Source organism: Pelobates fuscus, chromosome 12 (genome assembly GCF_036172605.1).
Source record: "Pelobates fuscus isolate aPelFus1 chromosome 12, aPelFus1.pri, whole genome shotgun sequence".
NCBI classification, from domain to species: Eukaryota; Metazoa; Chordata; class Amphibia; order Anura; family Pelobatidae; genus Pelobates; species Pelobates fuscus.
The window spans coordinates 103,958,828-104,103,006 of record NC_086328.1 but is presented as its reverse complement, the minus strand read 5'-3'; positions in this window follow the sequence as shown (position 1 = coordinate 104,103,006).

The window sequence follows — 144,179 nt, the reverse complement described above, 5'->3', positions numbered from 1 at the left end:
GTTCAGAGGATGAGGGTAACATCTTTAAAGGGATAAAATGGGACATTTTAGTGAAGCAGTCCACTACCACTAGAATGGTGGTATGCTGTTGAGAAGGGGGAAGATCCACCAAGAAGTGCATAGAAATGGATTGCCAAGGTTTTCCGAGGATCGGTAGGTTCAATAATTGACTACTTAGGTACTGAGGTCCTTGTTTGGATCCTTGGCAGATTGAACAGGTTTTAACATGTGATTTAACGGTTTTATCTTGATGAGGCCACCAATAATATCTCTTGGACAATTCAAGGGTCTTTTTTATACCTGGATGATCTGCTAGATTAGAATCATGAATAAATTTGAGCACTTGATTTCTGAAAGCAGGAGGTACATAAATTCGGTCCTTGAAATAGTAGAGACCGTCTTTCTTCGATAGTTTAACTGATGTAGGAAGATTAAGAGTATCTTTACTGAGTCCTTTTATGTCGTCGAGAAGGGAAGATAAAGTCCCAACGACTGTATGAGGAGGAGGTTCCAGTTCGGTGTCCGAACAACAAGAGGTTATAGCTGGTTCTTTAGTAGGCTGAAGGATTGGAATATGTTGCAAGCATGTTTCTTTTCAATAATCGGAGTTAAAGGTAAGAGAAAAGGGGGACCAAGAGATTTGAGGGTTGTGGTTCCTTAACCAGTTGATCCCTAATATAATAGGAAAAAACGGTGATGGGATAACATCAAATATAAGATTTTCAGTATGAGTATGATTGGTGGTTACTTTTAGAGGGATGGTTTCATGAAGTATTGGTCCCGATGAAATGAGGGACCCGTCAATCACTATAACAGGAACAGAAGTTCTTTTACGAATACAAGGAATTGTATTCTTTGTTACAAAGGCTGAGTCGATGAACACTCCATTTGCACCGGAATCGATGACAGCCTTAGTCATAATTCTTTTATTGTCCCACTGTAATATGAGAATGATAGGGGACATTTGAGTATTTGCTGTAGAGGGGAGTGCACTTAGGATGGAAGAGGCATGAGTCTGCCTACTGCCCTTTATCCGTTTCAATAAAGGGCAATCAGAGACCAAATGAACTTGAGAGGCACAATACATGCAGAGGTTTAATATACGTCTTCGATTTTTCTCTTCAGGAGTGAGGGGACTTCTTATTACCCCTATTTCCATAGGTTCGGTTGGCAAGGATGAGTTGTCAGAAGGCTTTGGAGGATGAAATGATTTTTTCCCAGTTGAAGTTGAGAGAGCCTTTTCGGCCTTTCTTTCTCTAAGCCTTCTGTCAATACTGATCGATAGATGAATCAGAGCATTCAAAGTAGTAGGGAGTTCTGTTCTAGATAGTTCATCCTTTACAGCTTCAGATAAGCCGATTCGAAATTGGTTGCGCAATGCGATGTCATTCCATTGCGTTTCTACTGCCCATCTTTTAAACTCAGCGATATAATCTTCAACGGGTCTATGTTTTTGCAGCAAGGTTCTAATTGTTAATTCAGCAGTATTTTGTTTGTATGGATCTTCATAGAGAAGAGACATGGCTTTAAAGAATTCCTCCAGTGAATCTAAGATGGGGTCATCATTGTCCAAAAAGGAATGGGCCCAGGACATAGGTTCACCTCTCAGGAATGAGATAACTGAAAAAACCTTAGATCTTTCTGTGGGATAAGATCCAGGTTTTAAAGCAATCAATAATTTGCAGGAATTAAAAAACTCCCTATATTTGGAACGATCACCATAAAATTTTTCAGGGTTACATACAGCAGGATCACTAGTTGAGTGCAGAACAGTATGAGGAGAATGCGTTTGTAAGTCTCTGACATAAGTGAGAATTCTTTCATTTGTAACCTGCAGGTCTTGCACACATTGGTTAAGTGAATCGACTCGTTGATTCAGCAACAATACTTTAGAATCGAAATCTGCTGGTTCCATTACAAAGGCTGGATTATTCTGTCACGTTCACAGTAAATGATGTGGAACACAACTGCAGATTTCTTAGGACTTTGATCTTTTATTAAAGCACTTAGATGGAACTGAGACTTCAGTTCCAGAATTACAGTTACTGTTTCTTTAAATAATAAACGGTTTGTTTCATTTAGCATTGACAAGGTTCAGAATTCATTAGAGTCCGTTATTCTTGTAAACAGTTCAAATTATAAGAGATTAAATACATTGGAATTATCAGTAGCAAGAATGGTGCAGCAAAACTTAAATAGTACTTGTTTTGAGGGATGCTGTAGCAGGCTTGCTGAACAACTTAACAGCAGACTTTAGTATGAAGAAATAAGATTATCTGTAGCAAGACAGGTACAGCTGAACTTGAATAATACTTGATTTGAGGAAAGCTGTAGCAGGATTGCTGGACAACTTGATAGCAGACTTTAGTATGAAGAAATAAGATAATCTGTAGCAAGACAGGTACAGCTGAACTTGAATCATACTTGATTTGAGGAAAGCTGTAGCAGGATTGCTGGACAACTTGATAGCAGACTTTAGTATGAAGAAAGAAGATTATCTGTAGCAAGACAGGTACAGCTGAACTTGAATAATACTTGATTTGAGGAAAGCTGTAACAGGATTGCTGGACAACTTGATAGCAGACTTTAGTATGAAGAAATAAGATTATCTGTAGCAAGACAGGTACAGCTGAACTTGAATAATACTTGATTTGAGGAAAGCTGTAACAGGATTGCTGGACAACTTGATAGCAGACTTTAGTATGAAGAAATAAGATTATCTGTAGCAAGACAGGTACAGCTGAACTTGAATAATACTTGATTTGAGGAAAGCTGTAGCAGGATTGCTGGACAACTTGATAGCAGACTTTAGTGTGAAGAAATAAGATTATCTGTAGCAAGACAGGTACAGCTGAACTTGAATAATACTTGAATTGAGGAAAGCTGTAACAGGATTGCTGGACAACTTGATAGCAGACTTTAGTATGAAGAAATAAGATTATCTGTAGCAAGACAGTTACAGCTGAACTTGAATAATACTTGATTTGAGGAAAGCTGTAGCAGGCTTGCTTAAGAACTTGATAGCAGACTTTAGTAAGTTGAAATAAATCTTTAGCATTGTTAGCTCTTAACTCAGAGACTGTAAGTTACTTAACTTATAGAAGTAGAGGGATTGTGTCCCCAGCTCTCCTCAGAGGCGGTTGCTTCAGTGAATGGTTGCCGAGAGTGCTGGTAGTTGTCTGCGATGAGGAGAGATGATGGGGACTTGAATATTCCTTCAGTCCGGTCTAGTAGCGAGTGGTCGTCTCAGCGAGGTATGTGAGCCGGTGAGTTTGGCGCGGTACGCGTTTCAATAATCCAGCGTCTATCAGCTGGTGCGGTCGCATTAAATAGCAGACCGCGGCAATGGGGGTGTGGCTAAGCTCCGTCAAACCCGGAAGTATGAGGAGACATCGGGAGGCTTAAGGCCTGACAGGCATTCAGATCAGGGCTATTTAAGGATGTAATTTTTGTGAGGTTATTATATATATTTATGATGTTTTTGGGCAATTTTATGTTTTATGCTTAGTCATTCTGACTCTTGGGCGTGAAATTCTTGGGCGTGTTGTGGGAGTGTTATGGGCGTGTTTGACTGTAACCCTGATGTGTATAAAAGCAGGCCATCTGGCCAGAATAAATGATTCCTGTTGTACCCTTCATCAAGTCTATGATGTTTGGGTAGCTAAGAGCTTTAATCCCTGCTTTACTTGGGATTTGAGAGAACTACAGCGGATATACTCAGTCTGAGTGTAGGGGATTCGTTACAATTACTACAATCCCAACTGGGGGCACTAATAATTTCCAAATCATATTAGTAGTGGGTACAAGGGATGGTTAAAGGCTTTAATAATAACAAAGTATTACTCTGGTTTCCAAGTACATACTGGGGATGTTACCTTACCTCTAATTTAATGGTACTCATTTTATCTACCTCGGAAGGGCTGAGTCAACCCTACCAGGATTTGAACCTGCGACCCAAGGGTTAGAACAGATTCTGCTGATGAATTAGCCCACTGAGCTATTTCACCGGCCTTTAGTAGGTGCAAGGGTAAGAGAGGCTGTAGTGGGTGCAGGGGGGTAATAGCCCATGGATCAATCCCTGAAGTCCATGATCTATGGGCTTTAGGGGTTGGTTAGAGACTGTAATACGTGCATGGGGCAATAGGGATTGTAGTGGGTAGAGGGGGCATTAGAATTTTTGTGAGTGCAGGGGAGGGTAGGGGCTGTAAAGTGTGCAAGGATAATAGGGTGCTATAGTTAAAGTGGGGTTAACAGGGGCTGTAGTCAGGGACTTTTTAGCAGCAAGGCTAAAAAAGGCATTTGCCTTGTGCGGCATTTTCCAGGGGGCGGCAAAAAACGCCGCCCCCAAATGCCCAGGGCAAATGCCTTGTTAGCCTTGCAGTTAACTGACATACGGGCGGCTGACGGGGGAGCACTTTCCCCTGAGCACTATGCTCAGCTCCGTCGTGCGCCGCAGAGAGAGGCTGGGTGCCAGCCTCACTCTGCAGCGCGCGAGGGAGCTGAGCAGAGTGCTCAGGGGAAAGTGCTCCCTCGTCAGCCGCCTGCTCGCCAGTGCCACCCACCCAGCAGCCACTGGACCACCAGGGAGAAAGAGAACCCCCCCAGCATTCCCAAAGGTAAAGAGGCTGGGGGGAGGTTACAAAAAAAAAAATGTGTGTATGTGTGTCTGTTAGTGTGTGTGTGTGTCTGTTAATGTGTGTGTATGTGTCTTTTATTGTGTGTGTGTGTGTGTGTCAGTGTGTGTCTGTTAATGTGTGTGTCTGTTAGTGTGTGTGTGTGTGTGTCTGTTAGTGTGTGTGTGTTAATGTGTGTGTGGGTCTCTCTGTGTGTGTTTGCCTGTTAGTGTGAGTGTGTGTGTGTCTGCTAGTGAGTGAGTGTGTGTCTGTTAGTGTGTGTGTTTCTGTTAGTGTGTGTGTCTGTTAGTGTGTGTGTGTGTCTCTGACTGTGTGTGTGTTTGCCTGTTAGTGTGAGTGTGTGTGTCTGTTAGTGAGTGTGTGTGTGTGTGTGTCTGCTAGTGAGTTTGTGTCTGTTAGTGTGTGTCTGACTGTGTGTGTGTCTGTTAGTGTGAGTGTGTTTGTCTGTGAGTGTGTGTGTCTGTTAGTGAGTGTGTGTTTCTGTTAGGTAGTGTATGCGTATCTGTCAGTGTGTTGTGTGTGTGTGTATTTAGAAGGCGGGGCGGGGGAAGGGTTGGGAGGGGATGGCGCAGGGGGGAGGGGGGATGGCGCGGGGGGGTGCCTGAGTTTTGTCCTGCCTAGGGCAGCACAAAACTAGGATACACCACTGGCTGTAGTAGGTGCAGGGGTTTAGGGGCAGTAGTTGGTGCAAGGGGCAAGGGTTGTAGTGGGTCACCATGGAAACGAATGGACTACTCCTTGTGACTGCTCTCTTTTAAATACCATCCCATAGCTTCATAAAGCACTCATATGGATGTATTTAAAACAATTTAGATATTTCTATTCAGGTAAAAAAAAAAAAATCATATTAACTCCTCCAGTTCCAGAAAGATGACGGATTCATGAGAGAAGTTCCTTTAATCTGCATTTGATCTTCAAACAATATGTTATAACTGAGGCATATAAACCAACAGACAAATGGAAAATGGTATTCATTAATGTAGACTGATTATATTCTTACCATGTTCCGGATAATCTTGATATGTTTATATGTAATATTTTTGTAAAAAATTTTTTTGATAATCACACTTTTTCTTCTGTGTAATCCTGCGGAGTCATTTCAAGTAAATTAGGCCGTTGCTCTGAAACAAGCAAAAAAAAAAATGTTTAGTCTAAAGAAATCAAATAACCTTATAATAATATGGAGCCAAATGATTTCTCCAACATAAAGCTTCAAAATGGGGTCATCAAGCCCTCTAACAGATCGCTTCCATTAACGGAATCCGCATGCTTCGATGTGCTTTGTAAAACGAACACATAAATATTTGGATGTTAACGCACATGTTCACCACTTCAAACTAATACAAGCATTACTCCCAATTTGTCTTGGAAATGCAACATTATTTTAGCATAAAATGGCGAGGCGCCACAATGCGGACGTTTTACGACCCCCTAGGTATTTAGCTGACCTCTGGAAGTCCCTAATTCATGTCAGATCCCCCCTAATGATACTCACTCAGATGCTTAATGATAATGAACTGATAGATGGGAGGCAGGTGAATTGATTAACCATTTGAGCACACACAACCCTGGCACTCTGAGGGTTAATTTATTGATATGTCTGAGCCAAGGACCACTCTGTGTGTTTACCATCGTTGAATGAGATCATGCGTTGGAATTAGGAGGAATATCAGTGAGCCAGTCTGTGCAAGTGTACGCACTAATAATTTATAGATGCTAAATAATAGAGTATTGCAGTATTGCATAATCCCTTTTCTATTTGGAAATACCCAAATCTTTCATTCAAAAACTTTTTTAGTTCAATGAACAAGGTCAGGCAAGATAAGTAAGACTCCATTACTTTGTATCTTCCTCAATAGGCTAAACGTCAGGAGAAAAGTCACAACTGGGAAACATTGGAAAGATGATTATAGGGGCCAACCTAAATCATTTAACAACTTTTATACACCATTATCCTGGATACATTGAAGACTCATCACTTGTTTTTTCAGTCCTTGGCCTGCAGTTAGATGGGGACATGGGAGGCGCATAGTTCTCCTTTTTTTTTTCTACCCATTGATCCATTCATCAAAACACAACTATAATTATTGGACACATTCCTAAAGGGACACTATAAGCACCCAAACCAAGTCATCTTATTGAAGTGGTCTGTGTGCAGTGCCCCTGTCCCATTAGTCCTGCAATCTAAAACATTGCAATTTTAGAGAAACCAGGCAGCCACTAGAGGTGCTGCCTGCATGAGTCCATGAAATGACGCTGAATGTCCACACACTTTGCATTACGATATCCATCACCTTCAAATCCCCCATAGGAAAGCATTGCGTCAATGCTTTCCTATGGGGAAGGCCTAATGAACACACTGTGCTGGCTGTGCATGTGTATTAGGTTCCCCATCGACTGACGTCGGTGAAGGAGGAACCCGTCCTAGCAGTGAGAGTCCTCAGCGCTGTAATCAGGTAAGTGTTTAAAGGGTTATTAACCTTTTCAAGGCTGGGGGTGGGACAAGGGGGCTATGAAGGTAGAGGGACACTTTAGTGTTAGGAATACAGTTTTGTATCTTTTGCATCCTTGCCTCATTCCATTATTTATAATGAAATAATTCCAGAGACAACTCAATTAGCCCCATGTTAGAGACATAAAAACATTATTTATTCCTTTATTGTATCTGTAATCCCACAGATGTCTCTTAATTAACACCCTGCGGATTCTGTTGCCTTCTCGGAGTCTAAACTCTTAATTCACCATTCATCTGTCAGTACTGCTCCCAAGCTTGCCTTCTGTAAATCCAATACATTGATTACATGTTATCGTGGCAAGATTTTAGAATATCATTTTGCATCAGTATGAAATGAGCTAACTGGTACGTACCGAATCAATTAGACTTGTTGTCGGTGAAAATGTTTGGTTCTTCTGAATTTATACGATTTAGATTTCCCCAATTTCTCAGTTCAGTTCATATTATGGGTTGGTTTTAAAATTGCCAGGGACCCTAACATAAAAAGAAAAGAAGGTGCCTGTAGTTTACATTTAGGGAAAAAAACCTCTCAGAATTTAAATTACTTATTTAAAGTTGGTGTTAAGTAGCAGAGGCTACTGGACTTGTAAACTACAAAATAGTTAAGTTCTTCTGAATTGATACGGTTTAGATTTTAAAAAATGTCTTGGTTCTGAAGAATTTCAGTTGAAGTTTGATTCAAAATTCTGCAATTCAATCTCCAAGTCTAGTGCCAATAACTTTGTTTCATGATGAAAATAATGTGAATTGATGTATTTCACAATTTTGTCTGTTTCTTAATTTCTTAAAGAACGCTGTCAAAGCAAGGTAATGTTTTCTGTTAGATTTACTTTCTCTTGTAGACCTTTATTATGGTAATTATTATGATTAAAAAGTATATGAATGTATAGATGCTTTCCATTTTTAATTTAGATATTCCGGATTTATGTACGTGGTGTTCATTTATTGCTTAAATCTTTGTTTTCCTGGTTTTCCAATGTAATAACTTAGTTTAACCCCATAAGGACCAAACTTCTAGAATAAAAGGGAATCATGACATGTCACACATGTCATGTGTCCTTAAGGGGTTAAGCTTTACGAGGACTGCATTTTCTCTGTCTCTCAACAATTCACTGATTATAGTCTCAAGTTCTAATACTTTGTGAAGATTGTATTTTCAGTTTACCTAATAATATTCTCTATAGTGTAAGGTAGAACGTAATGTTCTGACCATTATTTTATCTCCTTTTCGATTTCTCTATCCCACCCTCTGAAGGCACTCTAAAAACTCAATATAACATAAAGGTAGAAAGTGAAGGGTCATCATTTTTAGGAATCTGTTCTTTTGTCTGGATTATACCTGAATTAACAATAAAGGGTTATAGAGTGACCCCTTTTTTAAATCACCAAAGCATTTCTCTAACTTCAACTTAACAGGAGCCTGGTCTTCGGATATACTTATTGCCATAGCTGTACACACTGGTGTACCTACCTCGGCCACAGGTGTCGCAGCTGCAAATGGGCCCCTCACTCCAGGGGGAAGAGAGAGGGAACAATGGGACACAGGGAGGGGAGGGGGGAGAGAGAGGGTATGGGATACAGGGAGGGGAGGGGGGGGAGAAATGGAGGGTATAGGACACAGGAAGGGTAGGGGGAGAAATGGAGGGTATGGGACACCTGCAGGGGAGGGGAAAGAGAGGGAGAAATGGTACACAGGGAGGGGTGGGGGAAGAGAGAGAACAATGGGATACATGGAGGGAAGAGGGGAGAGAAAGAACAATGGGACACAGGGAGGGGAGGGGGAGAGAGAGGGTATGGGATACAGGGAGGGGAGGGGGAGAAATGGAGGGTATGGGACACCTGGAGGGGAGGGGAAAGAGAGGGAGAAATGGTACACAGGGAGGGGTGGGGGGAGAGAGAGAACAATGGGATACATGGAGGGGAGAGGGGAGAGAAATAACAATGGGACACAGGGAGGGGAGGGGGAGAGAGAGGGTATAGGACACAGGAAGGGTAGGGGGAGAAATGGAGGGTATGGGACACCTGGAGGGGAGGGGAAAGAGAGGGAGAAATGGTACACAGGGAGGGGTGGGGGGAGAGAGAGAACAATGGGGTACATGGAGGGGAGGGGGGAGAGAAAGAACAATGGGACACAGGGAGGGGAGAGAGGGAACAACGGGACACATGGAGGGAGAGAGGGAGGGTATGGGACACAGGAAGAGGAGAGAGATGGAGGGTATGGGACACAGGGAGGTGATGGTGAGAAATGGAGGGTATGAGACACCTGGAGGGGAGAGAGTGAGAAATAGGACACCTGGAGGGGAGGGGGGAGAGAGGGAGCAATGGGATACATGGAGAGGAGAGGGGAGGGAGAGAGGGTATATGGGATACATGGATGGGAGGGGGAGAAATGGGACACATGGAGGGGCTGGGAGGGAGCAGAGTATGAGAAAAATGGAGGGGCTAATGGGAGAGGGAATGGGACACATGAAGGTGCTGGAGGAGGAGGAGGAGAAGCGTATGGAACACATGGAGTGGCTGAGGGGGGAGAGGGAATGGGACGCATGGAGGGGCTGTAGGGCAGAGGGAAAGAGGCACATGGGGGGCCTGGGCACGGGATTGAGACACCGGGTTGGGGGAAGGAGGGGAAGAGACACATTGGAGGGGGACCCCAGGGCAATTTTTGCACCGAGGCCCAGTGGATTCTAGTTACGCCTCTGGCTGTACATTTATAGGCTTGATTGTTTGCTAGCATTAAATCTATTTTTGAGTTAATAATATAGTTTAAAACAGATAACACATTTGTTTTCTCATTAAATCATTTTCCCCAAATATGATTCACTTTGCTGGGAATTCCACAATTTCGGATAAGATAATCTGGCCTAAAAAAATATGGATTTAGTGAATAATCCTGATAAAATATTGAATTTAATTGAATAAAAAATAAAACAAAAAAAACCCCAAAACATTTAGGTAAAATTAAGGGAAAGAAACAATATTATACTAACAGAGACAATAATCATCTTGCTTTAAAATCATTCCTGGAATTCCCACCATGTAAACCAGCAGAGATCGATAAATGCCTACAGCACTCTATGGTAATTGAGGATAATTGAATATATAAAAGACAATGCAAGAGGCTCAGTCCAATCCAAATAAAGTGAAATAACACAATATAAATAGATAAACAAAATAAAAGGATGTTTTATGCTCTTTAGATAGAGAGAACAAGAGTAATGTGGGGAAAAAATATAAATAAATATATATATATATATATATATATATACCTGTATATGTAAAAAAATAAATAAACAAACATAATGTAACTATGTATACACTGATCAGCCACAACATTAAAACCACGTGTCTAAAATCATGTAGCTTCCCCTCGTGCTGCAAAAACAGCTCTGATCCATTGAGGCATGGACTCCACAAGTTCTCTGAATGTGTCCTGTGATATCTGGTTCTACGACATTAGCAGGCGATCCTTTAAGTCCTGCAAGGTGCGTGGTGGGGCCTCCATGAATTGGATTTTTTTTACAGCACATCCCACAGATGCTCACTCGAATTGAAATCAGACGAATTAGAAGGCAAAGGCAAGTACGTTGAACTCTTTGTCATGTTCCTCAAACAATTCCTGAACATTTTTTTCAGTGTAACAGGGTGCATTAACCTGCTGGAAGTGGTCACTGCCATCATGGAACAAGATTGCCATGAAGTGGTGTACATTGTCTGCAACAATCTCTAGGTAGGTGGTATGTGTCACAGTAACACCCAGCAGAACATTGCCCAGAGCATAGCATGACCTCCACCAACCTGCCTTCATCCCATAGTGTATCCTGCTGCCATCTCTTCCCCAGGTAAACAATGCACCCGGCCATCCACCTGATCTAAAAGAAAACATGATTCACCAGACCAGGCAACCTTCTTCCAATGCTCAGTGGTCAAGTTCTAAAGTACACATTGAAGGCACTTTAAGTGGTGGACAGGGGTCACCATGAGCACTCTGGCCTGCCTTCAGCTAAGCAGCCCCATACGCAGCAAACTGCAATGCACTGTGTTCTGACATCTTTCTATCATGGCCAGCATTACGTTGTTTTAGCAATTTAAGCTACAATAGGTAGCTAGTAGCTCTTCTATGTGATCGGACCAGATGGGTTAGCCTTAGCTCCCTATGTGCATCAGTGAGCCTTAGAAACCTATGACCCTAAAGCCATTTCACCAGTTGTCCTTCCTTGCACCACTTTTGATTGGTACTAACCACTGCATACCAGAAACACCACACAAGACCTGCCATTTTGTAGATGGTCTGACCCTGTCATCTAGCCATTCCTATTTGGCCCTTGTCAAAGTCATTCAGATCTTTCCGCTTGCCCATTTTTCCTGCTTCCAACAAATTAAATTCAAGACCTGACTGTTTACTTGCTGTCTAATATATCCCACCCCTTGACAGGTGCCATTGTAACGATGTAATCAATGTTATTCACTTCACCCGTCAGTGGTTTTAATGTTGTGACTGATCAGTGAAGAACCATAACGGATTAATATATTGCAACTATACACAGGTAATACAATTTAAAGGGATCCTATAGTGCTAAAAAAACAAACACGTTTTTCTGGCACTATAGGCTCCTGCAGTGCCCCCCTCCCTTGCACCTCCCCCCCTCCACTTACCTGAATGAGGGGAAGACCTAATGCGCATGGCCATGGCCGCGAGCGCATTAGACCTCCCCATAGGAAAGCATCCTATGGGGAAAGTCTGGCGCTGGAGGTCCGTGAAGACGTCCAGCGCGAGATAACGGACCAAAAGTCAGTTTGGATTCCAGAAGTGCCCCTAGTGACTGTCTGATTTTGCACTAAGTGCAAAAGGGACACAGCACCCAGACTACTTCAATTAACTGAAGCGGTCTGGGTGCCTACAGTGTCCCATTAATATATGTGCTAAACATTAAAAAAGTGAGGTAAAGTTGCAGTCATCAGAAACACCAATAGTGATTTCTTCACTTTTGAAACGTTTGCCCTATTATTCTACAACCAAAACCTTTATTAATCTCTCTTTTTATGTTACGGAACTTTGGAGGACAGCGATGTGTCACAAAAGGTTAAATTAGTCTGCATATTTTATGGCACTTTGTGATAGGAAAATGGTCTTGTTGGAAATTCGATTTCATATGATACATTTTCATAATTATTTAAGAAAGAAGAGCTAGACTTAATTAAACAGAAAAAGGTATCTGAAATTAATATTCTGTGCGGCTGTTGATTAAAATGAGAAACATAATGTTAAAAAAAATACTGTTAGAAATTGAAAGTAATTTCATTGGAGAGGGTAAACATTCCAGATTTTCACTGGTTGTTTCTGAAAAAAATGTTTTCATAAATTGCATAATTAAACAAAATTCATCAGATCAGCAAACAAAATGAAAGGGCAGAAGCCTCAGTCACTCATGGAGAAAGGAATGATAATTTTAGGAGAAGAACGTTGAGAAGCGGGGAGATAAACATCCATTAGCGTTTCTAATTGTTTCCTTTGAGGATTTATTGAATGAGGATTCTAGTTCTGCTGTATTGCTAAAAAAAAAATCCCCCAAATTGTAAAACATAATGCAGAACAACATTCAAAATAAAATTAGGATAAATCTGATCTGTTGTATAATTGATTGTGCAGATAAGCATGTAACATTCTGAGTTTGTTTATTTTAAAGTAGAGCATATTCTTCTTGTATCACATAATGTGTATATGACATCGTTCAGTAAAGGTAAGTTATTAAAACTGAAAAGATATTTCCAAGAGTGAATTTGTTCCAAAAACATTACTCGAAAACCCCACAAATGTGACAGGCGCTCAGAACCAAATCTAAAGACAATATTCAATATATACAAACATTGTGCATTTTGCATACTGTCTCTTTAAACAGTGCAACAACAACAAAAAAAAATAAAGAAATAAAAAAAAACAGCAACTTCTACATTTTGCAAACAAAAATGATATCTAATACCAAAAAAATAGTGTTGCGCTATATATCAAAATGCTTACCATGTATTCTTCATTACCAATATTCATTAATAATACAAAACTAGATAGTGCAGACAATTTCTATACCATAAATATGAACACCCATTAACTTAAAGGGACACTATAGTCACCAGAACAACTACAGCTTATTGAATTTGTTCTGGTGAGTAGAATCATTACCTTCAGGCTTTTTGCTGTAAACACTGTATTTTCAGAGAAAATGCAGTGTTTACATTACAGCCTAGTGATAACTTCACTGGCCACTCCTCAGATGGCTGTTAGAGATCCTTCCTGGGTCATGGCTGCCTAAAATGCATCCAAACATTCAGTATCTCCTCCCTCTGCATGCAGATACTGAACTTTCCTCATTGAGATTCATTGACTCAATTAATCTCTATGAGGAGATGCTGATTGGCCAGGGCTGTGTTTGAATCATGCTGGCTCTGCCCCTGATCTGCGTCTTTGTTAGTCTCAGCCAATCCTACGGGGAAGCACTGTGATTGGATCAGGCTACCACTTCTGATGCACTTTTAAAAAAGCCACGGCGAAACGCGTTAAGTGAGGAAGAACCACGGACTCTTATATTTTTTTATTCTGACTGGTATTTTATATATCTGTTATGCACTTTTAAATATTTGTTAAAATAAAGTATATACATTTTTATACTACCCAGTCTATCTCTAGTCCTACTTCCTACCTCATCTTGCTGCATGCAAATTTTGGGTCCAGTACATCCTTAGGTGGGGATTGTTCCACCTGAAGCCGTTTAAACTAGAGCAGGTCCATTGCTCTAGTCTATGTAAGTAGGTTCTCTTTTATTTTCGTTGTACATATACCTACTATTTATACCATTGTTTTTTTTTGTATTTTTTCATTCTATATACCACGAAAATTCACACCTATAAGTTCACCTAGAAGACTGCACACCAAGAAATCCACAGACGGGGATTATTCAGTCCAGGCCCTTGATATTGAGCTTATAAAGAATTATATATTCCTCTATCATCCACTATACCAACAAAATATATTGCACTATTATTGTATTCTGTTTTTTTTTTCTTTTAAGCTATACCATCGAGAAGTATCTCCAATTACGTATGTAATATATATATATCAGTGTATACCGCTAGCGCTGTTCACCTTTTTCTATATATTTGTCTTGTTTTGCACAAGGTTGAGGCAACACCTTGTTGGTGAACTGCAGCTTTATTTACAGATAGAGAGCACTTATTTTTGTAATTTTTATCTACCACTTCTGATGATGTCAGCAGACTGCTTGTTTTTTTTGAGGCAAACAGCATGCAGATCTACAGCTTCGGGCTTGAATACAGTAACATTTTGCTATATTTATGGAGGCATGACGGGCCCAGGGGGGCTAAATGGTGGTTTTAACACTATAGGGTCAGGAATACATGTTTGTGTTCTTGACCCTATAGTGATCCTTTAAGAATCGCAATGACATATACCAGAGCTCATTCTTCCTGGCTCCAAATTGAGAGGGGATGTATCCCACACACCATGGGGTATTTTACACTATATAAGAGTTGTTATGGTATGACCCGGTGTAGTAAGGGTTAATACCGTTCGGGAGATTCACCTTTCAAAGGGAGCAGCAACTCACGAACACTCGAACCCACCGAACTGGAAACATACAAAATCCTTTTCTCCTGGAACAGGCAAACGAATAATCCACAGTATGAGACAAGGCTCTGTATTGAGGGTAAAACAGGAATCTGGTTTATTATGGGCTACCTGCTCGGTATTTATGCAGGTTTTCCACCAGGTGGACACTCCCCTAGGGGACCTAGTGGAAAACTGGGACACATATTGTACCTTAGCCAATCACAGGGTAGAAGACATAGCCACTCCTCTTTACAGTATAGGACCCTCCTCTCTGTCCTGGAGATAATTGGGAAGTAACTCAATTATCTCCTAGGACAGAGGCCAAACTCCATTTTATACAGAATAAGGAAAACACATAAAAATACATAATACAAGAACTACCGAACACAAGAGATACATTCAACACATCCCCAGATCTGAGCGCACATTATTACCGAATGGTGCTCAGATCCTATACACACAGTTCAATCGCCATGGAGCCAAAGTCTTTCACATAGTCTTTCGTAATACGAATGGGCTCCATGGCACAGCTATCTGGGATAAGTCTATTCGTGAAAATAAACTACCGAAGGGAGGTCGGCGACTTTCAGCGGTGTTCGCGAGAAACAGTGTCTGTTTTTAGTTCCATGAAATCAACGACGAACACCGCTGAGCATTCGTATGTCCAATATGGCCACCGCCTCGTGGTCGGCATACGAACGACGACCACCCAGTCGGCATTCGACAATTAGGAAGTGTCTGTGGTTAACCACAACATTCTAATGAGGCCAAGAAGTTAACCAGCAGCACACTGGGTGACCGGACGTTTGGTGAATTGTTCGGTAAAACAGAAACAAGCGTGGGGACCGTACGGACAAGGGAATAGCCGAACAAACAGACGAATGAGGGAGCAATAAAAGTATTTCACAGGCAGTTGGTTCTGTCACAAGAGTGAACACCAATAGGGCAATATCACAATATGTTATTCATAAAGAATAATAAAAAATGCTTACTATATAAGTGGTGAGTTCTCCACTAAAGAAAACTCGCAAAAAAAGCTTAACAAGGCACACTGGCCTGAGTATGAACAGTCTATTGTGGGTTCCAAAGCCCCCTATCACATAGGAAGCCCTGGTCTGCCTCTCCGTGAGGTGTAGTGTGACGCATTTCACTTGCTTCCCTCGGTTTCATCTGACAACGCCTAGTCTCAAGGAAGGAAGCATCAAGTGGCAAATACATGGTGTGTGGGATACATTCCCTCTCAATTTGGAGCCAGGGAGAAGGGGCGCTGGTACATGTCAGTATGATTCGTAAAGGGGTCACTATATGCATCAAAACAACTTTAGCTTAATTAAGCAGTTTTGGTGTATAGATCATGCCTCTGAAGTCTCACTGCTCAATTAACTGCCATTGAGGAATTAAATCACTTTTGTTTCTGTTTATGCAGCCCTAGCCACACCTTGCCTGGCTGTGACTCAAACAGCCTGCATGAAAAATAAAATGGTTTAATTTTCAGATGAAACTTACTTTACAAGTTTTTTTTTTATCTCCTGCTCTGTAAATTAAAAATGTAATTACACAAAGGAGGCTCCTCTATGGTCTAGAAGGCTTTTAACAATGTAGAAGATAAGGGAGGTCGGCGACTTTCAGCGGTGTTCGCGAGAAACAGTGTCTGTTTTTAGTTCCATGAAATCAACGACGAACACTGCTGAGCATTTGTATGTCCAATATGGCCACCGCCTCGTGGTCGGCATACGAACGACGACCACCCAGTCGGCATTCGACAATTAGGAAGTGTCTGTGGTTAACCACAACGTTCTAATGAGGCCAAGAAGTTAACCAGCAGCACACTTCCATGCTGGGTGGCCGGACGTTTGGTGAATTGTTCGGTAAAACAGAAACAAGCGTGGGGACCGTACGGACAAGGGAATAGCCGAACAAACAGACGAATGATGGAGCAATAAAAGTATTTCACAGGCAGTTGGTTCTGTCACAAGAGTGAACACCAATAGGGCAATATCACAATATGTTATTCATAAAGAATAATAAAAAATGCTTACTATACAAGTGGTGAGTTCTCCACTAAAGAAAACTCGCAAAAAAAGCTTAACAAGGCACACTGGCCTGAGTATGAACAGTCTATTGTGGGTTCCAAAGCCCCCTATCACATAGGAAGCCCTGGTCTGCCTCTCCGTGAGGTGTAGTGTGACGCATTTCACTTGCTTCCCTCGGTTTCATCTGACAACGCCTAGTCTCAAGGAAGGAAGCATCAAGTGGCAAATACATGGTGTGTGGGATACATTCCCTCTCAATTTGGAGCCAGGGAGAAGGGGCGCTGGTACATGTCAGTATGATTCGTAAAGGGGTCACTATATGCATCAAAACAACTTTAGCTTAATTAAGCAGTTTTGGCGTATAGATCATGCCTCTGAAGTCTCACTGCTCAATTAACTGCCATTGAGGAATTCAATCACTTTTGTTTCTGTTTATGCAGCCCTAGCCACACCTTGCCTGGCTGTGACTCAAACAGCCTGCATGAAAAATAAAATGGTTTAGTTTTCAGATGAAACTTACTTTACAAGTTTTTTTTTTTTATCTCCTGCTCTGTAAATTAAAAATGTAATTACACAAAGGAGGCTCCTCTATGGTCTAGAATGCTTTTAACAATGTAGAAGATAAGGAATTCCAAATTAAACAGAATTTGCAATAAATGACATATAAACTTTACAGTAGATGACTCTTTACAGGAAGTGTTTAGGAAGGCTCTGTAAGTAATGGACAGGGAGGTGTGTCTAGATCTGCATAAACAAAGTGATTTAACTCCTAACTGGCAGATAATTGAGCAGTGAGATTGCAGGGGCATGATATATGCACCAAAACTACTTCATTAGGCTAAAGTTTTTTTGGTGACTATAGTGTCCCTTTAAGTTTAATTGGTATTCATATTTATGGTATACAGATTGTCCGTATTACCTAGTTTTGAATTATTATTTATAGATGGAAAAGATGTAAATTAAGAATACATGCTAAGTATTTTAAAAAGCTCAACACTATTTTTTTGAAACTAGTATAAACATTAGCGTTTATTCACTAAAGAGTAAATTGTGGTGAATTGAAAGCTGTGGCTGCAGGGGAGCGAGAACATTTTACCAAATCACCAACTTTGGTGTAGGTTTTGCAATTTGGTTTTCAGTTCATTACATGGATAGTTTAGTGAATTAAACCCTGTGATTTTCAGGGATAATTTCATCTTTTTGGTGTGGAATGCTCTCTTGCCTGCAATCTAACAGGGAGAAAAAAAGTAATCAATTTGATAGGACATTTGGGGTCAGAGATTCCATAAGGTTTGACCCAGTCAAGTCAAGCCCTTTTATTTGGTTGATATAGTTCTAGATATTTATTATTCTGTATATCATTCAGAGATCCCTTTGTTTGATGAATTGTATGTCTTGTTTAGTTGACATTTATTCCTTTCACCTATTCTATGGAAACTCGCAATATGTCGCATCATGAAATTTATCAGATAAAATGTGACTTCTCTTTAAGGTTAGCATGTGTTACCACTGTTGGTTGATCTGGTCTAGTAGATTAATGCAATAAATCAAAAGAAACAGCATGAACAACGTCCTTGTGAGAGAATATTCTATGAAAGGTATTTGGAATTCCTGCAGGCTGCCTTTACCACCGCATAGGGAACGGACAAGCCACAGTGTTAGATTATAGCAAACTGCATTTGTGGATTTGTGGATTTGCTGAGTAGACTTCAACTTATTAACAGCTTTATCATGTGTGTATTTTATCTCCAGCGTAGTATATACAGAGAGTTCTAAATGTTGATATAATTTTATAGTGAAACGGTAGTCATTGGATACATAAACATTTGGCGGTATTACAACTTTATTAACAATGACTCCACAAATAGAGAAAATTAGTAAAATATTAGGGGTGTGGAGGTTAGGATTAGGTTAGGTTGGGTAGTAGATAAAGCCTAGTTAGATGTAACCTTTTAGTTTTTGGCACTGGAGATATTTAGAGTTAGGGTTAGTGAGTGTTGAGGATTATAAAGGAATTATAAAGGAATTTGGCTATAACAAGTAGAAGGCAGGTACTACTCCAACCCTATTGCCCTCTAACCTTACAGGGGCACCATTGTGTCAGGAACACAATGTGTATTCTTGACACTATATCTCTAAAACTACCATTTAGGTGGTTGGCTTCCTGAACCTTGGGTTAGAAAAGTTATGTACTCACTTTTGTTCCAGCTCTGTGCAGGGCTCCTCATGTCTGGTCCATCCCAATCTGCCTCCTTGGCTGACATCAACTGAATTGATGATCTCAACCAAGGAGGTGGGACAGAGGTGGAGCCAAGCACCACTCTAGCCAACCATCATCTCCTTGAATAAATGCATCTCTATAGGGAAAGTTCATGGTCTCGATTCAGAGCTTGAAGACACTGAACATCAGTGCTGCACACTGTGCACTATAGTGGCCGTCTGAGGAGTGTCACTAGAACAACTACTCAACTACTGAGCATTGAGACCATCACTAGTATCGTTAGAGGTTAGTTCAGATTTGTCAAAATATCTCTTTCTTCCAGCACAGATAATTTGTCCTTAATTACGGTTTTATCCTACCCCAGGTCGGTTTTTAGTTAAAAAAAATGGGTAAATTATTGTGGATATAGGCACAGTTTACTGACTCTAAATACCTCTACTCAGTTCCTGTATTTCTGTGGGTTTATTTTCTATTCCTTTTTGACCTGCTACTTCTAGTTCATATAACTATATCAGTGTTTAATTTTCAGAAGAAATGTCTTGAAACGCTTCAATAATTATTATTATTTTATTATTTATATAGCGCCAACAAATTCCGTAGCGCTGTACAATGGGTGGACTAACAGACACATAATTGAGATCAGACCACTGGACGTACAGGAACAGAGGGGGTTGAGGGCCCTGCTCAATGAGCTTACATGCTATAGCATTATCCATCTTCTTTCACTTTAACTAATGAAATTGTAGACGTACTGAATAAGAGACATGATGAAAATGATCATTAATAAAGGCTGAACACTTGGCCAATCTGCGATTCAAAACTTCTAAAAATAGGTTACATCGCAGCTGGGGAGAGGTTTACTGTGGCCTGTAAAGTCCCAGGTGTTATCTAGTTGGGTTTCTGACTGCCTGTCAGTGTCTCTTTTTGTCTGTCTGTATGTTTGTCTGTCCATTTATATCAAGTTTGTCAAGCAGCTGAGTCCATGGGTTTTCTTGTACCCTCAGGTTGCAAGACTCCTTGTAATTGTCAAATGTCCTTGTCTTTATATTTATACCCATGTTTCTTCCTCTGGAAGTCCTACTTTGTAGTCGTTCCCTTAACTGTTGTCTCTTCTGAAACAGATAAGTTGAAAAGTTGTGTCTACTGGCTTCAGCTCGAAACCGATTCATATTGGATAAGTTGGCATTGATACCCTGGGTTATGGCGAGGTGGTAAAAATGAGCCATGTAGATACAATTCAAATACATTCTCATTTCCACAGCATTCACAATTTGTTATAATTCCTCTTCTACCTGCCTCAGCATTACACAAAAAAAATGTAATATCCACAAATAGGATGACTGACAAAGAACAAACCTTCAAAATCAGTTTTATAGACATGTGTAAGACGTTTAGGGAGGAAATATATTTTTATTCTTTTGTCAGTGAGGGCAGTTAGAATGTGTAGTTCACTGTCAAATTAAACTGCAATTAAATTATATACAGGTAGAATATTTATCCACAGAAAATGAGATTACCTCTGAAGTTATGAATATTTTTTCTTCAATTTCAAGCTAATTTGGAAATTAGGTCAATATTAAATTTTTACTCTTTTCAGCTTGACAAATTCGGCTACAGGGAGAGAATGAACTTGTGAACTCATTATGTCATTTTTTTTGTTTGCCAAGAAAGGGGATAAAACATCAGGGATAACTAAAACCACTAAATGTACACTCCAGCTTGAAGTTGTCTGCAAGGTTTTGATGAACAAATAAATAAATACATAAAACGTATTGAAAAAGGTTTTAAAAAAATAGCAAAATGTGCCTCTGAAGTTCCAACATCAGGAATGCTGGGAAATACAACATCATGCACTGCATTAGCACTTGAGCTGTAGATGGTACTGTGCAGTTTAGAGTACTGTTTATATATGGATATGAACTTGATGGTACATTCACAGAAAGGAAGTTCTTTGTTTTTTCACTTGCTCTTTGTGGTGTGCAACGCCACACTGACGTCGACATGCTCTGCCTTTCTTCAGTGATTCCTGGCAGCAGAAGAATCCGCTCTGACACTGGGTGCGGGCAGTGCCGCGGGGGTAGGACATTGAGGCCGGAGTTGGACACTGTCACAGCAGGGAGTAGCAAGCAGACTTTCATCAATTGTGCATGGAGTGTCTGTCTGCTTGCTAATATAGTTTTATTTTTTAATGGATACTACTGTAAGGGGCAGGGCAGGGGTTTTATAGGGGGGTGACAGAAGTTTTGTAGAGGCGGTGACAGGGTTTTTGTAGAGGGGTGATAGGGGTTTTGCAGGAGGAGACAGGGCTTTTGTAGAAGAGGGTGACAGGAGTGACAAGGGTTTTATAGAGGGTGACATGGATTTTTAGAATAGGTGACAGAGGCACCCAGTCCCATTTTTACAACGGAGTGGGGCACTTCATTGAGATACATCATTGAGATGAGGTGGTCTGCGTGCCTATACAGTCCTTTTAATTTATCACCTATACATTTCACGTTTTAAATAAACACTATGCTATTTTATTATAAAACTCAGCAGTGAAGGAGTTAGTCTGTATCCAAAAACACTGGATGACTTTTACTGACAAAAATCATGGACGATGTCAGTTAAATTGTAAAATAATGTCTGCAGTTTGTAACAAGCAAACAACAAACAGATAAAGTGAGCATGTCGTTTGCATAATAAATTCCTTAAATTATTAACCAAAAAGGTGAATGGCATTTATCATAATATAAATTAATTCTCTGTCTGGATTATCTATAATTAGAGACTTCTGCAGAATTCCAGATGACTGGTGGGACTCGGTGGAGAGGATTTATGGCAAACGAGCCAAACTCTTAAACTGCCTATTATCTACAGAGCAATTTGACAGTTCTAGTTTTAAAACATTCATGCAAAATAATGGGATGGAGAATATTCTGGGTTCTGAACGAGTGAGAATTTCATCGACGTGTAGGAAAGGACAGCAGGTGACGTGTCCTGAACTTACAAGAACTAAATTAGACTAAATAAGCCAACTATTTCCAACAATGTATAAATCTCTATCTAAATAATCTTTGTATTAACCAAAATAAACAACCATGGTCACATTCCTGGTCCCTTAGCACAGAGACGTCTGGATAAGAGAATTGCCCCGCCAGGTTTCAAAATGCATTTAAAATAATATTTAGAAAGGTGGCAAAGCTGCTTGTTAAACATTAAAAATTTAACTATTACTGGATTCCATCTTCCTGGACTTCTTCTCGCTGTCCATGAGAGGTCCAGGTCTTGGCATCACTGTTGGTGGCCCTCTAAGTCTGGTCTTCGGCCCACTGCTCTAGCACTGAATGCCATTTTTTGGCCTGTAAGTCCACCAGCTATGGTGTGGGAGATGATCATCTTCCAGTCCTACCGGGAAGAAGATTGGATGATTACATGTCGATAAAGTTAGTGCCATCTTAACAGCATTATAGGCCCCTGGGCAAAGCAGTGCACAAGGGCCCTGCCTACACAACAACTAACAGGAATAAAAATTTAAATTATAGATAAAACTAAGCTTATATTTATTGGTACCTCCAACAAATGCAATACAAACACACAGACTGCTGAACACATTCACACACAGACTACTGAATACGCACAGACTGACTGCTGAATACATGCACACAGACTGCTGAGTACACACAGTCACCCTGCTAAATACAAACACAGTCCTCTGAAAACACACACAAACATGCACAGAGACTGCTGAATACACATACACATGCTGATGAACACACACACACACAGACTGCTGAATATACATAGACTGCTGAATACACGCACAGAGGCTGCTAAATACACATAGACTTCTGAATACACACAGGCTGCTGAATACACATACACAGACTGCTGAATACACACACACAGACTGCTGAATATACACAGACTGCTGAATACACGCACAGAGGCTGCTAAATACACATAGACTGCTGAATACACACAGGCTGCTGAATACACATACACAGACTGCTGAATACACACATACACAGACTGCTGAATACACACATACACAGACTGCTGAATATACACAGACTGCTGAATACACGCAAAGAGGCTGCTAAATACACACAGACTGCTGAATACATACAGACTGCAGTGAGGGGTGCAGAGGTGTATGTGTTTGTGTGTAGGGGTGCAGTGTGTGTGAGGGGTGCTGTGTGTGTTAGAGGTGCTGTGTGTGTTAGAGGTGCTGTGTGTGTGTGAGTGGTGCTGTGTGTATGTGAGAGGTGCTGTGTGTGAGGGGTGCTGTGTATGTGTGAGGATTGCAGCGTGTGAGAGGTGCTGTGTGTGAGGGGTGCTGTGTGTGTGTGAGGTGCTGTGTGTGAGTGGTGCTGCGCGTAAGTGGTGCTGTGTGTGTGTGAGCGGTGCTGTGTGTGTGAGAGGTGCTGTGTGGTGTGTTTGTGGTGCTGTATGTGAGGGGTGGGTTGTGTGTGTGTGTGTTGCAGAGTGTGAGGGGTGCATGGAGCGGGAGGCCGAGACTTGCTGGGTCTCGGCCTCCCGCCTATAACTCGCTAAGGTGGGATCTTCCCTCTGGTTTTTCCCAAAGTTCTGTGGGGTGCCCCAGTAGGAATCAGGATCAGTATTAGTGCCTACCTGGGAGTCCGGAAAGTGTGAGGAGTCTATTGCTTGCGTCTGCTGCCGGGTAGTCACGGGTAGCACCCCATCCAGTACAGTGTTAACAAATTGGGACATCAAGCACCCTAAATCATCCCCCAGAAGCACTTCCGCTGGTAAGTTGGGCATGATTTCAACTTCTAGGGACTTAGCTCCGGTGCCCCAATCAATGTGTACCCTGGCAGTGGGTAATTTGTGGATGGCCCCTCTGGCCACCCTGACGGACACAGTACTCCCAGTATGTTGGGCCGGTTTGATACTGTGTGACTGAACCAGGGTCAGTGTAGCCCCCTGGCCTCTTGCCCATTCCACCGTACCAATTGTCTGTGGTGAGCCCTGTTGTTTCCTGCCGCTTGTACTGGGTTAACTTCGTGGAGAATAGGCCAGTGTTCGGTTGGGTTGGGGTTAGGAGTATAACTGCTTATACCTGCTGTTCTCTTGTATAGTCCTCCTGGACGCAATGTGCCGCTGCTTTTGTCAGTGGTGCTGGTTGTTGCACCCATTTGTCCTGGATGCATTGTGGGCAATTAGTTTTGATGTGCCCTACTTGATTGCACCCGTTGTACATCGGTGCTGGTTTCCAATCTATGTATGTTGCGGTTAGGGGGTTAGTTGGTGGAGCTCGATGCGGTAGCGTGCGGGATTGGGTGTAGGTAGAAGGACGATGCCCTGGTGGTGCTCTGCTGCTGTCTGCCTGTCTGCCCTTGTGAAATTCATCGGCCAATCGGGCGGCGTCCTCCATGGCCCGGGGCTTGCGGTCTCAGGCCCAATCCCTGACTTCTGGTGGGGTATAATCAAAGAACTGCTCCAACAGTAGTAATTGCAGGGCATCCGCTAAAGTTTTTGCCTGGCATCCCTGCATCCAGTTTCGTGCAGCACGGTGCATGAGGAATGCCCATTCGGCATAGGAGTCTCTTCCTCCTTTTCTGAGGCACCAAATTTTTTTCCGGTACGCCTCTGGAGTGACCAATTATCTGGCCAACAATATCTCTTTTACCTTCTCATAATCCTGTATCTCCTCATCAGGCACCGCTCTGTAAGCCTCGGCTGCTCGGCCGGAGAGTTTGCTGCTGAGGACCACAGCCCACTTAATCTTTTCAAGCCCCTCCAAAGCACACTGATGCTCAAAGTCTTGCAAGTAACTGTCAATATCCATCTCCCCGTCAGTGAATGCTTTAACCCCTTAAGGACACATGACGTGTGTGACACGTCATGATTCCCTTTTATTCCAGAAGTTTGGTCCTTAAGGGGTTAAAGGCAGCATAGTTCATCTATCGTGGCTGCCCATTTGTAAATCCTGGGGAAGCTAGAGAATCCCCTTGCAGCGATCCTGCTCTTGAATCCCGAGCTCTCTGCGCCTCCGCTGACCTGGTGATGTCCTGCGATGGATTAGGCCCTAAAATACTGAGCCTCCATCTCACATCCTTTTGAAATTCTGTTTCCTCCAGGTGCTCCATTTTCATGTTACTGGCTCTGTCGCTCTGTATCAATTTGGCGGTTAATGTGGCTTTTGTTTTGTTACATGCCACTCTGCCTCGAGCTTCCAGTAAATCCTTTATTGTTGTTCGCTAAAGTTGTTCATATTGCTGAGCCATTCACCTTCCTTTTGGTTCGGGAAATCCATTCTGGAGACGAATCCCGCGGCTTGTCACCAGTGTAACAGATTCCAGTACTTCAGCTGAGTATATCCGTGAAGAATCTCCCATGTCCCAAGCGCCGTAGTGATTATAAGTGTGAATATAGCTCCCAATTTACCAAACATTAGCCTAGACTTCATGAAGGGGCAAGATGATCTTTTTAATCCAGGCTCAATGGCCTGCTTTTATGCAGTACAAGAACACAGAAAACACGAGCATGACACTCCCACACTGTAACGGATCACCTGGCACCCCGACTGGGTACCTCCGTTAATGGATGCTCCTAGTGCTTCCTGAGGACTCCAAGCACTCTGGCAGACACCACAATCACCGAATCCGAGAAACCTTTTAAATTCTCCCAAGCATATGAATGCTGTAGACCATTGAATAGGAACCATACGAATAGGCTTGTACTCCTAGCAGTCAACTGGAACAGCATGCAATAAATCCTTCCCCCCAATAATGAGACGACACATCACTTTGAGGGTAAAACAGGAACTCTGGACTGGCTCATCCAGCCTGGCTTTTATTACACTTGTACACTTACAGGCCACACCCAGGGGGAGGCATAAAATAACCAGTCACATACATGGTTCCACCCACACATCCCCTCCCCTCAGATAACAGTAAACCCAATTATACGGCACACATTTTTAGCCAGGTTCTGGATGTACCCCAAAAACAGGGGGTACACCTTTAAATCCAGCATCGCTGGATAGCCCTTATTCAGGGGGACAACATATCCAAAAATCAGTTCATTCGGATAAACGGTTCGGGAGATATGGGGTTCCAAAGATTTGACCGACCGCATGGGTAAAGTATCCGAAAACAGTTCCATGCATTTTGGCCCTGCGGTCGGTCACAAACAAGGGAATGAAAACAGACGAATTGCCTGTGTTATAGAGCCTGGAGAGGGTTTGAATGAATTCCCTTGTTTGTGGGGTTCTTTCTACCGAACGGCGGGTCATTCGGTAGTTTCTATACGAATTTCTGGAAGTATGGAGGTCTCAGCGGTGTTTGCCTAGTCAAGTGTCCGATTTTAGTTCCAGACACTCGACGGCAATACACCGCTGTTCGGTAGTTTAAGATGGCCGCCGCCACGTGTTTGTTTCCCGAATGGCGGCCACCCAGAGGACAAAGAATACATTACACTGATTGCCAATTACCCGTTTGCAACATTGTTGCAAACGGTAATTGGAGGCACACTTAGTCCTGGGTGGTCTGGTTGTTCGGTAGTTTCCCTCAATATAATGAATGGAGGGATTCTACCGAACAATCAGATGAATGCTGCATACATATCCCAGGTAAAACTGAACACAGTATAACATATATAATATGAAAGGCAATATACTGAAATATGCTCCACAGTCTTAAAGGGACAGTAGTCCCAAAAGTCCCAATCTGTCCAAAGATGATTTTAAAGGGCCAGTAGCCGCCATATAAAGTACAATATGCCCCAAATACCCCAGGGGCCATAGTCAGCAGGTAGGAGGCTAGCAAACAGGCTTCTCCAGGGCCCAGTGGCGAGGTTGGTTTCGCCACACACACAAAACAGGGTAATCCCTCCCCTGTGCCTGGTTCGAGATTTCCAAGTAAATTATTTGACCAACCGCGTACATGGTCCTATGCCCAAAACAGTTCCATGAAATCTGGGCTAGCGGTCGGTTAACTTTGGTAACAAAAAAACGAAGTGTAAACAGATTCCCGAACTGAGTAAGAGATTGGTTCCTGGGAAGGCAAAAAAGGGATTTTGTCACAAGGATGAACAAATTAATAATAAAAATACATTTTAACACAAAATTAATTTATAGGTTTTTAATGTGTTTATACCATCTTTCAAATAAAGTATACTTTTAATTTTTTAACAAATAGAACTTAATGGTGAAGAAGTTAATCATTGTAAAAGGACAACTGTCACTTCAAAACTATTTTTAATATAATATTCCTTTCATCAAGTTTTAAAAAAGAATATATATATTTATATATTTAAATATTACTTTTTCTACGTAAACAAAAAATGAGAAAACCTCATTTATTATTTATTTATTATATAACAGGATTTTTCAGCCATATTCATGTACCTTGGGTCAGACAGTGTATGAATGTGACAGCTATTGGGTCAGACAGTGTTTGAATGTGACAGCTATTGGGTCAGACAGTGTTTGAATGTGACAGCTATTGGGTCAGACAGTGTATGAATGTGACAGTTATTGGGTGAGTTAGGGTTTGAATGTGACATTTATTGGATCAGTTAGGGTTTGAATGTGACATTTATTGGTTCAGACAGTATTTGAATGGGACAGCTATTGGGTCAGTTGGGGTTTGAATGTGACATTTATTGGGTCAGACAGTGTTTGAATGTGACACTTATTGGGTCAGTTGGGGTTTGAATGTGACATTTATTGGGTCAGACAGTATTTGAATGGGGCAGCTATTGGGTCAGTTGAGGTTTGAATTTGACATTTATTGGGTCAGACAGTGTTTGAATGTGACAGTTCTTGGGTCAGTTAGGGTTTGAATGTGACATTTATTGGGTCAGACAGTATTTGAATGGGACAGCTATTGGGTCAGTTGAGGTTTGAATTTGACATTTATTGGGTCAGACAGTGTTTGAATGTGACAGTTCTTGGGTCAGTTAGGGTTTGAATGTGACATTTATTGGGTCAGACAGTATTTGAATGGGACAGCTATTGGGTCAGTTGGGGTTTGAATGTGACAGCTATTGGGTCGACAGTGTATGAATGTGACAGTTCTTGGGTCAGTTAGGGTTTGATTGTGACATTTATTGGGTCAGATAGTATTTGAATGGGACAGCTATTGAGTCAGTTGGGGTTTGAATGTGAAATGTATTGGGTCAGACAGTGTTTGAATGTGACAGTTCTTGGGTCAGTTAGGTTTTGAATGTGACAGTTATTGGGTCAGATGGCATTTGAATTTGATAGTTCTTGGGTCAGACAGTGTTTGATGACAGGTAGTTAGTTTCTACAGTCTTCCCTGCTTCACTTCCTGAAATTTCCTTTGAAAACTTGATAAAATGATTATTATATAAAAAAAAACAAAAATAGTTTTAAAGGTGACAGTTGTCCTTTAAGGCAATTAACTCTTCATACGCAAGAGGTTTAGAGCAATGCATGCCAGCGACACTGTCATTAGGGAGCGATTAGGGTTTTTGGGATGTGTCACTGGGACTGTACACAGAATATGCCGAGTTGTAGATGAGCAGATCAGTACAAGTCATGCTGGGAATGTAATTTAGAAGATAATTAGTTGACTTTCTATTTCCTATATGTGGTTAATTTGCCGTCTGTTTTATATCTTGGGAAACCGTGCAATTTTCACCTGTTACTATGACCAAACTTATTTATTTTTTGGCAGGAAATATTAAAACTCATTATAACTTGATGATTTTTTAGAATATAATAAATTAGCAATAGCATAAATATTTATATGAAAACTTTACAGAGTGCACTTGGCATGTGGTATCTCGTGACTACGGACAAGGTGTATCTCTTGAGTTTCAGAGAATTTTTAGACCTTGCCTGTAGTATTAGATGTGCATGCTGGGTTTGTTAGTGGGAGCAGAGTTCCATTACTAGAAAAAACAAGTAGATTCTTCTGTAAAAACATTTAAAGGAATTAAAAGAAACATAGTGTGTAGCGCTCCATGACCCTGCGGGACGGTGGCGTTTCTACTACATAAAGCAAAATACACAGAAGGGGTATTAGTGTCTCTCTGCACTGGATTTGGTTGGAGAGACTTAGCAGAGGAACTTAGAAATCAAAGTGAAGAAATTTTTATTGGTGTACACAAAATCAGTCAGCACAAATCAAAATTAAAAGAGACGGAATCAGGGTAAGGCTAGCAGAAGATTTTCACTAGCCCTTAATCATAGGCTATGATGAGCAAGGGAAGGCGAGGGAATATAAACACAATAAAACAGAAGGAAGGCATTCTCCAGAGGTAAAACGATGTAAACCAAGAATATAGTGAAGATGTAAGTATGTGTACAGACAATGATCATAGCGAGAAAGAGCTGCCAAAGTAAATTATGACAATAATTGGTATATGTACACCCAGTAAATCAGGGAGAGTAGTATGTCTGCCAAGACACTGACGGAATATTACAGATCTAGTTATGAATCTGCTCCAAGGAATTGTTTAAAATGAAAACTACTCTCAGGATATAAAAAAATACTTTCATCTCAAGAATTAATAGTGTTATATTCAACAGTGTGTAGAAAAGTAAAAAATACAATACATTTAATTTACCATTTATGGATTTAGTGGCTGAGGACTGCATTCACTGGTAGCCTTTCACAATGCCCTGGCATGGCTGTATGGTATGGACTCACACTCTATCTGGGTCTTAGCATGTTCACTGCACTCATGTGGACTCACGCTTAAAGGACCACTATAGGCACCCAGACCACTTCAGCTCAATGAAGTGGTCTGGGTGCCAGGTCCCTCTAGTGCTAACCCTGCTATGTTTACACTAGGGTTAATCCAGCCTCTAGTGGCTGTCTCACTGACAGCTGCTAGAGACGCTTCCGCTCGTCTCACTATGAAACTCACAGTGAGAAGACGCTGACGTCCATAGGAAAGCATTGAGAAATACTTACCTATGGACTGTTTGAATGCGCACGGCTCTTGCCGCTCATGTGCATTGGGCGCTGACGTTGTCAGAGGGAGGAGAGTTCCCCAGCACCGAGGGAGCCCGGCGCTGGAGAAAGGTCAGCCCACTTCAGCCCAGCGGGAGTGAGACCCTGAGGGTGGGGGGGGACCTAAAGACCCTATAGTGCCAGGAAAATGAGTTTGTTTTCCTGGCACTATAGTGGTCCTTTAACTGAGCTATGGCATGCTCATTGCACTCATGTGGACTCACGCTTAACTTGAGTCTTGGCATTCTCACTGCACTCATGTGTACTCACATTCTATCTGAGCCTTAACATGATTAATGGACTCATGTGGACTCACACTAGAATTCTCACTGCACTCATGTAGACCCACCCACTATCTGGTACCACTGCACTAATGTGAACTAACACTCTATTTGGTGTTTAGCATGCTCACTGCACTCATGTTACATAGTTACATAGTTAGATAGCTGAAAAGAGACTTGCGTCCATCAAGTTCAGCCTTCCTCACACCTGTTTTTTGCTGTTGATCCAAAAGAGAAAAAAAAAAAAAAAAAACCAGTTTGAAGCACAATTTTGCAACAAGCTAGGACAAAAAAATCCTTATTGACCCCAGAATGGCAGTCAGATTTATCCTTGAATCAAGCAGTTATTACCCTACATTGAAAGATTATATCCTTGAATATTCTGTCTTTGCAAGTATGCATCTAGTAGCTGTTTGAACATCTGTATGGACTCTGATAAAACCACTTCTTCAGGCAGAGAATTCCACATCCTGATTGTTCTTACAGTAAAAAAACCTTTCCTTTGCCTTAGACGAAATCTTCTTTCTTCCAGTCTAAACGCATGGCCTCGTGTCCTATGTAAAGTCCGGTTTGTGAATAGATTTCCACACAATGGTTTGTATTGGCCCCGAATATATTTGTATAATGTTATCATATCCCCTCTCAGGCGACGTTTTTCTAAACTAAATAGGTTTAAATTTGTTAACCTTTCTTCATAGCTGATATGTTCCATTCCTTTTATTAATTTTGTAGCCCGCCTCTGCACTTTTTCTAGTGCCATGATATCCTTCTTCAGAACAGGTGCCCAAAATTGCACAGCATATTCAATATGTGGTCTTACCAGTGATTTATAAAGAGGCAAAATGATATTCTCGTCCCGAGAATGAATGCCCTTTTTCATGCATGACAATACCTTACTGGCCTTGGCCACTGCTGATTGACATTGCACATTGTTGCATAGTTTGTTGTCTATAACAATTCCCAAGTCCTTTTCGTGTGTTGTTATCCCTAATTCACTTCCATTAAGGGTATACGTTGCTTGTGTATTCTTTACGCCGAAGTGCATAACTTTGCATTTTTCAACATTAAATGTCATCTGCCATTTGAGTGCCCAGTCCTCCAGTCTATCTAAATCCTTCTGCAGCAAAGTAATATCTTGCTCACATTGTATTATTTTACAAAGTTTTGTGTCATCTGCAAACACTGAAACATGACTTTCAATGCTGTCTTCAAGATCATTTATAAAAATGTTAAATAGAAGGGGTCCCAGAACAGACCCCTGAGGGACACCACTTGCCACCTCTGTCCAGCTTGAAAATTTACCATTAACGACAACTCTTTGTATTCTGTTTTTAAGCCAATGTTCTACCCAAGAACAAGCATTTTCATCGAGACCGATTTCCTTGAGTTTGAACACTAATCTTTTGTGTGGAACTGTATCAAATGCCTTGGCAAAATCCAAATAGATCACATCCACTGCAACACCCTGATCTATACTTCTACTTACTTCTTCGTAGAACGCAATCAAGTTAGTTTGACATGACCTGTGCTTCATAAAACCGTGCTGATTTTTGCTGATAACCATATTCTTCTCAAGGAATTCTTGAATATTATCCCTTAATAACCTTTCAAATATTTTACCAGCCACAGAAGTTAAGCTCACAGGTCTATAATTTCCAGGCAAGGATTTTGAACCCTTTTTGAATATAGGAACCACATCTGCCTTCCTCCAATCCTCCGGAACACTTCCTGAAAGAAAAGAATCTTGAAAGATTAAAAACAGAGGTTCACTTATTTCTACACTTAGTTCCTTAAGTACACGTGGATGGATACCGTCAGGCCCTGGAGCTTTGTTTATATTAACTTTCTTTAGTTGCTGCAGCACATTGTCTTGAGTTAACCAATTACAATTATTCTGCAAGTTTTTAGTAGCAATCATTTGCACATCTATTGCCATGGGTTCTTCTTTAATATATACGGAGGAGAAATAGTTATTTAGAATTCCTGCCTTTTCTTGGTCTTCATTAACTAACACCCCCGTTTCAGTTTTAAGTGTACCTATACTTTCATTTTTGGGTTTTTTGGAATTTATGTACTTAAAAAATGCTTTGGGGTTGGTTTTGCTCTCTTTAGCTATCATTTTTTCATTTTGAAGTTTAGCAAGTTTAATTGCCTTTTTGCACGCATTATTTGCTTTCTTATATCTTTTATAAGATGCATCTGATTTGTCTGATTTAAATGCTTTAAATGCCCTTTTCTTATTTTAATCTCTTGTTTTACTTCTCTACTAAGCCACATTGGTTTTAATTTGTTTCTTTTATACTTATTTCCCAATGGTACATACTGAGAAATGTACCTTTCTAATATTTGTTGGAAGATGATCCATTTATCCTCAGTGTTCTTTTCACTAAAGAGTTTATGCCAGTCAATATATTGTAAAGCTTCCCTTATCTTATTGAAATTGGCCTTTTTAAAATTATATGTTTTAGTATACCCCATGTGCTTTTGTTTTTTTGAGTTTATTTCAAAGGACACTATATTGTGATCACTATTTCCCAAGTGCTCACCTACTTGAATGTTGGTCAAAAGATCAACGTTGTTTGTTAAAACCAGGCCCAGACAAGCGTCCATTCTAGTTGGTGCTTGTACAAATTGTGACATGAAGTTGTCATTTAACAAGTTTAAAAACCTAATTCCCTTTGCTGAGCTACTAGTCCCTATGTCCCAATTTATGTCTGGGTAATTAAAATCTCCAATAATTAAAGTGTTACCAAGATTTGCAGCTTTCTCAATTTGCTCAAACAGCTGTTGTTCCTCGTCAATATTAACATTAGGTGGTTTATAACATATCCCAACCAATAGTTGGTTTCCCTTCTTTTCCCCCAAGCAGATATTTACCCATAAAGCTTCCACATTTTCCTCATCGCATTCAATTTGCTTAAGATTTGGCTTTAAATCATGGTTGACATACAAACATACCCCACCACCCTTCTTGTTTTTCCTATCCTTCCTAAATAATGTGTACCCATTTAAGTTAACTGCCCAGTCATGTGTCTCATCCCACCATGTTTCAGTTATGCCTATTATATCATATTGTTTAGTGTATGCTAATGCCTCTAGTTCACCCATTTTGTTATTTAGGCTCCTTGCATTAGTAAGCATACATTTAATATCATGCGTCTCTTGTTTATTTTGTGAATTACCAACATTACATAGCTTCTCTGTTCTGAGCTTGCCCCTCCCCCCGTCTCCACCCTCCTTATACTGTTCTAAAGCCCATCTCCTTTCTGTCCTATCTCCATTTTGTAGATTGCTATGACCCTCCCCCCCTACTACTAGTTTAAAATCTCCTCCAACCTTCTAGCCATCCTATCCCCCAGCACTGCAGACCCCCTTCCGTTTAGGTGCAATCCATCACTACTATATAGGTTGTACCCAATCGCAAAGTCGGCCCAGTGCTCTAAAAACCCAAAACCCTCCTTCCTGCACCAAGACTTCAGCCACGCATTAACCTCTCTAATCTCCCGCTGCCTTTCCACTGTAGCACGTGGCACAGGTAATATCTCAGAGAATACCACCTTGGAGGTCCTTTTCTTGAGTTTGCTACCTAATTCCCTGAAATCATTCTTTAGGACCTTCCATCTTCCTCTTACTTTGTCATTGGTACCAACATGGACCATGACCGCTGGGTCATCCCCAGCCCCTCCCAATAATCCATCCACTCTGTCAGCAACATGCCGGACCCGAGCACCCGGGAGACAGCAAACTGTCCGGTTGAGCCGATCAGAGTGGCAGATTGCCCTATCTGCTCTCCTAATGATAGAGTCCCCTACCACCACAACCTGTCTTGCCTTCCTTACATTTTGATCCCCACCCGTACTAGAGGGGCTGTCACCTCGGCTGTTAGAAGTCACAGCTTCCTCTAATACAGCTACTCCTGAGCTGATGCTCCCAACATCTTCCCTCAAACGGGCAAATCTGCTAGGTTGCACCAAATCAGGACTAGCTAGCCCTTTCCTCTTCCCTCCCCCCCTTCCATGTGGTCTCACACTAGCATGTTTACTGGACTTACACTCTATCTGAGCCTTAGTATGCTCACTGCACTTATGGGAATTCACACGCTATCTGAGCCTTAGCATGCTTAATGCACTCATGTGGACCATGGCATGTTCACTGCACTCATGTGTACTCACATTCTATCTGAGCCTTAGCATGCTCACTGCACTCATGTATACTCACATTCTATCTGAGCCTTAGCATGCTCACTGCACTCATGTGTACTCACATTCTATCTGAGCCTTAATACGATTACTGGACTCATGTGGACTCACACTAGAATTCTCACTGCACTCATGTGGACTCACACTCTATCTGAGCCTTAGCATGCTCACGGCACTCATGTGGACTCACATTCTAGCTGGTGTTTAGCATACTCACTGCACTCATGTGAACTCACACTCTACCTGAGCCTTGGCATGCTCACTGACAGGTATTCAGGGTCAGAGGTCTGAAGTCATGTATTCTTATCAGGGCTGTTTGGTATACGCTCATGAGGATTCACACATGAGAACATAAAGGGATACATTGCTTCATTCATTTTCATTTTTGTATTTTTTATTTATGATTTTTTGATGTGGAGCCTGCTGAGGGAGCCAGCTTTTCATATCCCACTTCACTGGCCTTGAATTCCCTATGGATTGGGAATGGACATTTGTTTCTGTTAATTAGCATTATCAATTAATGCTCTCCTCTCCATGTCTCTGTCCCTAAATACTGTGCTCAAATGTCCTGACACCTCACTCTCTGTATCTTCTCTGTCTCTGCAACCTGTCTCTCTGTCCTTAGTTTTATATATTTGTGTCATGCTTTCATCAGATCTGTTCATCAGATCTGTTGATATCTATCAATCTTTATTTTATAATTTACGTCGTAAGTCAGGCTTTCCTGACCCTGCCGTGTCCGTATTTAACCCCAGCATTGCTACACACACACATGCACATGTGCACACACTGCACTATAAAGGGAATGCCCGAACAAACATGCATCCATACAACATTTCTCTGCGGATGTAGAGATATCTCCCTCATTTTCCAGAAGTTCTGATCTCTATAATCACAATCTACAAGATAAAACTTACTGTTAAGACATCCTTAGCAAAACTGCCTCTTTTCTATTGCAGTATTACATGCTATCACTTCCTGACATGGAACAGAAGCCCCCCTCACAAAGTTACCTGCGCACTATCCCAAATCCATATACGCATTTATTAACCCTTAATTGGGAACACATGGGGTGTTCTGCACTGTAACATGGCTGTGTGATACAAAAGCAAATACAAACATAAAGAAAAAAAAATTAAGCCTTGCACTTAAACTCTCACTACTCCTGGACAGCAGCAATGACTATAGTATTCATCAGCTCCAATAGATAAAACAAAAACCAAGATGAGCTACTGTTTACACTAGTCAGTGAACCATAATCTTAGTTTTAAGGATTTCCTAATTAATCTCAATATGATCTTAACGAGGTCTTAACTCCCACCATCAAGTAAAATATTACACTGGTCAATTCAAAGAATTTAAAAGTATTATAATCTAATTTCAGCCTTGACTACAAATAACTAGTTTAGGTTTGTTTTTTTATTTGCCAACAGCAATCATTAAAAAAAAACAAAAAAAACGTGATTCTTTTTAAGCAAACTAGACAAGAGGGGTATATCATTGTTATCTGTCAGCGGTATGTCAGCGTGTGTGATGATTTATTGCCGTGTAACGTACAGAGCAATTATTTAGCCCGAACCTAGATATGAAAAGTAAGACTAGACTAAGACGTAGATCGGAGAAACGAAACACTGTGAAAATGTTCCTTCTCAATAGATAATGACTAGAGAAGGGAACAGCTTGGCAACTAAACTTTATCTTCATTGCTCTCGCAACCTTATTGTTTCGATTTATCATAATGAAACGGATTGGCACCAAAATTGTGCTTTTTTTTATCAATCTCAGTTACTAAAAGTGACTTGCAATTTGTAAAGTTAATAATCAAACAAAGGTTATTCTGCGGGTTTATTGTGCTAGGCAAAGTGTAGTGTGGAAGGCTTCCCGATAAGGTATAATTGGCTGATTTTAATTGGTGATGCAGGCTATTTATTATGCGTAAAGTCCGCATGGTTTTAGAAAAGAACCTACGTGGAGATCAAACTTTTGTATTCAGCACCAATTAATAGTCCAGTGCACCCGCTCCCTGTTTATATAGACGCCGGCCTGGAGTCGGGAAAAGAACTCATTATGAAAAGTTTTTGTTTCAGACAAGTCACAGTGGACTTCATTTAAAACAAAGAAGAAAAAAAAGAAACATCTGTTTGAACGCATAAGACAAAGAAAAGCTTTAAACTGCGAGCCGCCTTATTTTACGCAGGATAATTCCAAAAACCCCTGTGTAATTTCTCGAACCCCCTTCTTCTGCATGATGTATTGTCTATACACGGCCCAGCCTTAAAGATCACCCTATTAACATGATGCCAGACTCACTAGTATTTCTTATTCTGCCTAAAAGCACACTTTTTCTTCTCTCCCATTTTAAATATTGTCCCTGTTAGTCTCTGCAATTACTTCAAAATAAATTTTTCCGAAGATACAATTGCGCCTCTTGGGTCATCGAACATCTTGCCTGTTTTTCATGAGAAGACAAGGTGTTTTTTTAAGGACCTCCTTAGTTTACTGTGTAGTGTTTCCAGCTTGAATAATTGTCCAATTAAATATAATTTGGAAATCCCTGCTAACCCCAGACTTGTGCTGTATGAGCGGAGGTATCCGGAGAATGTGTATTAATAAATCCCAATGTGCCTCTTGCCTTCAATAATTTTTGTTTAAATTAAACAAAGGAAGTGATTTGTAAGAGATCTGCAAAATTGAATTAGGAAAAGCTATTTTAGTGGAAGTATTATACGTGCTCAACTCTATTAGATTTTGCAGAAATAATCATAATCATAAAATGCAAAAAAAACTACAAGTTTTATGAGCCCAAACTCTAGTGTATTATGGTAAATCTACGCAGTAGATTGTTGCTGTGAAACATAAGCAATTCCTTTTTTTCTACTGTGTCCTGGGATTTCTGTAATATACAATCCATGTAGCAATGTATGTAAAAAAACGCCCGAAAATTCATAGAGTCACGAAGATGAATGACCAAATATTTCAGAATGCATTTTTATTTCTTTTTAATAAAAACTATTACCGCGTCATGGCTTTGCAACTTAAGCTTTACGCTTGATAATAATAAAAATAATAATAATGAAATATCTTTAAGTTCATTTGTGAAATGATTGCGGCTAATTCCTATTTTACGAAGCATTGTTTATTTTATATCTAACGCTAGCATAATCCCAAATTAATGAGGACTTATTAAAATCACAACAGCATGAAGGATGCAAACAGACTCAGAAATGGGAGCGTTCTTTATTAAGATACATTTTGGTATTCAGTATAAATTGGGGGAGCTAAATATATTCTCAGAGGAACAAGAAAGGTTTGGATAAATGGTTTATAGATTGTGATTCACACACACTGTTTGCCAATCAGCGGAACTGATATTCTCCGGAACATTTAATAGATACAGTGGTGAGACTGTAGCGGTCAGTCGAAACAGTTTTGTTGTAACATTGTCATTAAAGATGATCAGCGATATAGAGAAAAATCACTTTCCTGTAGCTTTACTTTCTAAATTTAAAGTGATTCACATACCGGACTACAAGTAAATGATTTTCCAGTGCCTCTGACAATTTCATTAGAATACCAGGTGGTACTGTGTATTAGAATACTAGGTGGTACTGTGCATTAGAATATCAGGTGGTACTGTGTATTAGAATACTAGGCGGTGCATTAGAATATCAGGTGGTACTGTGTATTAGAATACTAGGTGGTACTGTGCATTAGAACACCCGGTGGTACTGCGTGTCACGGCAAGGGTGTATAATTTATTGTTGCACCCTTGAATATTATCCTTTAACCCCTTAAGGACCGGACTTTTTTTGCGATGTTGTACATTTGCGACCAGGCATCTTTTTGACACTTTTGTGGTGTTTGTGTTTAGCTGTAATTTTCCGCTCTCTCATTTACTGTTCCCATACAAATTATATATTGTTTTTTTCAGGACAAAAGGGGCTTTCTTTACATGCCATTATTTATATAATCTCATGTAATTTAATTTTTTAAAAATGAAAAAATATGATGAAAAATTGAAAAAAATACATGTTTTTTGACTTTTATGTGAAAAATCTTTTACTCATCTACAAAAGCGAATGAAAAAAACTGCTAAATAGATTAAAAATGTTGTCCTGAGTTTAAAAATACCCAGTGTTTACATGCTTTTCGCTATTTTTTTTGCATGTTATAGGGCTATAAGTACAAGTAGGATATTGCGGTTTCAAAACATACATTTTTAAAATGTATCAATAGTGACATTGTAACACTATTATCTGTCATAAATCGCTGAATAACACCCCACATGTACATATTTTTTTTAAAGTAGACAACCCAGGGTATTCAATATGGGGTAAGTCCAGACTTTTTTAATAGCCAGTTAGTCGCAAACACTGGCCAAAGTTAGCGTTCATATTTGTTTGTGTGTGAAAAAAGTAAAAAACTAAATTGAACGCTAATTTTGGCCAGTGTTTGTGACTAAGTGGTTACTAAAAGACTGGACATACCCCATTTGCAATACCTTGGGTTGTCTTCTTTTGCAAATGGTATGCCATCATGGGGGTAATTATCATTCCTGGGCTACCATACGCTCTCAAAGGCAACGTAACCAACCTGGCCATTTTCAATGTAAAAATATTTGACCCATATATTTGACCCTGTAACTTTCAAAAACGCTATAAAACCTGTACATGGGGGGTACTGTTATACTCAGGAGACTTCGCTGAACACAAATATTAGTGTTTCAAAACTGGAAAATGTATCACAACAATTATATCATCAGTAAAAGTGCTGTTTGTGTGAAAAATGCAAAAAAAAGTCACTTTCACTGACAATATCATCGCTGTGATATGTTTTACTGTTTTGAATCACTAACATTTGTGTTCAGCAAAGTCTCCCGAGTAAAACAGTACCCCCCATGTACAGGTTTTAGGGTGTCGTAGAACGTTACAGGGTAAAATACAGTGATAGCAAATTAAATTCTCTGGACTTTCGGCCTGGGTTGGCAGGCAGGTCCCTTAAATTGCAATCAATAAAATAACTTAATTATGTAAAAATATTACATATATACGCACGTAGAATTTAAATATATATGCATATTTATATATTTGAAGTCTACGTGTATATTTATATAATTATTTATGTAATTTTGTATATGGACATATGAATAGTTCGCATTGTTTTTATTTATTTATATATACATAGATATATATGCAATTTCATTCTAAGTGTATTTTGATATAAATATATATATATATTAATATCAAAATACAGTTAGAATAAAATTTCGTATAGATATATAATTTTTTTTAATTTTCATTATTTTTAATTTTTTAAATTTAATTTAGATTATTTATTATTCGTATTTTATAATAATATATATATACAATATATATAGTTATTATATATATTATATATATATACATGTGTGTAAATTAATTATAAGTGTATTTTTATATTAATATATGTACATATTAATATAAAAATACACTTAGCATGACATTATATATATGATATATAGACATATATTATATAGGTATAATATATGTCTATATATCATATATATATACACACACATATAATAATATTATTTTTTTATTACCTTTCACTTTAAATTTTTTTATGATTTTACAGTTGCAGGGAGACTGCCTGTCAGCACAGACAGTCCCCCTGCAGGCAGAGACTAGGACACCTATTGTGACCATGTGGTCGCCCTGTTGGGCGATCACATGGCCCCAGGGGTCCTAAACCGCCATGGGGAGACTGTCTGGGCTGCAGGCAGTCTCCCCACACCGGGAGCACCGCCGATCGCCGCCGGGGGAACGACGGCGATCGGGTAAGTACATTTTAAATTTAGGACGGTTCAGGACCGTCGTCGGTCGGCAAGGGAAAAATGCCGATGACGGTCCTGAACCGTCTAGCGTCCTCAAGGGGTTAATGTAATTTGTGTAGTAAATGGCACAGGTTGCAGAGATGTTGTTGCTGAGGTCAACAGGGGTTACATCTTTTGAAGCTGGGACCCCCACAGAGGTCAGTTGACAGTTGACAGTTGGCTCCCAGACTTGGTGTCGTCTAGTCCTTGGGGAAGAGGGATTATTATTACGCTGCCTGTGTTTTACCTGTTTTTTTCCTGACTACCAGCGGAGATACCGTGATTATACTGCTACTCCGCTACAGTGAGTAATTAGGACTTTTTATCTGTTGTTGGTGTAAATAACTTGTTTATCATATTTTGTTATATGCACTGTGACTATTCTTTGTTCATAATAAACATTAATTTATTGAGTTCTGCCTTTGTCTGGTTAAGAATCACGTTACCTGAAGAGACTAGTTAGTACTTTTGTAATTCCTTAAATATTGTACTAAGTAATATTTGGTGGGATAGTAATAGTTATATTATTATGTTTAAGTGTGGGTGGTGAAATAGGGGGATTTTGTCATTATTTCTGGTCTAGTGAAGACAAATAGTGTACTTTAACCCTCTCACCACCACAACTACGTCATGCACACTCTTGGAGTAGGGTACGTTCGTGACACTGTGTATTAGAATACTAGGTGGTACTGTGTATTGGAATACCAGGGTGGTACTGTGCATTAGAACACCAGGTGTGTAGCAGAAGCCCTTTTGGCTGTCCCATCTATTTCTTTTATTGTTGGCACTTCAGAGGTTTTCCTGTGCCTGGAGTATACAGAATTACATACAACTATATGTGGCCATACTTTGTTCGGTATAAGGATATACCAGCTTGCATGTGAACGATTAAATTCACCATACGAACAAAGTACCGAACAACCGGACCACCCTGATGTGAAGAATGGATATAATTTACCTCCCTGATTGCTTTTCATATTCCCTTGCACGTACGAACACGCTGCTACATTCCCTGGGTGGCCGCCATTTTGGCAGCCGAACACGTGGCGGCGGCCATCTTAAACCCGCGAACAGCAGTGTTTGGTCGTTGAGTGTCTGGAACTCAAAACGGACACTCGACTAACCGAACACCGCTAAGACCTCCAGGGCTTCAGAAAACACAGATGGAAACGCACCGTCGTTCGGTAGGATGAATCCCACAAACTAGGGGATTCATCTGGTTACCGACTTCACTATGGATAGTATAGCCTTTCGGGACTTTTGAGGCATGAACTGAGACCGACCGCAGGGCCAGATCTCATGGAACTATTTTTGTCTACCTTACCCATGCGGTCGGTCAAAACTTTACCTTCCCATAACCCCCGTACCCCTGGTCTGATCTGGGTGATTTTTGGATATCTTCATCACCCAGATCAGGGCTACCAGGGTGTACACTATTTAAAGGTATAGCTCACATATTTGGGGTACATCTAAGAAGTGGGGAAAAGTATGCATTGTATAATTGTGTTAACTATTAATCTAAGGGGAGGAGATGTGTGGGAGGTAACATCTATGGGATTGGTTACTGTACTAATTGTGGTGAATCCCTCCCTTGCATGGGAGAATCTTATAAAAGCAGGAATGTTGCCATTAAACTTCAGTTCTACTCCTGATACTGTGTGTCGTCCAGTGATTGGGAAAGGTGATGGGATAATATTGGATTTTATTGCTGATTGTGCTGGATATTCTCTTGGATTTATTACTTGTTCCTGCATCCTCTTAATATATTGGTGGAGTTCAGCTGTGGGAAATCATCTCTCGGTCTCAAGGTGGTACTGTGTGTTAGAATACCAGGTGGTACTGTGCATTAGAACTCTAGGTGGTACTGTGCATTAGAATACCAGGTGGTGCTGTGCATTAGAATATCAGGTGGTACTGTGCATTAGAACAACAGGTGGTACTGTGCATTAGAATATCAGGTGGTACTGTGCATTAGAAAATCAGGTGGTACTGTGTATTCTAATGCCAGGTGGTACTGTGCATTAGAATACCAGGTGGTACTGTGTATTAGAATACCAGGTGGTACTGTGTATTAGAACACCAGGTGGTACTGTGCATTAGAACACCAGGTGGTACTGTGTATTAGAACACCAGGTGGTACTGTGCATTAGAACACCAGGTGTTGCTGTGTATTAGAACACCAGGTGGTACTGTGCATTAGAACACTAGGTGATACTGTGCATTAGAATACCAGGTGGTACTGTGTATTAGAACACCAGGTGGTACTGTGTATTAGAACACCAGGTAGTACTGTGCATTAGAACACCAGGTGGTACTGTGCATTAGAACACTAGGTGGTACTGTGCATTAGAACACCAGGTGGTACTGTGCATTAGAACACCAGGTAGTACTGTGCATTAGAACACCAGGTGTTGCTGTGCATTAGAACACCAGGTGGTACTGTGTATTAGAATACCAGGTGGTACTGTGCATTAGAATACGAGGTGCTACTGTGCATTAGAACACTAGGTGTTACTGTGCATTAGAACACCAGGTGGTACTGTGTATTAGAATACCAGGTGGTACTGTGCATTAGAATACGAGGTGCTACTGTGCATTAGAACACTAGGTGGTACTGTGCATTAGAACACCAGGTGTTACTGTGCATTAGAACACCAGGTGGTACTGTGTATTAGAATACCAGGTGGTACTGTGCATTAGAATACGAGGTGCTACTGTGCATTAGAACACTAGGTGGTACTGTGTATTAGAACACCAGGTGGTACTGTGTATTAGAACACCAGGTCGTACTGTGCATTAGAACACTAGGTGCTACTGTGTATTAGAATACCAGGTGGTACTGTGTATTAGAACACCAAGTGGTACTGTGCATTACAATACCAGGTGGTACTGTGCATTAGAATACTAGGTGGTACTGTGCATTAGAACACCAGGTGGTACTTGTATTAGAATACTAGGTGGTACTGTGCATTAGAATACCAGGTGGTACTGTGTATTAGGACACCAGGTGGTACTGTGCATTAGAACACCAGGTGGTACTTGTATTAGAATACTAGGTGGTACTGTGCATTAGAACACCAGGTGGTACTGTGTATTAAAAAAAACCTAGTGGGGATACTGTGTATTAGAACACCAGACGGTACTTGTATTAGAATACTAGGCGGTACTGTGTATAAGAACAACCAATACCGTTATTTCATTACAAATACAATGTGCAATAAACGACTGAACCTGAAAAATATCTATGTCTGTCTGTCTGTCTATCGATATATCTGTCTGTCTCTCCGTCCATCTGTCTGTCTGGATGCCCATCTATTTAAATTATACACACTAATATAGTGATATTAATACACTTCTTGAGTGTTCTGCAGACGTTGGCGGGTTCTCTGATTACGCCAGCAATGCTGAGAAGAATGTGAATTAGAATTGTTAAGTTGGTTGTTAAGTTGGTTACAATGACTCCAGGTTCCCTCACTGAGCAAAAACTTTCCCCTGCTTCTTGTCTGCAATCTTTCTCCATTCCCAGTAGACACATGAGTTGGGCTTGTCTGCTACATCAACGGCAATGGAGGCGATTGAGAATGAAAGAAAATCAATAAGACGTGTCCATTTGGTGCTCTCAGAAGCAGTTTGAGGAAGAGACGGACTGAGATTCACGCACAAGAGGTTCAATAAGATTTCAGTCTGCTTTTGAATGGACTGTTTATTAATTTTCTGTTTTACTTTGAACATTATTTAAAGATTCATAGCCGCTGGGATTCTTTGTAGGCACTGAAACAGGATCTGATTTTGTTGTATAGAGAGGAACTTGTTTAGGATAAGAAAATGAATGGAAATGAAGAAAAATAAAAAGCCATTTATGGATTAAAGAAAATGAAAGCTTTGGTCACCAATTCAGTTTTCTGAATTGGAGAGGAGATATTCAGTGACACTCTGCAAATCTGCTGGAGCAACGTTTTGGGGGGATGAAATGCGTATCTGTAAATACATTTTAGGTTTTATTCTCTAAACAATAAATTGCAGTGAATTGAAAAGTGAATTTAAAAATTTGTGACAATATATCATTTTTAAAAACCTGTCAAGGAATGGGGGCCTGGGGTAAAGAGAGTGGGATGAATTGTACCTTGAGTCATTAGAACTTGGGTCTGCAGCCTCAAGCACCAATCCACTGGAGCTGTCTGGTGGCAGGAGGACTGCAGGACTGAGTGAGCAGGCAAGAATTGTGCATTTTCAAGCCCAGCATTCTGCTTGTTTGAGCTTGGCCATTCGAACCTTGAATTTAATTCTCTCCCGGCCTACAGCAGCCCATTGGAATCATTCCTGAAATTTACAATCTCTTACTTTACGAGCAAACAGGGCTATTCATTTGCACTAGTCCAAGGGGCTAAATGTTGCCAGTCCTCTACTGAATTTTGGAGAGAGCAGATCAAACTCTTTCAGCCAATCTTGGCTATGCTGTTCTTCCAAATGGTAGAAGAGAAAATTTCCCACAAGCCCCCGATCAGCAAGGATTTACAAATTGTAGCGGAGTGTCAGCAACAGTTTAATTCATGCCAACACATGAACACACAAAACCTGCAGCTGTAAATCTATAAACTCTATGAAAGATGAGAGGAATTGTACTTTGCTCACTATGCACATATGCCATACAAGTAATTTTATCACATGACAGGAGGCTTCCTATTTTGCATTACTCTCTTTACTAAACTCCACAGCAGTAAAGAAAGTGAAAACATTTAAACCAATCAAAATGCAATAGGGAGTATATTATCCCAGTAAATAGGCTCCTCCTCCTCTTTCTTTACTGCTCCATCGCAGACAGGTCAGATTTTTTGGATCTTCCCTTGATTATACCTTATATGAACGTTTATTTTATTATCTTAACTGATATATATATATATATATATATATGATTCTGATTATTCTGTGTATTGTTCTCAAATAGTGTTGTCGCGAACCCAAAATTTTCGGTTCGCGAACGGCGAACGCGAACTTCCGCAAATGTTCGCGAACCGGCGAACCGCCATTGACTTCAATGGGCAGGCGAATTTTAAAACCAACAGGGACTCTTTCTGGCCACAAAAGTGATGGAAAAGTTGTTTCAAGGGGACTAACACCTGGACTGTGGCATGCCGGAGGGGGATCCATGGCAAAACTTCCATGGAAAATTACACAGTTGATGCAGAGTCTGCTTTTAATCCATAAAGGGCAGAAATCACCTAACATTGACACCTGTCCTCAAAGCCCCTGATACACACTGACACAGAGCAGAATAGAGACTGTTCCCCGTCCTCAGAGTCCATGATACACACTGACACAGAGCAGAATAGAGACTGTTACCCCTACATAGGGTCACTTGGCAGATATGGCGGGGTCGTGGGAGGGGGAGGATGATTTTCACCTCTTCCCCTGTTAGATTCCCGTTGTGCTGTGACATCACCCTTATACGCTGTGTAAAGCATACTAATTAATTTGATCAGCATGGCCACTTGAGTTTTTATAGTTTTCACGCTGCTTGTAGTTCATATATGGTTCACAAAAATCAAACAAACGATAAAGTAAACATGTAAGGATTCAGAATATTCTTTCAAACCCTTACACATTGTGTGTACGTATTTTTTGTCTTAAGTTTGTGGCTTTAACCCCTTAAGGACCAAACTTCTGGAATAAAAGGGAATCATGACATGTCACACATGTCATGTGTCCTTAAGGGGTTAAAGAGGTTCACGTTGTTTCTATGATGTGCATAACATGTTCTTGTAAATGTTTGTTAAATTTTTCCTGGAATTGTAATTTTTCAATCTGAATAAAGATAGTCAAATCCCTGATACACACTGACACAGAGCAGAATAGGGACTGTTCCCCCTACATAGGGTCACTAGGCAGATATGGATTGACACCTATCCTAATGATCCCTGATACACACTGACACAGAGCAGAATAGAGACTGCTCCCCCTACATAGGGTCACTTGGCAGATATGGATTGACACCTGTCCTCAAAACCCCTGATACACACTGACACAGAGCAGAATAGAGACTGTTCCCTGTCCACAGAGACCATGATACACACTGACACAGAGCAGAATAGAGACTGTTCCCCCTACATAGGGTCACTTGGCAGATATGGATTGACACCTGTCCTCAAAACCCCTGATACACACTGACACAGAGCAGAATAGGGACTGTTCCCCCTACATAGGGTCACTTGGCAGATATGGATTGACACCTGTCCTCAAAACCCCTGATACACGCTGACACAGAGCAGAATAGGGACTGTTCCTCCTTCATAGGGTCACTTGGCAGATATGGATTGACACCTGTCCTCAAAACCCCTGATACACACTGACACAGAGCAGAATAGAGACTGTTCCCTGTCCACAGAGACCATGATACACACTGACACAGAGCAGAATAGAGACTGTTCCCCCTACATAGGGTCACTTGGCAGGTATGGATTGACACCTGTCCTCAAAGCCCCTGATACACACTGACACAGAGCAGAATAGAGACTGTTCCCTGTCCACAGAGACAATGATACACACTGACACAGAGCAGAATAGAGACTGTTCCCCGTCCACAGAGACCATGATACACACTGACACAGAGCAGAATAGAGACTGTCCCCCCTACATAGGGTCACTTGGCAGGTATGGATTGACACCTGTCCTCAAAGCCCCTGATACACACTGACACAGAGCAGAATAGAGACTGTTCCCTGTCCACAGAGACCATGATACACACTGACACAGAGCAGAATAGAGACTGTTCACCGTCCACAGAGACCATGATACACACTGACACAGAGCAGAATAGAGACTGTTCCCCGTCCACAGAGACCATGATACACACTGACACAGAGCAGAATAGGGACTGTTCCCCCTACATAGGGTCACTTGGCAGGTATGGATTGACACCTGTCCTCAAAGCACATGATACACACTGGGGGGAGCTACTGTCCTCCTTAACCCCTGCGCGGTGGGTGGGGGCCATAAATCACAATGGGGGGACCTACTGTCCTCCCCCCTCGGCCCCCACCCCTGCGCGGTGGGTGGGGGCCATAAATCACAATGGGGGGCCTACTTTCCTCCCCCCCGGCCCCCATCCCTGCGCGGTGGGTGGGGGGCATAAATCACCTGGGACCCGAGCAAGGTCATCTCTTTCAACAGGCGACATGATTTGGCCCTGTAAAACTATCCTGGATATTCTAAACAATTTCTATGGATATGGCATTGATTTATGTAACAGGGAGATGGAAGAAGATGCTTGGTCGGTCCTCTTACTTGAAATTTGGGGCACCGTGCGGGCAAGCTAATGTGCCACCAGATAGGAGTGGTGAGTTTAGTATTGTTCATATCAGTTTAATACCTTCCGCGTCTCCTATCAGAGGACATGTATATGGCAGCCATTTTAGGAACCGCACACCTGGGACCCGAGCAAGGTCACCTCTTTCAACAGGCGGCATGATTTGGCCCTGTAAAACTATCCTGGATATTCTCTACAATTTCTATGGATATGGCATTGATTTATGTAACAGGGAGATGGAAGAAGATGCTTGGTCGGTCCTCTTACTTGAAATTTGGGGCACTGCGCGGGCAAGCTAATGTGCCACCAGATAGGAGTGGTGAGTTTAGTATTGTTCATATCAGTTTAATACCTTCGGCGTCTCCTATCAGTGGACGTGTAAATGGCAGAGATTTTTAATTGTTGAATCACCTCCCCTTTTTAGGCCAAGGTGGGAAGATGCTTAGACCACTGGTATATTGGTGCCATCTTGGAGGATTTTTTTTTGGTTTGGTTTTTGAAGCCACAGTGCTGCACCAGTGGGCCTAAAAATTAGGCATGTACACATGCCTGAAAAATTTGGTATTGTTGCAGCCGCTGCTGTAGCAGCGGCCAGAAAAATTGATGTTTGTTTCACAGGCAGAAAGTGCCCTAAAACATGGCGGCTTGAACCCTAGTTGGTGGCGGATAAGTCACGCAAGTCAAACGTCATTCAGAGCTAAAATACAGCAGCGTGTGGACCATTTTTAGCCCAAGGCAGCTCATCTCATCAGGCCTTTTTTAATCGAATGTATCGCCCAGTGTCAGTCCCTTCGGGATCCATTCCTCATTCATCTTAATAAAGGTGAGGTAATCTAGACTTTTTTGACCTAGGCGACTTCTTTTCTCAGTGACAATACCTCCTGCTGCACTGAAGGTCCTTTCTGACAGGACACTTGAAGCGGGGCAGGCCAGAAGTTCTATCGCAAATTGGGATAGCTCAGGCCACAGGTCAAGCCTGCACACCCAGTAGTCAAGGGGTTCATCGCTCCTCAGAGTGTCGATATCTGCAGTTAAGGCGAGGTAGTCTGCTACCTGTCGGTCGAGTCACTCTCTGAGGGTGGATCCCGAAGGGCTGTGGCGATGCATAGGACTTAAAAAGGTCCGCATGTCCTCCATCAACAACACGTCTTTAAAGCGTCCTGTCCTTGCCGGCGTGGTCGTGGGAGGAGGAGGAGGATGACTTCCACCTCTCCCCCTGTTAGATTCCCGTTGTGCTGTGACATCACCCTTATACGCTGAGTAAAGCATACTTTTTAATTTATTTTGCAAATGCTGCATCGTTTCCGACTTGTTGTAATTCGGTAACATTTCCGCCACTTTCTGCTTATACCGGGGGTCTAGTAGCGTGGACACCCAGTACAGGTCGTTCTCCTTCAGCCTTTTTATACGAGGGTCCCTCAACAGGCAGGACAGCATGAAAGACCCCATTTGCACAAGGTTGGATGCCGAGCTACTCATTTCCCGTTCCTCCTCCTCACTGATGTCATTGAAGGTATGTTCTTCCCCCCAGCCACGTACAACACCACGGGTACCAGATAGGTGACAACGAGCACCCTGGGATGCCTGTTGTGTTTGTTCTTGCTCCTCCTCCTCAAAGCTACAATCCTTCCTCACAATCCTCTTCCAGCGTTGCCGCAGGTCCAGCAAGCGATGCTGATAAGGCTGTTTCTGGTGGTGATGGTGACCACAACTCTTCCTCTTCCTCTTCACGCTCATCTACAGCCTGATCCAGCACTCTTCGCAGGGCACGCTCCAGGAAGAAAACAAATGGTATGATGTCGCTGATGGTGCCTTCGTTGCGACTGACTAGGTTTGTCACCTCCTCAAAAGGACGCATGAGCCTACAGGCATTGCGCATGAGCGTCCAGTAACGTGGCAAAAAAATTCCCAGCTCCCCAGAGGCTGTCCTAGCACCCCGGTCATCCAAATATTCATTAACAGCTTTTTCTTGTTGGAGCAGGCGGTCGAACATTAGGAGTGTTGAATTCCAACGTGTAGGGCTGTCGCAAATCAAGCGCCTCACTGGCATGTTGTTTCGCCGCTGGATATCGGCAAAGTGAGCCATGGCCGTGTTGGAACGCCTGAAATGGCCACACACCTTCCTGGCCTGCTTCAGGACGTCCTGTAAGCCTGTGTACTTATGCACAAAGCGTTGTATGATCAGATTACACACATGTGCCATGCACGGCACATGTGTCAACTTGCCCAACTTCAATGCCGCTATCAAATTTTTTCCGTTGTCACACACCACTTTGCCGATATCCAGTTGCTGCGGAGTCAGCCACTTTTACACCTGTGCGTTCAGGGCGGACAGGAGTGCTTGTCCGGTGTGACTCTCTGCTTTCAAGCAAGTCAAACCCAAGACGGCGGGGCACTGCCGTATCCGGGATGTGGAATAGTACCTGGGGAGCTGGGGGGGGTGCCGTTGATGTGGAGCAAGACGCAGCAGCACAAGAGGACTCAGCCGAGGAGGTTATGGAAGAGGATGGAGTAGGAGGAGTAGAGGAGGTGGCAGCCGTCAGCAGGTTTACCCAATGCACAGTGTAGGTGATATACCTGCCCTGACCATGCTTTGCAGACCAGGTATCAGTGGTCAGATGGACCCTTGCCCCAACACTGTGTGCCAGACATGCCATGACTTCCTTTTGCACAATCGAGTACAAGTTGGGGATTGCCTTTTGTGAAAAGAAATTCCGGCCGGGTACCTTCCACTGCGGTGTCCCAATAGCTACAAATTTTTTGAACGCCTCAGACTCAACCAGATTGTATGGTAAAAGCTGGCGGGCTAATAGTTCGGACAAGCCAGCTGTCAGACGCTGGGCAAGGGGGTGACTTGGTGACATTGGCTTCTTACGCTCAAACATGTCCTTGACAGACACATGACTGTGGGCAGATGAGCGGGAACTGCTCAAGGCGGGAGACGGAGTGGCGGATGGTTGAGAGGGGGCAAGAAGGACAGCAGGGGTTGACGTGGCTGAAGATGCTAGACCAGGAGGAGGATGGCGGCTTAGAGTAGGCGTGCTGCTTGTACTCATGTGTTGATCCCATAGGCGTTTGTGATGTGAGATCATGTGCCTACGCAAAGCAGTTGTACCTAGGTGGGTGTTGGACCTCCCACGACTCAGTTTCCTTTGGCACAGGTTGCAAATGGCATCGCTGTTGTCAGAGGCAGACACACAAAAAAAATGCCACACTGCTGAGCTCTGCAATGACGGCATTCTGGTGGTGGACCCCGGGTGCCAATGCATGCTGTCTGACTGTGCCACCAGCTCCTTGCGACGACCCCCCCCCCTGCTTCCAACTCGTCTCCTCCTCCTCTCTGTCTCCCCATCTGAACTTTCGCCCTGTTCTTCTTCTTGCCGAGCGGGCACCCACGTGACATCCATGGACGCATCGTCATCATCAACCGCTTCGCTTGTATCTGACAACTCAGAAAAGGAAGCAGCAGCGGGTACAACATCATCATCATCACACCGTACCTCCATGTGTTTAATGCTGCCTGCCTGAGACATATCCCTGTTATCTACATCCTCTAGCAATAATGGTTGCGCATCACTCATTTCTTCAAACGGGTGTGTGAATAACTCCTCTGACATACCAAGTAAAGCGGCTGTGGTGCTAGTTTTGGTGGTGGCGGCAGGCGGGTGAGTGGTATCTTGAGAGGTGCCTGAAGCTAAGCTGGAGGAGGATGGTGCGTCAAGGTTCCGAGCGGAGGCTGTACAAGATTGGGTGTCCTGTGTTAGCCAGTCAACTATGTCCTCAGAACTTTTCAAGTTCAGGGTACGTGGCTTCTGAAAACTGGGCATTATTCTAGGGCAAAAGGGAATCACAGCACCACGACCACGACGGCCCCTGCGGGGTGGCCTGCCTCTGCCTGTCATTTTTTTGGGGATTAGTGGTACTATGCGTGCAAGCTACTGTGAGACCAGATATGATTGGCAATGTGAACTGTAACAGTTCTGCAGAGCACACACTGTAGGCCTGACACACCCGCTTGAAGACAAGTAACTGCTATTCAATCTATAACAGTGAAAAACAAATTTTGGTTTTAAAAACACGCTATAGAGACACCAGATATGATTGGCAATGTGCACTGGAACAGTTCTGGAGAGCACACGCTCAAGGAAGGACTGACAGAGCCGCTTGAAGGACACTGACTGGCTGCTATTAGCTTACACTAGAAACCTTTTTTCTTTGTAAAAGCACGCTATAGAGACACCAGATATGATTGGCAATGTGCACTGGAACAGTTCTGCAGAGCACACACTGTAGGCCTGACACACCCGCTTGAAAACAAGTAACTGCTATTCAATCTATAACAGTGAAAAACTAATTTTGGTTTTAAAAGCACGCTATAGAGACACCAGATATGATTGGCAATGTGCACTGGAACAGTTCTGGAGAGCACACGCTGAAGGAAGGCCTGACAGAGCCGCTTGAAGGACACTGACTGGCTGCTATTAGCTTACACTGGAAACCTTTTTTCTTTGTAAAAGCACGCTAAAGAGACACTAGATATGATTGGCAACTGTCAAAGCACGCTGGCATTGTTGTGCAGGGCACACGCTGAAGGAAGGCCTGACAGAGCCGCTTGAAGGACACTGACTGGCTGCTATTAGCTTACACTGGAAACCTTTTTTCTTTGTAAAAGCACGCTAAAGAGACACCAGATATGATTGGCAACTGTCAAAGCACGCTGGCAGTGTTGTGCAGGGCACACGCTGAAGGAAGGCCTGACAGAGCCGCTTGAAGGACACTGACTGGCTGCTATTAGCTTACACTGGAAACCTTTTTTCTTTGTAAAAGCATGCTAAAGAGACACCAGATATGATTGCCAACTGTCAAAGCACCCTGGCACAGGTCTGCAGAGCACACGCTGAAGTAGGCCTGACACCCAGATGCTTGCAGACAACTAACTGCTCTTCTATTACAGTGAAAAAAAAATATTTATTTTAAATCTAAAGCTTAACCTATTGTAAAAACAGATATGAGTGGTGGCACTGGGCAAGTGGGCACAGTATTCAATGTGAACCTCACACAGAAGCTGGCAGGCAGGCAACTGCTCTTCTATTACAGTGAAAAAAATATTATTTCTTTTAAATCTAAAGCTTAACCTATTGTAAAAACAGATATGAGTGGTGGCACTGACTGTGCAAATGGGCAAGGCATCCAACCTGACACAGAAGCTGGCAGGCAGGCAACTGCTCTTCTATTACAGTGAAAAAAAAATATTTCTTTTAAATCTAAAGCTTAACCTATTGTGACCCCAGATATGAGTGGTGGCACTGACTGTGCAAATGGGCAAGGCATCCAACCTGACACAGAAGCTGGCAGGCAGGCAACTGCTCTTCTATTGCAGTGAAAAAAAATGTATTTCTTTTAAATCTATAGCTTAACCTATTGTAAAAACAGATATGAGTGGTGGCACTGACTGTGCAAATGGGCAAGGCATCCAACCTGACACAGAAGCTGGCAGGCAGGCAACTGCTCTTCTATTACAGTGAAAAAAAATTATTTCTTTTAAATCTAAAGCTTAACCTATTGTGACCCCAGATATGAGTGGTGGCACTGACTGTGCAAAGGGGCAAGGCATCCAACCTGACACAGAAGCTGGCAGGCAGGCAACTGCTCTTCTATTACAGTGAAAAAAAAATATTTATTTTAAATCTAAAGCTTAACCTATTGTAAAAACAGATATGAGTGGTGGCACTGACTGTGCAAATGGGCAAGGCATCCAACCTGACACAGAAGCTGGCAGGCAGGCAACTGCTCTTCTATTACAGTGAAAAAAAATATTTCTTTTAAATCTAAAGCTTAACCTATTGTAAAAACAGATATGAGTGGTGGCACTGACTGTGCAAATGGGCAAGGCATCCAACCTGACACAGAAGCTGGCAGGCAGGCAACTGCTCTTCTATTACAGTGAAAAAAAAATATTTCTTTTAAATCTAAAGCTTAACCTATTGTGACCCCAGATATGAGTGGTGGCACTGACTGTGCAAATGGGCAAGGCATCCAACCTGACACAGAAGCTGGCAGGCAGGCAACTGCTATTCTATTACAGTGAAAAAAAATTATTTCTTTTAAATCTAAAGCTTAACCTATTGTAAAAACAGATATGAGTGGTGGCACTGACTGTGCAAATGGGCAAGGCATCCAACCTGACACAGAAGCTGGCAGGCAGGCAACTGCTCTTCTATTACAGTGAAAAAAAATATTTCTTTTAAATCTAAAGCTTAACCTATTGTGACCCCAGATATGAGTGGTGGCACTGGGCAAGTGGGCACAGTATCCAATGTGAACCTCACACAGAAGCTGGCAGGCAGGCACCTGCAATTACATTACACAGGAAAAAATAAAAATAAAAAAGCAGCCTGATGTTCTAGCCCTAAAAAGGGCTTTTTGGGGTGCTGTCCTTACAGCAGAGATCAGATGAGTCCTTCAGGATTGTAGTGGACACTGAATACCCTAGCCTAGCTATCAATTTCCCTATCTAATCAGCAGCAGCTAAACTTTCCCTCCTCTCACTAAGCATGCAGCTTCAGAATGAATCGAAAATGGATGCTGGGAGGGAGGTTGGAGGGTGTGGAAGGGAGGGAGTGCTGCTGATTGGCTGGAATGTGTCTGCTGACCGAGAGGCACAGGGTCAAAGTTTGCCCAATGATGACGAATAGGGGGCGGTTCGAACTGCGCATGTGTCCGCCCGCTAAGTTCGCCGGGAACTGTTCGCCGGCGGACAGTTCGGTACATCACTATTCTCAAATAATTCCTTCTGTGCCCTTTACTACACTGCATTCCTCTGTTTTGCTGGGGCTGCCAGGGTTAACTTTCTCCCTAGTCTCAGCAACTTGCTTTCCCTATTTCTTCTATTTTCCCACTTTGTTTCCGCCCTCGGGCGGTCCCGAATCTATTTGCAGGTTCTTTCCCCCTCCCCTGCCTGACCGTCACTCGACGGCTCCCTCTCAACTCATTTTGCCGCGGCCCGGCTTCAGCCGCGGTTCTCCTCACGCGGCGGCCATCTTAAATCCTGCGTCTCGCGAGATTACGGCCGCCATCTTGGATAACACCGCGAGTGTCGTGAGTGCTGCAAATTACCCTCAGGACAGCAAAAACAAAAACTTACTGCACAGAAGAACCCCTTTATATCAAAGTCTGCTACAGAGGTCAGTCTGGTTAAGCTGTATAAAGACACATAAGGTGATTAACCTGTGCTGCTAAGGAGGTCGCCTTGTGGCCACCTCTATAATCCTGGGTGAGGCCCAGAATATTGCAAATCCCAACAAGTGTTTTTTTCTTCTGCCCTGCTGGGGCTATTTTACACTACTAGTGCCATTTGCACTATATACCCTGCTGGGGTGTTTATATTATATCTCATTATAAGTCATAGACCCTGCTGGGGTACACTGCTTTTCTACACACCACTACCCATATCCTGCTGGGGTACTATTTATTTACAACCCTGCTAGGGTTATTTTCTTCATATTCAACCACTACTAGTACCCCGCCGGGGTACCATTTATATCTGCTAACCCTGCTGGGATTAATTGTACTTGGTACAACAATTGCACGTTATTGCACCCTGCTGGGGTCTGCATAACGATACTCATACAGTCAGATACTGACTAAAATACAGCATACTGTCCTCTATCACCTACGCCCTGTGCCAAACACATATTCAGGCATTATGGAGACCTCTTAAAATCCAACAGATCTCCAAAATATGGTAAATGAGGCCGTAGCCGCCTCCATGGAGAAAGTTCTCTCCAAAATGATGGCCTCTGGTTCCGACAAGAGGAAACCATCAAAAACCCACCTATCCCGCCTTGATTCAGATTCTGATGCCCCAGAATCACATAAGAGCCAAGAAGCCCACACTGGCAAACGCCATTGGAAAGGAGAAAGGGTCACCAAAACCCAAACAAAGGCAAAAAGCCCGCTAAACGTACCAAACCCTCAACAGCCACGGCCACAAACCCGCAACACGAATATTCTTCTGAAGAAGAAGAGACTCACTCTAAACCCATGGCCATCTTAGACGAATGGCAAGTGGACGCTTGGGGCTCGGACTCCGGATCCCAATCCTTTTTTCCGCAAAACACATTCATAGGAGAACCCCAAGAACCAGATACCGCGGAACCACCGCAGGAAGACGAAGACACCATCTTCGACCTGCTGAGACAAAAACTATTCGACCCGAGAAAAATAAGACATTGACTTGACACCACCCGACCACCTAGCGAGGTTCATGCAGCTCTGGATACGTAAATCCATGGATAAGACAGTCCGCAACCGATTGCGGTCAGAATGCCTACGACCTTTTCTACCTGACCACGTTGCGGAAACACCAGAATTCGATCAAGTGATGACCACTTTTATGTCACGAGGTGGCCGTGACCCACACAAAGGAGTGGAGAAAGGGTTTAGAGGGGTACAAGATAAACTTCTAGATTCAGTGGGACCACAGTCCAGAATAATGTATTTGGCCGACGATGCCCTGGCTAAGGCCGATCAATTCGACGCCACTATGGTGCGCGAATGGGCTCATGATGTACGGAAGTGGGCACAAAGATGCTTCTGCTTTGTAGGTAATGCCAATGTTGCCTTATCATCCGAGCGACGTAAAGCAGCACTTCTCCGCATCAACGGAAAGTTGGTGGAGTTGGGCACCAAAGAACTAGGTCCTCTGGCACAGGGCAAACTATTTGGAGATCCTTTTCTCAAAGATTTGAACAGACATGTAAACATCTTCACAACTTTAAACAAGGCTCAGACCTCAATGCGGAGAGTCTTTAGGACAAAACCCCTCCAGGGGACGGGCTGTTTTTGGACGGGCTGGCCGCTAAAGGGGCAGTGCTGCCAGCTACTTCTGGCCCTCAGGCCCCCGCTCTACGAGACCCCAACCTTTCTACCCAGAGGTGAGATACCGACCATCCTCCTACACTCGAGGCGCCGACAGAGGTCGCGGACCACGTACCCGAGGCAGAGCACGTTTCTCCACAGGTAAGCAACCGCTTCACTCAATTTTCTCTTCCCATGCGTACAGCAGGTCGCATATCTCTTTTCTTCCAGGAATGGACCTCCATCTCCACGGACGCATGGATCCTACAGACGATACAGGGCTACATCATCGACTTCGTAGACCAACAACGACAGAAGGAACTTCCACGTCCCATCAACTGCTCAACGGAAGATACCTTCCTTATCAACAACGAACTGCAAACCCTGTACTCGAAAGGCGTGATCAAACCCGCCTCCGATCATCAAAGTTTCTTCAGCAACATCTTAGTAAAGAAGAAAATGGGAGACTTCCGCCCCGTCATAAACCTAAAACGTCTCAACGAATACGTCACATACAAACACTTCAAGATGGAAGGCATACATCTTCTATGGGACCTATTACAAGACAAGGATTGGTTTACAAGACTAGACCTCAAGGACGCATACCTATCAGTACCCGTCCACCAATCCTTCCGACAATTCCTAAGGTTCCACTGGCAAGGCCTTAGTTGGCAATTCACGTGCCTCCCCTTCGGCCTCAGCTCGGCCCCATGGTGCTTCACCAAACTACTGAAGCCCGTGGACGCTCATCTTCGAGCGCAAGGAATTCACTGCATTATATACCTGGATGACCTCCTGCTGTTCTGCTCCGACAAGTCTAGACTGGTACGACACACATGCTATACCACGGATCTCCTGTTTATAGTGAACTTTCAAAAATCGGCTATCTCCCCATCACAGACAATACAATTCCTGGGATTCGAGATAGATTCCACCTCCAGCACTCTGCGGCTGCCGACAGCAAAAATCTCGGCCATCCGCAAGGAATTACGTAGGGCCATCCGTTGCTGCACCATTCCACTCCGCGCCCTCGCCCGAATCGTGGGACTTCTCTCTGCTTCCATACAGGCAATATTCCCCGGTGCACTCCATTACAGGGCGATGCAGCGCCTCAAAGCTTCCTTCCTCAGGGAAAACCCCTCATACGATCAACCGGTCCCGATGACAGAGGGAGTCAGAGACGAGCTCAGATGGTGGCTAGACAGCATGGAAGCATGGAACGGATGAGCCATCTTCGGAAAGACACCCAACATGATATTGGAATCAGACGCCAGCCTCTGGGGATGGGGCGCGACGAGCGAAAATACATCGACAGGAGGTGCCTGGACCTCCCAGGACCTCAACATGCATATAAATTGACAAGAACTCCTAGCAGGGTCATTCGCTATCCGCAGCCTAGCAAAGGACAAATCGGCCTTCTGCATCCTCCTCAGGATGGACAACATCTCCACAGTCCACTATATCAACCGCCTGGGTGGAGCCCGCTCCCATCTCCTGTCAGAAATAATGAAAGAGATCTTCGATTTCTGCCTACCCCGCAATATCTCCCTCACAGCGCAATACCTCCCAGGGGAGACGAACCTCATGGCAGACTGGTTCTCAAGCCACTGGCGGGACACCAGCGACTGGAAGCTGGATCCACAAATCTTTGACCACATAGCGGAACGTCGAGGTCCACTTCACCTGGATGTGTTTGCATCCCGCAACAACAGACAAACGACAGGACCCGGAGAGCAAAGCAGTAGACGCATTCCTACAACCATGGCCGAACTTTGGTGGCTTGGACACTTTCAGGGGTGCCTGGCAAGTGGGCGAACTATCGCAGGCTGCTAAGGAACTGCTATGGGACTCATGGGCTCCTGGAACCAGAAGATGCTACCTAATTGCTTGGAATTCTTGGTCCACTTGGTGTATGGAACGGAACCTTGATCCATTTACGGCCTCTATTCCAGCCAACTGTTCTCATCAGGTCGATCTTATAGATCACTTAAAGTAATTCATACAGCTATCTCAGTGGCCCATGTCCCCATACTAGGGATCCCGGTAGGTAAAGACCCGCAGATATGTCGACTCCTAAGAGGCATCCGATCACAACTTCCTCCAGGCCCTAGATACTCACGACTCTGGGACTGGCCACCTAAAAACAGGCTCTCCCTCCGACAACTCTCAGCAAAACTCACGGTTTTGCTCTGCCTGGTCTCCTTCCGCAAGGTATCGGACATTCGGGCGTTTGACATAGACGCGTTTTCAGTCTCCCCAGAAGGAGTAACATTCCGGGTATCCCGTCGCACGAAGACGGACTCTACATCGGTGTTCTACCCCTTTTTCCCCACCGACCCACAACTCTGCGTCATTTCTACTCTACGGCGGTATGTGGAAATTACATTACCGATTCGGTCTTCGCCCTCGGGTCAACTCCTAGTGTCATATGTTAGACCGCACATTCCCATCACGACGGCCACCCTAGCTAGATGGGTTCGCTGGATCCTATCACTAGCTGGCGTGGACGCTACCTTCGGGGCCCACTCGGTACGCAGAGCGGCGGCATCCTCGGCCTTCTCAGCGTGTGCCTCCCTATCAGATATCCTACGTTCCGCAGACTGATCTACAGAATCTACGTTCCGCACCTTCTATTTCCGCCCGAACACCGGGGCGGCCATGTCTCTTATACAACAGCGTTAAGAAATGCAAAATAGGAAGCCTCCTGTCATGGGGTAAAATTGAAGATTATGCTAGCGTTAGTGTACTTATAATCTTAATTTTAATAATGACAGGAGGCGAGTATTTTCCCACCCTTCCCACCCGGGGAGGAGGGGAACTACTGTATTAATAGGTCTACACTTTCTTCTCTATTATTTCCGATTTCACTCTTCCTGAACCGATATGTTAGTATATTGTCTCCACTGTTATCATCAGTCAATTACACTACTGTAAGGTTGTACACTTAGTACGTAAATTATATTATTTCAATGCTATCCGATGTCATTGATACAAACAGTTTTAAGACCGGTGCCTAAGTGTGAAGAAATTACCCCTTTATTCGGTATTCCTTCAATTTTCCCTTTGGTAGATAGAACTACCAAACAAAGACCCCCCCTGGCTCACTTAACTTCAAAGCCTGCGTCAATTAAACCCTCTACGTGTGCGGCCAGCATTCGTACTACTGAACGCCACGTGGCTGAGAAAAACGCTGCCATCTTTTTTCATACGAACAAAGGCAGCGGTACTTGGTCGTCGAGTGTCTGGAACTAAAATCGGACACTCGACTTCCCGAACACCGGTCTCAAACACACGAACGCTGGATCTATATGTACTGAGTAGCTAGAAGAGCGCTATTCGGTACGGTTGTGCATACAAATGAGGGGAACAGTCGCTGCTAGGAGCCAGGGGAATCCATTCGGTACTTTTATTCGTTTTTCTCCTTTTTCTAAAGTGACCGGCAAAACCACCCAAAACTGTGGAACTATTTTGGGCAGCCCACCCACGGTGAACCGGTCACAAAGGACTTCCATGGTTTTTGAGAACACCTGAACCGATCTGGGTGAAATTTGAATATGTTGGTCACCCAGGGGACATATTAGTGGTGATACCCCATGTATAAAGGGGTGTTCCAGATATTGGGGAAAATATCGATTTTTCTGCCTGGAGATAATCAAGTTATTACTTTATCAGACTTGATTATCTCCAGGGCTAGGGGAGGGAATTGTATGTTTGTGCTGGGTGTGTTTTATGCTTTTACTGTATGTGATTGGTTATATTTTGTCCCTCCCTGTGGGATGTCCCCTTGCATGGGGACTTGCATAAAAGCCGGTGTGTGGTAATTAAAGACAGTTCATTTTGTACCCTTCTTCTTGACTTCGGCTGATGTGTAGCGGATTGTACTGTATAATTTGTGTAAAAATGCATTCGTATAATTGTATCTATGTCTATAGGAAAAGTGTGTAGAATTTTCGCATGAAGGTTTGGTAGTTTTCATACGAATGAAACTACCGAACCATCAGACCACCCCAGTGAGAAGTTTGCGCCTCGTTAGGCGTTCACACTTTCTAAGCTGCAGCCTAATTGATACCTTCGAAGTGCCTGTGTGGTCGCCGTCCAGCATACGAACCACGCGCGGCGGCCATCTTATGCATAAAAATCTCAGCGGTGTTTGGTCGTCGAGTGTCTGGAACTCAAATCGGATACTTGAACAACTGAACACCGCTGAGACCTCCAGAGCTCCATAACTACCGAACGGAGAGACTAGGCAGCCCCCCGTTCGGCACAAACAATGTACCGAACAGGGGAATAAAGGCAAATGTAATATTAGCTGTGGATGGCAAGGATTACTATGTGATTTAACTGCCGAACGGAGACCGACCGCAGGGCCAAAACACATGGAGCCTTTTTTTGGGATACCACCTCGTGTGCGGTCGGTCAAACTTCACCCTCCACCTAACTCCCGAACCCCTGGTCCAATCTGGGTGAATTTTAGATGTGTTAGTCACCCAGATCAGGGCTACCAGGGGGTACCCTAAGTATTAGGCTATCTGCTTGTTTTAGGGTACATCCAGGTTTTGGGGAAAAGTACAGCACATTTAATGGGATTATGTGTCACACTAAGGGGAGGAAATGTGTGGGAGGTAACTGTCACTTTATTGGCTACTGTCCTAATTATTGCAAATCCCTCCCTTGCATGGGAGAATGTTTTAAAAGGAGGCTGTGTGAATTAAAAGTTAGTTCTGTTCCTGATGCTGTGTGTCGTCCAGTCATTGGGATCTGTATGGGGATAATGAAGGAAAGGGACCTCTGTAATGAAGGAAAGGGACCTCTGTAATGAAGGAAAGGGACCTCTGTTAAAAAGAAGGATAAATTAGTCATTTATTACACGTGAGTTTACAGAGGAAGAGGTTCTATTTCAACTGTCAAAAGTAAAGACAAATAAGTCAATGGGACCTGATGGAATACACCCAAAGCTATTAAAAGAGCTTAGTGGTGTACTAGCAAAACCATTAACAGATTTATTTAACCAATCATTGTTAACAGGAGTAGTCCCAGAAGATTGGAAGTTAGCGAATGTTGTGCCCATTCACAAGAAAGGTAATAGGGAGGAGTCGGGCAACTATAGGCCAGTAAGCCTTACTTCAGTAGTGGGGAAAGTGATGGAAACCATGTTAAAGGATAGGATTGTTGAACATCTAAAAACACATGGATTTCAAGATCAGAGACAACATGGGTTTACTTCAGGGAGATCATGCCAAACTAATCATTGGGTAACTAAAATTATAGATCAGGGTGGTGCAGTAGACATTGCTTACCTAGATTTCAGTAAGGCTTTTGACACTGTTGCACATAGAAGGCTTATCAATAAGCAATCTTTGAGTTTGGATTCCAATATTGTTGAATGGGTAAGGCAGTGGCTGAGTGACAGGCAACAGAGGGTTGTAGTCAATGGAGTATATTCGAAGCTTGGGCTTGTCACCAGTGGGGTACCTCAGGGATCTGTACTTGGACCCATTCTCTTTAATATTTTTATTAGTGATATTGCAGAAGGTCTTGATGGTAAGGTGTGTCTTTTTGCGGATGATACTAAGATATGTTACAGGGTTGATGTTCCAGGAGGGATAAGCCAAATGGCAAATGATTTAGGTAAACTAGAAAAATGGTCAGAGTTGTGGCAACTGACATTTAATGTGGATAAGTGCAAGATAATGCATCTTGGACGTAAAAACCCAAGGGCAGAGTACAGAATATTTGATAGAGTCCTAACCTCAACATCTGAGGAAAGGGATTTAGGGGTGATTATTTCTGAGGACTTAAAGGTAGGCAGACAATGTAATAGAGCAGCAGGAAATGCTAGCAGAATGCTTGGTTGTATAGGGAGAGGTATTAGCAGTAGAAAGAGGGAAGTGCTCATGCCATTGTACAGAACACTGGTGAGACCTCACTTGGAGTATTGTACGCAGTACTGGAGACCCTATCTTCAGAAGGATATTGATACCTTAGAGAGAGTTCAAAGAAGGGCTACTAAACTGGTTCATGGATTGCAGGATAAAACTTACCAGGAAAGGTTAAAGGATCTTAACATGTATAGCTTGGAGGAAAGACGAGACAGGGGGGATATGATAGAAACATTTAAATACATAAAGGGAATCAACACAGTAAAGGAGGAGACTATATTTAAAAGAAGAAAAACTACCACAACAAGAGGACATAGTCTAAAATTAGAGGGACAAAGGTTTAAAAATAATATCAGGAAGTATTACTTTACTGAGAGGGTAGTGGATGCATGGAATAGCCTTCCAGCTGAAGTGGTAGAGGTTAACACAGTAAAGGAGTTTAAGCATGCGTGGGATAGGCATAAGGCTATCCTAACTATAAGATAATGCCAGGGACTAATGAAAGTATTTAGAAAACTGGGCAGACTAGATGGGCCGAATGGTTCTTATCTGCCGTCACATTCTATGTTTATATGTTTCTATTTGTGGATTATTTTATTTGCTGGAATTACTGCTTCATGGTGTTTTACTACTTGTTGTTGTGTGTGAGATTTGAAAGATTTAAAAGCAAGGGAATTTATGTATGTTTTTTAGACAATGTGGGCTTTATCAAAGAAAAATGTTACCTGCGCACTATCCCAAAACCCTTTGCATATTTGTATGAATGGAGTTTTTTAGTTTCACTCCAATGGCCATTAGATATAAGCCCACCTGCCCCATCAAGGCAAACCTCTTACACTTACAATTTGCCGTGCTTGCTTCCGCTTAAGACAAAAAAATGTTTTAAACTCCAACAAACTTATTAAATCTTAATAGGGTACAAATGGGATGGGCGGCAGCACTGTAACATGGCTGTGTAATACAAAAGGTAAACACAGGGGGGTGGGACTACCGGTCTTACGAAGAGGTTGCATGGCGCAGTAGCTCCGACCCAACATGGCCTAAAAGCAACAAATTACAGTGTTCCACTGAACATCAACTAATTAAATAGAGTGCTCAAACACAGGGGACCTCACCCGCTCCCAATTAAACCCCCTAAAGCCCAGCATGCCTCTGATTTCTTCTGCCAAGGGAAGAAAGATCTTAATGGCTGGATCAAGATGGCAGCAGTTCCCGCTCACCAACGCTGACATCGGAGGCAGGTGAACCCAGTCGACATCTCCCTATCGGAAAGGAGACTAGCAGCTATGTTTCAAGAGCTGCGCTCCTCTCTCAAGTCCGCTGTGGAAAATATCTGTAAGAAGGGGCAGGGGATTGGTGTGCGTATGGGTGCATTGGAGGAGAGTGTGCATGAGCTCTGCCTTGTCATCAATGAGATTGTGGAGAAAATTCATAAGATGGAAATGGATCACAAACGCCTTGTGGAGAAAATGGGGGATCCGGAGGACCGTTCGCGCCACAATAACAGCTGCCTGGGCAGAGTCGGAGACCGTCACGACTGAGGAACTACCAGTATATCTGCAACAGCACTTTCATGCAATATAGCCGACCCTGGATAAAGCAGAACTATGCCTGGATAGGGCGCATCGAGTACCCAAGTCCAGGAACTTGGTGCAAGATGTACCCAGAGATATAGTTACCAGGTTCCACTACTAAAGCTCCAAGAAAGTGAAATAGGCTGCGCAGAGGAAGGCCACAGTGATGCCAACAAACTACAATGGGGTGTCCCTATACGCTGACCTATCGGCCACAACAATAGCCAGACGGAAGGACTTTGTCAACATTACTAAATGCCTTCGCAACAACAAGGTGCTAACGCTGGGGTTTCCCTATGAAACTCCTGATTTGGAAAAACGGAACCCTTACAAAAATAGATGAACCAGACCAAGGCATGGACATGCTACGCACGTGGGGACTCTTCCCGGAGAAGACGCCTCCCTTGCCTGCATCCAGGAGAACCACTTTTCTGTCCTGAAGCCCTCCAAAATATCCTCAGCCAGGTACCCACTCTCCTTTCATGCCCTGGTGACCAACAAAACCAGGGGAGTTAGTATCTTGTTCCATTCAGACTGGGCCTTTCACTGTGAGAAAGAATGCAAATCTACTGACAGACGACTCCTCATAGTCCCAATGATGTCCCAGTAACTATAGACAACCTGTATGCCCCCAACATCAACCAATATGACTTTATTAGGAAGGCTTTGAACAAACTAGACACGCTGAAAGAGGGACAAATTGTTATTTGTGGTGATTTTAACTGTGTGCTGGACCCTGACCTTGACAGATCTGGAAGCCCAGGACCCACCCCCGCTCCACACCCCTCAGCGCAAAACTATCAGTTTTGCTACACTCCCATGGTCTACATGACACATGGCGCTCACTATAACAGCCACCAGGGACTACACCTTTTATTCAGGAGTCCACAACCAATACTCCCGCATAGACATGTATCTGGTAGACGCAAAAACCTTAGACACACTAGACGGGGTTACTATTGCCCCTATCACTTGGTCGGACTATGCACGCCTCCTGACCACCTTCACTCCACCCAATTTGGGATCGGGGTACATGGCGAGTTAACGAGACCCTAAAGAACAGGCAGCGGAAGTGCTGAGGACACTTGCCAATTTCTTTGTGGACAACCAATACACTGATACGAATCACCCTACAACATTGCTTGGCCACAAAGCAGTTCTGAGAGGCTTACTGATCAAACATGGTGCAAGACTGCAATGTAAACTTTCTGAAAAAAAGTAACAAACTTCTAAACGATTTAAATGTAGTAGAGGACCGGCCCAAAACCTCGCCCAATGAGGCGAAGAGAGCCTCAATGCACAAGATTAGAATTAAACTGGAAGAACACCAAATGCAACAGGTGGAGAGAGTGATCCGTAAGTTAAAAATTGATTACTATAGACAGGGAAACAGAGCGGGGTAACTCCTGGCCTGACAGTTAAAATAAAGGACCTCTCAAATGAGGATACCTTATCTGTTGGACAGGATGGGTGCCAAATTGACCAACCCTAAAATGATAGTGGACGAGTATGTGGCATTATATGACCTGTATAACCTCTCCTCTGACCCCTCTCAGCACCAACCGACACAGACTGAAATCCTAGCCTTTCTCAATGGTGTGGATCTCCCCCAGCTCTCCAGCAGTCAGTTGACAGAACTAGACAGACCAATTACCAAGGACGAAGTCTCTTAGGCATTAAAAGCAACTCCACGGCACAAAGCCCCAGCCCTGACGGATTCTCTACCCATTACTATAAGGTGTTTGAGGACAAACTACTCCCACACCTGACAGACAGCCCTATTTAACTACATTCTAGAGACAGGTTATATACTGCCCAAAATGTTAGAAGCCACTATTGTCACGATTCCAAAACCGGGCAAGCACACAACTTCCTGCTCAAACTACTGTCCGATCTCCTTATTAAACACGGACACAAAGTTGTTCGCAAATGTCTTGGCAAACAGGATATGCCCACTGCTTCGTGAGCATTTTCCACTTAAACAGGCGGGTTTTTCTGATCCACAAAATCCAAAAAGACCAATCCATAACTGGGGTCCCTTCACCAACAGGCCCTCAAAAAAAAGCCCTGTTTGCAGACGATGTTCTCCTATATCTTACGAAACCAAAAGACTCCCTCTCGTCACTCTTGACCCTACTTAGCAACTATGAACAAATATCCTACTATAAAACCAGCATAGCTGAAACGCAAGTACTCCCTGTCAACCTAGCACACTCTCACCTTACTGACCTACAGCGCCCTCAAAACATACCCTATTAAAACATAACCACGGCAGGCTACTGGCTAAACTTATAGCGGTGCTGGAGAGCTGGGGGGGCAAAAACTCCTCGTGTCTGGGCCGAATAAACACCATAAAAATTATCATTCTCCCACAGGTACTATTCATTTTCAGAGCTTTACCAATTGAAGTCCCCAAATTAATCCTAACGCAATTCCAACGTCTGCTGAATGCACACGTATGGAAAAAGGTAAATACAAATACACAAAAAAAAGTCCTGGGCTCAAACCCCCACTACTCCTGGGCGACAGCAATGACCATAGTACACATGAGCCCCAATACATACAATAAAACTAAAGAAATATGTTACTTGGCACTATTCCAAATCCTTGTGCATATTTATATAAATGGAGGTTTTTGGCTATTCGAGTGGAACTAAAAACCTCCATTTATATAAATATGCACAGGGATTTGGAATAGTGTGCAAGTTACTTTTTTTCTTTAGTTTTATTGTATGTATTGGGGCTGATGTGTACTATGGTCATTGCTGTCACCCAGAAGTAGTGGGAGTTTGAGCCCAGGACTTATTTTTGTGAATTAGGGATTTATACCCACTGGGAATTGAATCTAAGAAAGTAAAGGCTGAGCATTGTATATGTAAGAGAATGTCATATCCCATCAAGCTCAGCCAACTTATCACATCATCACCATCCGCCGTGGCGAAGATCAGCTGTCACTGGTCTTTGCAGTTGTGAAAATCAAAGCCGCACCATCTTTTTTTCCAGTTGAAAAGAATAAGACTTTAAATTGTTTTGCTTGAAGCTTTCAAATGGCATGAACACATTTTAATAATTAGGTAATTGCTCAAGTTTTTTTTTTTTTTTTTTTTTTAAAGAGATGTTCCGTAACTGCTATTATCTAGAAGATTTCGCCTGCCTCTGGTTAAGGAAATAATGATGAATGACAGAGATAAGGAAAAAAAAAATAGGCTTGATACGACTGCGTTGAGTTTCCATAAAAATAATCAAAAAACTGTAGGACTGCTTTGAAAGAAAAATATTGCAATAATAATTTTGATTATCTGTCATGGCTTACTTTGAAGTTTTTCAGACAAAAAAAAAAATTATCTCCAGAACAGAAAGGATTAGCGTAGCCTTGTTTAGAGTCATCTTGCTAAGAGTGACATCTAATTTCAGAATATATAAGTTGCATTAAAGCCACTGAGACTTTGAATGACTTTCAATATCTTCAATTTTGTACATTTTCTATAAACGGCTTAACTGGGGTTTTAGTTTAAGTAAAAAAACAAGGACTGAAGCATTTCCATCAGACGCACATAGAGCGACATAAAAAGGCCTCTGTAATTCCTTTTAAATAAAGCCATGGCAGGCGATATCATGTTTAAATCAGTTAACCCTTTCTGCATTAAATAGATTTGCAGAACATCATTGAATTGCAGATTGAGTCGGCTCTGCATAAAAACGCTTAAACCATTCTGGACGTCTATCGACGGTGTGCATGGATCAACCCAGATTTTGGCACGTTTGTAATCTATAAGGCTGTTTTGCCGGTGGGATGTTTGAAGAGAGTAAGATTTTGCTAGATTTTAGATTGTTAAAGGGGTTATTTGTATCAGAAAAATTATACAGACCTATCAGTAGAAACAGCAAGGGTTCTGCAAATAGCAGAGCTTTGATCAATTACCCATTCCAGTCCATTCACACGAGAGCGGTGCCAGAATCTTAAAGAGATGATCAGGATTAGGAAAAAGAAAATATTGCATTTTCACAAATAAAAGGCTTGGAAGGCAGAATTCCTCTTTGACAATAGATTTGGTAAGGCTGCATGTCTGTATTTTGCTAAGCCCTCCACTAATTCAAAATACCCCAATATCAGGGGGTTGTATAAGCCAGCCCGAAATGGAGCTGATAGAATAATGCAATAGATTTTCTGTGCTTTTTTTTTTTACACTTTGCACTGATTTAGTGCACACTTACATGCGATTTAGGGTTTGCTTTCTTGAGCAGTACAGTTTTTTTGCTAACACCATAGCTTTATACTGAGAACTTCGATGAGAGGTTTGTCCATGGTTTTTGCATGAAAAATGCATGAATTTTGCTCACTGCAGTAGTTTGACACTATCCTTACACATTGCGTGCTTCCTGATTACAGCATATAGGGTGTGGACTTGTATCTATGTAATGGGTAATGGGTTCACTGGCATAGATCCTTAACTCTTGCTACAGTACTGAGCTGTGTTATATTGTGTTGGGTATTACTCTACAATTGGATGCTTTTGACCTATAAGAATGCCTCTGTACTCTTTGTGAGGAAGATGGATTCTTTAAAAGAAATAAAGTATGTGGACATTGTGGATGCTGTTGATGGCTCATGTAGGGCACAAAAAATTGTAGACGAGGGATGACTAGCCATGAGTTGGAGAATGTTTTGAAATAAGCCATTTTAGTCAGAATTTTGCAGTTCACTTTTAATTTGCTAATATTCAAAGTTTAGTGACTCTGTTTGTGACCAAAACCTCTTAAATTTCATAAAAGTTAGATTAAGATTTATTTTGTGTGTGTTTATAGTTTGCTTTCTATCTAATATAAACTGAGGTGATTTACGTTTATATCTATTATATTTAAGGTGAGGTTATTTAACCCCTTAAGGACACATGACATGTCTGACATGTCATGATTCCCTTTTATTCCAGAAGTTTGGTCCTTAAGGGGTTAAATATCAAGCTTTTAAAAGTAATGCACATTTTAGGTTTAATAATGTAATAATTTCTGCTTGTTTTATTTTAAAGGATGCAACATTGAGACTGTGCCGTGGCCTTTTGGAGAGGCTTGAAGGCCAGCCTCTTGCCCATGGACTATAGACCTGGTCCCAAGAGCCCCTTGCTTATGATGGTAGATAATTGAAAAACCAGCTATTCATTATTACTTGTTAACTGTACAGCAGCCCCTGCTGGCTGAATGGAAGTGTGCACATTTGCATAATTGTAGTATGCAAATGAAGATAACCAAATAAGTAGTTAAATGTATATATTATTGCTTTTTAGTGTCTTTGAAATGTTATTCGCATTAAATAGTTCATGTATTAAACAAAAATGCTTGTTGTCTAATGTTCTATAAATGTGTATTTTAAATGTTTGTCACCACATGCTTATGAGCTAGTCCCGAAAGGCTAGTCCTTGTCTAGTTGTAGTATGCAAATAAGGACAACCAAATAAGTAGTTAAATGTATATATTATTGCTTTTTAGTGTGTTTGAAATGTTATTCACATTAAATAGTTAATGTATTAAACAAATATGCTTGTTGTCTAATGTTCTATAAATTTGTATTTTAAATGTTTGTCACTACATGCTATGCATTAGTCCCAAAAGGCTAGTCCTTGTCCAAAAATAAAGAATGTGTGTTAGTTCCTTTTGGAACTGTGTGCCCTGTGTGGATTTGTTCATAGAGCTTAGTAACAGAGTCTTTGGACCTGTTGGCTGACTGCATGGTCCCTGTAGTCCAGGACAAGTGGAAAAGAGCTAGACCTGAGAGCCTGTAAGTGCTTTTTTACAGGCAGAGGTGTGGATACCTGCCTGGATGTAGAGCTGCAGAGGAATAGGCAGAGGGTAAGATACCTGCCTGGAAGGAGAGAGGTGCAGCCTGGTCAGGTGGAAGAGCTCTAGAGAGACCCCAGTCAAGCTTCAGCGGCTGGGGCTGTAGCGCACCAGAGTCCCCTTTGGCAGCTAGAAAGCATATTGGGTGGAGGTACTCGGTCAGAGTACGGGAGCTCTGTCACAGAGATGATGTAAAAAACTTTCTGTACCAAATAAAAATTTACAGAATCTTTCCAATAACGAAATCACCAAGTATTTATTGGAAGATTTGGTCTCCTTGGGTGACAAAGTTCTCCCTGAGGGCCCGATCTTGACCTTCCTTTTATTATGGTGTTTTCTTGCTCCTTCACCCCATTTCGATGGGGGTGGTGTGCCTCTGAGGGTAGACCCTGTGGCTCGATAGCCTGATGCAGGTTTGCCTCACCTTTCCATTTTCCTCTGAACTCCCCTGTCCCCTCTTTTTCTCTCTGTTCTTTGGTTACTTTCTTTCATCACTTGTCACGGCCACGCTTACCTGGGGGTCACCTGCCACGCCTCCGTCCACTCTTGAGGCGGTCCCTCCTCACTGCATGCCCAGGACTCCGACGGGTCCGACTGCAAGGGCAGAGAGCCGGCATCCCTCTCAATCGTGGATGCGGAGTCGCTGCTCTCCATGCCACACCACAACCTGTGGGAAGCTCCAACTGAATACACGTGTAAACTGCACTCTAGGTGCGAGCGCGTGTGCCTGACAGGCGGCCTCTTAAAGGGACAGAACACCTGAAACATCTTAAAGGGCTAATCACTGTTTAACTAATGATATGTAAAAGGTGGATACCTCTCCCCTATATAAACCCAGCTAACCTCTACCTCATTGCTCAGGTATACTGTGCTTTTCGCTTTATACACTTCTGTAAATCCTGTCTTATCAAGCCCTTATCCTATCTGCCTGTTACACGAGTCCTTAACCTGCGTTGCCTGCCCTTGACCTTGGCTTACACTGACTACAAGACTGTCTTATCCTCAATGTGTACCTTGCTTTTGGCTCACTACTGCTCCCTGGACACCACCTGTCAAAGACTTTACAGAATAACTGAACCTAACATGGAGCCTGCAGAGTTAGCCGAAACGCTAAACGCCCTGACCAAACAAGTATCCACGCTAACCCAAGCCATACAAGAATTACAGACACGTGCTTCTTCCCCTGTCACTGGATCCCTGAAAGCTCCGTCTGCAGCCCACCTGATACCTCTGCCAGAAGAGCACACCATGGCACCAGAACCACAAGTGTCTTTGCCAGAACGTTTCTCAGGTGACAGATCTAAATAGGGTTCCTTCATTATGGCGTGTGAACTATTATTTGATTTCAAACCTAGGACTTATTATTGTGATGCTGTCAAAGTGCGCACAATTATCACCCTTCTCTCAGGTCCACCCCAAGTGTGGGCCCATGACCTCCTGCGCATTAATGACATGGAATGCTTTTGTTACTGCTATGACTGCTATGTATGATGATCCTTATAGACAGGATACTGCTCAGACTGCCATTAGAGCATTATGTCAAGGCCGCAGACCTGTCAAGGACTACATAACAGCAATCAATCGATATGCCAAAGACACACATTGGAACAAGGTCGGGCTAATAAATCGATATTGCCTAGGTTTGTCGCCTAGGTCTTAAAAAGACGACTTTTTTTCATTTTGGTATACCAGACACTTTGGAAGCCTTTATGCAACAGGCTATTCAGATAGACCGACGTCTTAGAGAGTGAAGACAAGAAAAGGCAACAACTTTCTATTCCTACAGCCTTCTATTCCTACAAGTTAACGGATGTAGAATCTTAATCCTCGACAAGCAAGATAGGCCCTGTTTTTTTACTTGTTTTTCCTTTCATGTCACCTATCGACCAGGGTCAAAGAATCAAAAGGCTGATGCACTCTTAAGGATATATTCTTCCCAAACAGATAAAACCAAATTAGAAACAACAATATTACAGGAACATCACTTTGTTGGCCGCATGTCTCACATCTTACAAGAGATAAAGGAAACTATCACCTACAATTATCTTCCCACATCACCTGACGGTTATCCTTTGTCTCATGACAAGATTTTTGTACCTGAAAAGACCTGTCTTAAAGTGCTCCACCATTATCATGATACTCCATTGGCCGGTCATGGAGGACAGAGGAAAACATTCCAAAGTATCTAACGACAATTTTGGTGGCCTTCTCTACAACAAGATGTTAAGGACTATGTCAGCTCCTGTATCACTTGTGCCTGTGCTAAATCCAACACCTCCAACACTGCTGGATTATTACAACCATTACCTATACCATCCAGACCATGGAGTCATCTGACCATTGACTTCATCGTAGACCTCCCTATTTCACAAGGATACGATACCACTATGGTTGTTGTAAATCTTCTAACAAAAATGGCACATTTTGTTCCAGCTGAAGGACTCCCTACGGCCAAACGAACAGCCATCTTTTTTGGAATCCCCACTTCTGGAAAGCCTTCTGTCAATCACTCAGAATATCTATAGACCTCTCCACTGCCTTCCATGCCCAAACCAACAAACAAACTGAGAGAACAAACCAAACCTTGGAAACATACCTCCACTGTTACTGTACCTATATACAATCTGACTGGAAAGAGTTATTATCTACAGCTGAATTTGCCTATAACTCAAAGCAACATGATTCCACCCAGGAATCTCCTTTTATGTTGAATTATGGTTTTCATCCCAATACCCTTCCCAATACCCTTCCCAATACCCTTCCTGTCAAAGACCCAACATCATTTCTAGCATTGCATTACTTATTTGCCCAATGCTCAGCTTTAGCCATTCATCAGGACATATATTCCTACATGATTCCTTCATCTTTTTCTTGTTTGATCAATGCTGTTAAATAGAACGTGAAAAAAACAAAACAAAACAAACCTTTAATTACAATAACAAGTGTACAGCGAAGTCACAAAGAACTTTCTATAAAGGTTTATGACTTGATAGAGATTTCGTTCCAGTCTGCAAATTGTTGGTAATGCAGTCTTCCAGCTGGAGGAATGAGCACACAGAGCTAGGCCCTGGGGAGATAGCGCAGCTAAGCGGACAAGGGCACTTGTAGGAGTGTGGGGATAGAGGCGTGGGAGTGTCTTTGGAAGTGTGTGTGTGTGTGTGGGTGGGGTTAGGGCTATGTGAGCTGGTAGGGGGGAGATCTTACTTCAGTGCCACTTGGTATTCGGGCCAGCAAACAGCTTCCCGCCCGCCCACCCCTTGTAGGATTAGCTAGTCATAGCGAGCCGGGGGCATGTCCTTGCCAATTAAGTTTGAGGGGTTATGTTTAAGGATGGAGTAAGTTCATTATGTTTGCAGGTCTCAACCTCCCCTGCTTCAAAAGGTTTAACATTAGGTTGCCTGAGGTATCGTGCCCATCGAGCGTGGATAAGGTCGGCTGATGGCAGGCATTGGAAGGATATGTTTTTATGACGAGGGGGGAGGTGAGAGGAAGTGGTGATTAGGAACCACTGTATGTTTATTGGCAAGGACGGTTGGGTCTCTGTATAACACTATGTGTTGAGTTATATATGTATATATGTTAATTTATGACTATTTATTTCTAACAATTTGGTTACAGAAAAGAAGAGTTTAATAAATAAAGTTATGTATGTGTTATACAGTAATTTATTTATGTTATAATAAATGCTGTGGCCTGTTCATCCATACTAAGTTGTCTGTCGTTATTGGGGATTTGAATGGGGTTAGTTATGTTTATGTTTATGTAATTCCCCACTACGTACATACATGCACACTTGTCCATTTTGGCTGATTTTGTATCAGAAGTGGAAGACGACCAGGCATCTAGCACCAGCAATAATCAGATTGCCGCACACGTCGGCATTTCCAGAAAATTAACATTACTGGCTTTTCTGCAATACTAGCGCTAAAAAGTTGCAATTGTCCAATTACACTAATGATCTCAGAACTAGTTTATATAAAGTCTTGTCCTGGGACCTAACGTGTTCCAAGTCTATAACAATCAGTTTCAATTATGAAAAATGGTAATTAACGATTCTCCTTAATATGTTATAAATAGAGGAGGATGCAGGAATTTAAAGAAATATTAGCGTTTTAACATTTAGTGTACGTTTCACATAATATCAAGAAGAGAAGCAAACCTGTCCTGTTTATTTCTTCTCAATGACCTGCACATATCAAACCATCACCGGCAACTGTCCTGTGCCATACATTTCTAGGGGTGCAATAAAGATTACACTCAGAAATCTCAGTTATTGAATGTGGTACTTCACGCATACAATCCTTATTAAATATTACAGAATATGTTCTGTAATTCCACCTAAATAGGAAAAATCTTGGACAATCATTAAATACTGAGGTCGCTCAGACCACACATTAAATTAACAACTAACTGAACCCTGGGGGCTTGTGGGGGGTTAGTCTATGTAGTTGATATGATTGCACATTATAATTCCAGGATTACTAAAAGATCTTTGATAGCGTTGTTTATATATATATATATATATATATATATATGTATATATATATATATATATATATATATATATATAAAATTAATTATGCATGACAACCCTATCACCTCTGAGCAGGACGTACAGAACACGGCGTCTTATAGCTGTATAGGACACACACATTACTGGATAACTAATATACTGCATGACGTAGGACTGGAGCTACAACAAGACCAGATATTATCCACCCTTTCAACATGACTGACCGCTAAGTCTGCCCATGAGAATCTGACACTAGGGGGCATTCTTATAGGAAACAGGAGGACACCCAAATTAGATTTAACTAATTCTAAAATACTTTTAAAAACTGAGAAATGAACATTCTATTAAAGTTGTCCTTTAAAATTGAGGCTAATTTGGTGTGTCTAAAGCAGAACATATCAAGGTGGCGTTCTTCAAGGTGGCAAAAAAGAATGTCAGGTGAAGCGGGTATGGGAACTGTACCCGTAAAGCACTCCGAATTCTTTTTGCCAATATCCTGCTTTCTCTGTTTCCCTTTATCTCTCCCATGGTTCCTATGGTTTTTTTTCCTACAGTTTTACAGAACGGGACTCACCCTGTTTGAAGTGATACAAATCCATTAAATGATAAATACATGGAGTTAACACTTAATGTATTAAGTACTGATTACTCATGATTTTATGAGTAGAATTTGATCTTGTCATGGTAGCAGAGCTGGAACATGGAAATCCTTACTAAAGTCATTTTTATACTGAATTGGTTTCTCACAAGCCCGAAAGCTCTGGTTTCTTTATCAGGGACTCCAACTTTAAAATATCCTTTATTTATTGTAAAAAATGGTGTGTACATAACATTTTAGAACAAAATGTCTCATTAACCATTGAAAACCTAACATGTATAGTCCTCTCTTCATGCACAAAAGGGTTAGAACACTTAGATGAGGCTGGTCCTAGCTAAGTCCATCAAAATACACTCAGATTTTATATTCCCAAAGTTAACCTTATGACTGTACACTTTCTCTTTGCAAATCCCCAACCAGCCAATCATGTAGTAGCAAGTTAATGCATTAAAAAAAGTAGAATATTACATGGTCAAGAGGTTGACTTGATGTTCAGACCAAACATCATAATGGATGACTAAACATGATCGAAGTAACTCTGACCTCGGGATGGTTGTTGGTGACTGAAGTTCTCAGAAGCTTCAGTTCACTGGAAAGGGAAAAAACTGGAAAGAACCCACATCTCAGTTTCTGTCCCTTGGTACCAGTTGGCTATTATTTAAATACCACTGTCTACCATTTTCATTGACAATGTGCATCTCTTTATGGCCACAGTCTGCCCTTCTTCTAACTTCCAGCTGGATATAGTAATCCATGACACAGAACGTCATCACATGATTTCATAATCACAATCATCACATTCCGCAACGCTTTACAATCATAGAAAGGGGATAAATGACAACAAGCAGTTAACATATAGATATTAACTGTCAAAATACACGCCAGCTCTTACCTGCCCAGCCCTCGCGTGCCATCCTGACAGCTGATATTTTGGCGCCCGCAGCTCTATCCAGCTATTTACTTAATTTCTCCTGTGGCTCTGGCTCTGTTGTCTGGGGCCGGGCTCAGCTTGGGTGCTGCCACTGGAACAAGACAATGGCCGTGTAGAGGGGATCAGGGAGGGAGGCTTACAGAGACAGAGGGGAGGGATGAGGAATAGCCAAGATGGATCCCAGTCTCCTTCCCTCCTTTAGTCTTTAGTGGCTCATCTGCAAGGGGGTGGAGGACAATGACATAAGCTCCTTTTTCCTATAAATAGCCAAGCAGTGCATGTAATGAATGCATGGTTGTTCTGGTTCTTGCTCTAGTCCCATGATGTCCTGTTCCTTGTTCCTGATCTTGCTTATTGTTCCTGGTTTCCAATACTGAGTTCTTGTTCCTGATTCTTGTTCATAGTTCCTGGTCCCTGATTTCTGGTTCCTAGTTCCCAGTAATACTTCTCGGCATTTGACCTCTGGCTTTGACCCTGACTGCACTTCCTGTCTCGACATTTGGCTTCTGACATCTTGCTCTCTATTCGTTGATCTCCTGGCTTCTGACCTTCGGCCTGACCTCGCTTCTTTGCAGTCAGCCCTGACCATCGTGTCACCGAACACAGCTTCCATCCTGCTCCTTTCTGGCTTGTTTGTTTCCTCTGTAAATAAAGGCACCCATGTCCTCATAGATTTCCCATATTCCTCTATCACTCTCAGGCACCTGGGAAGGTTGTGTTAGCAAGGGTTTGCCATTCCACTGCAACTGAGTTCCTCTTAAAACAAACTAACAGGTAGGTTGTCACATCAACAGAAACCACAGGGGTCGATGGGGCCCTGCTCAAATGAGCTTATACAGTCTATAAATCATGACAATAAGGTCAGTGTATTCAACATATCAAAATATTAATATCACCCAGAGTACATTCCAGATTTGGTGAAATACTAGATTTATACTTACAGGTGATATGTGTAGTCAACGTGGAACAGAATCTCCATGGAATATTGCAAGTACCTTGCAGAATTCTTTTCACAAACAACTGAGGGGGTTCTGAAGTTGAAGCGGGTCTTACTATGCACTAGAAAGGTAAGGTTGGCCAAAGTTGTCACTGAATAAATGTGCGCTTTGAGTCTCTTCTTAAAGAGTGTAAACTTAAGGGTCCTCATCCTAATAAGGCCTACTGTGGCTATTAACACTGATACAAGCCATTGTGGAACTCATTGTTTGTAATTCTTACCCGCCTTTTATATCTAGTATAGTATAGTATTTAAAGGTTACAATTTTGGGGATCCCTTCTATATCAGAGAAGCAGACCTGGTGGGTCAGAATAAATTGGGCGCCCCCTAGTGGAGATCCATGCATATATACAGAGGGTAAAACATAACCTTTAATGAATGCTGTATAAAAAGGTATAATACCTATAGTAGGATCGCAAATAAGCGATAAACAAAAAAGAAAAAACAAAACAAATATATGGGAGGTTATAAATGAGAGAGCACGTTGGATGGGGTGAAGTGTCCTAAAATAAGTTCCCTGGAGGATACTTCAATCGTCCCCCCAATGTGTAAAAATAGCTCTCAAGTGCACTGGTTTCTCGATGCAGTTATACTATATGGAACCCTCCAGTCAATACCCAGAAAAATGAACCCAACAAACCGGGATCAATAAGGGTGGACAGAGTAGCAGAAACCTGCATACTCAGGAGAGAACTGTGGCAACAAGGGCTAACAAACTAAGGTATGTACACTAATGTGATAACTCACTGTCCAGGATATTTACAATGTAGCTGGGACAGTGGTCTCTAAATCCAGATTGCTAGTATCCCTCGTGAATGAACCTTAGTTGTCCAATAAATGTTTGCCGAGAAAAATGCCACCGGATAACTGCCTGCCTACATAAACCCTCCAGTCAGTGCCCAAAAGAACGTATCCAACAAACCGGGATAAGTAAGGGTAGACAAAGTAGCAAAAACCTGCATACTCAGGAGAGAACTGTGGCAACTGAAAGTAACAAAACAAGGTACGTATAACCTGTGATACTGTCCAGGATATATACAATGTAGCTGAGACAGCGATCTGGTTGTTGGAGCCTAGCCTCCAGTGGTCAGGGGAACCGGACTGTGGGAGAGAGAGAATCAACTGTGCTGAACAGAGTTCCCCACCCCAACCCCACACGTCCCTTCCCTCTTTCTGCTTGTAAGATGACTATCTCGTAATCCAGATCCTATTAAACTAATGTTGCACGTTAAATAACCTTGATTGTTAACTAAATCTTAGTCGAGAGTAATGACACCGGATAACCTCCCTGCCTGCCTGACACGTGTTTCGGCGCCTCTATCTGCGCCTTCTTCGGAGGCTTAGCCAAAAAGGTATGCAAGCTCAGGGTGCTCCTTAAGTAGCCCATAACCTGTGGGCGTGTACTGTAGTGTCCGCGCCAAAATGGCCGGATTCAGGCAAACCCCACCCCCTCATGACGTGCTGAAGTGTAATTGGGTTATGCTAATGAGATAACCGGGGCCTGATTAACCCCTCGAGTGCCAAGAGAAAGTCCGTGATATAGGAAATCATAGGACCAAACAACGGTGGCACACATATCTGGGTAACCCCAAAATCCAGCACGGTCATAAGTAAGTAGCTGCTGTGACTACAAAGATGTCATAGTGTCACAGCGTAGAGAGAGGAAAAAGTGGTTATAACACAAACATTTAACCCAATCAATTACTGGCTAACACGAACAAAAATAAGTGTTAGCGTTGGGAAAAATGAGTTTTAGCGTTGGGACCAGAACAGTGGTACCCAAATAGCGCATCCGCTGGAGTAGACCGCCGGGTAGAATTACTGATAATGGTCTACTAAGTGCGTGGATGACCCTCTCTCTGCTATTATGAATATAGGGTAAATTAACACATGTGGGTGGGGGGGGGGGGGGGTGCTTGTCCTGTGTAAGTATATGTAAGCTGGACCCCTGATGTTAAGGAGAAGGATGAGCATACCTAGTGGAAAAACAAATAATAACGATAACAAAAGTATATACAGTCATAATAAAGGAAAACAACAATATGTACATATATGGTAATAAAATGATTATCTTGGTGTGGTTTATTTTTCAATAAAGGGAGTGAATGTGAATCCCTCATTCAATCCGTTGGGGGCCAAGGTTTTGAATCTGTAGATCCAAAAACACTCTCTTTTGAGCAACATGTGATCCAGGTCACCCCCTCTATGGCCTACAGTCACCTTTTCAATGCCTGCAAACCTTACTCCCTTAGGGTCACCAGAGTGTTGGTTTCTTATGTGTCTTGCCACAGGTGTATCCCTCAGACTTCTCACGGAGTGTATATGCTCCATAATGCGTCTTTTAAAGGGGCGGATTGTTTTGCCCACATATCTAAGGCCGCATGTGCATATCAGGAGGTACACTATACCTTTGGTGCAGCAATTAAAAAATTGCTTAACACTGCAGGCTACTTGATCGCACGAATCCTTAAGATCTTTGGAATCTCTGCAAATGTAGCTACATGCCACACATTTGCCACATTTATACGTGCCCTGCAGAGATAGCCAGTTGCACCCGGCTTTTTTAGAGGATAAATGGCTTGGCACTAGTGTCTCCTTTAGGTTTTTCCCACGCCTTGCTGTGAGGGATACATAGGGGGTGACTGCTCCTTTGAAGTGGGGATCTTGTGATATGAGTGGCCAGAACCTCCCTAGTATCTTTTTTGCCTGATCCCAGCCTGAGTCGAAATTCGCAATACAGCGGATCGGCGCTTGCTCATTGGGAGTTGATTTGTCTTGGAGGAGGTCCAATCTATCACTATGTAGGGCCCTCTGGTACGCTTGCTTCAGGCAGCGATTAGGATAGCCCCTTTCCTTGAACCTGAGTCTAAGGACTTTGGCCTGAATAATGAACTCCTCCAAGTTTGAACAGTTCCTCCTGAGCCGGAGATACTGCCCTACAGGGATGCCTCTCTTAAGTGTGGTCGGGTGATGACTTTCCCATCTCAGCATAGTATTGGTGGATGTGGGTTTCCTGAATAGGGTTGTTTCAATTGTGTGCTCAGGGGTAGTGCTAAACGTGCAGTCAAGGAAGTTCAGAGAAGAGCCCCCTATCTCCATTGTGAACTTCAAATTGAGGTCATTGGAGTTCAGGCTCTCCACAAACAATGTGAAGAGATCCCTTGTACCAGTCCAGACCACCAGGACGTCATCTATGTATCTCTTCCACATAAAGATAAACTTGGTGTAGCCACTGTTAGAGTCACTAAAGACCACATTTTCCTCCCACCAACCCAGGTGCAGGTTAGCGTATGATGGAGCACAAGACGTACCCATAGCTGTTCCCTGCACCTGGTGGTAGTACTGACGATCAAAAAGGAAGAAATTATGGGTCAGGACAAATCGTAACAAGTCCAGTACAAAAGATGTATGACCTTGATGTCTGGGGCCACGAGTCTCCAAATAATGCTTGGTGTGTCTTATTCCAAGGGAGTGTGGAATGGAAGAGTACAGGGCCTCTACATCCAAACTGCACAGAATGGCGTCCTTGGGAAGGGTGGTAGCTGCTAGATATTTGAGGGTATCCTTGGTATCCCTAAGGTACGATGGTAGTTTCTCTACATAGGGGCGAAGGATCTTGTCAATATAAATGCTTGCTCTACATGTTAGGTTATTGGAACCGGACACAATGGGTCTACCTGTCAGGTTCTCGTACTGTTTGTGAACCTTCGGTAGACAGTAAAAGGTTGACACAGTAGGGCATTTTATGTAGATAAATGAGTATTCATCCTTCCCCAGGAACCCCTCATCAAAGGCCTTATCCAACAGACTTTTCAAAAGTGATTGAAATTTGGCTGAGGGGTCTGTTGGTAGTTTTTTGTACGTGGTACTGTCTTTCAGTATATTTTGGGTCATTTGTATATACTGTATTTTGTTTTGTACCACAATATTGCCCCCCTTGTCTGCTGGCTTGATGATAATATCTTCATCATCCTGTAACTCACTAAGGGCCTGCCATTCTGTCCTTGAAAGGTTACTGTGTGGTCGAGGTTCAAGGGAGTCCATCCTGAGATCTTGTATCATCTTACAGGTGGAGTCCACGAACATGTCAATGTTCCTGTACTCTTTGATATTGGGGGTAAACCTGCTTTTGGTTCGTAAATCGGTGTAGGGGAGCAACTCAGGGCCATCATTCTCATCTAATAGGGACACCAGGTCGTTCAGGCATTGGTATTCTCTCATACTGAAGCCCAGATCCTTTGCTCGTTTTTCTTTCTCTATAAGAAAGAATTTGTGAAGGGCCAGACATCGCCCAAAGAGGTGAATGTCCTTTATCCATTCAAATTTGTTGAATGTGGGGACAGGGACGAAGGATAACCCTCTTGCGAGAACCTGGATCTGGGATTCAGTGAGTACCTTATCAGAGAGATTGATGACTTTGTTGTTCGAGTTTAATATCGTTTGCGTGCCCTCCCCCTGTAACGTGTTTGCCTGTATTGTGACTGGGGTTCCCCCTCTCGGGGGTTTTGGCCTAAAAAAGCCACCCCTTTTTTCAAAATGCCTCTCGTTTGGGTGGTATTGGGGGGTACTGAACTTGTATTTGAACTATCGGTATCCGTGTCGGAGGTTTCGTACTCAGATGTCGAATATTGGTCTGAGTCTGTGCGTACATTTTTTCTATTAAACTTCCTGTACACCCTCCCATTTTTATAGTCCAAGTTGTCCCTGATAAATTTCTTGTGTTTACGATTTTTAATGGTATCCTTATATTTGTTAAGGTTATGCTGGAGTTTCAATTCTTGTGAGTCAAAGGATGGATCATCCTTGTGATTTTGTACAGCCTCAACTGCTTCTTTAACATTGGTGTTAATCTGTTCTAATCTTTGGCTCTCAAATTTACAGATGATGTTCATAAAGGTACGGGAGCATAAATTAGCCGCTTCCTCCCATTCTTTTAGGAGTGTGGTATCCTCCATCTGCATGCTAGGCATAACCTGTATTCTAAGTCCTCTGGGGATCATGGATTTGTTAAGATAATTTTGAATGGACGAAATTTCCCATCCTAGCCTAATTTGTTGTTTACAGGCATTAGATACCAGTCTAAATTTAGTCTCAATGCTGGTGTCTTGGGAAATGAAAACACTCTCTTTATCAGTAAACACATTTTCGGCATCTAAACACCATTGGTTCGGATCTTTAAGTTGATTCAAAAAGTTGGCCATATTTATGAAAAAACCACACACAACGATATATATATAGTGGACACAAATAGGTACTGAAACCTTATATTTAGAAGTGAGTAAGGAAGGAATGAGTGCGATTCCCAGCAAGGGGAAAAGACCTCATGTGTGTCCGGGGGCGACCAGACCAGGGGGTAACCCTTACACAATTGTATGAAAATAGAGAAGCAGACCTGGTGGGTCAGAATAAATTGGGCGCCCCCTAGTGGAGATCCATGCATATATACAGAGGGTAAAACATAACCTTTAATGAATGCTGTATAAAAAGGTATAATACCTATAGTAGGATCGCAAATAAGCGATAAACAAAAAAGAAAAAACAAAACAAAACAAAACAAAACCCTATTCAGGAAACCCACATCCACCAATACTATGCTGAGATGGGAAAGTCATCACCCGACCACACTTAAGAGAGGCATCCCTGTAGGGCAGTATCTCCGGCTCAGGAGGAACTGTTCAAACTTGGAGGAGTTCATTATTCAGGCCAAAGTCCTTAGACTCAGGTTCAAGGAAAGGGGCTATCCTAATCGCTGCCTGAAGCAAGCGTACCAGAGGGCCCTACATAGTGATAGATTGGACCTCCTCCAAGACAAATCAACTCCCAATGAGCAAGCGCCGATCCGCTGTATTGCGAATTTCGACTCAGGCTGGGATCAGGCAAAAAAGATACTAGGGAGGTTCTGGCCACTCATATCACAAGATCCCCACTTCAAAGGAGCAGTCACCCCCTATGTATCCCTCACAGCAAGGCGTGGGAAAAACCTAAAGGAGACACTAGTGCCAAGCCATTTATCCTCTAAAAAAGCCGGGTGCAACTGGCTATCTCTGCAGGGCACGTATAAATGTGGCAAATGTGTGGCATGTAGCTACATTTGCAGAGATTCCAAAGATCTTAAGGATTCGTGCGATCAAGTAGCCTGCAGTGTTAAGCAATTTTTTAATTGCTGCACCAAAGGTATAGTGTACCTCCTGATATGCACATGCGGCCTTAGATATGTGGGCAAAACAATCCGCCCCTTTAAAAGACGCATTATGGAGCATATACACTCCGTGAGAAGTCTGAGGGATACACCTGTGGCAAGACACATAAGAAACCAACACTCTGGTGACCCTAAGGGAGTAAGGTTTGCAGGCATTGAAAAGGTGACTGTAGGCCATAGAGGGGGTGACCTGGATCACATGTTGCTCAAAAGAGAGTGTTTTTGGATCTACAGATTCAAAACCTTGGCCCCCAACGGATTGAATGAGGGATTCACATTCACTCCCTTTATTGAAAAATAAACCACACCAAGATAATCATTTTATTACCATATATGTACATATTGTTGTTTTCCTTTATTATGACTGTATATACTTTTGTTATCGTTATTATTTGTTTTTCCACTAGGTATGCTCATCCTTCTCCTTAACATCAGGGGTCCAGCTTACATATACTTACACAGGACAAGCACCCCCCCCCCCCCCCACCCACATGTGTTAATTTACCCTATATTCATAATAGCAGAGAGAGGGTCATCCACGCACTTAGTAGACCATTATCAGTAATTCTACCCGGCGGTCTACTCCAGCGGATGCGCTATTTGGGTACCACTGTTCTGGTCCCAACGCTAAAACTCATTTTTCCCAACGCTAACACTTATTTTTGTTCGTGTTAGCCAGTAATTGATTGGGTTAAATGTTTGTGTTATAACCACTTTTTCCTCTCTCTACGCTGTGACACTATGACATCTTTGTAGTCACAGCAGCTACTTACTTATGACCGTGCTGGATTTTGGGGTTACCCAGATATGTGTGCCACCGTTGTTTGGTCCTATGATTTCCTATATCACGGACTTTCTCTTGGCACTCGAGGGGTTAATCAGGCCCCGGTTATCTCATTAGCATAACCCAATTACACTTCAGCACGTCATGAGGGGGTGGGGTTTGCCTGAATCTGGCCATTTTGGCGCGGACACTACAGTACACGCCCACAGGTTATGGGCTACTTAAGGAGCACCCTGAGCTTGCATACCTTTTTGGCTAAGCCTCCGAAGAAGGCGCAGATAGAGGCGCCGAAACACGTGTCAGGCAGGCAGGGAGGTTATCCGGTGTCATTACTCTCGACTAAGATTTAGTTAACAATCAAGGTTATTTAACGTGCAACATTAGTTTAATAGGATCTGGATTACGAGATAGTCATCTTACAAGCAGAAAGAGGGAAGGGACGTGTGGGGTTGGGGTGGGGAACTCTGTTCAGCACAGTTGATTCTCTCTCTCCCACAGTCCGGTTCCCCTGACCACTGGAGGCTAGGCTCCAACAACCAGATCGCTGTCTCAGCTACATTGTATATATCCTGGACAGTATCACAGGTTATACGTACCTTGTTTTGTTACTTTCAGTTGCCACAGTTCTCTCCTGAGTATGCAGGTTTTTGCTACTTTGTCTACCCTTACTTATCCCGGTTTGTTGGATACGTTCTTTTGGGCACTGACTGGAGGGTTTATGTAGGCAGGCAGTTATCCGGTGGCATTTTTCTCGGCAAACATTTATTGGACAACTAAGGTTCATTCACGAGGGATACTAGCAATCTGGATTTAGAGACCACTGTCCCAGCTACATTGTAAATATCCTGGACAGTGAGTTATCACATTAGTGTACATACCTTAGTTTGTTAGCCCTTGTTGCCACAGTTCTCTCCTGAGTATGCAGGTTTCTGCTACTCTGTCCACCCTTATTGATCCCGGTTTGTTGGGTTCATTTTTCTGGGTATTGACTGGAGGGTTCCATATAGTATAACTGCATCGAGAAACCAGTGCACTTGAGAGCTATTTTTACACATTGGGGGGACGATTGAAGTATCCTCCAGGGAACTTATTTTAGGACACTTCACCCCATCCAACGTGCTCTCTCATTTATAACCTCCCATATATTTGTTTTGTTTTTTCTTTTTTGTTTATCGCTTATTTGCGATCCTACTATAGGTATTATACCTTTTTATACAGCATTCATTAAAGGTTATGTTTTACCCTCTGTATATATGCATGGATCTCCACTAGGGGGCGCCCAATTTATTCTGACCCACCAGGTCTGCTTCTCTATTTTCATACAATTGTGTAAGGGTTACCCCCTGGTCTGGTCGCCCCCGGACACACATGAGGTCTTTTCCCCTTGCTGGGAATCGCACTCATTCCTTCCTTACTCACTTCTAAATATAAGGTTTCAGTACCTATTTGTGTCCACTATATATATATCGTTGTGTGTGGTTTTTTCATAAATATGGCCAACTTTTTGAATCAACTTAAAGATCCGAACCAATGGTGTTTAGATGCCGAAAATGTGTTTACTGATAAAGAGAGTGTTTTCATTTCCCAAGACACCAGCATTGAGACTAAATTTAGACTGGTATCTAATGCCTGTAAACAACAAATTAGGCTAGGATGGGAAATTTCGTCCATTCAAAATTATCTTAACAAATCCATGATCCCCAGAGGACTTAGAATACAGGTTATGCCTAGCATGCAGATGGAGGATACCACACTCCTAAAAGAATGGGAGGAAGCGGCTAATTTATGCTCCCGTACCTTTATGAACATCATCTGTAAATTTGAGAGCCAAAGATTAGAACAGATTAACACCAATGTTAAAGAAGCAGTTGAGGCTGTACAAAATCACAAGGATGATCCATCCTTTGACTCACAAGAATTGAAACTCCAGCATAACCTTAACAAATATAAGGATACCATTAAAAATCGTAAACACAAGAAATTTATCAGGGACAACTTGGACTATAAAAATGGGAGGGTGTACAGGAAGTTTAATAGAAAAAATGTACGCACAGACTCAGACCAATATTCGACATCTGAGTACGAAACCTCCGACACGGATACCGATAGTTCAAATACAAGTTCAGTACCCCCCAATACCACCCAAACGAGAGGCATTTTGAAAAAAGGGGTGGCTTTTTTAGGCCAAAACCCCCGAGAGGGGGAACCCCAGTCACAATACAGGCAAACACGTTACAGGGGGAGGGCACGCAAACGATATTAAACTCGAACAACAAAGTCATCAATCTCTCTGATAAGGTACTCACTGAATCCCAGATCCAGGTTCTCGCAAGAGGGTTATCCTTCGTCCCTGTCCCCACATTCAACAAATTTGAATGGATAAAGGACATTCACCTCTTTGGGCGACGTCTGGCCCTTCACAAATTCTTTCTTATAGAGAAAGAAAAACGAGCAAAGGATCTGGGCTTCAGTATGAGAGAATACCAATGCCTGAACGACCTGGTGTCCCTATTAGATGAGAATGATGGCCCTGAGTTGCTCCCCTACACCGATTTACGAACCAAAAGCAGGTTTACCCCCAATATCAAAGAGTACAGGAACATTGACATGTTCGTGGACTCCACCTGTAAGATGATACAAGATCTCAGGATGGACTCCCTTGAACCTCGACCACACAGTAACCTTTCAAGGACAGAATGGCAGGCCCTTAGTGAGTTACAGGATGATGAAGATATTATCATCAAGCCAGCAGACAAGGGGGGCAATATTGTGGTACAAAACAAAATACAGTATATACAAATGACCCAAAATATACTGAAAGACAGTACCACGTACAAAAAACTACCAACAGACCCCTCAGCCAAATTTCAATCACTTTTGAAAAGTCTGTTGGATAAGGCCTTTGATGAGGGGTTCCTGGGGAAGGATGAATACTCATTTATCTACATAAAATGCCCTACTGTGTCAACCTTTTACTGTCTACCGAAGGTTCACAAACAGTACGAGAACCTGACAGGTAGACCCATTGTGTCCGGTTCCAATAACCTAACATGTAGAGCAAGCATTTATATTGACAAGATCCTTCGCCCCTATGTAGAGAAACTACCATCGTACCTTAGGGATACCAAGGATACCCTCAAATATCTAGCAGCTACCACCCTTCCCAAGGACGCCATTCTGTGCAGTTTGGATGTAGAGGCCCTGTACTCTTCCATTCCACACTCCCTTGGAATAAGACACACCAAGCATTATTTGGAGACTCGTGGCCCCAGACATCAAGGTCATACATCTTTTGTACTGGACTTGTTACGATTTGTCCTGACCCATAATTTCTTCCTTTTTGATCGTCAGTACTACCACCAGGTGCAGGGAACAGCTATGGGTACGTCTTGTGCTCCATCATACGCTAACCTGCACCTGGGTTGGTGGGAGGAAAATGTGGTCTTTAGTGACTCTAACAGTGGCTACACCAAGTTTATCTTTATGTGGAAGAGATACATAGATGACGTCCTGGTGGTCTGGACTGGTACAAGGGATCTCTTCACATTGTTTGTGGAGAGCCTGAACTCCAATGACCTCAATTTGAAGTTCACAATGGAGATAGGGGGCTCTTCTCTGAACTTCCTTGACTGCACGTTTAGCACTACCCCTGAGCACACAATTGAAACAACCCTATTCAGGAAACCCACATCCACCAATACTATGCTGAGATGGGAAAGTCATCACCCGACCACACTTAAGAGAGGCATCCCTGTAGGGCAGTATCTCCGGCTCAGGAGGAACTGTTCAAACTTGGAGGAGTTCATTATTCAGGCCAAAGTCCTTAGACTCAGGTTCAAGGAAAGGGGCTATCCTAATCGCTGCCTGAAGCAAGCGTACCAGAGGGCCCTACATAGTGATAGATTGGACCTCCTCCAAGACAAATCAACTCCCAATGAGCAAGCGCCGATCCGCTGTATTGCGAATTTCGACTCAGGCTGGGATCAGGCAAAAAAGATACTAGGGAGGTTCTGGCCACTCATATCACAAGATCCCCACTTCAAAGGAGCAGTCACCCCCTATGTATCCCTCACAGCAAGGCGTGGGAAAAACCTAAAGGAGACACTAGTGCCAAGCCATTTATCCTCTAAAAAAGCCGGGTGCAACTGGCTATCTCTGCAGGGCACGTATAAATGTGGCAAATGTGTGGCATGTAGCTACATTTGCAGAGATTCCAAAGATCTTAAGGATTCGTGCGATCAAGTAGCCTGCAGTGTTAAGCAATTTTTTAATTGCTGCACCAAAGGTATAGTGTACCTCCTGATATGCACATGCGGCCTTAGATATGTGGGCAAAACAATCCGCCCCTTTAAAAGACGCATTATGGAGCATATACACTCCGTGAGAAGTCTGAGGGATACACCTGTGGCAAGACACATAAGAAACCAACACTCTGGTGACCCTAAGGGAGTAAGGTTTGCAGGCATTGAAAAGGTGACTGTAGGCCATAGAGGGGGTGACCTGGATCACATGTTGCTCAAAAGAGAGTGTTTTTGGATCTACAGATTCAAAACCTTGGCCCCCAACGGATTGAATGAGGGATTCACATTCACTCCCTTTATTGAAAAATAAACCACACCAAGATAATCATTTTATTACCATATATGTACATATTGTTGTTTTCCTTTATTATGACTGTATATACTTTTGTTATCGTTATTATTTGTTTTTCCACTAGGTATGCTCATCCTTCTCCTTAACATCAGGGGTCCAGCTTACATATACTTACACAGGACAAGCACCCCCCCCCCCCCCCACCCACATGTGTTAATTTACCCTATATTCATAATAGCAGAGAGAGGGTCATCCACGCACTTAGTAGACCATTATCAGTAATTCTACCCGGCGGTCTACTCCAGCGGATGCGCTATTTGGGTACCACTGTTCTGGTCCCAACGCTAAAACTCATTTTTCCCAACGCTAACACTTATTTTTGTTCGTGTTAGCCAGTAATTGATTGGGTTAAATGTTTGTGTTATAACCACTTTTTCCTCTCTCTACGCTGTGACACTATGACATCTTTGTAGTCACAGCAGCTACTTACTTATGACCGTGCTGGATTTTGGGGTTACCCAGATATGTGTGCCACCGTTGTTTGGTCCTATGATTTCCTATATCACGGACTTTCTCTTGGCACTCGAGGGGTTAATCAGGCCCCGGTTATCTCATTAGCATAACCCAATTACACTTCAGCACGTCATGAGGGGGTGGGGTTTGCCTGAATCCGGCCATTTTGGCGCGGACACTACAGTACACGCCCACAGGTTATGGGCTACTTAAGGAGCACCCTGAGCTTGCATACCTTTTTGGCTAAGCCTCCGAAGAAGGCGCAGATAGAGGCGCCGAAACACGTGTCAGGCAGGCAGGGAGGTTATCCGGTGTCATTACTCTCGACTAAGATTTAGTTAACAATCAAGGTTATTTAACGTGCAACATTAGTTTAATAGGATCTGGATTACGAGATAGTCATCTTACAAGCAGAAAGAGGGAAGGGACGTGTGGGGTTGGGGTGGGGAACTCTGTTCAGCACAGTTGATTCTCTCTCTCCCACAGTCCGGTTCCCCTGACCACTGGAGGCTAGGCTCCAACAACCAGATCGCTGTCTCAGCTACATTGTATATATCCTGGACAGTATCACAGGTTATACGTACCTTGTTTTGTTACTTTCAGTTGCCACAGTTCTCTCCTGAGTATGCAGGTTTTTGCTACTTTGTCTACCCTTACTTATCCCGGTTTGTTGGATACGTTCTTTTGGGCACTGACTGGAGGGTTTATGTAGGCAGGCAGTTATCCGGTGGCATTTTTCTCGGCAAACATTTATTGGACAACTAAGGTTCATTCACGAGGGATACTAGCAATCTGGATTTAGAGACCACTGTCCCAGCTACATTGTAAATATCCTGGACAGTGAGTTATCACATTAGTGTACATACCTTAGTTTGTTAGCCCTTGTTGCCACAGTTCTCTCCTGAGTATGCAGGTTTCTGCTACTCTGTCCACCCTTATTGATCCCGGTTTGTTGGGTTCATTTTTCTGGGTATTGACTGGAGGGTTCCATATAGTATAACTGCATCGAGAAACCAGTGCACTTGAGAGCTATTTTTACACATTGGGGGGACGATTGAAGTATCCTCCAGGGAACTTATTTTAGGACACTTCACCCCATCCAACGTGCTCTCTCATTTATAACCTCCCATATATTTGTTTTGTTTTTTCTTTTTTGTTTATCGCTTATTTGCGATCCTACTATAGGTATTATACCTTTTTATACAGCATTCATTAAAGGTTATGTTTTACCCTCTGTATATATGCATGGATCTCCACTAGGGGGCGCCCAATTTATTCTGACCCACCAGGTCTGCTTCTCTATTTTCATACAATTGTGTAAGGGTTACCCCCTGGTCTGGTCGCCCCCGGACACACATGAGGTCTTTTCCCCTTGCTGGGAATCGCACTCATTCCTTCCTTAATCCCTTCTATATCATATGCACGGAATCATTTCTATTAGTAAACATTAACTATTAGTAGTTATTTAGTAATTCATGCAGTATACATTCTATTTATGGAACAAGTTAATGCTTTGATAATTCTTCATTCCTTCCTTCCTAGGTAATCTGCCTTAATGCAAATTTACATTTTCCTAATTAAAACAAATATTCACATTACTATATCATTATGTACACAAACCGTTTTCAAAAATTAAAAATAATAATAATTTTGGCCTGGTGCATTGTACTGGCCCAATGAACATCTCTTCCGTAAATTCCTCATTCTCTTTAATAAAATGAGTGAATGTCACATTGAAGGATAAATGATCACAGGAAGGGCACGCTCTGGCGCACTCTGTGGGATCATTTACAATAGGTGACCATGGAACTTGCATCATAATATGAGCTGTGTAATTATGTGGAGTACCCGTGAACATTAGTGATGTCCCGAACTGTTCGCTGGCAAATAGTTCCTGGCGAACATCGCTTGTTCGCGTTCGCCACGGATGGCGAACACATGCGCTTTTTGGTCCGCCCCCTATTCGTCATCATTGAGTAAACTTTGACCCTGCCTGTACCTCACAGTCAGCAGACACATTCCAGCCAATCAGCAGCAGACCCTCCCTCCCAGACTCTTCCACCTCCTGGACAGCATCCATTTTACATTAATTGTTAAGCTGCATTCTTAGTGAGAGTAGGGACAGTGTAACTGCTGCTGATTTGATAGGGAAATTGATAGCTAGGCTAGTGTATTCAGTGTCCACTACAGTCCTGAAGGACTCATCTGATCTCTGCTGTAAGGACAGCACCCCAAAAAGCCCTTTTTAGGGCTAGAACATCAGTCTGCTTTTCTGTGTAATGTAATTGCAGTTGCCTGCCTGCCAGCCTGTGTGTCAGGCTCACAGCATATACTGTGCCCACTTGCCCAGTGCCACCACTCACTAACTGGTGTCACAATAGCTTGCATTTAAAAAAAACAAAAACTTTTTTGACTGTAATATAATAGCAGTCAGTTTCCTTCACTAGTGTGCATTTCAGGGCCTGCCCAGTGCCACCACTCACTCACTGGTGTCACAATAGCTTGCATTTAATAAAAAAAACAACTTTTTGGACTGTAATATAATAGCAGTCAGTTTCCTTCACGCGTGTGCATTTCAGGGCCTGCCAGGGCACAGTGTCACACCAGTGCCACTCATATCTGTTGTCACAGTAGCTTGCACGCATAGTACCACTAATCGAAAAAATAATGACAGGCAGAGGCAGGCCACCCCGCAGGGGCCGTCGTGGTCGTGGTGCTGTGATTCCCTTTGGCCCTAGAATAATGCCCAGTGTTCAGAGGCCACATACCCTGAACTTGAAAAGTTCTGAGGACATAGTTGACTGGCTAACACAGGACACCCAATCTTCTACAGCTTCCGCTCGGAACCTTGACGCACCATACTCCTCCAGCTTAGCTTCGGGCACCTCTCAAGTTACCACTAGCCCGCCTGCCGCCACCACCAACACTAGCACCACAGCCGCTTCACTTGATCTGTCAGAGGAGTTATTTACACATCAGTTGGAAGAAATGAGTGATGCGCAACCATTATTGCCAGAGGATGTAGATAACAGGGATATGTCTCAGTCAGGCAGCATTACACACGTACGGTGTGATGATGATGATGTTGTACCCGCTGCTGCTTCCTTTGCTGAGTTGTCAGATACAAGTGAAGCGGTTGATGATGACGATGCGTCCGTGGATGTCATGTGGGTGCCCGCTAGAAGAGAAGAATAACAGGGGGAAAGTTCAGATGGGGAGACAGAGAGGAGGAAACGAGTTGGACGCAGGGGGAGGTCGTCGCAAGGAGCTAATGGCACAGTCAGACAGCATGCATCGGCACCTGTGGTCAGCCAGACAGCACGCCAATCAACGCATGCTGTTGCCACCACCAGAATGCCGTCATTGCAGAGCTCAGCAGTGTGGCATTTTTTTGTTTGTGTCTGCCTCTGACAACAGCTATGCCATTTGCAACCTGTGCCAAAAGAAACTGAGTCGTGGGAAGTCCAACACCCACCTAGGTACAACTGCTTTGCGAAGGCACATGATCGCACATCCCAAACGCCTATGGGATCAACACATGAGTACAAGCAGCACACAAACTCAAAGCCGCCATCCTCCTCCTGGTCCAGCATCTTCAGCCACGTTAACCACTGCTGTCCTCCGTGCCCCCTCGCAACCATCCGCCCCTCCGTCTCTCGCCTTGAGCAGTTCCTGCTCATCTGCCCACAGTCAGGTGTCTGTCAAGGACATGTTTGAGCGTAAGAAGCCAATGTCACAAAGTCACCCCCTTGCCCGGCGTCTGACAGCTGGCTTGACTGAACTCTTAGCCCGCCAGATTTTACCATACAAGCTGGTGGAGTCTGAGGCGTTCCAAAAAACGACTCGACCAACAGGTAGCAGACTACCTCGCCTTAACTGCAGATATCGACACTCTGAGGAACGATGAACCCCTTGACTACTGGGTGTGCAGGCTTGACCTGTGGCCTGAGCTATCCCAATTTGCGATAGAACTTCTGGCCTGTCCCGCTTCAAGTGTCCTGTCAGAAAGGACCTTCAATGCAGCAGGAGGTATTGTCACTGAGAAGAGAAGTCGCCTAGGTCAAAAAAGTCTAGATTACCTCACCTTTATTAAGATGAATGAGGGATGGATCTCGAAGGGACTGACAGTGGGCGATACATTCGACTAAAAAAGGCCTGATGAGGGGGACTACTTAACACACCACTCCTACCTGGTGGCACATTAGATTGCACGCGCAGTGCCCCAAATTTGAAGTAGGAGGACCGACCAAGCATCTTTTTCCATCTCCTGCTTCCTAAAATCGATGCCTTATATACACGTCCCCTGATAGGGGACGTAACAGGGATTAAACTGATAGGAATAGTACTACATAACACACCACTCCTATCTGGTGGCACATTAGATTGTACACGCAGTGCCTCAAATTTGAAGTAGGAGGACCGACCAAGCATCTTTTTCCCTCTCCTGCTTCCTAAAATCGATGCCTTATATACACGTCCCCTGATAGGGGACGTAACAGGGATTAAACTGATAGGAATAGTACTACTTAACACACCACTCCTATCTGGTGGCACATTAGATTGCACGCGCAGTGCCCCAAATTTGAAGTAGGAGGACCGACCAAGCATCTTTTTCCATCTCCCGCTTCCTGGGTGGAGGAAGAGAGACCTTCATCAGTGAGGACAGTGGCTAGCTTGGTATCCAACCTTGTGCAAATGGAGAGTTTGCGGTTGTGCAAATGGACTGTTTGCGGTTGTTTGCGGTGCATTAAACGGGGAGTTCGGGGTCTGTCACTGTGAAGCGGGCGTAACCCTTACACTACCTGATCGATACAACATCATACCTGATGTTTTAAAGCACGTTATTCCAAACAATTTAGGAATGTTAGGTGATTTATGCCCTTTATGGATTAAAACCAGACTCTGCATCAACTATGTAATTTTCCATGGGAGTTTTGCCATGGATCCTCCTCTGGCATGCCACAGTCCAGGTGTTAGTCCCCTTGAAACAACTTTTCCATCACTATTGTGGCCAGAAAGAGTCCCTGTGGGTTTTAAAATTCGCCTGCCCATTGAAGTCTATGGCGGTTCGCCCGTTTCGCCCGTTCGCGAACATTTGCGGAAGTTCGCGTTCGCCGTTCGCGAACCGAAAATTTTATGTTTGCGACATTACTAGTGAACATTATTATCCTGATAGAATTTACACAAAATTTTTTATATTTGAGCAACATCTCTCAAAACTTATTCACGGGATCATCTCACTAATGACTTGCTGATTGAAACATGGACGCCGATTAAACCTAGTCAGGCCTGGGAAGGAGAGTGTTAATGATCGGTGATTGAATGCTGGATTCGCAAGCTGTAAGCAGCTTTAGTGTCTACTACCACAGCCCTAATTTAAAATTCATAAATGCTAATCCTCCATAATTTACGGTTTAAAAAGCAGTCCCACTCACGAGCCCCGTGGCTACAGCTCTGTCAGAGTAATTATACCGCCAAGCAGAAATTGGACTACTAACTGAGACTTTAAACAGGGACGAAAATCCTGCTTGCTGGCAGCTTACCCAATTATTCCAAATAAGCAAACAGATTAGTGAGTAATTTTCCAGTTAAATGTGGTGAGTGGTGCCAGAATGATGTGTTAAATATTCAGAAGTAAATAGATTAAAGATGAAATGTTCTGTTATTTTTTTCAAGCTTAATTTAATGTGTCTACTGAAAGTTTGTATTCTGCTTTTATTAAAGTGTAACGGTATAGCGTTTGATAAAGAGGCGAATCGCGGCTTCCTACCAGAGGTTACACTGCGGGCGCATTACAGACAAACCCGAGTCTCAAATACAAGTTGTTTTTAATGGAATCGCATTTTGTATCCTTCACAAATATATATTTCAAAAGTTTACATATCACGAAAGTACTTGAAATGGCTTTCTTTATGCAGAATTTCCCTTGATGCTCAGGGCGACAAATGTGACGTGCGCTAACCCTTATGAGTATTTTGAGAGCAGGCCTTTGCTGTAAAATGCAACATGAAATATTGGGGCTTCCCTGGTATCCCCTTCCAATTACTGCTTTGAGGATTAGGGGGTTAATGTCACAGAACGGCGTCCCATAGAATCAACAACAGCATGACAAACACAGCAAGACATTTTGTGAGAGTTTCACGGTTAATATTATGGAACCTGCTACTTTATTTTCACACCACCTAACCGTGCTATTATATATCTAACTTGTAAAACTAAGTAGGAAACTAAACCAGCTAATAGCACAGGACCCAACATCATGTGACAGAAAACGCATTTAACAATGACAGCCATTCACAGATGTTAGTTGTTAACGTTTGTACCAAACTACACCAAAAATATAATGCCAAATGCAAAAGTCAATCTTTATTATTAAAGAGATAGCACATATGCAAATCAACCAATATGACATATATACAAAATGTATGCAATAATGTGACTGAGGCTGAACCAAAAAATTATACTACTAATAACTTACAGAACACATATCAGAGCTGGACACGTGTCACAAAGACCCCAATGTTCAAGTGCCTTTCTTGAGCTGCTGTCCGTTGAAAAAGGCATGCTTGCTAGTGCTGAAACATTGGGGTCTTCTTGCTTTGCATGAGGATGTCCGGTGCCTTTAAAATCCCCCATTGGAAAGCATTGGAGGAGGAGGTCTCAGTGCAGCGCTTCAGCTTCATCTGGCAGGATTTCACTGGGGCAGAGGCGTGACGCCTGCGGCCAGGAAGGTCAGGCAGCAAGAAGGAGCAGAGATTAGGATGACAGAACAGAGCGCAGGGAAGAAGGGCTGGTAAGGCTATATCAGAACAGACTACCCAGGTTATCTTCTCCCAGCAGGTCGAGGAGTGTTACTCCTATGGGCTTGAGGCGGGACCAACGCGGACAGAAGTCGTCGTCCACCGGATACTCCAGAGCCTGGCAAGGTGGACGGAAGGACAGCGCAGACGGGGGTTCAGGCGGTGAGTCAATAAACACACCACACTTTTTAAATTGCAAAAATCATTTTAGAGTCATGATCAAGGAATAAAGGGGCCGTCCCCACGGTGCGGAAGGGTGGGGTCGCCGGAGGGCGGTCGAGAGGCAGAAGTAAGGGAAGGGGAATACGGTGTACCGGTACCGGGGACATCCGACGGGGCAGGAGAACAGTTAGATGTGTGGCAATATTCCAGGCTCAACGAAATGGGCGCGAGTCCTTCGCAGGGACATTGGGGGGTCACTTGAAGGCTGAGGATAAGATTTGATTAAGGGGATTTGTTAAAAAAATAAAATAAGATAAATTCCTGTCTTCCACTCGAGGAGTTCCTTGATTTAAAAGGGGATGATAGGAAGGAGGCCGGAAATGAAGATGAGGGAAAAGGCGGAAGTATCGCAAGATACTGAAGACTTTGGGAATTGGCTTGGGGCTTTTGTATCCTAGTAGGCATAATCGGGGTAAGGTGCCCGGTTCCTAATGATGGTGCAGGAAATTCGCTCTTTCTGGGGGCTGCCGGCGGAGGTACAGTGCTGGCCGGACAGAAGAAAGGTCAATGCAACTGGGGACCATCGGGTAGACTTGGATACGGGTATTCTGGAGGCGGTTGGAGTCACGTTGTCAACTGACGCGTCAAGAAAGGAAAACCTAAGGCAGTAGGGGTACTCGGCGGGGCTTCAGCCCTGCGTTTGCGGCTCGGAGCGGCACCAGTGACGATCAATGCGTTGCTGCAGTGGCTAAGGCAGTAAGCCTCCCATGAAGGTGCTAGTTTTATGGCTGGGATTGTTGGGGGGGGGGGGGGTTTGCTATTCCATTCAAAGTCGAGGGACCATGAAAAGTGGTCGGCGAATATCTAGTCCGTGGGGGAACATCTGGGATTGGTTCGCGAGTGGTCATGCGAGGAAGCCCAATTGGGGGGGATGGCGGGTCCGTTACATCCGGGCCATTAGCGGATCTGTGGGTGTCTCCGTGGGGAGTGGTCCCCTAGAAAGGGGCGGGCAAATTCTGTCTGATACAAAACTTATCGCACCCGAAAGGGGCATCGGTAAATGAGGACATCGACGCGGACCTGCTCTGTATCTTTGGCATCATTCGGCCTTGCCGTCGAGTTGGTTCGGGGAAGCGGGACGCGTTCGATTATTGGCGACCCTTCCATCTTTTGGGTTGCATGTTTGCAGGTGCCTATTGGTAACCTTTGCTTGCCAAGGGGCAGTTCCTACTTCGGAAAGTTGGTTCCGTCTGGGAGTGGGTGGTGGCCGGCCGTTGTGGACATACCTTGCGGTCGCGGGAATCCTACCGCACGTCTTTGCTTGGGCTGGAAATTTTTCGGTGGTAGGAGAGTGCAGTTGACTGCACTTCGGGAGTTCAGGGTGAAGGTTCGCAGGTCCAAGAAGGTCACGCTGAGAAATCGCAGTTGTTCATTAGGCAGTTTCAAGTTCGCATGTCGGGTTAGTCGCAAGGAATGGGTCTGTAGCCGTTTCATGGCGAAGGCTACTTGTGGAGCCTTTGCGGGTGGTATTGAGTTGTTCACGGATGCATCTGGGACATAGATTCCGGGGCATACCTGGAAGGCAGGTGGTGCGCGGAGCGGTGGCGGGAGGCATGAAAGGTAAGTCCTCTTTTTCGAAGTTGGCATCTTTCGAGTTATTTCCATTGGGAGTGGCCGTGGCTCTAAAAGGTAAAGGATTAAGGGCCGAAAAGTCGTAATTCACAGACATTACGGCGGGGTTCATGCGGTTTACCATCCAGCCGGGTCATCGGTTCAGGAGGTATGCCGATGGCGGCGATTCGTATCACTGTGTAGGTCGTTTAATATCGGGTGCAGGCACGCCACGTGCCTGGTTGGCGGAAGGTAGGGGCTGGTTACTTGGCTCGCGCACAAGGGGACAAGCTGCGAATGGCGCCCCCAGGGGGGCGCGGGAGGAGGAACAGGCCGGTCTGGAGGAAATGTGGCAGCTTGAGACGCCATGCTTGGAGGATCGATAGGGAATCCTATGGCACCGGGCATGGGGACTGCCTATGTGAAGGTTTGGGATATGTGGGACGAGGCAGTTTGTTTTACTGGGGGGTCCCAGTCAAAGGAGTGGCGAAGGGATACCTTGCTGTGGTTCCTAAGCTGCTTGTTCATTCAGTGTTAGCTCCATCGGCAATGGACAGGAGCATGGCGGCATTGGCGTTAGGGTTCAAACTGACCGATTGGGAGGTAGTGACGGAACGTTGTCACGTCCGTCAGGCATCGCAGGTCTTATGGAGAGGTATGAAATATATCGGTGCTGGGCGGCTGGTTTCCTTGAGTAACGCAACACTCTTTTGCGGTGAGTTTGTTTGCGGTGGCCTTCTTGGGGGCTTGGGGCAATTTGGATTGTGGAACTGGTGAGTGCCTTTTGGGCGGATGTTGGGGGGTTCTACACTTGGTTGTCGAACCTCAGTCGGTTAAGGTAACGATTCGGTAGGGTTGTACAAGAACGGATGTGTCTGGTAAAGGAGGTTTGGTAAAGCTATATTCCCTGCCAGGGTCAGGGGTACGCCCGGCGTCAAGCACATCACGCTACTTGGAGCTTCGCCCGGACATCCTGGGTGGCTTACTGGTAAAAGGGGCAGGGTTGGCGCTGTCACGATTCAATTCCCGCAGGGGTTTGTTCGGAGGAGTTTGACAATGTTGGGTTTGGATCCCTTTGGGGCCCATTCTTCATGGATAATGGTGGCGACAGAGGTGTCCGGCCTGGTTTTAAGTGAGGACCTGGGGAAACGTTTAGGCAGGTGGGAGTCAGTATGGTTTAAGTTCTGTTTAGCTAAACAGAAGACAACACAGCTCAACAGAAGACAACACAGAGGGGAGATACGTCTATCGGACCTTAGAGTGGCCAGACTCGACGTATATAGTAGAAGTACAGAGTCAGGAACGATCCGAGGTCAAGGGCACAAAGAGACAGCGTAAACTAGGACTAGCCGGGGTCTGGTACACAGAAAACAGCAAGCCGGCAAACAGAACAGATAAGGATAAAGAGATAACGTAGTCAGAAAAAAAAGCCAAGGTCAAGTACGAAGGAACACAACTGAACACAACAAGCGCTAAAGGGAACTGAAACAGAAACCACGATAGGGCAAGGAACTAAGGGAAAAAGGTGAGTATAAATAACTAAACACCTATTTTGATTGGCCCCTGTCATATCCACGCCCCCAAAAGGTAAGTGTATGGGGAGTGTGGTATGACAGGGACCAATGGGAGGCCTTTTCCAATTTAGGCTCCCACTGTCCCTTTAAGAGCGCGACCGAGACCCGCTCTTAGAGTCAGGCGGACACGCACGGCTCGTGCAGCAGCAGGACCGTGCGCGGCTCGAACAGAGGACCCTGGCCGGCCCCTGGAAAGGGTAAGTACCGCTACACTATGGACGTATGGTTTTGTGTTTGGGGCTATGCCTTGTCGCTAATTACTTTCGTTTCAGGTTTGGTGGCGTGGTTGTTGGGCCACTCTTACATCTAAGGGGCGCAGAAGGGAGCTGCGGTTCGGGTCAAGCACAACTGGGCTTAACTTTGGAATTGGTGGAGCTGGAGTGGTTTGGGTTTTTCGGGGATTTTGGTGGCAAGGCATTAGTGAAGAAAATTTTCCAGAAGGTAACAAGGGGTACTGTCCAGGACATTCTGGTAATCCGCGAGGGCGGGAAGGATATGATCGGGTGGATGCAGAGGGAGGTGGACCGGCTATGGGAGCTGGCCACAGGTGTGGTGGTGGTGCGGTCCGAAATGGTTCCTCGGTTACATTGGAGACATACTAGGTACCCGGCCGCGGTGGCTCGGTGTCAAGGAGGAATTAATAAAAAATTGTTGGCGGTATTTATCAGATGTGGGGGCGGTGTAACAGTGAGACACAACAAATTGGGAGGCAAGCTCCCTGGGTACTCCAGGGGGGATGGGGTATGTTTTCGGATGTAAAGTGTGAAATTGGGCCTTCAGGAAGGCATTCTACAGGCCTTATTCCGGTGTGGTGGGGGTCGCTCAGGAGCTTTAGGTGTCAAGTCCTGAGCTTTGGCGGAGAATGGCCTGGTTAAATCGGAGGGTAGAAATCGGAGGAGACAGTGGGCATCCTGAGGTTAAGTGTGGATTGGGCAGTGTTGCGCGTGGTTGGTAGGTTCGAGCCCGTTGGTGGCTCCGAACCTGGGGGTGTGGTGGTGTCTTGGTACACCCTACTATGGATATGGTGGGTAGCGGTGTCTTGGTACACCCCTACAATCGATATGGTGGGTAGCGGTGCCTCGGTACACCCCTACAGTGCGACCCTGTATGTAGCCACTGGGCCAGCCTCTTCTCCTGGGGGGCCCAGGAGCCGGCCACCTCCGGGCCCCCCTCGGCTGGCCCTGCTTACACCCGGCGGGCAGTCAGGCTGGCCGGTGCGCGAGGGAGCACTCTCCCCTGAGTGCTTCCTCTTCAGCTCCCTCGCGCACCGCACTGATACCGGAGCCGGAAGATGACGTCATCTTCCGGCGCCGGTATCATTACGCGGCGCGCGAGGGAGCTGAAGAGGAAGCACTCAGGGGAGAGTGCTCCCTCGCGCACTGCCCGCCGGGTGACCGCCCCCCCAGGAGCCCAGCAGCACCACTGGACCCCAGGGAATCCCCTCAGCACTCCAAAAGGTAAGGAGGCTGGGGGGATTAAATAAAAAAAAAAAAAACAGTGTGTGTGAGTGTTAGTGTGTGTGTGAGTGTTAGTGTGTGTGTGTGAGTGTTAGTGTGTGTGTGAGTGTTAGTGTGTGTGTGTGTGAGTGTGAGTGTTAGTGTGTGTGTGTGAGTGTTAGTGTGTGTGTGAGTGTTAGTGTGTGTGTGAGTGTGAGTGTTAGTGTGTGTGTGAGTGTGAGTGTTAGTGTGTGTGTGAGTGTTAGTGTGTGTGTGAGTGTTAGTGTGTGTGTGAGGGTTAGTGTGTGTGTGAGTGTTAGTGTGTGTGTGAGTGTTAGTGTGTGTGTGAGTGTTAGTGTGTGTGTGTGTTAGTGTGAGTGTGTTAGTGTGAGTGTTGGTGTTTGTGTTAGAGTGTGTGTGTCTGCTAGTGAGTGTCAGTGAGTGTGTTACTGTGTGTCTGTTACTGAGTGTGTTTGTGTGTGTGTGTTAGTGAGTCTGTTTGATGTCTGTTAGTGAGTGTGTGTTTGTCAGTGAGAGTGTATGTTTTGTGAGTGTGTATGTATGTCTGCCGCTGAGTGTGTCTCTGTCAGTAAATGTGTGTGTCTGTTAGCTAGTGTGTATGCATTTGTTCGTGAGAGTGTGTGTCTTCAGCACTTACCTTTCTCCAGCGCCGGACTCCCATGGCGCTGGGGATCTCTCCGCCTTTCAGCTCCGAATGCGCATGCACGTCAAGAGCCGCGCACGCATTCAAACCGCCCATAGGAAAGCATTACTCAATGCTTACCAATGGACGTTCAGTGTCTTAAAATGGCGGAAGCGCCTCTAGCGGCTGTCAGTGAGACAGCCACTAGAGGCTGGATTAACCCTCAGTGAAACATAACAGTTTCTCTGAAACTGCTATGCTTTCAGCTGCAGGGTTAAAACTAGAGGGACCTGACACCCAGACCACTTCATTGAGCTGATGTGATCTGGGTGTCTGTAGTGGTCCTTTAAGTGTGTGTGCATCTGCATGCACTGGCGTAAATACCGCGGTCGCAGCCCTGCAACCCCTGCGACCAGGTACCCGCCGCCATGTGTTGCTGCCCTGGCCCGCGCAGAGTAAGCGCGAAGGGGGGGGGGCCCACGGATCAATTTTCGCACCGGGGCCCCATGGGTCATGTGTACGCCACTGCACCCCTACAATTTAACCTGGTGGAAATGTGGTCATATTGGGCGGCCAGTTTCTGTATTAACATGTTATTTAGATTGTTATCTATTGTTATTATTGTGGGGTCGTTGCTAGGGGTATGTTATGTATATGGGGGGATGTTAACTTTAATAAGATTTGTTGGCAATGACCCCATTTGTTAATCCTTAATTCATTTATTAATAATTTAATAAAGCTGTGGACTATTTATTTCCAACAGTATAACCTGTGTCCGTGTTTTAATGGGGGTTTGGGTAAGGTTAGCGCATATGCCGGCAAATCCGACTGTGCGCCTGTCAAGTTACTTACTTTAATTTCTTTTCTTTGAAAAGCAAAATTAATTTAACTAAATATGACAATAAAATTGTACATTAGTAGTAATCATGCTTCTATTTCAGGCACTATACGGCAGTTTTAGGATAAATATTCCCTAAAATATAATTGGAAAGTTTGCCAGTGACGTAATTATCTACGTGGACTATTTTATTAACATTCAAGCTCGGAAAATTAACTAAAATTGTACTTTACTCCGTGTTCTACTATATTATTTCCTTACCGCGGTTTATTTGTCTCAAGGGACAGAATACACGTTTGAAAAAAAAAAGAAGAAAATTCTAACGTAATTGGCAGCAACAAAGTAAATTTATTTTTCCAAGTGCAGTTGTGATCCATAACGTCCATCCATCATGGCAGATGAAAGCACAAATCAAACTGGTAACGGAAATAAATAGAATCTTTCATAAAAAGATTGTTACTCATTCTAACCTGCTTCCCTCTCAGACATTCTGCATCTCGCTGACTAGTAGTGCGTGCTGTGTGCGTAGTGCGCAGCGCCCTGCCAAATTGGAAGGGTTATTGAAAGAAGGAGCAACTGGACGGCATGGTGTATTATAGAAAATAACGTATATCTCAATGCAATGAGGGGCTCGTCAAAGGGTTAGTGAACAGAAAGAAGGAATCTAGTCCGTTATTTATTAAGATTTTTTTTTTATAAATCATTCGACATACCAGATGGAATTTTTGTCATGGATTGCATGTTGTTTAACCTTAACATGTCAGAGAGATAGCACACTGGACATTCAAATAGCCATATGATAGAAACATTTAAATACATAAAGGGAATCAACACAGTAAAGGAGGAGACTATATTTAAAAGAAGAAAAACTACCACAACAAGAGGACATAGTCTTAACCCTTTCACGACCGCGGACGGTTCAGGACCGTCAGCGGTAAAACGTGCGTTTGGACCGCTGACGGTCCTGAACCGTCATAGCGGAAAACGGGCTGCAGGAAGCGATCAAAGATCGCTCTTGCCCGTACAATGATGTAACTATCTGCCAGACATCCCAGGCAGATAGTAACAGCCAATTACGGTGTGTGAGCGATCCGCGATCGCTCACAATTGGCTGCTGTCAAAGTGGGTGTTACAAACACTCACTTTGACAGTGATCTCTGCCCCTCTCTCCTCTGTAGCGTTTTGTGAGGCGAGAGAGACAGAGATCGTGATAGTTTGTTGCAGCAGAGTGTTCCAGAGAGTTGGAAAAAGTATCAGCAGTAAATTAAAAATCCATTTTAACCCCTTCCCTGCCAGATCTGTTTCAGCAGTGCATTTGTACTGTCTGTCTTTTTTTTTTTTTGCCCTTAAAGGGTTAAATTTGTTTTAAAAATATTTGTCTTAGTCTGTCTTAGTCTGTTTTAGTCTGTCTTAGTCTGTCTTAGTCTGTCTTAGTCTGTCGTAGTCTGTCGTAGTCTGTCTTAGTCTGTCTTAGTCTGTCGTAGTCTGTCGTAGTCAGTCAGTTTCCTTCCCCCAAATCTCCATTAGATTTTTGTGACAGGAGTTAGTTTAGGGATTGCTGTTTAGTCTGTTTTAGTAAAAAAAAAAAAAAAAAAAAAGTATAAAAAAAAATTTGTGTGTTTGTAATTTGTTTTAGTCGTGTGTAAAACATGCAGCGTATGTATAACTTGCAGGAGGCATATGCCTTCTTGGCGTCAGACTCTGACGCCACTGACACTGCGTCAGATTTTGACCCAGGTCAGTTTTCTGACATGTCTAGTCAAGACGACATGTCATCTGTGTGTGAGCCGGCTGAAGAAAGAAGCTGTGCTTCCTCTGCTATGCCAAATGTGGAGGAGGACTGGGTACCTCCACAGTTAGCCGAGCCCAACGTCCCCCCTTTTAGTGCCAACGCAGGCATTAATGTTAATGTGGATGGCTTCTCCCCAATGCAGTATGTAGAACTATTTTTAGGGGATACCATCTGGGAGGAGATTGCTTCCCAGACTAACTTGTATGCTACCCAATTTATTGACAACAATCCAGGTAGCTATACAGCCAGGGAGCATGACTGGCATCCCACAGATGTCCCAGAGCTTAAAAAATTCTGGGCTCTCACAATGCTCATGGGGATCATAAAAAAGCCATCGATTCGCTCATACTGGAGCACCAACCCAATAATGTCGAGTCCAGTATTCTCCCAAACCATGCCTAGAGCCAGATACGAGTTACTGCTGAGATTTTTACATTTCAGTGACAATACCCTCTGTCACCCTAGAGATCACCCCCAATACGATAGGCTTTATAAAATACGCCCACTGCTAGACCATTTTCAGGACAAATTTTCGGATGTTTATACCCCCCAACAAAATTTATCCATAGATGAATCTCTAATGAAATACAAAGGGAGATTAGGGTTCAGACAATACATCCCCTCAAAGCGCTCTAGGTATGGCATTAAACTGTACAAACTGTGTGAGAGCGAAAGCGGATACACATTTGCCTTTCGTGTATATGAGGGGAAAGATGGTCAACTGGACCCTCCTGACTGTCCTGACTCCCTGGGGACAAGTGGGAAACGTGTATGGGACCTACTAAACCCCTTGTTTAATAAAGGTTACCACCTTTATGTGGATAATTTTTATAGTAGTGTCCGTCTATTTAAAACACTTTATGCTTTACAGACACTGGCCTGCGGCACTGCCAGAAAAAATTCCAAAGATTTTCCACGATCTCTCATAGATGCAAAATTAAAAAAAGGCGAATGTAAAGCACTTCGGAAAGCTGAGGTGCTTGCACTAAAATTTAGGGACAGGAAGGATGTCCAAATGCTCACCACCATCCATGACGAACGCATGTCCGACGTCTCTGTCCGGGGCAGAGTAGAGTCCAAACCGGTTTGCATCAGGGCGTATAATAAGTACATGGGTGGTGTTGATTTGGCTGATCAGCTTATGCAGCCGTATCTTATTTTACGAAAAACCAAAGCATGGTATAAAAAGGTGGCTATATATCTGATGCAAATAGCAACCCACAACTCATTTTTACTTTTTAAAAAAAATAATCCAGGGAAAATCACCTTTCTCCAATTTCAATTGAAAATAATTTCTTTAACAATTTATGGAGATGGACAAGTTCCAACAACGGTGCAAGCTGAGTCCAGACATTTTATTTTTAAGTTACCGCCAACTGCTAGAAAAAAAACCCCCCAGAAACGTTGCCGGGTCTGTTTTAAAAACGGGAAAAGGACAGACACCCCTTTTCACTGTCCTGATTGTCCTTCGAAACCAGGACTCTGTGTAGGAACATGTTTCAAGAAGTACCACACAGAACAGTTGTAAGAAGTGTTCCTGAATTTTTATTTTATTTTCTGTTTCTTTGGAAAGCAGCCATTTTTTTGTTAGTCAGTTTCCTTCCCCCAAATCTCCATTTAGATTCTATTTGCAGGAGTCAGTTTAAAGATTGCTGCTAAATGTACATTTGCTACCTGCACATTTGGCCTAACAAGTTTTCTGGCAGTAACACATAACCAGCTGTCCAAAACCAGATGACGTGTGCATAAAAAACAGAATAAAGAAAATACCACTACACTTTCTTTGGGGGGCAAAATGGTTGGGGGAAAGAAGTCAAAACACCCCATCCTCTATAACATTTGATGTCTACTTTATAAAAATATATACTATACATATTGGCATGATGGTAACATTAACTGGGGGGTACAAAAACATGTCAAACTGAAGATAGACCATGCATACCTATATATCAAGTTGAAAAACTGACATGTACAAGTTCTGATTGTTGCCTTTTGGCCCCCAAACAACCCGGCAACCATATACATGGGGGGTATCACTGTACTCAAGAGATGTTGCTGAACATATTGGGCAGTGTTTGGCAGTGACACGTAACAGGATCTGTTAATTCATGCCTAAAGTACAATGTGTGTGACAAAGAAACAAAAAAAGATTACTATCCAAAAGTTTGACAAAGGCTGGTGGTAGAATTCAGTGCATGAAAAGTGTTAAAATACCACAATTTAAAATGCCCTGGGTTGTCTACTTTTCAAAAATATATGGTTTGATGGGGGTAAAATACATTGGCTCAAATGGGACATGGGCGCAGGTTGATTACATGTCAAAATTCCAAGTTGGGAAACTGATAAGCGCACCTGCCAAACGTGGCCTTTTAGCCCCCAAAGAACCCGACAAGCCTATGCATGGGTGGTATCACTGTATTCAGGAGATCTTGCTGAACACATATTGGGGTGTTGTTTGGCAGTGACACATAACAGGATCTGATAATTCAGGACTAAAGTACAAGGTGTGTGAAAAAAACTGAAAAAAATGTACTAACTCAATGTTTGACAAAGCCTGGTGGTAGAATTAGTGCATGGAAAGTGTAAAAATTCCACCATGTGAAATACCCTAGGGTGTCTACTTTTCAAAAATATATGGTTTGATGGGGGTAAAATACATTGGCCGGCTTCAAAAATGTCCCAAATAGGACATGCATGCAGGTTGACTACATGTCAAAATTCCGAGCTGGGAAACTGATATGCGCACCTGCAAAATGTGGCCTTTTAGCCCCCAAACAACCCAAAACACCTATACATGGGGGGTATCCCTGTACTCGGGAGATGTTACTGAACACATATTGGGGTGTTGTTTGGCAGTGACACATAACAGGATCTGTTAATTCATGCCTAAAGTACAATGTGTGTGAAAAAAACAGAAAAAAAATTACTAACTCAATGTTTGACAAAGCCTGGTGGTAGAATTAGTGCATGGAAAGTGTAAAAATTCCACCATGTGAAATACCCTAGGGTGTCTACTTTTCAAAAATATATGGTTTGATGGGGGTAAAATACATTGGCCGGCTTCAAAAATGTCCCAAATAGGACATGCATGCAGGTTGACTACATGTCAAAATTCCGAGCTGGGAAACTGATATGCGCACCTGCAAAATGTGGCCTTTTAGCCCCCAAACAACCCAAAACACCTATACATGGGGGGTATCCCTGTACTCGGGATATGTTACTGAACACATATTGGGGTGTTGTTTGGCAGTGACACATAACAGGATCTGTTAATTCATGCCTAAAGTACAATGTGTGTGAAAAAAACAGAAAAAAAATTACTAACTCAATGTTTGACAAAGCCTGGTGGTAGAATTAGTGCATGGAAAGTGTAAAAATTCCACCATGTGAAATACCCTAGGGTGTCTACTTTTCAAAAATATATGGTTTGATGGGGGTAAAATACATTGGCCGGCTTCAAAAATGTCCCAAATAGGACATGCATGCAGGTTGACTACATGTCAAAATTCCGAGCTGGGAAACTGATATGCGCACCTGCAAAATGTGGCCTTTTAGCCCCCAAACAACCCAAAACACCTATACATGGGGGGTATCCCTGTACTCGGGAGATGTTACTGAACACATATTGGGGTGTTGTTTGGCAGTGACACGTAACAGGATCTGTTAATTCATGCCTAAAGTACAATGTGTGTGAAAAAAACTGAAAGAAAATTACTAACTCAATGTTTGACAAAGCCTGGTGGTAGAATTAGTGCATGGAAAGTGTAAAAATTCCACCATGTGAAATACCCTAGGGTGTCTACTTTTCAAAAATATATGGTTTGATGGGGGTAAAATACATTGGCCGGCTTCAAAAATGTCCCAAATAGGACATGCATGCAGGTTGACTACATGTCAAAATTCCGAGCTGGGAAACTGATATGCGCACCTGCAAAATGTGGCCTTTTAGCCCCCAAACAACCCAAAACACCTATACATGGGGGGTATCCCTGTACTCGGGAGATGTTGCTGAACACATATTGGGGTGTTGTTTGGCAGTGACACATAACAGGATCTGTTAATTCATGCCTAAAGTACAATGTGTGTGAAAAAAACAGAAAAAAAATTACTAACTCAATGTTTGACAAAGCCTGGTGGTAGAATTAGTGCATGGAAAGTGTAAAAATTCCACCATGTGAAATACCCTAGGGTGTCTACTTTTCAAAAATATATGGTTTGATGGGGGTAAAATACATTGGCCGGCTTCAAAAATGTCCCAAATAGGACATGCATGCAGGTTGACTACATGTCAAAATTCCGAGCTGGGAAACTGATATGCGCACCTGCAAAATGTGGCCTTTTAGCCCCCAAACAACCCAAAACACCTATACATGGGGGGTATCCCTGTACTCGGGAGATGTTACTGAACACATATTGGGGTGTTGTTTGGCAGTGACACGTAACAGGATCTGTTAATTCATGCCTAAAGTACAATGTGTGTGAAAAAAACTGAAAGAAAATTACTAACTCAATGTTTGACAAAGCCTGGTGGTAGAATTAGTGCATGGAAAGTGTAAAAATTCCACCATGTGAAATACCCTAGGGTGTCTACTTTTCAAAAATATATGGTTTGATGGGGGTAAAATACATTGGCCGGCTTCAAAAATGTCCCAAATAGGACATGCATGCAGGTTGACTACATGTCAAAATTCCGAGCTGGGAAACTGATATGCGCACCTGCAAAATGTGGCCTTTTAGCCCCCAAACAACCCAAAACACCTATACATGGGGGGTATCCCTGTACTCGGGAGATGTTGCTGAACACATATTGGGGTGTTGTTTGGCAGTGACACATAACAGGATCTGTTAATTCATGCCTAAAGTACAATGTGTGTGAAAAAAACAGAAAAAAAATTACTAACTCAATGTTTGACAAAGCCTGGTGGTAGAATTAGTGCATGGAAAGTGTAAAAATTCCACCATGTGAAATACCCTAGGGTGTCTACTTTTCAAAAATATATGGTTTGATGGGGGTAAAATACATTGGCCGGCTTCAAAAATGTCCCAAATAGGACATGCATGCAGGTTGACTACATGTCAAAATTCCGAGCTGGGAAACTGATATGCGCACCTGCAAAATGTGGCCTTTTAGCCCCCAAACAACCCAAAACACCTATACATGGGGGGTATCCCTGTACTCGGGAGATGTTGCTGAACACATATTGGGGTGTTGTTTGGCAGTGACACATAACAGGATCTGTTAATTCATGCCTAAAGTACAATGTGTGTGAAAAAAACAGAAAAAAAATTACTAACTCAATGTTTGACAAAGCCTGGTGGTAGAATTAGTGCATGGAAAGTGTAAAAATTCCACCATGTGAAATACCCTAGGGTGTCTACTTTTCAAAAATATATGGTTTGATGGGGGTAAAATACATTGGCCGGCTTCAAAAATGTCCCAAATAGGACATGCATGCAGGTTGACTACATGTCAAAATTCCGAGCTGGGAAACTGATATGCGCACCTGCAAAATGTGGCCTTTTAGCCCCCAAACAACCCAAAACACCTATACATGGGGGGTATCCCTGTACTCGGGAGATGTTGCTGAACACATATTGGGGTGTTGTTTGGTAGTGACACCTAACAAAATCTGTGAATTTATACCTGAATTGCAATTTATGTGAAAAAAATAAAAAAAATAAACTACCTATGCAAAGTTTGACAAAGGTTTATGGTAAAATGGCTGCATAGAAAGTATCAAAATATTCTTAGATGAATACCCTGGGTTATCTAGTTTAAGAAAAATATATACATGTGGGGTGTTTTTTGGAGATTTATGACATAACAGTGTTACAATGTCACTATTGATACATTTGAAAAATGTAAATTTTGAAACCGCAATTTCCTACTTGTACTTATAGCCCTATAACTTGCAAATAAAAGCAAAAAAACACGTAAACATTGGGTGTTTTTAAACTAAGGACAAAATGTTTAATCTATTTAGCAGTTTGTTTCATTCGATTTTGTAGATCAGTAAAATATTTTTTAAGTAGAAGTCAAAAAACAAGTTTTTTTGGTTTTTTTTCACCATATTTTACTATTTTTTTAAAGTAAATGATATGAAATGATACAAATAATGGTATGTAAAGAAAGCCCTTCTTGTCCTGAAAAAAACAATATATAACTTGTATGGGAACAGTAAATGAGAGAGCGGAAAATTACAGCTAAACACAAACACCACAAAAGTGTTAAAATAGCTCTGGTCCTTAACGTACAAACATCGCAAAAACAGTCCGGTCCTGAAGGGGTTAAATTAGAGGGGCAAAGGTTTAAAAATAATATCAGGAAGTATTACTTTACTGAGAGGGTGTCAGGATCGGGACAGGGATCCAACACGCAGAGTACAAAGAGTGGAAAGGTACGTATACCGGGCCTTAGAATGGCCGGACTAACGTACCGAGAGTAAAGAATAGTCAGAGACAAGCCGAGGTCGGGGGAACGAGAAGACAGATAAGCGTGAGACAAGCCGGGTCAAGGGATAACAGAGAAACAGGGTAGTACAACGAGCCGAGTCAAAACCAAAAGAGCAAACTAGAATACCAGAGCACTGAGTGACTAGACAAGCTAGAACCACGACAGGGCAATGAGCTGAAGTAAGGAGTAAGCTTAAATACCCTGGCTCTGGATGGAAATCACGCCTCTGACAAGTACCGATTGGATATCGGACACTTGAGTGACAGATTGCTCGTGCTAGCGTCATGACGTCACGTATTGAGCGTCCTGCTAGAAAAGGACGTGGATTCCTCGCGGCCGGTGTTTAAGTGACTGGATGAACCGCGAGGAACGGAGGAAACAGCTCGCCTGGACGGATACACCACCAAGTCTCTACCTCCCTTAGAGGTAGAGGCCTCAGGTACCCTGACAGTACCCCCCCTCTCAGATACGCCCACCGGGCGGAATGAACCGGGGCGAGATGGGAAGCGGAGGTGAAATGCTCTGCGAAGGCGAGAAGCATGGACGTCCTCCTGAGGTACCCAACTCCTCTCCTCAGGACCATATCCCCTCCAGTTGACCAGATATTGCAATTTTCCCCTTGAAATTCTGGAGTCAATGATGGAGCTGACCTCGTACTCCTCCCGACCCTCCACCTGAACAGGACGAGGCGAGGGGACCTTAGAGGAGAATTTGTTGCAAATGAGGGGTTTCAACAAGGAGACATGAAAAGAGTTAGGAATGCGTAAGGCAGGTGGCAGAGCAAGGCGATACGCAACCGGATTGATACGAGTGAGAACCCTGTAAGGGCCTATGTAGCGAGGAGCAAATTTCATGGACGGAACTTTTAGGCGAATATTCTTAGTACTCAACCATACCCTATCCCCAGGAACAAAAACAGGAGCCGCTCTTCTATGTTTGTCAGCGTGTTTCTTGAACAGCGAGGAACTATGTAATAGAATTTGTCGAGTCTGGTCCCATAATTTCTTCAGGTTGGCGACATGATCATCAACCGACGGTATCCCCTGAGAAGAGGAAACCGAAGGAAAAATCGAAGGATGAAAGCCATAGTTCATGAAGAAAGGGCTAGAGCGAGTTGAATCGCAAACAAGGTTATTGTGTGCGAACTCCGCCCAAGGAATCAGACCGACCCAATCGTCCTGGTGTTCGGAAACAAAGCAACGCAGATACTGTTCGATCTTTTGATTAGTACGTTCAGCAGCTCCGTTAGACTGAGGGTGATAGGCAGAGGAAAAGTTCAATTTGATGCCCATTTGAGAACAAAAGGATCTCCAGAAACGTGAGACAAATTGAGAACCTCTATCAGAAACAATCTCTGAAGGAATCCCATGTAGGCGAAAAACTTCTCTCGCAAAAATCTCCGCCAATTCAGGAGAAGTCGGAAGTTTAGGTAATGGCACGAAATGGACCATCTTAGTAAATCTATCCACCACCGTGAGAATAACAGTCTGTCTTTTGGAAGCAGGCAAATCAACGATAAAGTCTATGGACAAACAGGACCAAGGTTTCTCAGGAATGTCCAAGGGGTGTAATAGGCCACATGGGGATGCATGAGGTAGTTTAGTCTTGGCACAAGTCTCACAAGCTGCGACGAACTCCTCAATATCCTTTCGAAGTGAAGGCCACCAGAAATCCTTGGATATCAGAGAGTATGTCTTGCGAATACCAGGATGACCAGCTATTTTACTTTCATGAAAACATTGTAAGAGCTCCAGTTGAAGTTCAGGAGGAACAAAGTTTCTTCCCTCAGGAGTGTTTCCGGGAGCTAGATGTTGTGACTTCAAGATCTGGTCAAGTAGCGGAGAATGAATTTTGAGACTGGTATTAGCAATAATATTGCATTTGGGTACAATGGAAGACAAAAGTGGTTCAACTGAAGCAGAGGGTTCATATTGGCGAGATAGCGCATCGGCTTTAGAATTCTTTGACCCAGGTCTGTAAGTCAGAACGTAATTGAAATGGGTAAGAAACAACGACCAACGAGCCTGCCTGGAGGACAGACGCTTGGCCTCTCCGATATAGGACAAGTTCTTGTGGTCTGTCAGGATGGTAACAGGATGTAATGTACCTTCCAATAAATGTCTCCATTCTTTCAAAGCCTTGATAACCGCTAGTAATTCTCTGTCACCAATGTCATACCTGCTTTCAGTACCAGTCAATTTTTTAGAGAAAAATCCACATGGATGTAATGGTTTATCAACACCCAACCTTTGAGATAGAACAGCACCTAAACCAGTCTCTGATGCGTCTACCTCGAGCAAAAAAGGCAGAGAAGTGTCAGGGTGAACTAAAATTGGAGCGGAAGCGAAAAGCTCCTTGAGAGTCTTGAACGCAAGGAGAGCTTCAGTAGTCCAATTCTTAGTGTCAGCCCCCTGTTTGGTCATGTTAGTGATAGGTGCAATAATGGAAGAATAGCCCTTAATAAAGCGCCTATAATAATTGGAAAAACCAATAAATCTCTGTATGGCTTTAAGACCTGTGGGTAAAGGCCACTCTAGAATGGATTGGAGCTTATCCGGATCCATCTTAAATCCCTCCCCAGAGATCACATAGCCGAGAAAGGTTACCTGGGTTTGATCAAAGCTACATTTCTCCAACTTGCAGTACAAGCCATGCTGGAGAAGCTTGTGCAAAACCCTCCTGACTTGCTTGTGATGAATCTCAATGTCACTAGAATGAATGAGTATATCATCTAGGTATACAATGACGCACTCTTGCTGAAATTCCCTAAGAACCTCATTAATCAGATCTTGGAATACCGCTGGCGCATTGCATAACCCAAAAGGCATGACAGTATATTCATAGTGGCCATATCGAGTATTGAATGCCGTCATCCACTCATGTCCCTGCTGGATTCTCACCAAGTTATATGCCCCTCTGAGGTCTAACTTGGTGAAAATTGTAGAGCCCTTCAAACGATCGAAGAGTTCGGTGATCAAGGGAATCGGGTAGGCATTTTTAATGGTTATCTTATTCAAGCCTCGATAATCAATACAAGGTCTCAAAGAACCATCTTTCTTTTTAACAAAAAAAAATCCAGCCCCGGCAGGGGAGGAGGACCTCCTGATGAATCCCTTGTCTAAGTTCTCGTGAATATATTCCTCTAGGACTGAGTTCTCCTTTATAGATAATGGGTATACATGACCTCTGGGAGGCATGGTACCAGGGAGTAGGTTAATTTTGCAATCAAAGGACCTGTGTGGGGGTAAGGTATCGGCTTTCTTTTTGTCAAATACTGCCTTTAAATCTAGATACTGAGGCGGAATTTGTGTCTCTGTAGGATTGTCAGAGGTATTCGATGTATTAGTTAATCCAAGAGGTAAGACCTTCCGCAAGCATTTTTCTTGACAATTCTCTCCCCACGAAACTATCTCCCCTGATTCCCAATTAATAATAGGGTTGTGTCTCCTCAGCCAGGAGTACCCCAGGACTATGGGAATAGACGGAGAAGAAATGAGCATTAAGGATATATCCTCTTTATGCAGGATGCCAACAGTCAAGTTAATCGGTATGGTCTCATGGAAAATAACAGGCTCAAGTAACGGTCTACCATCGATGGCCTCGACAGCCAGAGGTGTCTCTTTTAACTGAGATGGAATAGCATGCTTGGCAGCAAAATCCTGATCTATAAAGCTCTCAGCAGCTCCAGAATCGATTAGTGCCATAGTCTTAACTACTCCCTTCTCCCACTTTAAAGAAACGGGTAACACAAGCCTGAGCTCCTTGTAGTTGTGAATAGAGGACAAAGTAGAAACACCCAAGGCCTGTCCTCTAGAGGAACTTAGGTGCGAGCGTTTCCCGAACGATTGGGACAATTTAGGCGTAAATGACCCCTGACTCCACAATACATACATAAACCCTCCCTTCTCCTGTACTGTCTCTCCCTTTCAGTGAGATGAGTACTGCCTATCTGCATAGGTTCAGGAATACGTAAGTCTTCGAACTCAGAGATTTGAAAGGTAGGCGCTAGTTTAAAGGAGGGTCTACGGGTCCTATCTCGAGTGTTCTGCCTCTCTCTTAAGCGTTCATCAATACGAGATATAAAAGAAATTAAATCCTCCAAATTTTCAGGGAGTTCTCTAGTAGCGACCTCGTCAAGAATTACATCTGATAACCCATTCAAAAACACATCTATATAAGCCTGTTCGTTCCACTTAACTTCTGCCGCCAGGGATCTGAACTCTAGTGCATAATCCACAAGTGTTCGATTGTCCTGTTTAAGGCGCAACATTAATCTAGCTGCATTGACCTTTCTGCCAGGAGGGTCAAAAGTTCTTCTAAACGCAGCTACAAAGGCATTATAATTATAGACTAGTGGGTTATCATTCTCCCATAAAGGATTGGCCCATCTCAAAGCTTTTTCAATGAGCAGAGTAATAATAAATCCAACCTTTGCTCTATCTGTAGGATAAGAGCGGGGTTGTAATTCGAAATGGATGCTAATCTGGTTTAGAAAGCCACGACACTTCTCCGGTGACCCGCCATAACGTACTGGTGGGGTAATACGGGAAGAAGCACCTACAGTGGCTACCTCTAGACCTGAGACTGCAGGAGAGATAGAAGGAGTACGTGTCTCCTCAGGTGGATTACTAGCACGAGACAAAAGTGCCTGTAGTGCCAAAGCCATCTGATCCATCCTATGTTCCATGGCGTCAAACCTGGGATCCGAAGAACCAAGTTGACTGTTTGTACCTGCAGGATCCATTGGCCCTGTCGTAATGTCAGGATCGGGACAGGGATCCAACACGCAGAGTACAAAGAGTGGAAAGGTACGTATACCGGGCCTTAGAATGGCCGGACTAACGTACCGAGAGTAAAGAATAGTCAGAGACAAGCCGAGGTCGGGGGAACGAGAAGACAGATAAGCGTGAGACAAGCCGGGTCAAGGGATAACAGAGAAACAGGGTAGTACAACGAGCCGAGTCAAAACCAAAAGAGCAAACTAGAATACCAGAGCACTGAGTGACTAGACAAGCTAGAACCACGACAGGGCAATGAGCTGAAGTAAGGAGTAAGCTTAAATACCCTGGCTCTGGATGGAAATCACGCCTCTGACAAGTACCGATTGGATATCGGACACTTGAGTGACAGATTGCTCGTGCTAGCGTCATGACGTCACGTATTGAGCGTCCTGCTAGAAAAGGACGTGGATTCCTCGCGGCCGGTGTTTAAGTGACTGGATGAACCGCGAGGAACGGAGGAAACAGCTCGCCTGGACGGATACACCACCAAGTCTCTACCTCCCTTAGAGGTAGAGGCCTCAGGTACCCTGACAGAGGGTAGTGGATGCATGGAATAGCCGTCCAGCTGAAGTGGTAGAGGTTAACACAGTGAGGGAGTTTAAGCATGCGTGGGATAGGCATAAGGCTATCCTAACTATAAGATAAGGCCAGGGACTAATGAAAGTATTTAGAAAATTGGGCAGACTAGATGGGGCGAATGGTTCTTATCTTCTGTCATATTCTATGTTACTATGTCTTTTTAAATAGCCATTTCACCATACATTGACTCAAGGCGTAGGCTCTAGATGTTTAGGAAGGCTAAGAATAAATTATCTGAAATACAAGCATTAATTAAACACAGATTAAGCTGTAAAATATGTATGGGTCCATTTAAAAAGCTACTTGCAGAGATACTTTGTGTTACTTTTATAAGGGTTCCATACAGGGCCGGCGCTACCATAAGGCGGCCCAGGCGGCCGCCTTAGGGCGCACCGGCCCTGGGGGCGCAAAATCAGGCTGACCGGAAGGAGGGAAGTGCACTGCGCTCCCCTCCAACCGACGACCTTTTGTAGCGTGGCCGAGCGCCCGGTTCTGCGGGCTCGCGAGGGAGCACTCTCCCATGTGTGCTTCCTCTTCAGCTCCCTCGCGCGCCGCATACTGATACCGGAGCCGGAAGATGACATCATCTTCCGGCGCCGGCATCCCTACGCGGTGCGCGAGGGAGCTGAAGAGGAAGCACACATGGGAGAGTGCTCCCTCGCGCCCGCCCGCCAGCCCGCCAGCCCGCCAGCCCGCCAGCCCGCCAGCCCGGGAGACAGCCAGCCCGGGAGACAGCCAGCCAGCCAGCCACCAAGGGAGACAGCCAGCCAAGGAGCCCAGGAGCCCAGCAGCACCACTGGACCCCAGGGAATCCCTTCAGCACTCCAAAAAGGTAAGGAGGCTGGGGGATTAAATTAAAAAAAAAACATGTGTTAGTGTTAGTGTGTGTGTGTGTGTGTGTGTCTGCTAGTGAGTGTCAGTGTGTGTGTCTGCTAGTGAGTGTCAGTGTGTGTGTCTGCTAGTGAGTGTCAGTGAGTGTGTCTGCTAGTGAGTGTCAGTGTGTGTGTCTGCTAGTGAGTGTCAGTGAGTGTCAATGAGTGTCTGCTAGTGAGTGTCAGTGTGTGTGTCTGCTAGTGTCAGTGAGTATGTCTGCAAGGGTCAGTGAGTGTGTCTGCTAGTGTCAGTGAGTGTGTCTGCTAGTGTCAGTGAGTGTGTCTGCTAGTGTCAGTGAGTGTGTCTGCTAGTGAGTGTCAGTGTGTGTCTGCTAGTGAGTGTCAGTGTGTCTGCTAGTGAGTGTCAGTGTGTGTCTGCTAGTGTGTCTGCTAGTGAGTGTGTCTGCTAGTGAGTGTCAGTGAGTGTGTCTGCTAGTGAGTGTCAGTAAGTGTGTTACTGTGTGTCTCTTACTGTGTGTTTGTGTGTGTATTAGTGAGTCTGTTTCATGTCTGTTAGTGAGTGTGTGTTTGTCAGTGAGAGTGTATGTTTTGTAAGTGAGTGTGTATGTATGTCTGTCGCTGAGTGTGTCTGTCAGTAAATGTGCGTGTCTGTTAGCTGGTGTGTATGCATCTGTTCGTGAGAGTGTGTGTGTGTCTTCAGCACTTACCTTTCTCTAGCGCCGGACTCCCTTGGCGCTGGGGATCCCTCCGCCTCTCAGCTCCGAATGCTCTTGCCATGCATGCATTCAAACCGCCCATAGGAAAGCATTACTCAATGCTTTCCTATGGACGTTCAGTGTTTTAGAATAGCGGAAGCTCCTCTAGCGGCTGTCAGTGAGACATCCACTAGAGGCTGGATTAACCCTCGGTGAAACATAGCAGTTTCTCTGAAACTGCTATGTTTTCAGCTGCAGGGTTAAAACTAGAGGGACCTGACACCCAGACCACTTCATTGAGCTGATGTGATCTGGGTGTCTGTAGTGGTCCTTTAATTGTATGTGCATCTGCATGCACTGGCGTACATACCGCGGTCGCAGGGGTCACATCCCTGCGACCAGGTGCCCGCCGCCATGATGTCTATATGCCTGCATGTATGTCTCTGTTTGTGTCTGTATGATTAATTCTGTGTTTGTATGAACCTTATTTTGAACGAGGGTGGGGGGCACCAAAATGCATCTTCGCCTGTGTAACTAAAAATCCTAGCACCGGTCCTGGTTCCATAAATCAATGGGAGTACTGAGCAGCTGTTTATATATAATGAGGGTTCCATTTGCATGCGTCATTATCCTATTACTCTACCCTTTCTATATTTGTCCATCTTTCATGCATTGTACCAAAATGATCAGTGTGTCCACCAATTGTAATATTCAATTTTTTTGGGATTTATGAAATATAATGTAAAAACAAAACCAAAAACACAGAAAGGTACAGTAAGGAATATTATGGCGCAAATACAGGAATAAATATACACAAATCTGAAAAAAATACAAACACCAGAAAAGCCTAAAAACACTTTTTATATATCATCCCAGTGTATGCTGTAAAAATGTCACGGTGGCAAAGAAAATATAATCTATATATTCACCACAGTAAAATTAAATGCTCATAAACATGTTTGTATTTGGTATCTGGAGTGAGCCCATGGAATCAACCCACCATCACCCAGACTTTGCTCTTGAAGATGCAATCAACAAAAACGTGTGTGTCAGGATGATACAGTGGACCTAAAACGCAGATTTAAGCAAAACATGGAGAAAATAATAAAATAGAATAAACGTATTACCAGGCCTAGTTAGTGACAATCCATGGTCAGGCAGAAATGTAGGTAGGAACCCGCACTCAATCCCTAAGCAGCCACCCGGGGCTCCGGAGCAGGACCAGCAATCCCACAACAGCAAAGCAAATAGAAAAAATATCTCCAGGCACTCAGGATGTTAAAGTCGCAGGCAGGTTTATTGAAACAGAAAGGACAGCAACGTTTCAAGAGGTCATTGTCAAGCCATGGTCAGGGACACAGATAGATGCAAGAACGAACAGACAAAGCCGAAGGATCAAAGATACCATAATTAAGGATAGTCAGGAACAAGCCGAGATCAAAATACCATATGAATAACTACAAGAACATGCTCTCAGATAACCAGCAAGTGAAAACCATTAAAGGACACTGAAAATAGGCACATATGGGTTTAAATAACCTTAAAACAATCCTAATTGGTTGTAATGGGCCCTTTGACCTTAGAACGTGCATGGGTCATGATTGACCCATGCGCGCAGTCGGGGGGCAGATATATCATGTCGCAGAAATGGCGCGTCAAGCATCCTTATTGTTGATGGACTGGCCGAGCTCTGCAGCAGCAGTGTAATATGCGGTGTGCTGCCCTGGTATAAGTAAGTCACTTCCCCTCCTTTCCACATGACTGCACTGATAGTGTGCGGTCATGCGGCAGTGCCAAATAAGCACCATTATTATTATTATTATTTGATTATTTATATAGCGCCAGCAAATTTCGTAGCGCTGTACAATGGGTGGACTAACAGACATGTAATTGTAACCAGACAAATGGATGCACAGGAACAGAGGGGTTAGTTAGTCCTGCTATGTGGTGTCGTTAAAGGGACACTGTAAGTGCCATAACCGTTAGCTAGTTGGTTCTCTCACAACAGTGGTTACGTTACCTCTAGTCCTCCCAGACGCAGCCCGAGGTATCATGTATGATCATTTGGAAGACATGACACCTAGAGTCCCTCCCTTCCTCTTTCGCATCATAATGTGGAATCATAAAGTGGAAATTACACAGCTATATTATCAATACTGTATCAATTCCATCAAACCTGGACAGCAGCGACTGGCATTGAGGTGCATTTTCCAAGTGATTCTCCAAGCGATCTTAGCTTATTACTAAAAACCTGCATACAGAATGGCGTTTGTTGAGATTATTTTTTTTTTTAACACAGTACATTCTTGGATATTTTATTTTCCATCCGGGAGTAAACATGGCGAAGTGGACAGGTTGCAAAGAATGTTTTTTTCTGGAACATAAGCCATGCAAAGTAGAAGAGATTTCTATAAGAGTATTTTTTTTTTTTTTTACCTTGATGTCACATATTTAGTCATTATAGAGTTGGTGACAAGTGACATTCACGGTGTATCTGTAAGACTGTGATGATACACGGTTATTGTCCACTGTCTGCTGTCCGACCCCTGACAGTGTGCGCTGATTACCCAAGTGAAGAGACATTTCCATATCACAGATCTGCAGCTGCTAACAGCGCACACCCATCTCCTATCTGTATAGATTGCAAAAGAAAACTTTTTTCTAAATTCTCCTTTTTTTTTTTTTTGTGAAATTATGCCAAGTGCTGGTTCACGGACTTTGATTTTGCCTGGAGCGATATATTCTACAAGCCAGAACCGCCTTGGGCTTAGATCATTATTGCTGGAAATGCAAGACGGTTTACTTTCATAATTAGAGGCTTATTAAATGAGGCTCGCCACCAATTAAGTTTTTTCGCAGGAGAATAAATTAAGGGTGTTTTCCCTTTGGAAGAATATGTTGGAAAATAATTATTTTATACTTAAAATAAAGTATGTTTTGGGGATTTTAAGCCAAATGAATAAAGCTTAGTTAAAAGAGATTTACATTGGCCGTGTCAGGTGTCGTACTTTTGCTTAATTTACCTATTAAACTGTTTTTTTTTTCTACATTATTATACAAACAAAGGCTCTGCTTTTACATAAAACAGCACTTCAGGCTGAAAATGGCCCATTATTTTTGTAATGTTTTCCAGAGATTATTCGTTAACCAAAATATATGAAAACAAAGAGATCAAATTAATGAAAGATAAAAAAAAGATACTCACTTTTAAAGTTCTACTTCAGAAAAACCCTGCACATTACATCACTATCCCTGAGCTTTGTTCATTACAGGAATTAAGTTGGTCGGTTATGGGCCTCTCATGACCGGTGTATAGTCGCCATATGGGCAGTCGGAATCCAGGACAACCACCCCACATACCTATCCCAATAATGCATTGACACTGGGCTATATGGGAAAAATTGTCCACAGCTTTATTAAACAATCTCAAATAATAACAATTAGAATAATTCTAATAATATAACCATAATAACTTAACATATAAACATGGGTCATTGACCCCCATACTCCGCCCTTGCACCCGTATCCTTCTGTTAATATAAAAGGCAATGACCCCAATATAAATAACACATATACAGGGAGTGCAGAATTATTAGGCAAATGAGTATTTTGACCACATCATCCTCTTTATGCATGTTGTCTTACTCCAAGCTGTATAGGCTCGAAAGCCTACTACCAATTAAGCATATTAGGTGATGTGCATCTCTGTAATGAGAAGGGGTGTGGTCTAATGACATCAACACCCTATATCAGGTGTGCATAATTATTAGGCAACTTCCTTTCCTTTGGCAAAATGGGTCAAAAGAAGGACTTGACAGGCTCAGAAAAGTCAAAATAGTGAGATATCTTGCAGAGGGATGCAGCACTCTTAAAATTGCAAAGCTTCTGAAGCGTGATCATCGAACAATCAAGCGTTTCATTCAAAATAGTCAACAGGGTTGCAAGAAGCGTGTGGAGAAACCTAGGCGCAAAATAACTGCCCATGAACTGAGAAAAGTCAAGCGTGCAGCTGCCAAGATGCCACTTGCCACCAGTTTGGCCATATTTCAGAGCTGCAACATCACTGGAGTGCCCAAAAGCACAAGGTGTGCAATACTCAGAGACATGGCCAAGGTAAGAAAGGCTGAAAGACGACCACCACTGAACAAGACACACAAGCTGAAACGTCAAGACTGGGCCAAGAAATATCTCAAGACTGATTTTTCTAAGGTTTTATGGACTGATGAAATGAGAGTGAGTCTTGATGGGCCAGATGGATGGATTGGTAAAGGGCAGAGAGCTCCAGTCCGACTCAGACGCCAGCAAGGTGGAGGTGGAGTACTGGTTTGCGCTGGTATCATCAAAGATGAGCTTGTGGGGCCTTTTCGGGTTGAGGATGGAGTCAAGCTCAACTCCCAGTCCTACTGCCAGTTTCTGGAAGACACCTTCTTCAAGCAGTGGTACAGGAAGAAGTCTGCATCCTTCAGGAAACATGATTTTCATGCAGGACAATGCTCCATCACACGCGTCCAAGTACTCCACAGCGTGGCTGGCAAGAAAGGGTATAAAAGAAGAAAATCTAATGACATGGCCTCTTTGTTCACCTGATCTGAACCCCATTGAGAACCTGTGGTCCATCATCAAATGTGAGATTTACAAGGAGGGAAAACAGTACACCTCTCTGAACAGTGTCTGGGAGGCTGTGGTTGCTGCTGCACGCAATGTTGATGGTGAACAGATCAAAACACTGACAGAATCCATGGATGGCAGGCTTTTGAGTGTCCTTGCAAAGAAAGGTGGCTATATTGGTCACTGATTTGTTTTTGTTATGTTTTTGAATGTCAGAAATGTATATTTGTGAATGTTGAGATGTTATATTGGTTTCACTGGTAAAAATAAATAATTGAAATGGGTATATATTTGTTTTTTGTTAAGTTGCCGAATAATTGTGCACAGTAATAGTCACCTGCACACACATATATCCCCCTAAAATAGCTATAACTAAAAACAAACTAAAAACTACTTCCAAAAATATTCAGCTTTGATATTAATGAGTTTTTTGGGTTCATTGAGAACATGGTTGTTGTTCAATAATAAAATTAATCCTCAAAAATACAACTTGCCTAATAATTCTGCACTCCCTGTATACATAACATATACCAACATTATTCCAACATGAACCAACTTAAAGTGCCCAAACATAAATTAACCACGGCAGGGGTATACCCGGATACCCCTACCCCACCAGGTTCTGAGCCACCGACAGGACTCGAAACCTACCAACCACCAATGACCACGATTTTCCATTTCCATCAGGTTCCTCATGGGGAGCCTATTTCTTCTCCTTCAGCTCCCCATCCTGCCGCTGTGACAAAATGGGATAACACCTAGACAAACAACCCCAGGGAGGGTGGACAAACTCCGCCAGGTAGGAATTAAAAGTGATGGGCCTCTCATTCTCGTGTAAGGATTCTAAAATGTTGGACATGTTTCATCCAGCACTGAAATGGTTTAATTATATGGGGAAGGGTTGATTAGCAGATTTAAAATCTTTATGTTCACAGCATCAATTCTGCTTAGAGCAGGGGGTTATGGGACTATTTTGTTATCAGCGTATAATTAAGTAATTGGGTGAACTACAACTTCCATTGTGCTACAATGAAAATGTTTATTGCCATATACTATAGTAACATTGATGGTATTTACATTTTAGTGTTACATGTTAAGTCGATTCTTTCTTAAGCCGTCCTTCAGGAACAAAATTTGGCTGTGAGAATTCGCTGGAATGAAATTTGCCTGTGGGAATTCACCTGTATAAATTCACCTGTGTGAATTCGCCTGTGTGAATTCGTCTGTGTGAATTCGCCTGTGTAAATTCGCCAGTTTGAATTCACCAGTTTTTATTCACCCGTGTGAATTTGCCGTAATGCAATTTGCCAGAAAATGTAGAACTTTGCCCCGAATGTAATGCACCATGGGATCTAATGCACATTCAAATTTTGGAAACTTTATTTTACAAAAAAAAGTGTGCATTAGCTTTGAATAAATACGATATATACGTACAAACAAACCAAAACAGTGTGCAAGAGAATACTGAGAACAGACAACAACACAAAATAACTTCCCATTTTCTGAGTACATAGGTACATAAATTAGTAATAGGAAGTATTTTTTTTTTTTTTTTATATTCTTTATTTTTGTTTGTGCGGGTGATAACAGCATGTTTGATCAGCCACGACAGCTGTAACAAACTCGGTAAGGGTAACATATATCAACAGCATGGCATATAAAAAAACAGCACATTTTTATAGTATAGTAGAAATACATGTCTGGTTCTGTCGTTTCATTTGTGTTTGTACTGTACTTGTGGGGTGGCTATTATTTCTGTGACTAGATTAACATAGGTAAGAACCTATGTTTGCTTGGGCGTCTAGGTGCTGCCATTTCGCCTAATAGTGAGGCCCATCGTGTCTGCGGTGAGTAGGAGTGGAGGGGCCGCCCAGTGAGGCCATTTTGGAGTTCCTGGAGCTGTATGGAGTGGGGCTGTCTAGTGTGGTGTTGTCTTGGTGTGCAGGCATGTTATGGTGTCCCAGGCACTCTCAGAGTGGTTAGCATGCATACCTGGTGTCTCTGGGCAGCACCTCTGTCTGTATGTGGGCTACGGTATCTGCAGTCTGTCCGGTGGGCTGTCAGGGGACTACCTTCTGTGACCAAAAGTGTTAGGCGGTTGCCTGTAGACGGAGGTGTTCCTGACTTGGGGTGTCTGCCCGCAACTTAGGTATTTGCTTGTGGTGTTGTGTTCGTCTGCTCGATCAGTGTGCCGTACCTCGCGTCTCGCACCGGGCTAGTGATTAAGTGGTGTGGGTATATCTGGTAGCCGCAGTGTGTGCGGTATGGGGGGGAAGTATGGGGTGCATGGGTTGTGTAGTGATCGACTAGGGAATCCGTCGACGGCAGTGGGGTATAACTTATGGTGCATTTAACCCAATATGGCCTGGCATGGTTGGGGGGTGGGCCTGAGGTGTCAGGTCCAACCTGGTACCCTAAGGGTTAGAGGTTAGTAGATACTGTCAAGCTTTAAACATATTAAACAGTCAAACTAGATAACAATGAAACACGGCCTAGCCGTAGGTAGGATTACATAGGTAGGATTAAAAAGGGTTGGCATAAAGTTCTCTGCAGGAGTCCTCAACCCGAGTTTAGGTAGTGGCTGTTTTATAAGTATCTTCGTGGATTCTCCATGGTACAAATGGGGCTGTGCCAGCCTTGTCCCAGGCGTGCGTTGTGGCCGCTACCCCCATTTCTCCGGTGGTGAGAGCATCCCGTGGGAGGCCCAGGGTCCCTAGGATGGTCGTCGCCCCTTCAAGGTCCCGGATTGGGTGAATGCTGCTGCCTTGCAGGACCGTTAAGGCGTGGGATCCCTTCCATCGGTAAGGAATGTCCCTTGCTCTTAGTAGTGAGGTGAAAGGCTGCAGTGTCTTGCGCCACCCCAGGGTACTCCCGACAGGTCGGCAAAGAAAGTGAGACTTGAGTTTTCAAAGTTGTAGGTTTTTTTTCCCCTGAGTGCATCCAGCACTGCTGCCTTGTCTTGTTTTGATTGGAAACGTACAATTAGATCCCGTGGAGCTGTCGTGGGTGCCTTCGATTGTCTCGGGATACGGAACATGTCATCATCACCGCCTTGGCCTGTTTGGGGGTGAGTATTTCCGTTAGCAGCTGCCTCACGCAGTGCGGTATTTCCGCATCAGGGAACGCTTCAGCTAGGCACCTTATTTTGAGGTTTTTGCTGCGCCTGTGATCTTTCATTACTGCAAACCTCTGTTCAGTGGCTGTTTGCTGTCGGTGGAGTGTCTGTATCTCCTGTTGCAGGTGGACGATTTGTGCCTTTGTGTCGTGGGATTCCTTTTCTAGAGTTCCCATCCGGCCATTCAGGCCCTGCAGGTCTTTGTGGAATGCTGCCATATCTCCTTGGAGATCCCTCCATAGGCCTGCCAGTAGTTCCTGCATGTCTGCCTTAGTCACCGGTGTGGAGTCCGGTTTGGTGGTTGTTGGTGCCGGTCTCGGGTTTGGCTCCCGTTGGGTGGGCATGTGGAAGACCTCGGGCTCTATGAGCTGGTCGTCTGAGAAGTCAGAGCTCTCGCCCAGGTAAGCGGCCATCTTGGGTAAGGAGGCGCCATATGCCTGCCGCCATAAGTCCCCGATGCTGGTGCCCGGTTTTGGCTTATCTGGTTTTTGCTTTTTGATTTTTCGACCCATTTCATCCTGGGTAGCCTGGGGTCCGGTTTCCCTCTGCTTTTGGGGTTTTTAAAGGGGGTAAACCGATTGCTGGTCTTGGAGCACGGTTTGTATGCGACCATTCAGCTCGATCAGGAAGTATTTTAAACTGAAGGATGCTGGACAGGTAAAGCAAGCATATATTGTATTTGCATAAACCATAAAAAAATCTGGCATGCAAAAAATACAGCTGGTTATGTAGGTCAAAAGTTATGAACTGCATACGTTGTGTAGGTTCCTGGAATGTCCTTTTGAGGGACACTATAGTCACCCAGACTGTTTCCTCTCATTGAAGTGGTCTTGGTGCAGTGTCCATGTCCCACTTATTCCTGAATTCTAAAACATTGACATTTTAGAGAACCTGCAATATTTACATTACAGTACCCAGACTGCCTCTCAGTATATATTAAAAACCTCATAGCAATCCGAGAATAACTCCAAAGATTGCATAAAAATTTATTCAAATGTGGCTTCAGAGTCCTGCCCAAGGTTATCTGTATTAATTACCTAGAAGCTAGCATGTGCCCTAAAGAAAAGCGAGTTTTCCTTTTCGCTGTGAAATCAGGCCTCCTGTTTTTTTCAAGAGTTCCCCTGGGCCCTGTGTATTCTCTTTACTTCTCCCATTTTTTTTTATAATTTACTTATTCTTCGGACTCATGTTATCCTACACTGTCATGATGATCACACGTGAAACACAAAGCATTAAGTGCAAACACGACTTGGTATCAACTCGTAGAGAGAAAACTTTACTTATACATTGTGATGCCAAACATATTAGCAAACGTATAAATTCAAAGTTTTTCTATTTCTTTTAAACTCATCATCGATAAAAGGTGACTTATTATTATTAGGAACAATGCTGCTTAAGACAGTCAATCTAAGCACCACAACCACTTCAGCATTCTAACGTGGTAACGGTGCAAAGATCCCTATCCTTCAGATTTTATTTTTAAAAATGTTGACTATTCTACCTGAATTTCATAATGAGGACAATGTGACACAAGTCTTGTACTAGGAATAATGTGGCCTGAATCTTACATTGGGGATAGTCCTATATGATTCTTTTTTGGGGGACAATGTGGCTTGGGTCTTGTACTGCGGACAACGTGACCAGAATCTGGCAATGCTGTCCAAGTCTCGTTTTGGGGACAGTGTGGCCTGATTCTTATGCCAGCAAAGTTAAAAATTAAAACTGTCTGCCATGAAAATAGAATTGTGGTATAAATCATGTTTCACATTCACAGTTTTTATATGTAGTATTTATTTCAATAATCCTTCAATCTTTCCTATAAATAACTTAATAAATAAAAAAAAACGGCAATTTTTTATTTTTGTCTTAAATGACTTCTCTCTGCTCTTAATTCTCCCAAATATGATTAAATCCTTGAAATATTGCTGCAGCCCAGATCCCTCTTGTCAAGTAATATTTCATTATAGTATCGCGGGCATAATGTCATTCCTTGTGGGATTCCAATAGGGTGAATCCAGAGCTACCACAGTCTCTCTCTGTCGCACGCAGATAAACCTTTAATAATGAGTGTGCAGATAAGCGTTGTGCTTATTATATTATTAATTGCCCATTGTCTAGTGCTCCTGTGTTTCACTTAATGAGATGCCTTCAAATTAGTTTGTAATCTTATCAAACATTTATTCCTTGTTTGATTTGTTGTATCTTTAAATTAAATGCGTCCGTTTCTAAGTTTCTGCTGCCAATGTCAGCATTTGTCAAAACGGAAGCTAAATATTAATTCATTAGTATAATAGCACATCTTATTATGGGTTGAAAAGACTTTTTATATGATTACCAGACTGCGACCTGCATCACCGACCCCACGTTCCGGCTCCAGGTTTAACTCCTTCCTACCCAACCACGGATACTCATGGGCTGACTGTCTTTTCCATTAAAATGCATTGCCAAACATTATTTAAGTCCATAAAGTCCCACCTAGTTTTCAGTTTATCCAGAGAATCGGGAAAATTCTTACTCATAATTACCGGAATATTCTTTTCCTGGCTATTTCCATGGCAGCATCACTAATGGGCTAAAGCCCAAGGAAGTATCAATTAACAAATCTTAATAAATTTCCCTCCTTCGGTAGAAGCCTCAGTCCTACTATAAAGCCTCCACTGAAGGTAGGAAGTTGATGTGGCCATGGCCAGGCCAATAAAAGAAAATTCCAGTAAGCACGGATACAAATTTCATATTTCCTGACCAACATGGCAACATCACTAATGGGGAATCCCAAGCCACGAAGGATGGGATACATGACAGTACCCCAAAGACTAGGTGTATTCAAAGCATTATGAAGAGGATTTGAAGGATAGATTGCTGGACCCAAACCTAGAACTTTTATCCTTAGGAATGTCTAGGCAGTAATCCCTTGTTAAAGTAGAATCTGAAGACAGGTAGCAGCATACAATTACATTTTTCCAGTGGGAAGAGATGCCCAAAATGTCACCATTTCCCAGGTAGACCAAGGTCCAATGAATGAGGGAATCTCCAATCCGAATCCATGCAGAGAGATTTCTCAATAATCAGCTAGAGCTATTCAATAATTTAAACTCAACTGTATGTTATTCTGAAAAACTCAGCAAACTCAAATACAGAATGTGAAAATAAAGTATAACAGGATATCAAGCATTGCAGATCTCATAAAACAATATGACATTATATGAAGCTCTATGGATCTTATTAGATGAAAGAAAACTCAAGTCTGTGTCTGGGTTCTTTCAAATAAGATATATATGAATATGCAGCAAAGCCCTCAGTCCAGACCCTAAGAATGAAAATGAGTAAATTGGGATAATATGTACTCACTAATAGTACATAACCTCCAAACAAAAGACCACAACTCCCAGTCACAGAATGATACATTGCTATGAACTGATAACGTTCGTGCCCCTGAGGGTTCAGTCACCTCCACATTTTTTTACTGCTAGTATATCAGTGGAAGAGATATGGTGGAAAATTACAGAGCCCAGCATACAACTATTCCTAACATACATCGGTCACCCAAAAAGAGCAGACATTAAGTCCCTCTACACCTTACACTGGACATTGATTCGGAGATGCTGCAAGGTCAGATCTAGAACCAAACATCACATGCAGGTTCAAAAACGTAGGTCATCTGTAATCAGCATATTATCCCTACCGGAAGAGATGCAAAACAGGTGGAAACTAAGAATTTATGGCAAACCCTAAAATTCAGTATAACTATAAACTGCCCAATATATTAAGGGTATTTACATAGGTACAAGCGGCATACTAGAATCAGCGATCTTGTAGATATAGAGTTGCTGTTGTGCAATGAAACCTCACCAGATCACCTACCAAACCTTGGATACAGTGGGGTAAAATATTTAGCATGGGGCAGGATACAGGTTAATGTCCACCCATTTAAATAAAACCACATGCAGGTCTCCTGAAACAATAAGGAAATGAAACATTATCACAATCTGAAATGAGTCTGCACTTTGAATATTTCTAATTGTTTAGTATTGATGTAAGGTCCCAGACTTTGTCTAAAATTCTAATCATGTAGGACCTATCTTAGAATGCATAACCCAGGACCATTGAACGTTCCCTTTAACCTGTCGTCTCTGAAAATATATTGACATTAGTCAAATAAATCATGAAAAAGGCAGATGTGGACATAATGCATTTAGTTATAGGCACAGCGGTAATTTGAAATACCAACCGAAAACATATTACCCTACATTTCAAATGGACAAAGATGGAGATCTTAAACCTAGGGGTGTGGTCAGGGGCAGGGCTACTTAGGTACCTTTTGAATATTTTATTAAAGTAAAATGTAATTTAGAACAATGTACCTTATTTACACAGACTGCTTTGTAAACACATGTATTGTAGTTTAGAGACACATTACTGGGAATATTATTGAGTTGAGCTCTGTCAAGCTTGTCAAAGACCTCTTGTTAGGTCGAAACGTTGCTGTCTCTTTTATTTCAATAAAACTGCCTGCGGCTTTAACATCCTGAGTGCCTGGAGATAGTTCTTCTATTTGCTTTGCTGTTGTGGGATTGCTGGTCCTGCTCCGGAGCACCGGGTGGCTGCTTAGGGATTGAGTGCGGTTCCTGCAAACACTTCTGTTACACACTCAGACACACCAACAATATGGAGCTCCTAGAAAAGAGGGACATTAGGAAAGAAAAAGAGGGACAGAGAGATTTGGGCCCGAAATAGAGACTGTCCCTTCTAAATAGGGACACTTGGGAGATGTGCAATGGACCTGTAGTCCAAGACATAAAACATCTAACAGGACCAACAAAAAGTAAGTATATGTTGCCTTTTACCATAGAAATGTTTCTGCTATATAAATTATTAAGTAGCCATATATAGATGGTCTAAGAGGACTAAGACCTGGACAAATATTGTCCACAGATAAAGTCCCAAGATATAGCCCCTGAATCCACTTTCAAAGTATCCCAGAGCATTAAACCACACATAATTGGAAGTCCAGAGAGAGTCAGGAAGAGAATCTACATAAACCCCACATGTTTTTTTTATGTGCACAGGGATTTATCTAATTATTTAGAAATTTATAACTAATAGTAAACTACCTAAAACTGACCAGCTCAGCCGATCCAATGCTTTCATTAAATCAATTCATCCTTATGTGGAAAGTTCAGCGTTCTTCATGCAGAGTGTGGAGACGCTGAAACACAGTGCTGCACAATCAAGGAAGCACCTCTAGTGGCTGTCTGAGTGACTGCCGCTGGAGGTGTTACTGTGGAGCAATGTAAACACTTTTATGTCTTGAATCACGAACAAGCTAATGTAAGATTTCAAATTGTCCGTTACATAATGAATTACAATTCTTCCAGATAACATCAAAATATAATGGATAATTTTTATTCGTTATTATAAATATTTTTTTTTTTTGAGAATCATTAGAGCAACTATTTTGAAAATAAAACTAAGTAGACTGTTTATGTGTTAAACGCATGTAAAAAGCCACTAGAATAAAATACGTATTATAACTTTAATTTAATTAACATTTCAGCAGAGTTCAGAGTTATGACTCATAATTAATTTTTTTTTATAAATCTTGCTTTTGTTCATTGTGCGGTTTTGTAGATAAATTATAGAAATGTTTAACTGTCTGAGTTAATTTCTTTCTCTTTTTTTGCCAATTCATTATAGGTTTGAGACAACATATATTATATTAACATATTTTTTAACTAATATTTTTTTTTCCTCTGCAGACTGACTTGCTTGCACTTTATATAATATTGTGTAATCACGATAAAGTGCCAAGACTAAAAACTTGAGAAAATGTCTGCCTTCAATACAAGTTAAAGGTTAACCTGACTTTTGATTAATTCTTTATCAAAACTGCTCGCTGCTCACCTGACGGTTTTTATATTTAAAGTCCGAGGGATTCCATGCCCTAGTGAACTGATCTATGATCTAGGCAGGGGTACCCAACCCAGTCCTCAAGTACCCAGTCCTCAGTCCTCAAGTACAGTTCAGGACTTAGGGATTACCCTGTTGAGGCGCTGGAGAGATAGCACCGCTTAGCGGACAAGGGCACATGCATGAGTGTGGGGATGGATGCTTGTGATTGGTTGTATGCGTGTTTGGAAGTGGGGTAGGGATCATCTTACCTTCTTGTTTATGTCACAGCTAGCGGGGGGGGGAGGGGGGGAGGGGAAGGCGTATCCTTGCCAATAGTTGTTGGGGGTCTTCACATGGAATGTCAGGAGATGGACAAGGTGGGTCTTAACCGACCCTGCACTATAGGATAAACTTTTCAGTTACCGACTAGGACATGCTCACTGAGCTAAAAGCCGGCTGGTGGTAAGCATTAAAAGGAAAAGGGAATTTTGGTTTGGACGAGTGGGGAGGCGAGAACCCAGTGGGCAAGTTTGGTGCTCAGGCACCTGGTCTCGTTCGTTGGCAAGGACGTTTATGTAAACTAAGTCTGTAGGGCCTAGGTGGTTTTTTATATGTTAAGTTATGGCTTATTTATGTATTTAATTGTGTATTTATTTTTGGTAAAATTAAAGGAAGAGTTAATAAAGTTCAGATGAGTCCTACAGTCTTATGTTTAATAAATGCCGTGGCCTCTTTCATCCAAATTCAGTGTCTGTCATTATTGGAGGGGGAGAGTTGCTCCACATTCCCCGCTATTCTTAATTGCTCCACATTCCCCGCTACGTCCATACATGTCTAATGTGTTTAAAAAAACAAACAAAAAAAAACCACACTTTAACCCCTTAATGACACATGACATATAAATGATATACATTGAAAGACATTATATAACTTATTCGAATTATATCCATTGATATTATATATTATATCAATTCTATACATTATTTACATTATATAATTATATACATTGATAGACATTGTATAAATGGTATCCACTGATATCCATTATTCACGTTACATATATTATATTCATTGTATACAGTATTTAAATTATATGCATTATATACATTATTTACATGATATATTTATATACATTCTATTAATTATATACTGTACATTGACATACATTATTTACATTTTATACACTATATACATTGATTGGTTACATTATTGAATACATTGATAAGCATGATATACATTATGAGCATGATACACATTGATAAACACTATATACATAGAAAAACAGTATTTACATGACATATATTATATACAATGTATACAGTAATTGCATTATATACCTTTTTTACATTATATACATTAATATACATTATATTAGTTATATACTGTACAATTGCATATATTACATTATATAGTGTATTACAATTATATAAACATTTATAAATATTATATACATCAGGGGTGCCCAAAAAGTAGATCCCCGGATGTTGTAGTACTGCAACTCACATGATGCTTTGCATGCCTTTGGAATGCCTTCAGAATGGCAAAGAATCATGGAAGCTTTACATTATATACATTATGTATACATTGGTAGACATGATATGCACTACATACACTGACAGACATTTCATACATTATTATTAAAATTGATAAACATTTTATATATTGTATACAGGGAAAGGCATTATATACACTATATACAGTTGTAATAAAAAATCATTCAACCCCATTGAAAATCAGGTTTATTGACAACATTTACAGACTTTCAGCTGTTTGCAATTAAAAAAATAAAACAAAAGCAATTGAAATAGCTCAATGCAACGAATGCTTCAAGTGGTTTCCCCAAATTCAACTGAAAATACAATTTATAATAACTTTGACATTCTCAAAATTATTCAGCCCCCTGAACAGAATCCCTCACAACAGCACAAATATGCAAAACAGGTGTTGTCTCAAGCACAACTGATGCAACTAATCAACAGCTTCATTAGTTACAGCAGGTGTGCTTGAGCTAGAACACTTGAAATACCTGAACTGGCTAGGGGTTTGTTGAGTTTCATGTATTGAATGTTAGAAATATGGCTAAGTCAAAAGAATGGTCCACATTGTTAAGAGAATATATCATCAGCCTTTCACAAACAAAGAACAGGATAAAGATAGAAAGATATTGAATGTTCCAAGAGACACCGTTCGAAGCAAGAAGGCAGGCTGTGAAAAACCCTCAAATGACTGCAAAAGATCTGCAGCAAAACTTGATAGCAACAGACACTGAGGTTTCGGTGAGCACAGTAAGGCACATACTAAACGCTGAGGGTTTCCATGCCACAACTTCAAAATGTACACCACTACTGACCCAAAAGCACAAGAAAGTCAGCTCTAATATGTTAAAAATCATATAAATAAGTCACAGAAGCTTTGGGGTTCTATTTTCTGGAGCGATGAAACAAAACTGGAAATTTTCAACCCAATGGATCAGCAGTATGTCTGGAGGAAGAAGAATGAAGCATATGCCACCACTCTGCCTACGGTTAAGCATGATGGTGGCTCTGTGATGCTCTGGGGCTGCTTTGCAACCTATGGCACTGGTGGAAACCTTCAGCGTGTGGAAGGCAAGATGGACTTATTAAAGTATCAGGAAATCCTAGGAGAAAACATCATGCCGTCTGTGAGGAAGTTGAAACTTGGGCATCATTGGGCCTTCCAACAAGACAATGATCCCAAGCATACCTCAAATTCCACCAAGGCTTGTTTGCAGAATAAGTTCTTAAGAGTTCTAGAGTGGCCATCACAGTCACCTGACTTGAACCCCAAGGATAATCTCTGGAGGGATTTGAAGAAGGCTAAGACTATTACCGAACTGGAGGCCATTGCTCATGCAATGGGCTAAGATTCCTCAGGAATGCTGCCAGAAGCTCATGTCTTGATGTGCATCTCGTTTGCAGCAAGTCAAAGAAGCGAAAGGGTGCTCTACTAAGTACTAAAGATGCGTGCCATGAAGGGGTTGAATAATTTTGAGACTGGAGAAGTCATAATAGGTTGCATTTTCAGTAGAATTTTGCAAAACCAATTGAAGAAAATGAGGATTGAGGAATTTTGATTACAACTGTACATTGATAGATATTATATACATTGATAGATATTTTATACATTATTATCACATGCATACATCTTTTATTCTGACGATTTTAATAATTAAGTAACTTCAGAGAATTAAGTAACTTCAGAGAAGCTCAATTTATTGAAAACATCTTTAAAAAAACTCTAATACAATTAACAATAATGTTGCTAAAGTAACATGCAATGGACTGACATTCTGAGAATTCAAATATCTGAAATATTCACTAAAGTAAGTTATAGGTTTAATTCCTCTCTCCTCTCATTTTTGTTGAAAGACATCCCCAAATACTTACCTGTCTGTAAACTGTATAAATCACCGTGCTGGCCTCCAGTGTCATCAACTTGTTCTGTTGTAGTGATGGTTAGAGCTCTGCAAATATTTTGAAATACACCTGTTATGATAAATTAGTCGAAACATTAGAACGCAATCAGGATGGGGGGCAGGGCCCAGTTGGAGGGGGCATCACCACTGACACACCCAGAAAGGTGCAGGTCCACCCGCTGAAGAGTAGTGTCAGCATTGCGTAAGGCAGCCTGTCTGGTCGGGTTTAACTGGACCATAAATGGAGCTCCGCTGTAGTGATCTCTGCACTACAGGACAGAACCCCGAAAGCAGGACTAATGACAGGACCCTGAAAGCGGGACTGCTGGGAGGCATGCATGATCCGTGCCCACATTATGGCACCAGTTGATCTACAGTGGTCCTGAGTCTGATTCTGCCATGTGCAATCTCGGAGAACATTCTTTGCACCGTCTACATTGTCTTTTTCTGTCTGTTAAATTTAGGCGTGTCATATCTGTTATTTAGGGCAATTTGTCACCAAGATTTATTATTGTGCTTTATTAATCATTATATGTTTAATGAACTTTACAAATAATCTTTCATGCTAGAAAAGCTTCTATTTGCTTTCTTTTCTTTATATAACACTTGTATCCTCCCCCCAAACCAATCCCGCTTGACCCACTAACACGAAATGTCATATCTGCAATGAAGTTTGTTTGTAATTCAGCAGCTATTTAAAAATCTTCAAAGAAACTCTGTGATGCACTTCAGGATCAACATATGACAATCTCATTTGTATAACACTTTTATTTGGCTTAAGGGATGTGTAGAAAGCACTACAAAGGAATATAATAATTATGTTTTAATGAATTTCTTTAGTCAGTGAATTGTTCTATAGCAAAGAGACATCTTTTTTTTTTTTTTTTTTTTTTTACTAAGAGGAATTAATTTAAGAGTGATAATGTTGTATAACAGTCCTGTGTGTGTCTTCTGCCTGCCAAAAGTAAAATTTAAACCCAAGACGAGTCAACATTATTATAAAAGAAATCTTAAAATTGCAGCTGTATATTACATTTTAGGATTGTCCCCTATATAGAGAGATAGCTGCAGTCTGCTTACTAGAATGGAATATGAATAATGTTTCAAATTAACTTCCTGTATTAATGTCACTGGAGTGCTTAGCTTGGAAAATTCCAAATGTTCACCGAGGCTGGAAAGCAGGCTGTTGGCTATTTTTTGTATAAACCTTATATTATCATTTTTCTCCACTTTTAGAATTATTCACTGAAGGAGCGAAAATCTAGAAAATGCATTAACTCACTATTTTTTGTTGTTGCTATTTAGTGATGTTGTCTTCATATATTTGCCTTCTGCGCTTGCGCTATGCGGTCTTCATCATCGCCATTTCATCAATACCTCACACTCAATGTCCCTTCTTTAAAAAAAAAAAAAAAAAAACCACATAGCATTCATTATTTTCACCTCTAATATATGAATTAGCACTAGTGCTATTTGGCTTCATTGCAATCATATTCAATGCTATTATGAGTGCAAACATCTCAAAATTCGTAACTACCTTCAGTCGCCTGTTACTTGCTGGAAATGGAGCTGAAAATGAACTCATTTCTGACGGTGTTACCTCAATTTATTTTTTCTTTTGCAAAATTCAAGCAACTTCCGACGTGTATACTAAGCAAGGTAAGTTGTTAGATTACCTTGAGCGTTAATGTAAGTTGTCCTGGTGTTTAGAGTATCCCTTTAAACTGTTCTTTACACTTCCCACAAATATAATCATGGCATTAGCAGCTATAATTTGTGTAAATAAAGCAGAAAAGAGAATCTAGCAGAGCAGCATATGGTAACTTTTATAATATTATTTGACAGAACTGAAAGCACAATTTTGTTTTTTATATGAAGGATAATACTTTCAAGGTAAATATGCAGGGACTCTAAGAGAGCAGTCATTTTTCAGATTAAGTAGCACTGTATATGCTGTTTGGCAGAAAGAGATGTTTAGGATTTTAAAGAGTACAGTAAACCAATTTTATTTGTATTATTTAATTTTGGAGCTAGAACCGTAAGACATGGGAGAGATGAGGAGTCACAGATTCATGATTTCATTCAGATAGGTTATGCATGCCTGCAGCATGTAATAAGACTGGAAAACAGCCTGATAGGCAGGCATAGTATGAACCCGTTAAAATATAACTTTACATAATTTGTGTTGGATATGGTAACCCTAGGCTGTATATCTTCTCTCCCCCCCCCCCCCCCCCCCCCTCCCATCCACCCCTTCTCAGTGCTTTGTAGGATTCGTGTTTGTTTATTGAGTCACAGTTAAAAATAAGAAATGGCAGGTAAGTGTCAGGATTACAGTTGACCCAGCAAGCAGAATAGTATCACACCTAGGACTAAGGATAACGTCTAACCGGACCTTAGAATGGCCGGACTTAACGTATCAGAGAATAGCCAAAATACTAGCCGAGGTCAGGGACACAGAACGAGACACAGCGATAAGGAAAAGCCAATAGTCAAGGATACCAGAATTCAGGGAAGTCAAAACGAAGCCAAAATCAAAAACCAGAAAAACACGATCAGGAACACACTCTCGGATAACCATCTAAGGGAAACCACGACAGGGCAATGAGCTAAAGGAATAAGTGAGGCAGAGGACTGTCAAGTGGCACTCCTCTTAGTCAGAGGGCAAAAACAGTAGAAGATATAATAATAAGGACACAGGGAGATAAGCAGATACAAGGGAAGTAAAATGTGTTGGCATACAGAAATAAGAATGATGAAATACACTAGCACACAGATATGGGTAGTAAAATGCGCTGGCAGTTATAGGAATGGTGATTTACAATGACACACAGATATGGGTTGTAAAATACGCTGGCACACAGAGATAGGAATGGTGATATACATAAAAAGATATGGATAGCAACATTTGTTGGCACACAGAGATGGGAATGGTGATATACAATGATAAACAAATATGGAGCAAAATGTACTGACTTCTAGAGCTACGAATACAGAACCTGGCATACAGGATACCCTATAGTGTCCATTTAATGAGCTGTAGGTAACTGGTTAAAAAATTGCCTTATAGCAAACCACAACAAGCATAGTGTGATAGATATAATAATTAATCTGTCTCCTAGAATAGGCAAATGTGGGAAATATAATTTTATTACAAACAGTACAAAATAATGGATTAGGGTCACAAAATAAAACATCTGGTCACTTAAAGCGACACTGTCACCGTGTAGGGAACCATAGTATTCATTTTAATTCTGGAAGTTGATGGAGTATTTGATGTAATTCTAGCAGTTGGTGGAGTATTGATTACAATTCTAACAGTTGTATTATTCATTGCAATTCTAGCAGTTGATAGAGTATTTGTTGTAATTTTAGCAGTTGATGGAGTATTCCTTACACTTCTAGCAGTTGATTGAGTATTTATTACAATTCTAGCAGTTGATAGAGTATTTGTTGTAATTTTAGCAGTTGATGGAGTATTCCTTACACTTCTAGCAGTTGATGGAGTATTTATTACAATTCTAGCAGTTGGAGTATTCATTTTAATTCTAGTAATTGATGGAGTATTGATTACAATGGAGTATCCCTTACACTTCTAGCAGTTGGAATATTTATTACAATTCTAGCAATTGATGGATGCTGCTGCCCTTTCCTTATGTAACGATACATAGGCTGCATTCTAATCCATGGTTATTTTAATAGCATTTTCTCTCAAATCAGTAAGTTAGTTTTCTTTTATACTACAGCAGTCAATGGTTCATGCTGTTGACTCTTTCTCACATGAGGATGAGTGATCCGTTACATTAACTTCAGTAGTTGATAGTGAATACTGCTTTGTAACTTTATTTGATCAGACAGTTGATGGTTGTGGTAATCCTAGACCCAGAAGCTGACAGTTGATGGTGCTGGCTATTTCTGGCATGCCAATATCTCTTTCTCACAGATGATTAATAAGATGACTTGATGGCAGTTGATGGACAGAACTGCTATCTGATGACTTCATACCTATGGGATTGTAGCAGTTGATGTTGAATGCCATTGATTTTTTTTCTCATATGACAGTAATTTACATATTTTTTTTAATGATAGATGAAGATTGATGCTTTAACAACTTATCCATGGGCGCTGAGTATCTGCCGGAGGCAGAACATTCTATCTCGGTATCTCTATCTCGATATATACCATATAGACACATGTTATAGCATGAACCTCACCATCATTGTTTCCTGTTCTCCTGGTCAAGTGTAGATAAAAACATTGTCTAGGAGTATGAAGGGTTCCAGCTAAGCTTATTTTAAATTAAAATTTGTTGTAGATGTTGATGTTTTGTCTATCTCCACAAATATACACATATATGTACATAAAGGCATGTAAATCATTCACATGTAAGATGCATAAATACACAGAAATGTATAAGCTTGTTAAAGACCATGGAGGGTCGAACGTTTTTGCCCCAATAAAGCTGCTATTTTTCTTATCCCGGAGTGCCTGAACCGTTATTTATTCTGCATATCCAGATATTTATAAGACACTGAAAGTACAAGATGTCTTGGTAAAATCTCTCAGATGATTTGCCCTTAATAAAATAACACAATTGTCTGGCTTTTGCCCATACCTGATGCCCAGTACAAATTTACCCAATATAGATAGATCTGGGTAGAAATCTGCCTTTCTTGCGATGTGAGGTTTGGGCATAATTGAGTACTCACAGCAAGTGCAAACTATATTTGTCTCCGTTCAGTGGGCTCCATCCAGGATTGATTTTCTGGTGAACTAATGTAGAACACAACAAAAGAAGTTAATTGCTAATTATAAAGAAAAAGATCAGTGCAAGCATTTTCAGAACATTAGTCTTTGCCTACAATGCAAGCCACCGCTAGTCCCCATGCATTTCATGCTATGTTTATTCCTATACTAAGTCCACACGGCTCCTTCCTGTGCTCAACATAGCCCCACTCAATCAGCAGGGCTCCCCGGGTCTGGAAATAGAACAGAGGATTTTGTAGTTTGTTACAGGGTCCCTGCAGCTAATCTATTCCTAAAACTTTCAAATTTACTCCACTCCTTAATGTAATCACAAAACAAAAGACACAAAGAACTGAAAAGATAGTGTTTTATTGAATCTGATATCAGAAATGGACATCACAGGAAGATGGCCGTGATATTTTAGGAAAAAAACACACCACGGTACTTAAAACAAAGCAAATAACTGTTTCTGAAATGACGCGATATTAATGATGTTGGAAATGCAAAAATCAAGATATGTTTTATTTATCAGACTTTCCAAATCCACAGTAAATGAAAATTCTAAAGTTTCTAAACAATTCTAGTAATTTTTTTTCAGATTTGTAGACAGACTTGCAATATTGTATTGCCTCATGGTTCAGAAGAAAAGACAAGAATGAAAGAGAATTCTCGTTAAAGATGCACTCCAAGTACCATAACTACTACATCTTCCTAGTTATGGTGCCAAGAGTAACCTGGTAATACCCCACTGTAAGAAGTCAAATTGTTTTTTAATGGCTAAGCTATGACTCTCATAGATGCTAATTTATGGGACGAGTAAACCCCCACTGATACCAGGGAGGCACCATCACTCTTTGAAGTGGTGGAATGTTCTGTAGTTTCCCCCACAACCCGTGCTGGATGACAACTAGTACACAATACAGAGACATATTGGCATTGTTTCTTTCTTTTGGCACCAAATTACCTTTATGGACTTATAGTGCCCTCCTTTATCTACTAGATTCTACTAAACTACCCAAGAAACTTTCTGGAGCTGAGTTTTAAGCAGAGTCTGTGACCTTTTTATGCACTACACAAACCTAGAAGAAGGAGAGATAGATGGACGGACAGATCAATGAAGGGATGGAAAGAAAGATGGCTGAATGGATTATGGGTGACTGGATGAATAGACGGAAGGACGAATAGATGGATTAATGGATGGATAGATGAAGGGATGTACGGACAGACAAATGGATGGATAGTTAGATAGGTATATAGATGGATAGATAGATGGATGTATAGATAGATAGATGCATCAAGAGATGGATGGATGGTTGATACTCCTTCTCCATGGAAAATACCCAGTCATATTACTCACTACTTCTGCTAGGACTTTTCCTCTCAATATTCCGTTTGCTAATCTCCACTAAATGAGCCTAGTACCTCCTGAGAACACTGATCTGTCTCTGTGTTTTGCTGGGAATGAAAACGGGGTACAGATATAGGCTTCATTTTAATATTTTTGGGGAAAAATCATAGTCAGTGAGCCTTATGTTTTAGAAATGTATCTGGTTCCTTTGATGCTGGAATGTATTTCTCTTTAAAAATCTGCTATATAGTATTTTCCCATGTATAACACAGCATAATAAGTTTTGTATTGTGCATTTAAAATGTTCAGTAAAAATGAAAAAAAAAAAAAAACAATTTAATGAATATCAAAAAGCAGAGTAATGTTAGTTGAAAAAGCATATTTTTACAAAGAAATAAATATATATTTTTGTGTCAGTCATTATTATGGTATAGTTTATAGGCCCAATCCAATCCAATAATTGGCAAAATCCGAGAAGCGGCTATAAAAATTCTTCTTATAGCCGTTTGATTGATACAAGCGAAGCTCGCCAAACAAAGCACAATATAGCGCACCGCCTGAGTCAAAAGAATCTATTTGTAATGTAAGGTCCAAAAATATTCATATTTAATAAGATTTTTCTGCAGCAGATGTGAAAAGAAAATTGGTATTTTTTTGGACAAGCAGAATAAAAAAAAAAACAACCTGATCTTCATATTGTGTATTACAGGAAAATCCGTTTTACCGGCTGATTTAAAGAGAGAGAGGGAAAGGAAAAATCCCCAGATAATATCAAATGACATATGAACTTATTATTTTAACAAACACTGTAATGGAAAATAGATTTCCTTTGCATGGTAAGAGTACCGCTTATGGGCGCCTACCCATAGATTCAATAAACAAAAAAACATATTTGCTTCTGACTTTAAAATCAAACTGGAAATGAGATGAAGGGAGAAAAATAAATCTCTCTGAGCTGCAATCAAACACTCATTGCGACCGCGGAAAGCATGTTATTACATCATTCACTTGATTCATCACATCCAGAGAGATTTCATAATCATCTCCAGTATTAAAACAAGAGAGTATTTCATTAACAGTGATGGCTGTTTGGAGAAAGCCAATCGTGGTCAGACACGTTATTCACACCAGTCTGTAAGCACTGCGCCGGCTTCGTTATGTTTCCCAATAGGAAGATTTCATGTAAGGGTAAAAAAAATACAAATGTTTAAATTGATCTAAAAAATAAATAAATAAGAAAACGCACAAATTGGTACATCATTAAACCCTTAAATAAATATTTAGGCAAATCTGCGTTCATCAGAGATGGACAGTCTTATAGCACTCCTCCAACATTTCATACGGACAAAGAAAGGGGTGTAACAAGGGGCGGTGATGTTTTGAGTAATTTTAGGTGACTTACTAATAGCAATGTATGCAGCTAAATTGTAAGTGAGAAGAACAACAATATATCTTATTTACACAGACTGATTTCTAAACACATTTATTGTAGTTTAAAGACACATCACTGGGAGCATTAATGCTGTGGAGCTCTGTTATACACTCAGACACATCAACAATACAGAGCTCCAAGAAAAGAGGCATACTAGGATAGAAAATAGGTATTTGGGCCTAAATTAGAGACTGTCCCTCCCAGGTAAGGATAGTTAGGAGGTACGTGTTTGAGACTTGTACATAACATACCTTGTAGGGGCCTATTTGCTAAATGGTGAATTATGGGGAACGTACAGCTGAGGAGGAATAAATATCCAATTCAAGATAGAGCTTTTTTTAATTTAATTTATTTTGATCTAAATGTGCTCACTTGTCAATATGCTGTGACCCAGTGTTCAGTAATGAACTCCTAAAACAATGTTTTATTTGAATACCGACCCCTGTTTTCGGCTGTGGCCTGTGAATTAAAAGGATTGCTCTCATCTAGTTTATGCAAGTTTCAAATTCGTTTTTTGTGGGAATGGTTGAATCGGAAAATGGGATCAGGAAATATCCTGGCCATAATGGCCGCCTGATGCAGGAAGTGAAGAAATGTCTAAAAATCAACCTACACCCAAAATATAAGATTTTCATAATTTTATGTACAATATTTGCCAATAGAGATATTTAAGAGCCCCTGGTTGTTTATATATTGTTAGAGTTCAGATATAAAGATCAGTGAAAATAACAGTGTGTTTTTTTTAAACTGAAAAAGAACTTTGCAAATATTTTGGTGGGAAAAAGATATTTTTGGGAATTTTTTGTGTGTTTTTTGTAAATGTATATGCCTGTCAAACGCTTTCTTGTGTAGGGATATTGTGTAGGGATATTGTGTAGGGATATTGTGTAGGGATATAATTAGTATGATTTCACTTCAGGGTACAGTGGTGTAAAATGGGGTACAGTGTGGTATTTAGATGAGGTCATGTTTAAGGTACAGCAGGGTTATATGGGGTGTGGCGAAACCAGCTTCGCCACTGTGAACTGGAGAGGCCTGGCTGCTGGCCTCCTGCCCGCTGACTATGGCCCCTGGACGTGTTGCACTTTAGAAACTATATTTGGGCATGTAATAATTTGTATTGCTGCTGCTGGCCCTTTAAAAGCAGCGATGGACATATTGGAACTTTTGGGACTACTATACCTTTAAGACTGTGGAGCGTAGTACAGTAATCCTGCCTTTAATACTTTAATGTCATGTATGTATTTTTGTATGCAGTTAACCTGGGTTATATATAAGTACAGCATTCATCTGATTGTTCGGTAGAATCACTCCATTCATTGTATGGAGGAAACTACCGGACAACCAGACCACCCAGGACTAAGTGTGCCTCCAATTACCGTTTGCAACAATGTTGCAAACAGGTAATTGGCAATCAGTGTAATGTATTCTTTGTCCTCTGGGTGGCCGCCATTCGGGAAACAAACACGTGGCGGCGGCCATCTTAAACTACCGAACAGCGGTGTTTTGCCGTCGAGTGTCTGGAACTAAAATCGGACACTTGACTAGGCAAACACCGCTGAGACCTCCATACTTCCAGAAATTCGTATAAAAACTACCGAATGACCAGCCGTTCGGTAGAAAGAACCCCACAAACAAGGGAATTCATTCAAACCCTCTCCAGGCTCTATAACACAGGCAATTCGTCTGTTTTCATTCCCTTGTTTGTGACCGACCGCAGGGCCAAAATGCATGGAACCGTTTTCGGATACTTTACCCATGCGGTCGGTCAAATCTTCGGAACCTCATATCTCCCGAACCATTCATCCGAATGACCTGATTCTTGGATATGTTGTCCCCCTGAATAAGGGCTATCAGGGGATACCTGTTTGGTGTAGCATATGTATTTGGGGTACATCCAGGAATTGGGGAAAAGGGTGTACGGTATAATTATGTTAAGTGCTAATCTAAGGGGAGGAAATGTGGGGGAGGTACATCCATGTGATTGGTTAAATTCATCCTCCCCCTGGGAGTGTCCTGTATGTACTTGTTTGTAATAAAAGCCAGACTGGGTGTCCCAGTCCAGAGTTCTTGCTTAACCCTCAACGCGATGTGTCGTCTCGGTCTTTGGGGGAATGGGATTGTATGCTGACTGCCAAGAGTGTAAGCCGATGTCTGCTTTTCTTGTTCAGCTGTTCCAGTGTTCGTGTGGTTCCAGTCGGGAGAATGGTGTTTGCAGTAGCTGCCTGTGCATCTGGAAAGGGGATTATCGCCTAAACTGGGTTTTATCCTCTTGTAAGTGAAACGGTCCGTTACATGGGGTAAAATGTTGGAGGCCATGTTTTTTTTCATCTGTTACTTTTTTTAAATCCTAATTGTCCCTTTTTAGTAGCCAACATTTTTTTGCCGACTCAATAGGGGATATTTTTCAAAGTGTTGTGAAAAGTGGTAGTTAAATTCCCTCATTATTTTGGTCATATTTATTAAAGTGATCTAAAAAGTATTGGTTTTCTTCATAGTAAATTTCTCCAGTCTTCATAGATATTTCAGTTTCCAAAGATCGCCAAATC